Source organism: Corvus cornix, chromosome 11 (genome assembly GCF_000738735.6).
Source record: "Corvus cornix cornix isolate S_Up_H32 chromosome 11, ASM73873v5, whole genome shotgun sequence".
Taxonomy (NCBI): domain Eukaryota; kingdom Metazoa; phylum Chordata; class Aves; order Passeriformes; family Corvidae; genus Corvus; species Corvus cornix.
The window spans coordinates 11,378,412-11,522,590 of record NC_046341.1 but is presented as its reverse complement, the minus strand read 5'-3'; the positions used below and the strand labels follow the sequence as shown (position 1 = coordinate 11,522,590).

At 38.6% G+C, this 144,179-nt stretch overlaps 1 protein-coding gene across 2 annotated transcripts; it reads right to left on the bottom strand.

Annotated features, from left to right (window-relative positions):
* Window positions 1–59,843: 59,843 nt before the first annotated feature.
* On the bottom strand, window positions 59,844–135,630 carry TOX3 (TOX high mobility group box family member 3). 2 transcript variants are annotated; one of them, XM_039558561.1, is made up of 7 exons: window positions 134,867–135,630; window positions 85,643–85,708; window positions 81,443–81,697; window positions 66,939–67,208; window positions 65,753–65,980; window positions 64,332–64,412; window positions 59,844–62,642 (listed from the first exon to the last, which is right to left on the bottom strand). In XM_039558561.1, the coding sequence occupies exons 1-7, from the start codon at window positions 134,966–134,968 to the stop codon at window positions 61,905–61,907; spliced, it is 1,740 nt and encodes a 579-aa protein (XP_039414495.1). In that variant the 5' UTR covers window positions 134,969–135,630; the 3' UTR covers window positions 59,844–61,904. The 2 variants fall into 2 exon arrangements, with proteins under 2 accessions (XP_039414495.1, XP_039414496.1); XM_039558562.1 differs by having other exon boundaries at window positions 81,443–81,694; window positions 134,867–134,968.
* Between the last annotated feature and the right edge of the window lie 8,549 nt (window positions 135,631–144,179).

The window sequence follows — 144,179 nt, the reverse complement described above, 5'->3', positions numbered from 1 at the left end:
TGAGGGTCTCACCAACCCCAAATAAAACCATACCTCTCACATTATTTTTTCCACAGCACTAATGCTGGCTACAGAATTAACTCCATCAGAAGGAGACTCAAAGGCTGTTGCTGTTACTTGCTCATTGTCTTCTAATCAAAGATAATTTGACGAGTGAAATTATAGTAAAAAAAAATCCAATAAAACCTAGTCCTCTGAAATTTAATTCCAATTGAAATCAATGGGATTTATGGGCCTAAGTGCCTTTGGGACTTCAAAACCTAGTATATATTTTAATACAATGCAATAATCAATAGTTCTCAAGGCAAAAGGACTAGCAATGCTCCAGACCCCTTATGAAGATGAGGGTACTTTTTATCAGATGTCTCTGAAGACACTGAAAATAATTATTTGCTTTCTTAAAGATCATCAGAAAAGTATTAGAAGTTAAAACATTTTCTTTTAATAAATACATGTGAACAAGTAAAGTGACAATCATTGATTTATTCATGTTTATCAGATATAGTCACTGAAAAAATCTGTCTTGTTGGGAGATTCACAGATAAACAGACATCCATTGACAGCATGGATTAGCACGAGGTATTAGCCCCTGCATTGAGAAAATACATTGAAAATTTCAAAAGGCATCAATAATGCATAGTCCTAAGAGAAAAAAATCAAGTAAAATTTATATTTTTTCATGTTATTTTAAATAAAAATGTATAGGGACAAAAAAAAAGGAACATAAAATTACATTAGGCAGAAATATAAAGTTTTTCTTTATGTAGACTTTACATATAATTTTCTAGCTTTTAATATTTGGTCAAATGTGTAAGATACTAGGATATTTCAGTAATTAATAAAATGTAAACCAAGAATAACAGAAGAACTTAGATTTTCTAGTTCAGTAGCTGGCTGTCTGCAAACTGCACATGTTCCCATATTGTCTTAGCTAAAAGAATAACAAAATATCTAATTGAGAAAATACTTGGTTTTTCTAGACACATTTTACCTTATTATTTATACTCAACTCTAGATAAAAGCTTAGTGGCTTGATTTTCCAGCACTTAGTATAAGGAGTTCACTTTCTGACAAAAAATGGGAGTTTTACCACAGAACTAATCTCTTTTGAAAATGAGACCTTTACTCACTTTTTTGAGTATTTATTTTGTTGGATTTACCACCAAGTCATTTCAGTTTGAGTACCAGACTCCTACATTATTTTCAAAGCTGTGAGTTGGCAAATTTCTTTTATACACATCCAGACAAACAGTACCTTGCCTTTGGACATGAACACTAATTAATCAGAAATTACATCCATCCATTAGTATAAGAACATCTAAACAAAAAGAAATCAAACAAAAAGAAGACTGTTTAGGGAAACTTTTAGCACTTATCCTGGGCTTTTGCCTGCCCCAGCTGGCAGAAGAAGTCTAGGTTGGGCACGTTCATAAATACCAGCTTTTTAAGGAATCTGTTTTCCCTACAGTAAAATTAATTGGAAGAAAAGTTATTCCACAAAATAAAAGATCAATGTGGCTTTCTACTTTGCAAAAGCTTTGGAGTGAAGGAATTTATTGTACTAAGCAAAAGCAACTACCACACCATGCAGTTTACTTCCGATGAAGCAACTTGCCTACAGAGTAGCCCAGAAATGCAGCATGTAAATAGGTATATAATAGTCACAAGTCTGTAAATAATGGATTGGCTAGCCTACCTTAAACCAGATTTGGTGAAAAAAAAAACAGTAGTCTTTGAACTTCACTTAACTATATCCACCTAACATGAATAATTCACTCCAATTTGCTCCTGTTGTCAGGTGATGAGAAGTAAATGGTAGACAGCAACATGGTAGGAGTTCTTTTATAGCGTCCATTTCCAAAGAAACCAAATGAAAATTCTGCCTTCTGTTACAAATGAAAAGGCAGGATTCAGACTTCAAAGTGTCAAGTTTTTTCTAGAAAAAGGACAGAAGAGAGCCATCAGTTTTATGCTAACAAAGGTAGAAATAATGCCTTTTTTCTCTAATCTTTAGATAAAGATATGGCCATTGTTGGTCTATTGTGGACTTAACCTACATTTTGAGAGCTGGACCAGTTCCATACTGACAAATAACCACCGCTCTTTTCCCAAAAATCTGCACTACAGTTTTCTCATTACATAGCTCTTGGTGTGAGATGGGCATGGAAAGAAAGAGCATTACCTTCCTTCTCCCCTCAGTAGCCCTTGACTAACCTGTCTTTACAAAGCTATTCGGTATTTCTGTTACCTACCTTTTCTTCCATGCTGCAAGAGCCATGGTTACAATAGGGAGCATTATTTTTACACAGCTTGTCTGATTTTATCTTTTATTAGTTTGCAAAGAATAAAACAGGATGGTGGGAAGGAAAAGCTCTTCTTCAAATACCTACTCTCTCATACTTCACGTGCTTTTGTCTGCAGTGTTCTCAGTGCTCAGTTTTGAGCTGAGCAGTGTTGGGGCAAATGTGATCATAAATTTGCTTGTGACATTATGCACACCTTTTTTCATGAGTGCTATTCTTTAGCAATTATCTTTGCTAATTAATATTTTACAGTGTTTGGATGCAAGGCCCAGATGAAGTTCTAGTTATCATATTGCAGACTTAAGGTGTGCTTATTGATAACCAATGAGACCCAGCAATGTGTCTTCAAGGAAAACAGAGACAGGACAGGGACTCTTGGCATGGTCTGATGTGACCCAAGTCCAATGTGTGGTGATGGCCACTGATTTACATTGGCTTCCCACACACTGACACTGCAACAATTCACAGTTAAACCAAGCACCATTCCTTAAAAAGCTATCATCCAAATTGTGAATATGTGAGTAAAATTAAACTGGCAAACTCTAGCTATCTACAGACTGTGATTTCCAAATAGTTTCATGGTTTACAATTGTTTCTAAAATGCCATGTTTGACAGTCATCTACAGTGATCTTACACAGCTCTGAGGAATACAGATCACTCTTTTATAGTTCCAATGTGAATGCAGTCCAATAATCTGTCTTGATCTGTACCAGAAGCTACATTAAAAACAGGACTCCATTATGTCTCCTGAGGAGGTGGCTATTTTAGCAGAAGGTGAGAAAACAAAAGAGTGTCACAATATTGTATTTTCCAAAGTTCTGCAGTAGCGAAGGCATTCAGAGATTTCCAGGAATTAATAGTCAACCAAATGAAATATGTACAGAGTAGAAAAGCAAACTTATACCAAATGCATCTCTACTCAGGAAATGAGGGCGACATTTCTCTCATCTTCTTTCTGAACTCCCTCTGTCCCTAGCTCTGGTAATGTGGAACAGCTCCAGATTCCAAACCTCAGTGGAACAGTACTACATTATACCATCTACAGTCTACTTAAGAACTCTAGTGTGAGGTACTGATAAATCCAGGATAAATAGCTAGCCTATGTATCAATCTTTTCTTAATGGATGGATGACTAACATAAAATATTTCAGCTATTTAAGATGGAAACAGCTATTTGTAACAAGCATAAGTTTTGAAATTCTTAGTGTTAGACACCTGATGCTCGATATTCTGTAAACCAGTTAAACAGGATTCATGCCATATGCATATGAGACATGTGCCACACTAGTATCTCTGACCATTTCTTACCATTAGCATTAAATGCTCCAAACTGATTGTCAGTTTGTGAAATATTTAAAATATTCAGTAAACAACTAACAAATTGTTACAAATGCTATATGTCAAATAAAATTGCACTGTGAAGCATGAAAAAATGTTATACTTAAGCTGCCAAGTATTTCAAATGTAGATGTGAACTTTCTTTTACCTTTCTGTTTTACTAGAAAAAAAAAATTTGCATCTCATACAAAAAAAAATAGAGTGTTTCTTCATTTCATTATAGTACAGCAGCTTTTGTCAGTAAGGGGACTAGTTTCTGTAAATGGTGGGGCCAATAATAGGTTAAATTAAATTCTCAGGTTACTAGACAGGTTAGTGAGGCTCTTCCCAGTTACGTCTTTAGGGTTTTGCTTCCTATATTATACCAAGAGATATGACCAAGACATAGTGCATTTAATTTCAATTTGTACTTTTTATTTAATAGACATTTAGGTATGTTTTTCTCCTGCTAAGAACATTTGTATTATGAGTTACTTCCAATTGCTAAAAAAAATTTGAAGTTGCCAAATGTTCAGTGGAGTTACTGGGCCAAATCTGCTTCCAATGTAAATCTAGATAAATTGATTTACTGCACCAACAATTAATAACAGTGGTGTTTTACTTACTTCTACGTATGCTTTTCATCTCAATTATTTTCAATTTTCTATGGAACACTGCTAATAAAGATACCTCTTTTTGTGTTTTAAAGGTATTTGAAGGCCTTCTGGAAAATAAGAGACAGTTTTAATAAATATTAATTTTTCCATTTCTACAAGTGATTGCATTTAGAAATATAAAAATCCTTTAAACAGTCACACTGTATATGTATAGAGTCAGAAAAGAATACAAGACTACGTAAAACCTTGCAAAGTACACAGCATAATTTTGCAAAGCTGCAATGTGAAGCAATTCATGCCATGGCCAATAGTGGGGGCTAATACGAGGAAGAATTTATCTTTAAAAAATAGCAGGAAAAGAGTATGCACCAACTATTCAAACAGAAATAATAAAAAGCTTTATTTTGAAGGATGCCTTGAAATAAACATTCTGGGATTTCCCTTAAAAGAGATCTTGCTGTCTCCTTTTCTTTAATCATAACTGGGATAGAGGGAGGCAGCCTTCATATAACACCTATTGCCACTACAGGTGGTGTAGTCACAGGTGTTCTTTGATGTGTGTTTGTAGAAAGTTACTCTGTATTCCCCAAGTTTCAGCCTGGCCAAGCCCACCCAACTGTACCACACTGGCATCAGTCTCAAATTTACTTATGTAGAGACACATCAAAACAGGTTTTCCACTGCAATTTCAGTTTCAAATTCTTGTACTTCTTGAAGGAATAAATCAAAACCAGAAACCAGATTGATTTATGCTTTGGATACTGCTCAGGGATACAGCAGCTCTTTTGCTAGACTTTTAAGTGATCTTAGCAGCTTAAACAATCCACCTGGCACCTCATTCTCCACATGTAAAGAAAGAGATGTGCAATTTCCTTTTTTTTTCTGACTCTCCTGTTTATTTCAGAGCAGAGAAAAAGATACATCAAAACTATAGACTCAGGGAGCTTTAATCTGTCAGGCATACAAGAAACACTATTCCTAATCAAAATATCTATAGACACTATGATATTTCAGTATATTAGAAAGGCTTCTCCATTCTGTTGTGATTAATAGAAGGAAAAGACAACACCCATAAAAGTCTAATTAGATAATTACTAACTAGGAGAGATTTTCAGAGAAGTCTGAAGAATACACCTTATCGAAAGGGATTTATTTTCAAAAAACCCAAAACCACTCTAGCATGTAAATCAAACCAGCCTGTCCCCCACTTCCAAATAATTCTCATTTACTTTTGCAGCCTACTGGCAAATGCCACCTTGCCTTATTTACACTGCATATTGACTCTCAGAAAACCGTACCAAAAACTTCAATTCCGTCCAACAGTAATGGAAAGTGTAACCGAAACTGCCTTGCAAATGCTTCTTGCACCCATAAGTGAATTAAACTAAACTTCTGGGAAACCTGTCTGCTCAATGCTATTGTGCAAAGTACGAAGCAGATCGGAGGCAGGAGCAGGGATGGGGGATATCCCATTTGCATAAGGAAGATAGCTCCTTTGTAAACATTGATACAAAATGGCAAGTCTAGCAATGACTTTTTCCCCCCTAAACTCTCTCCCCTCTGACTTACACATCCCTGTAACATATACTGCTGTTTTGACTTGAGCTATGCACCCAAATAGACTATTTGTGGAGCATTTGTGATGCACAGATCTATTATGCACAGCTATCAGAGGTCAAACACAGAGCAATTCTATACCTCTGATGTCAGCCTGAACAGAAGCATTGTTCTTGGCAGTGACAGGAAAAAGGCACCACATCCAAATTACTGAAAGCCTTCTCATGGCAGAAGAAAAAGCTGTCAGTTTAACAGCTGAACACAGAAGGTTCAACCAGTATATATCCTTCTCATTCAAGTAACATGAAACCCTGGAAAAAAAAAAAGAAAGAAAAAAAAAAAAAAAGCTGGAACTGTGTCAGATTTTTTAAGTTGGAAAAGCTCTTGTCAATGCTGAACAAAGAAAACCAGCCATTTGTGTTACCAAGACAGTACTACTGAATTACAAAATAAAAGAGAAAGAAGGAGCCTCGATATAAATATATAATGTGCATGTCTGTAACAAAAGAGAAAATATTCTAAATTTACTATAGTTTCATATTTACACTGCAAAGTAGGATGCAAACTGTGTGAATATCTGTTAACATGCACACTCACACATAGGTATGCGCTGATCTATAGTAAATCTATAAAACTTGTCCCCTATGTATATTTCCCTCTTCTGTATTTCATTACTCAAAATAAAAATAGTTTTCTAATTAGCACATTCATATCTTATTCATGCTCAGTGTATGTTCCTTGAACAGCATCCCCAAACTGCATACGCTGTACTTAAAGAGCGGGGAGACATCTCCCTGCCTGGGGTGAATGACCCCTTCACGCATCTTTGACAAAACAGACATCAGCATGTCAACAGCTATCTAATAATGATACAAGAAAAGAATCCTCTGACTCGGGGCTACATGAAATAAAGGTGTAGGCTGTGTCACGCCCTGAGGCTACAATCCCCTCGCCATTCCCTAGAACAGAGTGTCGCTCAGTATAAGGGAAAGCTGTTTGGAACTACAGCAATGATTACCAAATCTTCACTTTTTCTCCCCTCTTAGTTTTAAAACATACACTGGGTGAACAGCAAAAATTTGTAAGAGCTGAGTATGTAATCCAGCTTACAGGCTATATTTCATTTTCTAATGCATAAATAAGAGAGATTTAAAATTCCAGTAAATAGTTCTAACCAGCTACATCAAACAAGTGAAGCATTAGATGGGGAATGTGCATGCATCTGTCATCTGATCTGCCACATGGTCCTTGAAGAAATATCAATCCTGATAGGTGCTTTACCAGTTTTGTTTTCCTCTACCACTGGATAAGCAGTTTAAAAAGTGACGCTAATTTTTAGCAGAAGAACCATGAGAACTAATATGAGGAGACAGTTCTACACAGTCACAGGATGAATTCAGAATATTAAAATGTTACTCTCTGCCAACATTAAAGAAAGAATTGACTTTAATTTGACTCCTGTGGGTTGCTCTTGCTTTTTTGTCTATACAAAGCAAAATAGATTATTTTAGCTGATTAGAAGTTCCCATGCTCTTCTTATTTATCTCACACTTGAAATCACAACACTCAGCTTGTGACAACATAATTGTCTCCATAGAAACTAATTGAGTTCTCATGAAATGAAGCATTTGCACAATATTTGGACCCTGTTTACTGAAAACCTGGTAAACATGTGTACTGCACAAACTGTCACCACTGGCAGATTTCATAGAAACCCACAAACCAGTTTAGTAGGGATTTATTAGAACAATACTGCTTTCTACCTCTAACCACCCAAAAAATAAATCAATAATTACATGAGGACTAAGTAAAGTTCTCAGCTGTTCAGCATCAGGATACATGGCTCAGTGTTCTTTCATGCTCAGGTGTAGCTTTGCTCAGCCTAACCTGTGCATTAGGTGTCTGATTACTAGGAATTGTTGACACATGGCATTGACTCACAAACCAAAGAAAACACTGTGCATACTGATTACAGTATAAAAGTGTATACCAAGCTTTCTGAGGTTAAATTCCTATTACCTTTGTTTTTCAGCTGCTTCTAATTTTAGAACTTTAATCATCATTGAGGATCACTTTAGGCTCAGCTTTGACATCATACTAAATTCCCAAAACCTTCTCAAATACACAGTTTCTATAAAAGCCCTTATGAAATAGTGGACTTTTGAAATTCTCTTTATTTGACTGCAATAAATGTTAAAATAAGGCTGTGTTCCTTTGCTATATCAATACCTGGAATTGCTTTTGTACATAACAGTCAGTGGGATACATCTTGCTTAATTTCATTCCTTGTACTCCCTGTACAGCAGTCAGTAGGTACTGGCAGATAATGACTCAATCTGCAGGCTCAAAACAAGTGTCTAAGAGTAAGGTGGTGTCTGGAAATGAAGTCAGTGACAAAATTTTAATTATCCTCCAAACCACAGCACATCCTCCTGCGCCACTGACCTGTGCAGTCACCATGACCATCCAGCTGTGCACCACAGTCCAGGGTGGAAGAGGGGAGGGCATTTCTCATCAGCATTTCCAGTGATTTAGAAAGGTGAATATGGGACAAATCTAGTGACATTCTTCCGAAATACCTTATTTAAATTTTTCATTTTGTCTAACAGATAACATTTTGCTAAGCTTCTCAACAGAAAATGTGTCTTATGGCTTTTGGGGCAGGGAGAGCCTTTTTTTTTTCTTTTTTTTTTTTTGGTTGGACTATGCAAAAGAAGGAGAGACAGAACTCTTGAACATATAACAATCAGTACAGCCGGCATACCTCAGGACCAGCCATTTATATGTAGGATACTACCATTTGGGGCTGTCTTGCCAGAAAAGAAACAGATGGTGCCAATAAAAAGCAAAAATGAACTTCATTCTTCCATAACAAGGCAATAAAGCCCAGCATAATATTATTACTTTCCATAAGCCAGGTCTTAACACATCGGGGGCAAAAGATGAAAAAACTGAAAAAAAGAAAACTTGTGCTTTTGTTCCAAGGCTTTGATGTCATCACTGTTGGTTTTTGGAAAAGAGCTTGCAAAACTATAAAAATCCTTTTTAGCCTTTAGGTTGCTCTGCTTAGGGAATTAGAAAGGATGTCAGTGTAGGGTTACAGACCAGATGACAATTCTCATTGCTGCCAGGTGTATGTGGGCTGGAGGGATAAATAAGATGCATGGAGATTAAGTCTGTAGTTATCTCTTTTCCCATATATTGATAGAATACATTTCACTATGCACTGACTGAGGGGTTTTTTAATTTCTCTCCCATCTCTAGCATCCCTTGGGTATGTGAATGTTTTTCTTTCTCTCTCTTGTTTCCCCATTCTGGCTTGCAAGTTTATCCCACACACCTGCAAGAGCAGGATCTTTCAGTCACAAAGAGCTGCCAGAGCTCTCATGACAAGGAGGAGACATAATTTGGAGCATCTTTTTCAGCTTCATTAATAACAAAACACCTGTGAGCTAGGGAGTTTAAGAGACTGTGTCTTCATCATTTATGAATCTTCCTTCCTGCTGTGGCACTTAGCTCTTTGCCAGCTCAACCTGGCACAATTCCTCAGCATCCAAAATTAAAAAAGGAAAAAGTGCACTTTTGTCTCCAGTGAAAGCAGCGACGATGGTGAAGACAGGGAGAAAACACCACCAGGAGCTGAAAGCCTACCCTTGCTAGAGCTGGTAAGAGTGATAAGCCTTGACACTGCTGCCTATTTATTCTCAGTTTGACACTTTGTTGTTGTTGTAAGAAAAATAATGGACAAGGGGAAATATAATCCTAATGACTCAAGTATGATATTATAGCTGCTCCTCTCATCCACAGTCCCATTGCAAACTTAACCAGAGTACATTGAATTTTTAATTTTATTGATGAACAAAATATCTGTGGCAAATGCAGAGAACAGCTTCTAAGCCTGTCTTTCCATGCTAAGTTTCTAAAGGGAAGAACTGCCATTAACACACTCTTGCCATGAAAGGTTAAACCCTATCACAAAGATTTATTTTTTAAGTCATTGTCTTTACTGGAAAGCTTCAAGAAACACTCTCACAAAATGTTCCATTCTGAAGCGCTACCAAAGGAAAGGCATTTGATTTGCAACCAAACTAACAGCAGCTATACAACACGTTGTGGTTAATTTGACCTCTGAGGACACTGGAGCACTTTGCAAACTATCCCAGACTCCCAGGCACTGAAATCGCCTTTTGATATCATCTGAGTTATTGCCATCCCCCATGAGCCTTTTGAAATTCTCTCAATACAAATGTTAGGACCTAGGAGTCCTTTGGTAGACAGTATAAATGCAATCCAGAGATCATTGTATAAATCAATTATTACATCTCACAGTGTTGTTCAATAGGACTAAATAACCTGAAGGTCTGATAGATAATCCCTATCTAACTGTAGCAGACAGACCAGCGACCACCATCAAAGAATTTACCTGATGTTATAGCATTAGCATTAAGTCTTGGATGAGAAATAACATCTTTAAATGCCAGAGACTCACTAAGGTACAGAAGTGAATGACCAAATCTGTCTTCTGTGTCTTTTAAACAACAAACTACAGCTTCTGCAATTGCTTCTGCTTTTACTTTGGAGATGGTGCAGAGGTGCACCATCTTCGTACTGATGCTCAGTATGTCCTGTCCTCTTGTCTTTTGTGGTATATGTGAGTAAAAATCTCAGATTCTTACAATCTGAGAAATATTTTTATTTTAGGATATATAGATTTTGCATGCAATTTCTGTGTTCTGTACTCCTTGCAGAAGAAATGTAGTAAAAATAATGATCTGAAGTGGGAAGCCTGGGAAAGAGCTGATTTACCACAGGTTTTCCCTCAGGTCTACTAATGGACCACCATGCAACTTACAGGGTCTTTCCTTTTTTGTTAGCAAGGCATTTCTGGCTGCCCTTGAGTTGTGCCACTCTGTGATACAATCACACATTCTGCAAGCAGAAAATGAGTGCATCTGTTATTCATATTCTGGTGCTTCATCATATAAACAATGCCTTGAACCTGCCCCATCAGGGCTGCCATCCCAGCTCATTACCAGACCAAGCAATGGGTGTAACCCTAACGTGAGCAAGTGTCTCTCTGGGATATGCCTGACTTACAAGTTCAAATTCAAACACAAAGAAATGCAGCTGGGGCCTTTGTTCTTTTCTCATGTGGCAAGTACTGGAAACCCCACTGGAAATTCAGAAGGACAAGATACATACTGTGGGTTTCCTCAAAATTCAGTGCCTGCAGTTTGTGCAAGACCAGATTTCAACCACCCCCACCACAGATTAGCTGGTAACTTTGGAAATGCATCTATTAAAATCTCACAACAGAAAGAAAACCCAATATTTTTAGAGAGAGGCTATTCAAATATTCACTCAGTTCTTATGGTTTTGAATATTCCCAAGTTGGGTTTTACAGCATAACTAAGTTATGGACAGAAAACCTGAATTGCTTTAAATGGTATGACATTCCACTGCTGTATTGGCTGAAAAGTATAATTCAGACAGCTTAGTGCTTCACTCTGAGTCACTGTTTTAGTCTAGTTTGTAAAGAAAACTGGAAAGTTTCTTAAACACGTGTTCTTTTGGAAAAAAATTGATAAAAATTCCCTGTAGAATGGAAAATACAGCCCAGCCCAAAGGCTAAAATCAAGACATAATACTGAAGAAAAAACATGAAAAAAAAGGAGGAGACGTATACAGTGGAAAAAGGATATAAGAAAACAACTGAGTGAAAAAAGGGAGTGTGAAGGAATTTTCTGCTTATTGTTATGTCTCTATACTCTCATTCTAATTACCATATACTTTAGCAAATAATAAGACAAAATAAGCAGATGAGAGCCACAAGAGCAGTAAGCCTCACTCACAGATTAAAAGCAGGTGGCAGAGTGAGAGAATGGGATAGGACTTCTGATCTGGAGGAGAAAGACAACGTGGACACAGCTCTCCCAGCCTGGGCTCCTGGCACCACAGGGGAGTGGGGCAGCCCCCACAGCTGGGCTCCCACAGAGAGCAGCACTGTCCAGGGCATCTTTCTCACTCAAGTAACACGAAAACACAGAAAGAAAGCTAGAACTTTCAGATTCAGTGCAAAGTTACAAAAGCTTTTGTCAGTGCCAAACAAAGAACACAACTGAGGCAGTGCCATTGAATTAATAAATAAAAGATAGACTATTAATACATGGTGAAACTCTAAGTATACAATCTGCTACATGTGTAATGCATATATCTCTCCTTACCTTCTAATATTTACTTATAACTAATATATTTAATGCATAAGTAAGCATTATATAGAAAATATAAATTCTATGAGTACAATATGGATCACCCACTGAGTACAAATAATCACCCCGCTGAGAAGAGCATCTTTACATTACAATCTCCTGTGCTATCTTTCCTACACTCCCAGCATATGAAGGTCTTCCTAAAGCCAGGATCAGCTCTGACAGCCCTGCAGCAGGGTGACACCAGGGGCCTGTGCTCAGGCAACTCAATTGTACTGTTAACATTTAGAACCACAGTCAACAGCACATACCAAGTAATTTGCATGTAGTGGTGTTGAGTGGCTTCTAAATTTAAAAAACTGAGCATATTGCCCACTCAAAGGGGATATTCCATGTTATTTTGATGTTAGATGTGATTTACAAGGCCAACAAGTTAACAGCACAACCAATAGCTAACAAATCCTTACCATATGGATGTGGCTCTACAGATGACAAACACACTTTGACTCACCTGCAGTTTATTTTCTTGTATACATAGATGCCTGCACTCAGGCTTTATCCAGACTCTTTTCCAGTACTGTCAACAGTTTAAAAATTGAGAGCAATTTCAATCAAGAGCTTCACAGACTAGAAATGTAAATAGTCTTGGGAAACATGACATCCAACTCTTTAACATGCATTTGTCATTAACTTATATAAGCCTGTGGCTGGAAAGAAAGGGGGGGGGTAAGGAATAAGTAAAAAGAAAAAGCAAATGTTGTTACCTTACTAATTAACCAAAATGGTGATTAAAACACAGGAGTACACAGCACCCTTACTGCAAGGAATTGGTTGGGCCACTGGTAAGCCAGAAGCTTGACCAAACCTTTGTCTTGAATAACTCAGACGGTTGAAGGAAATAACTACTTACAGAAAAAAATCCATCAGATATCTATCTTCTGTTGTTTATATTATTGACCTGATCACTTGGCAGGGTAGGTGAACAATGTTAAGTCAAATTCCCAAATGGTTTAATTCAGCACAGCTTAATTCAGCTTTAATTTAGCACAGTTTCATTGACTGCAGTCCAGCTGGGCTGATTTATTCCAGCTAAAGGGCTGGCCCCACTCTAGTGTAACTGGTGAAAACTATTATCCACTGAAAGCATGATCATAAAAAAAAAAGGTATTGAGAGGCATAGTATGAAATACAGGGTGTTGATATACTGTGTGCTAACAATGTCTATCGCAAGGACAGCTCACTCTTTCACTGCTGTGATTATAGTTGCCTTTTGTTACAACAGAGCAAAAGAAGAACATCTTTATTACTTGGAAGTCCATGTGCTCCTCCTATTTATCTTGCGCTTGAAATCTTTATCCTTAGTTTGTGACAACATAATTATTTCCATGGAAACCAGCTAAATTGTCATGAAATAGAACACTTACATAAGCCCTGGACCCTGCTTCTTTCCCAGCAAGCACAAGCACTGTACAGACTGACCTGGGCACATCTACATGGGCCCAGTCTCCCCCTTGCAGAAATGCCAGAACACACTGCTTGCTACATTAAGGCTTCATAAATAGCTTCCCTAAAAGGCTTCATTAATTGTTCAACACAATGAAGAATTACTTCGGTTTGATATTCAGATATCTGTATGTCTACCTAAGTTAGGCTTACGGTGATTTATAGAACCATACAACGTATAGAAGTGTCATGGAAAACATCAGTGCTTTACAAAACTGAATTTCCAGTTTCACAGTCTGAAAATGCAAGTCTAGCAAGGCACACATTTCCTAACATGAGTTAGAATGTTCATATCATGGAAGCTTAGCAACAACGAGAAGATTAAGTATGGGAGTTCTATTAAAGTATTTTTTCCCTTAGTGCTTTTGAAAATCCCACTGCACACTATTAGTTGCAACTATGCTGGGCCAATCCTATTAGCTCGCTCCATTAAGTGTTCACAACTTCTCCTGGAAGATCTATTCTTCCATTTCAGCAGTTATTTCATAAATTAATTGCAGGCTTTTCACAGTTAAGTTACATACATTTTTTTTTTTTTAATTCAGCATGCACTGATGCTTTGGATAACATTACAGAGACCCTTGAATACTTCACCATACTTAACAAATAAATAAATGTGTGTATACACACAGACTTTTCTGGGGATAGAAGAGAGGCATAAGAATTGTGTGGTAACATACCATGCATTTGTAACATATTGCAGATATCTAAAGGCCAAATTATTTTTAGCCCACTTTCCTAAAGAAATGAGTCTTTTGTGCTTGTGCCTCTGCCTGTTCCTTTGATTCTGCTGGCCAGTTATCCTCAACAGACAGGCAGTATTATCAGAGAGATTGTTGCTAAAGATTTCACAAAAGCCAGAGCCAAATTCTGTCCCCATTAAGGGGATGCTCAGAGGACTTTGTCCCTGCACATTCTCACAGCATCACTTCTGGCTGCTCATGCTGAGGACAGGCTCACTCTGGACTAGCAGGGTTATGTGTTGTCTTTGTCCCCTCTAACTACACAAGAGCTTATGAGTTATTGGGGAGAGATTACAAAATACTAAGTTAAACAACTTCATCAGAAAACAGGGCTGAAACAGAAAAGACTCTGAGGTACTGCCAAGAAGAAGATGTGATGAGGAGAAATTAAGTTGATGACATGACAGAACACACGAAGAAATGGGACAGAAATCTGCAAGACTTTATTAGGAAAGGCTCACAGGGGAGCTGTTCCTGGAAAAACAAGCACTCTCTTATTGTAAAGCAATTAACTGGAATTCACTGTCAAAGGTATTGCAATTTTGCAAATTATTTCAAGAGAACAGTCACCTAAATTTACTAATGCTTTTTGTTTCAGGTGAATACATAAGGCTTTCCTCCCCCAAGCTACTCATTTCTAAAGCTGTCCTGTGCTCCAACAACAGCAATTTCATCCCACATTGTATTTAGTAAATTGCACTGAAGCGCATGAAGCCTTCCCATAATCTCTGTAAACATGGCTGTATATCTAAAGGCAACTCTTACATGTGGGTCATTATCTATTCTAGTGCTCAATATCTCCTATTCATGACCACGTCATCTCAGTAAAAATGAAGTTGCTCTGCATTTAGATGCCAAGTAAGATATTCTAAAATATATAATATACAGACATTTCCATAAACATAATTTTCTATACATATAGTAGATTGTATCATTCATATAATGCCTTTAAACCAAACAAAATACACATTTGGAGATTTAAAGAGCTCTACAAGCACTAGGTATTTTACTTGAATGCACCATTACCTGTATACCTATATTATCTTCTCCTGGGCAGTGGTAAGGAGTGAATCTGAACTGGTTAGGTTGTTTTGTCACCCATCTGAAGTTTAGTATAAACTGAGTCAGGAAAACAAGAGGCCAGACACAACAAATTTCTTGAAACTGGGGATGGTGAGTAACACAGCTTACACATATGGTGTGGCACCTGGTGCTCATTACACACAAATCAAACAAGCTCATCATTCTTGTAAAGCATTTCTCCAATATGAGCCTGTTAAACCCCCTTCTCTTCTATTTCCCTCTAATTTTTAGGCATCATGGTCAAAAGGTGACAACCACTAACAGGAACATACCAGTTTGCCACCAGGGAATAGGCTGCAGCTGAGTTCCCTATTTCTAAAGACTTTCATTTTGTGGTCCTGTAAGATTAGGGCACACAACCCACCCACAACAGCTGAGAGCACTTAGCAGTACCCCCTCCCTCATTCTATCCTATGGGAAGCATTTCAGAAGCTCTAGACTAGACTGAAAAAAACCCCATAGAACTCAAAAATATCTAACAAGAGTAGCAGACAGCCTGCAAAAAGCACATAGAATAGCATGGTTAACAGCTCACATTTGAACTAACATGATAGAAGTCTTACTGCAAGAGTGGGGCAGCCTCAGTGGTTCCCCCAGTTAAATGTAAAAATGCAGAATATTCCCGAATGTTGTTTAATAAAATGGGGCCCTACAGTGTTTGCATAAGAGAGAACACCTACAGTACAACCTCTGAAGGACTTCTGGGCTTCTCCACATTATCTCCTATAGAGTTTCCCACGGCCTTTTCCTTAGGTTTGCAGGACGAAGAACACATTTAATGACCTAATAATTAACAAAGAAAGGCTTTAATTATATGATAATTTAATGGCTGGGTTAGAAAGGGCTTGTGTTATGAAATGAGATGTCTTACAGGAGCACTCTGGTGAAGTGCACATCCAAAATAGATCCATTTTTTTTGCATGTGCTTTTTGGTCTAGAATACTCACAGAGCCCTGCCAAAATGACCAGCTGATGCTGTGGCAGGCTTTTGATTGTACCAAATAGTGCAAGGAAAAGGGACCATCCTGCTTCTCTGAGCAGCTGTGTGAGCCCAGTAGCTCTGTAGTACAGCATATCAATTACCCAGTAATTACCCCCTCGGATTCCTGTTACTTAAAAAAAAAACAAAACAAAAAAACCCCACAAACAAAAAAACTTTGCATCTAGGTTTCATGTTTTATATAGAAAAGGTGATGCTGGAGGAAGAGAACAGCATTTTCACATGGGTTCTTTCTTTCTTATAAAAGGTCACAATCTGTAATTTTTAATTTTTGGATTCACTAAGGCTTCTGGAACAGGTCCAAATAAAAGTTGTGGAGTCAGGCAGAGAATAGTAAAGTAACAGTATTCAGACTAAAGACAATATGAGATGATACATAAATCTCTATAAACCACTATCTAGCATTTTCATTAAAAACCTCATCATAGAGCTATTTTGCAATATTTTTCAATACCTACTTCTTTTACTCAAAGAAGAAATTTAACATTTTTACCATACAAACATCTCATTACATTTAACTATGACATGAGGAAAAGCAGTCATACATGAGCAATACATCATCAAAAACAGAAAAATAAAACTATTGGTAGCAATTAGCTTTATGAAAAATTTTGTGAGTAAGTGAACATGTATTTAATCTCTGTTAACTTTTTCCCCCCTCAACTTAGAGAAGGAGTTTCTCTGTCATTGCAACACATAAGAGGAACAAAAGACCAAAGCACTATTCAAAGATGATAAAACATGAAAGGGTTTGGGAGCCTTTCATGCCTTCAGTCACATAGTTCTGAATCCTCCCCGTCTCTATTATTTCTGTATATTAGTATATAAAACCATGCATCTATCCAATGAAAGATCTCATCTGGAGGTCAGAATTTAAAATATTACTTATGCAAAACTACAGATTGTTAGTGTGCTTTCTCAAATTCAGGCTCTTTTTTTGCCAGTTTTCATAGCAGTTATATCAAACAGCTGAAGGTATCTGTCATAAACCAATCTATCCTTAGTGTCAGAGTATTTAGGCCCAACTGTAAAATCTCTGTAAAATAATACTTCTTTTCATGTCTTTAGTACTCTTCTCTGAGAACCTTAAAAGTATTTCAGAAATGATAATTAACAACTTCCTAATCAGATTCATATTTTTCTTACCAATAGAGAAGAAGAAACATAGGCATTTTTGGCAACATTTTTTTATGCCTTAAAATAAGCTCGTGGCAGAGTTAAGAACAGAACTCATTATTGCAGATGTCCAATTGCTTTAAACACAAAAGCTTTAGTTCAGAATGTGTCTTGCTCTTGTTTAGAACTATTTTCTATGCTACTAATTTTGTAGGGAAAATGCAGCAGAGCACTGAAGTCTTTCAGTGTTTTTTGTATAGCCATAGGTACATGAAGTATTTGTTCACATGTTGACATGAATTGTTTCTACGTAGCCTATGAGAATTCTTTCTTACTCTGTTTTCTTTCTACTACGTCTTCAATTTTTCCACCTCTCATCAATCCTCCAGAAGTACAGCACATGCATTTTAATGGAGAATACATCAAAGGTCGACAATGATGCCTGGCTACTCAACAGAATGCCAAACTGGTGAATCACAGCTCACAGGCTAAACAAAGACCAATCTACACACTCTACATGGGCTTGATTTTTAATCTCTGTACGCAGGAATATACACGATGTATTTGCCTGGGCTCAACAACTTTTAGCTCTGCTTCTACCATTCACACACAGTTTTGCAGCCTTCTAGAAATACCAGCAAAATCTCTAACACCTAGATCTGTTAAAAGCTTGTCTTTGCCAACCCTCCAGAAAGTCTCTTTTAACACATTAAAATTCTACTTGAAGAATTAAAGCAAAAATTGAGGTGGAAGGATTTTTGCAGGATAGTGTATTAGATTCTTGTGCTTGCAAAAGAGAATGTAAAGGGAATACATACAATTTAGTGAGAGGAAATAAGCTATATCTTAGATAAGGTCATGCTTATACAGCATTGTTTGTCTGCTGGAATTAGAAGCAAGGATAAATGAATGAGGTGGCATGTAAGACAGTTCCAGAATTTCATCCATATCTATCCATTCCATCCACTCAGTAATAGCGTTGTTGTTACATAATGCCTCTCCCCTCTGTAGAAACATTTCATTTTTAATGGAATAAATACATAAATTTAAAATCTGAAAGCTTTCCTGCAGCCATTAGCAGCCTATTGACAATGTCCATCTATTTTCCAAAAGACCCTTCCCTACATCACTCAACACTGGCAAGTCAGAAGGCAGAATAAAAAGAGTAAAATGGAACCAAAAGCTGAAATCCAAATTTCTAATCCATGCAAATGTGCTACCTCAATACTGTGTTGGTTATTGTCCCTCTTCACATGATGACAACCAGCACAGCTCACAGTACTGAAGACAACAGTTAGCAAAAAATAAGACACCTCACATCTCCAAAAATCACAAAAATCTACATCTTTGGGTGATCAGAACTGCCAGAATCTACAGAAAGAAGCCATTCTGCAGCTATTTGACTTAGCACCAGATGTGCTTGACCCAGGATTAATGCATCAACACATCAACACCGATCCTGTGCCAACAGCACCCATGATCCTAACACTTTTCTCTAAGCACTACTGGAGGTGTGGAAGAGGGACAGGTCTGTGCCCAGGACAGACAGTAGGAGCAAGAATTCTGATGGCTGAGTGACAAACCCTTCTTTATGTCTCCTGAGTGCCACTTCATTCTCCCTGCTGCTGGCTAGAACATCAGAGGAGGCTTCCAGGATGCAGAAACCCAGCATTATCTACAAGCCTAGCAGAGTTCTGATGTTATTTGTGCATCACATGCTGCAAATTCTGTTTGGCATCAAAGGCTAAAAAATATTTCTTTCTAAGGCACATAGCTTGTTAGGAGCTGTTTGGACCTGGAGGCATGAGACATCTGTAGAAAAACTAAAATATTTACATGTTTTAAAGTGTTTAGAGTCCAGGCAAATGCAGATGCACCCTCCCTGCTTGCAGAGAGCAAAGCAGGCTCACATCCATTCCCATTTTTAGCCCAGTACGTACCTAAGCCCACTGGGAAGGGAGAGGTGTAACCACAGCTGAGCGGAGACTACAAACCCAAAGCTTTGGAGAAGAGAAGTTTGTAAGAACTTCCAAAGTCCTCCTCCAAAGACACACCCATGTATGACACTGTCATGAAGACAGCATCCAAGCCAGCCAGGAGTAAATAACACACAAGAAATAGGAGAGCAGAGGAAAAAAAGTGTTGGATTTTTTTTTTTTTTGTAAATTAAATACTCTTGCCTAGTTTTCCTTAGCTAATTAGCATCCCTTCTTAGCGGTTTAAGTAACTGCTCATTTAGATCAGTGAATGATTGCTCTGAGATTAGGGTGTGGGAAAAATTTTTCTGTTGGGAATAATCTACTTATGCTACTGTTTATTTGAAGCAGTGATAAACATAGAGATTTTCCTTCCATATGTGCCAAGTATAAGAGAAAGCAGAATGATTAATGAACCCTTGCATTTTACCAATAAATTACTAACTTCAGACACAAATTTATAGTTTTCATTAGTACAAGTTTCATTAACTTCATTGCAAGTTACTGTTGTTTTTTTAAGAATGTTTATATTATTTCCGTTTGATCTGCTGGGAATGACATTTTGCGCACCATTATTTATAATCTACAGAAATTAATTATGCTTCTAATTAACAGCATGAAAATAAATTATTGCTCAAGGAGTTATTTATTCAGTTGTAAAGCAGGAGCTTTAAGACTGTATATATATACACATTTCACTTGTGCTTCTAGTATTTTCACTTTCTTCCTTTCTGTTTTACCTACTCATTTCTTCCCAGATTTCTGAGGGCCATTAAATTTTGGCCCTTGTGAAAGTTTTCAGACTCTTAAATTTACTTCTTCTTCAATTAACAAGGACAGGATATACAATTTGATACACATTTCTCTTCCTATATAAAGGCTAAGACATCTAAATGAATTTGGGAAAGAAAAAGTGAAACTACCTCAACTGGTTAATGTACTCCCTTCTCATGGCCATTTAATGAAATTAGCAGTTGTGGAATATGCTAAAGGTGGCTCCAGAGGCTGACATCTCATTATCTAGAGAGCAGAAAAATGGGGCAACCATGATGCAAACTACTTTTTCTACTCTCCTATTTTATTCAGGTGCAATTAGGAGTCACCTTGCAGCAAAGGTAGGACACCCTGTCCCACTCCATTCTCACCTCCTTTTGTCAGGTGTCAGTTCTCGCTGCACGTTGGCAGTGGACCTCAGTGGCTTGTTCCTGTGAAGTGGGTCTGACACCATCTATCTCCTCTCAGAGTCTCCCAACAGCTGTTGGGTGACAGAAATTCTCAGTTACAAAAAGGGTCGAGCGAATGCAACCACACAATTACTGTGGTTGTGCCTGTTTTCCATACATTTACAAGTTAATGGTAGCCACAGTCATAAAAAATATTATGAACTGATGTTGGAGAACATTCAGAGAAAATGCACTTTAAATCATAAATATTCATTCACCCAAATATTAGAAATATTCCACATAGGATGTCAGGGAAATTGTTGGTGGTGTTATGTCCAGGCAGACCACCTCGAGTTTTCAAATGTAAACAGCCAGAACGTAATTTCGAAACATTCTATGAACTGCAGAATGCTCACACAATTCTTTTCAAATAAGTGAACCCAGGCTGCCTACTCACAGACACAGGATAGAGAAAGAAGGCAACTATCAAATTGTTAACTGTTAAGCCAGAGATAAGATAGGCTAACCTTTTTTGAAAAACAAAGATAATAATTAACTACCAAACTAATTTACCTGATATTCAATTAATCCTTCATAGACTTTAAAAAATGAAGACTAAGCCATCTAATACAGTTTTCAGCAACATTTCCACTGTCTGTTTTAAGCCATGGCACATACACACATCTGAGAAATTAATACTCTTTCATGACAGGCTGTCTGGATCTCTCTCTTTCTTCCCAAGCCCCAAAGGTCAGCTGAGGTTTAGTACTTTAGCAAAGGTGAACAAGCACTACCTGTGTTGTCCTGCAGACACGATCACACCTGTTCCTGCAGAGCTGCTCCGTGCTTCTCCTGCTCCTCTTGGGCAGCCAGAGGCCACACATCTGTCCACAGGGGCCGTGGCTCTCCCAGGGCCAGGCAGAGCTGAAGTGACCACTCCATGTCCCTGGCAGCCAGTCTGCCACAGTCTGCCAGCTGCCTTCTGGAGGCTTGTCCTGCCACAGTCCTCTCCAAAGGAAGCTGCAGAAGCAGCTGGAGGTTTTTGGACACTGCCATGGACTAAATGAATAAGATAATTAAAATAAAACAGGTTTTTAAAAGACATGGCCTTGTATTTATAGATGGGGCAGTCGCTCTTGAAAAAGAATCCATCACTACCAGCAGTGAGGGGTTTGTGCATGGCAAACACAGCAATGGCTGAGGGTGACTGCTCTGTTCCACCAAACATCCGGCAGCTCCTCCTCTTCCTAGCAGTGAAGCTGGAGAAGGCTCCCTAGGGAGTGGACTTTATTTCCCATAGAAAGTTTTTATTAGTTGCCACTGAGACTCCTGCTTCAGCCATGGCCACGTGCCAGAACCCTTAGCAAGAAGGGGGGCACAGGTTGCTGAAGCATCAAAAAGACAGTGGAGCATGATGACAGTGTGAGGGGAATCTGTTGGCAGCAAGAGGGACAGGAGACTCAGTCTTCCAAAGGTAAGACTTTGTGAACCTGTTACATATAAACTCCCACAGGTCAGTATCATTTCAGGCTTCATGCACCTGCCACAGGCTGGATTTATGGTGGGGATGTTCCTGCTCCATGAGAGGCTTCCCTCTGCAGAGGAGACCATGTGCAAACCCTCACTCAGAGGGGAAGGGAAGGTGCTCACCCCACCTGTACCACTGTCAGAGGACCAGCAGTATAAGACCCAGCACCACTGTTTTAACAGGGGGGCAATATGTGAAATTACTGAATATAAAGCACTATCAAGGACCAAATGCATACAAGAAGAGTCTTGTTGAACCACTGAACACTATGGCACAAAGACCATATTGATCTGAAACTTTACAATAATGGTACAGCAATTTTGCTTTAAATATACAGCACATACAGAAGGGAAAGCCTTGCTTTTCAATCCTGGTCCTTAGTCATCTGTTTTTCTTTCTAGTTGCCATGTGGGTCACGTTGAAAATGTAATGAGACTATCAAAAGGTATGTTGGACAGTTTAATAGAGAAGTCTCATAAACAGATGTTAGTAATGAACAGCTACCAGATAGATTAACTATCTTCTTTCTAATAAAATGTAATGTAAAGTAGATAGATTGTGATACTCAACAACCTCAGTAGTGGAGTTAAAATTGAATTATATGGAAGAAAAACCAGCTCTGTTCTGATTTCAAAATTATGATGATCATCTATTATGATCCATCACTAGCAGAGCAGTAGGTGAAACAATAATAAATCACTCCTATTTATAATGCAGCAAATCATAAGTATCAAGCGGAGTTATAATTCATTTTCACTTCAGGTCATAATTAGACATCTACTGCATTGTATTTTTCCATAGGTATATCACTAGCTCAGTAATTCATAATCCATCATATAGAACCAAAACAAATATAAACTGAGTAAAAAACTATTTCTCTCCCCAATGTATTTAACATATGTATTAAGTAACTGTAATGAGTACAGCTACGCAGTACACACAAGTGATTTGCAGTATATTTTTCCTGTTATGCTAATATATTACAGTAATTCTGCAAAATTCCCTAATGGCTTTTGAATTTGAGGACTTATTAAAAACAACTGCATGCTTCCAAACATACATTTACCAGTTATTTGCCATGCTGTTTGGATAATACAGAGGGTGATTTGTCAGCCAGATACGGGCTGCTAGTTTCCTCTTAGTTTCTGAGTGCACAGCTATTCAAGGGAGATTAGAAGCAAACTGGTATGGATTTGCATTCGAGGGAGAATTTTACCTTCTCCCTCTTCTTGTTCTCCTCTCAGTGTGAGAAATTTTGCTCCATAGATCATGCAGGAAGTGCTGCGCTGCTAAAAAGCAGCAACTGTGATATACACCTGCTCAGATCAGTGGAGTTTATTATAACAAGGATTAGAGAGTCTTAGTCATATTTACAAAGAATTTCTCTCCAAAGCAGAGTGAAGCCTGTGTAGCTTATTCTTCATACATAGATACCTTTTTTTTAAAAAAAAAAAAAGCAGCACATAGAGACCTTGTATTTTACTTTGAGATACTGTTAGATCAGCCTTGCTGGAAGGAAGGTGCTGTTTCCTAGATGCCAGATCCAAGCCTCTGAAGTCCAGGACCACCATACTTATTTTTTAACATGTACATGCAGGGGTTTTTGTGGCACTGGAACTGTTCATTAAAGGTGGAAATAGGACACTACATTGTACATCTCTCAGTGGGGCAGGCAAGGCCAACGGATATTCTGCAAAATCCCAACAAATGCAAGGCACAAGTTCAGAGACATCTGGTGAAAGTTACAGCAAACTGCTTAAGCTGCCTATGGGTTGTGGTGTTACTACTGCCCTGTGTTACTCGGCTTGTCACATTTCCATCCTCTCCTGCTCTGACCTTTGGCTCAAGCCCTGCCCCTTCACTCGGGCTCCTGACACGCTTCCCAGCAGTGACAAACAGCACATTTCAGCCCCAATTTACAGCTGGCTGATGTCAGGCTTTAACACCTCTACATTATTCTACAATTGTGTTGATTATAGAGATATTTCATGAGAACATCTGTCTTCCGCTTAGAACGTATCCTCCCATTATTTTGTCACTCCTAAGACCACAGCTGGAGAAAGCAGCGACCCAATACCAAAACAAGAAAACTTTTGAAGAACACTGTAGGAAACATGAAGGTAAGATGTACATCAGAAGCACAGTTACCTGTGCTTCACAAGCCTTTAGCCAAGAAAAAGTTATTATCCCCTGTGGTGGTTGGGGCATTCTCGGGCACAGCTCCTTCAGCCCATGCAGCTCTCGGAGCCAGCAGGGTTAAACACATCCCCCCAACATAAAAAAAGCTCCAGTTCCCTGTAGCAGGGGGGGATCTGCCCCTTCTGATCTGTGTATGCCAGGTTTGGTAGAGACATCTGTCTGATAAATAGCTCATTTTGCAATCACTATCATATAATTTAGTATTTTGACAGGTGCATAAACTTAACATGAGCTTTATATAAATATTAAACAGTCTTTCTAAAAATGAAAGCTCTGAAATGAACACAGCTCCCTAGGCCTGCCTTAATAATTATTCTGAGGAAAGGTTTTGCTGAAGAAGAAAGGAAAAGAGATTTCTCTAGTGAAAGAGCACTGGAGTAATTTGGTGATATTGTGTCTGTTTTGTGACTGTCAGTTTCAGGTGCTATTGAACTAAGCCTTTCTTCCCTTTGTTTTGGGATTCTTGGTTTTTGGTTTGTAGCAGGGTTTGGGCTATTCGTTGTTTTTATTTTAATTTCTTTTACAGTTCAGGCTTATCTCTTTCTCCTTATCCTGAAGGGAGATGTTTACTATAAATTTGCAACAATATCACAGAATGGGACCAAGGCTGAGTGAACACACAAGAAGATTTAAGACAGCAAACACGTGATAGAATTAATGAAGATGTTCCCTCCTGATGCTCTTCCTGCTGCGATACCCGCTTCACCCTGCGATAGCCCTTCCATTGTCCACCTCCTTCCTCCTGGCCACTGTTCCTGCCCTTGCTGGGTACGCCTTTGTTCCTGGAGAAACACTTAAAGGATAAATCCTGAAGCCTTTGTGCTGCTTTTTTTGCTTTTTTAATTTTTTTTCCCCTCACGGACATTGATTTTACCAAGAATGTACTCTGCTCTCAGCACTTATTGCAATCAACATGAAAATAGTGTCATACCACTTCTGAGGTACCTTTCTTGTTTTGTCTCCTGTTACAAAAGATCATTTAAAGTGAATGATACAGCTGAAACCTGCTGCTTAACTCCTTGTAAAAATGTTCTCTTCTTTTTTGTCCTTAAATACAGTATTTAAAGTAACCTTTTATGAGGCCTTCCTCTTGTCCTGATGGAACTAAAAAATAGTGGGCTAAATATACTCCTGCTATGTCCTACTAATGACAATTAAAAGTTACACAAAATGCATGCCTTGTTTTAAGGATTTTTTTAATGCTCATCAGATAAACAAGTCGTCCAACACAATTGAGAGAGCCAATCTTGGGACTGAAAATTATGACCCACGAGATCTTGATTCCTAATTCTCCTCTGTGGTCAAGTCTAATGGGCCTTCTTAGCTAAAAACAGCGTGCATGCCTCACAACCCCGACTGAGATACACTGTCCCAGACACCAAAACTCTCAGTGAGAGCCACAGTGTAAATCACACAGTTTCTGACATCTGCCTCCATTACTTTCTTGTATACCATTTTTTAAAACACCATCACATTTACCTGTTTGTAATTTATTTGCTTATTAACAAGATGAGTAAATTCTATATATCCCATGTTTCATTTGATGTTTTCCTCATTTCTTACTTTTCTACTGTAGGGAAACACTTTTAGAGTAAATTTAGCTCTGTGATGAGGAGTTTTTTTTTCCTCTATAACTTCACCTGTATTTCAGTCTTTTATGCCTTCATTGAAATCCCTTGCTGACATGCAGATTCAAAGAGAAAAGAAATATTCAGGCATCACTTTTATAAAGGATTAAATTCTGCTGGATATGACACTGAAGGTGAAGTTTTCAAAAGACAAACTTTTCCATAGGATTGAATGGCATAATTCTAAAAATGCTTTCTTAAAATGGCAGTTTATTAATAATGACCTTATGCAAACATTGCTGTGCAGCTTATTTTTGTGATAAATCAGAAGTAAAGCAAGCCCATAAAATCCAGAATGTTCTATTCTATTATTCTTTAGTATTCAGACACTGAATATATTTTATTGTTCTCTTTTTTTTTTAAATTTTAGACCAATGAGTTTATCAGATAAGTTGATTCATGATACCATGCTACAGAGCCATCTTCCTTTAATCTGCAGGGCATGGCTTTGAGGATGAACTGGATATGTGACTCTGCAGCTCTGTGTCACCATGTTGCTCACAAAGTAGGTGAAGAAAGCCAGCCTGAACTCTGCTTTCAGAGTCTAGTAACATCAACCTAGTTGTTAGTGTTTTATTTAAAGGGAGTTGTGAGCTGCTCACATCAGGTTTAGGTCTTGTGTGTGCTGCTTTAAGGCACAAAGAGATCTCATCTATGCAAAAGGGTGAATCAACTATAAATAAGTTTCACTGTAATAAATTAATATGCATAACTGCTCCTAGCACCACATTTTAACACCAGAAAATACAGCCATGGGCCCACAAGTTGAAAATCTAGACCAATAGACTATAAATATAAGATACTTTGATTTCAAAATCCAGTTCATTAAGTGTAAATTCCATGAACATTTACCAGAAGTTTTCAGGAAAATCCAGTTCTTGTGACTACTATAGCAAATCAGTTCTAATTTCTACAAACCTCTATTTGACTATTTCTATACCATGTTACCTTTCCCTGGTCCTTACATGAATAAAACCCCTGAAGACCCTCATTACTATTTGATGAGAATAATTCCAAATAAACAGAATTTGCATGTGTTGAAGTGACTTTTAAAGACAGATCTTTCCAGTAAAATAATATGGACCTCAGTAAAGTAAGAGAGCTCCTAAAATACTTAGCAGTGGTTGTTTTTAAGACCCATCTGAATTTCATGGACAGGTTTTATCATGTGTGATTTCCATTCCATTTTCTTCATCTCTGTTATAGCATAAAATTTCATCAAGTGTAAATGTCAGATCTTTTCTTTATTATTTGCTAATGTCATAAAAAGCTGAATTGTTTGCTTTGTTAAAGGGCTTACTGAACATTGACTTTTCTTTATTTGTATTTTACTACCAAAAATGTTTTAAAAAATAAAATAATAATAAAAAAAATCCCATCTGAAATGGAATTTAAATAACAGAGCAAGGTTTGCCATTATCATAAGTGTATAAAGTGCTTTGTGAGTAATAAAATGGATCATGGATTCTGGATAATTCAAACTGAAATGTTATGTTCAGTATCAAGATTAGATTACATTAATGTGGTTCATTTTAAATGGTTTAAAGGCCATCAGATGCATGTGAAAAGAATCTGCATCATAACTTAGAATAAATAGACTGAGACATTTGTTTATAATGTCAGCGCTAAACAAATCTATTACTACATTTCTGCATGTAACATTATGTTTCCACTGTTATTAAACAGGCAGAGCATGAAGATAAATTATAGCTTTAATTATAAACATTACCTTTGCATATTTATTAATTTAAAATGAAACAATGTTCACTAACCTCAGATTATTTATATTTTCTAAAATTTTAATTAACTTTGGTTTATTTATATAACTTCTTTACTGCTGCTGGTCATACATAGCCACTTAACTTGTGTAATCTAATTTATCATACTACATATTATCCAGGAAATTATACAATACTGTTATGGTTAGCTTTGCTATAAGATACATAGGGGAAAAAAAAGAGTTAATGACTGATGGGAACCCCCATTTAAGCTCACTCTTAGATATAAACTCCAGCTTTGCTTTTTTTTTTTTAAAGTTGCACCTGTCTAAACAAGATGCAAAGAAAACTCTGCTTATCCTGAAACTATTCCATTTGACACTATGCCCTTGATTCAACATTGGTAGCATTCATTCTTAAAGAGATTTGGGGAGGAAAAAAAGTCCTTGAAGGACTCCATGTTTATTATAGCTCAATAATGAGCAGATAATGGGCAAAAAGGAGGAATTAAGGTCATAATGCAGCCTGAAAATTTTCTTTGCCTGGTTGAAGTATTTTAGAGGAAGAGAAACTGCTGAAGTTTCAAATCCCTGGATGAGTTTCAAATCCTTCCAACTTCCAGCAAGAAAATAGGAAAACAAGCTTAACAGTGAAATTCTTACTGCTGCTTTACAATGAATGTCTTTAAAACCCCCAGTCAGCCAAACTTAGCTAAAGTCAAAATAGGACTCAGCTGACTTCACCAGCAACTCTGTCAGGCCCATCAGCAAACACCCCATGGCAGAAGGGATGGTCAGGGTGATTTTGCCTGGCTCTGATCCCAGTGACCTGATTAAGGCTGTTCTACAGCTTTTCTCTTAGGATAGAGGTTTATGTACGGCTGGGGAAGTGGCCAAGAGATGAAGACATTCCCATATAAATTCTTCTTAAATTCATGTTAAATACTATTCAATACTGGCTTATACTTATATGGATTCTCTTTGTCCCACGTATCTTGGAGAAAATTTGTCTAATGTTGATTCTAGTTTAATTTTTTTTTTTTTTATCTTCAGAATTTATCATATTTTTTATAATTAAAGTTTTATAAAATAAATTTTATTATGAAAATGCATTAGCTATCTTTAATATAAAAACTTCTTCGAATCGGAAATGTTTTTAAATTAAAGTAAATAACATAAATATTTTTATTTTGTTCCTGCCTCCAAAGACAGAGTTGCCTTAGTAACCACGAGCCAGAGACACTAAAGGGAGCCAGCTAAAGAGGCCTTATAGTGGAATGAAATACTAACACAATTTTAATATTAAATAGAAAGCTTAAATTAAGTTTTATAAAGGCTTTAAACTCTGTGATCCTTATCTTTAATATGCTACAGCATCATATATTCTGAATAAATGGGAAGATCAATATACCCTGTTTTCTATATGTTACCCCGCTTGGACCCAACTGTGAAATTTTACCTGCAAAATGCTGAATGTGACTCGAATCAGCACCAATCGTGTTGGGACAGAGCCAACAGTCAGAGAGAAGCTTCGGTTTTCTTCCTCATCACAACCAGGTGCACATTATTAGCAGAACAATGGGGTTTCGGACTCTAGTCAAGATCTATCACATCTGAAAGGAAATAAAGAGAAGAAAGTCCAGATCACTCAATCCCTTTTAATAGTGGAGTAGCAGAACAAAATGGGGGGAAGGGCAGGAAGGGCAAGGGAGGAGGGGCTTAAATTATTTCTAAAGGACAAAACAGAGTTGGACTTTGTGGGCGTTTGCCCAAAATTTCAGTTCTCCAGCCATAATGTAGCTAACTGATCATAAGGCAAAGATTCTCCCGTTACTTTAAGAAATTACCATTTTTTTTACTGTGGCCCCCAAAAAACGGGATTACGCCTTTTTAATTGTTGTCTTAATTACAAATAAATTAGCCCAAATGTTGGCATTTTTCTACTGTCTGCACCCAAAGCCAAAATTAGACCTCAGTCTTTATCTAGGACCATCTAAACTTCTGTGTCCTTAAAGAATATACACCATACTGAGTTACAGTCCTAGCAATGACTAACCTTATTAATTATAAACCGCCCCTTTTCTAAAAGCTTATCACTAATCCAATCTAAGAGCAGTTGAAACTTTTTAGTGAGATCACATGTTAATTTCAGATAATCATCACTAAAACTGTCTAATTATTCCAATTCATTATGATGACTGAAACCTCCTTTGTCAGCTCTTTTGACCTCTACAGTTTTATTATTCTTTAAATCATTTATAGCATGTCTCTTGCCAAAGCTGAAATTGTAATTAACCTTAGCAATATCATCAAACATTTTATCAAGTTCTTCATCCAAAACTTTGGGAAAGGTTAAGAGTAATAGGCAGAACTAAAAATAAAATGTCCTCAGTGGTGGATCTTGTTCATCCAAAATTTGTTGTGAAATAATGATGTAAAATCAAGGTTATATATGAATGATGAAGTAATAATCAGCATTCTTCCTTTAGGAGAATATTGTCTTAGTTCCTGCATAAGATGACAGTATTTTTAATGATACCCAATTAAACTCAATAAACCAATTAGCATTAACTCTCAGGGTAATTACATCTCTGGGCTTGACAAAGATCATACTTCAACCAACATGCTAGCGGAGCTTAGATACTGAATAAATGTGTGGTTTACCTCACAAGGTCATCTCCCTGATGTTATTATCCCTGACAAAGGAGTCAGCACTGCAAGAGCAGAACAAGATGGCAAATGTGCACACTTGTCTGATCGGGCTTTTGCCCAATTTTCTTGATAGGCAAGAAACCTCTCCTGGCAAAGCTTAGCAAAACTCTGCACCATTCCGGCCCTTCTTAACAAAAATGGAGGAGAAAAGCAATCTAGCCATGCAGAAAGTAAAATAGGAAGTGCCAAGATAATGCAGTTTTTCTTTGTATATGCTGGAAAGGCTGGCAGAGCAGAAACAAAAGCTATCCATGCGTGGTGTACCTGGGGAGAGGCTGCAACTGTGAGACTCTTGTATCTGCCTTAGAAATGGGGAGTTATGCAAGTCTCAGGCTGCATTTACCAGCAATTCTATTCCTGTGCAAACAACTTACAGAAGAGGATAAGACCAAAATCTTTTGTGTTAATTCAAAAACAAATTCTGCCAAGTTTATGACACCATCTTATATAAGATATAATACCTCAGAAAACGTTTGAAGATTGAACAACTATCCACTTCACCAAGTCTAGTTCCATTTTCAAACAAACACAATTTCTGTAGATTTTATTTAGTATAGATTTTGCAAAATCTGTCTCCTACTAATCAAACACACAAAATGTTATTGCTAAAAGACAAGGAAAAAGAATGATCTTATTTTGATCCATTTTTTGGAGTGGATGGAAACCTGCAAGAATGATTTATTACACAGCATTATATCAGCTCCTGCTGATGTTCACAGATGTCTTAAAATGCAAAATTGAAAAAGGAGATAGACATTTATTACTGCAATGTATACAATAAGTTTATTTCTGATTTGAAACTAAATTGATCCCAAATTTAGTTGTATTTCCTTAACTACTTCACCTTTCTCTAATACTCTAATTCTTGTTCACATCAAGAAACCTTAGAAAAAGCATGTGAGAAAAGATAATACTAAATCTGCTATGACACATTTAATATTATGCCAGATTTGGCAGTTGGAAAAGAATCCTATTTCCAGCATGAATTTTTCCATTCAATCTTAACCACAGGATTTTATTTTAAAATATTTTAAAAGTGACACTTAAACTTCTATGGTGAGTGCTTTATATTTGTGAAAACAGAGAAGACATGAAGCAGGGCTTGTGGTTCTGACCCCCCAAATATCCAGGGCTAAGTCTTGCTCTGCAATGCATCAAGCACCAATTCCAAAGGCTGTTGCCTTTTCCCAGAGTCCAGTGAGAGCCTCCCCAGAGGCACAGCCTTCTGAGGAGGAAAGGGGAGAATTGCTGCACCTAAGTGTCTTCCACTCAGGTCTCCTCCTGTCTCCTGTGGCAGCAGCTGACATAAATAAATACAAGATGCACAGGGGCTTTGTGTGTAGGTGGGGTGACTTGCAGGACTTGCTCAAACCAGACTGTCCAAAGGTTTGGGGTTTGTATCCAACACAAGGGAGTAACATTTGCATGGCTGAGACTCCAACAAACTTCTTTTTCAATTTCACAGCACATATCAGAGATAGTGTTCCACAGACGTTGCGTATATAATCTTACTAACACACCAATTTAATCAGGTCTGCCACAGTACCTATGCTATCATTTAATTGAATGTGATTTATATCTTGCAGATTTAATAGCTATGTGATTTACCCACTTAACCAAAAAAGCCAAATATTAACAAATGGTATACTGTGAACTCAAATTAAATATGATGGGTTTATTTCTCTGGACTTTCTATTACTAAATAAAGCTCAAAAGATGAATCTGTAGAGGGGGAAGAAAAATGTTCCTAATTACACATTTCTAGTTTCTAACAAGAAAAATCAAAACATCATTGCTGATACAGCTAAAAAGATCTCATTGAGTCCTACTCATCCTTAGCACCAGATCTTTTTCTAGTAACAAGTGATCTTTTATCTCCTCCTTTTTCCTTCAGGTTAACTGAGTTCAACATTTGTCCAAAAGACTGCAACACATCTCATGACATTTCATAAGCTTTATAAATTCCATTTTTCCGTTTTACTTGTTTCCTCTGGTAGTTTTAAATCAGTTTATCTCTCCCACAGAGCAGAGGTCCTGACCTGACATGGACCTTTGACCGTCACAGTGCTAACACAAGAGCTCACTTACCAGATCCCAGTGCCTTGGAAACCCAAAGACAGCTGGCACTTACTGAGAACGGGAGCTTAGTAAAATTAATGACGTTGCACTGAAATGCACAAGGTAAATATTTTGATATGTTAGAAGAGCATATATTCCCATAAACCTCATCCATATGGACACCGCACATGAGTGGGGGCTGAGCCGGAAAGGGAGAAGCAATATTCAGTGCCAAAAACTGACTGTTTCCTCTCCAAAACAAGTTTGATTTTTTCCTCCCAGATTTCTATTTTCTGTAATTGAGCTTTAAAGTAAAAGGGAGGTCAGTCTGCTCATCCTTAGTCTTCTTGGAAAATTATTGAAAGCCAGAGATATGTGGAAAGTACTATGACCCCTTCTGCACACCCCTGAAGGGGCAGTGAGGTGAAATTTGTAACTCAATTTGTCACAAAACTTATGAAAAATGCTTGAATTAATTAAAATAATTGAGGAATAATATAACTAAAATGAAACTTTGGTGTGAAATGCTAAGCAGAGGCAGAAGTTGTTTTAGCTAGAACATTAATTTTTTCATTTTCAAGAAAATTAGTAAATAGCTCCATTACTTGCATAGAAAAAAGACCTTCAGGGATTTAGAATTTAAGTTCTTATAAAAGCTAGGAATACAAAGCATGAATGATATTTTCTTCATAAATTCCCTCAATTTTCACCACTGGAGAAAAAAAATCAACTGTAATATCCCCAGAAAAATATTCCATTTTAATCATAGGTCTATACAGGTTCAAGTTTGCTATTGCTACCACAGTGATCATATTTGCTAAAATATTTTTTGTCTATCTGAAGGAAATTCCTGTCAACTTTAAACTTGAGAAATTTAAGAGTGAACATTCACCACCTCCAAAATTAGATCACACTCTGGAAAGATATCTGGAATGACAAAAGATAAGTCATTTGTAGTTTGATGGAATTAAGGAATCAGTATTAATGAATTACCTGGATTTGAAATTTTATATTCCTGCCTTCCTCCACCATCTCTAAGTCTGTGCTGGGGCCAAGACAAGGAAACACCTTTTCGGGTCTGGGTTTAGAGCTGGAAAAGTGTAGCTATAATTGACAGGGCACAGCCACAGCTCAGCAGGGATACACTGGACACTCAAATATCCATTATTCAGCAGAAAATGGACCTTGAATGTAAGGGCTACATTTCTTCTCATGTTCCTGGACTTTCTCACATACATGAAGAGGGACACAGCTACCCGGACAGCCAGTGAGCTGCTTTCTAAAGGTTGTGAGATATCTGTAACAAGTGTTTCCAATCAAGTTTTGTAATTGTCAGCAGAGGCCACTGAAGCTCACCAAAAATCCATCCAAGTAGTTTGCATTTGATACACTGTGATTTAAGCATATTAAAGAATGAACAGATTACTGTACTCCTTGTTAATCATTTCTGCTATTTAATTATCCTAATAATATCCTGCTGAGAAGAGGTAGCTGGGCTGAGTTTGAATTCCACTCACTTCAAGAAGAAAAATTAAACTTGCACTGATTAGCAGAAAGAAGTGAGACAGAGGGAGGGAGCATTGAGTGGAGATCAGCAGTAGTCTTTAAAAGCCTATGGAAAATATTGGCACAGAGGAATCGTGTGATGATCTCAATGGGGAGCACTGGGCAGCCCATGAGCAGTGGAAAATACAATGGCTCTCCATGCTGAGGCTTTTGAGGACAGAGACAAAACATCTGTAAATACTTCCACCCTTGGCAGAGTGGGGCTGCCCTTGGGAACTGAGGCAGGTGACCACTTGAAGAGCCCTTCCAACGTAAACTTAAACCATCCTTTATTTTAAATCTTTATATTCATTTTCTATGCATTGCGTTAGGACTTGGGTTGGTTTGCCGGAGTCAGGAGCACCATAATGTCAACTCTGCTTCCAACACATACTAACACCCAAATATTAAGATTTTCGCTCCTCATACAGGTGCAGCATGTCTTACCCAGGGTTAGTCTTACCAAAAATGCAGCCTTCACTTCCATGAAGACTCCTAGTAATATCAATGGAATAAGGTTTATGAGTAGGAATATGCAAACAGGTTCTTTGTTGTTAAACCTTTATTATTCTAGTGTAAACTATCTTGGCACATAATAAAAGTGGTGCTATTAACACGTTAACTGGAATATTAATATTACTGGTGTGGTTGTTAAGATTCCAAAAGCTTCAATTTTTTTTAACAAAAGGGTTTTTTTCCACCAAAAGGGTGCAATTTAACACAATCACTTTCCATTTACAAACAAGTTGTGCATGTATCTTAGTGAGAATTTTTTTTTTTCCCCTGAGGACAGGAAAAAGATCAGGCCCTTATGCTGACAGGAAGGCCTCTGGCTTTATTAAACATAATGCCAGTCTTGCCATGGGCTTCAGTAAAAGTAAATACATAATCAGGCTTTCAGTTCAGTGCTTACATGTCCATTCTACTTTTCTTTCTTGCTAATAAGGCATGCTCTAACTTGCTCTATGAAGTTGATCTTCTTTTACAAATAAATACTTTGGCACTATCCCATAGAACCAGACTAATCACCATTTAGAACATAAATTATGGGAGCATAAATAAGAAAGCATCTCCTTCCCCCCTGCCTCCTCTTGTTCCATCTTCAAGTTTGACTTTGATTGGAGTGGGATTGCCGGTAGAGTTGGACAGTTTACAAGCTGTCCCCAAAATCCTGAATGATGTGTCTCTTACTGAGCCTATGCCCCACAGGATCCGCCAAGCAGACATCACACTAATCCAGTATTGAACTATTTAAGCATGTGGGAGTTCGAGCTGTCAAGAACGGTAAGAATCATGTGCAAGAAACTCAGCTTTTTCTCTCTTTTTCTTGCCCATTTTATGTATGTAACTACATTTATCAATATGCTATGTGTTCATCTCACCACTCACCTATTTTGATTTCTTGCTTTGAAGAAGCCACTATAATCAATCTAAACCAATCTAAACAATCCAGTGAGTCTCATATGTTCACTTCAGAAAGAGCCTCTATGAAGAAAAGGCTTTTACAATTCACACACAGAATGAACATGGGGGGAGGCAGCTGAAATGGGACAACTCTCAAAGTGGTCACAGGCTTCTACCGAACCCTGAACAACAACTAAGCCTCTTTTTCCCAGTACCTGCAAACATTTTCAATATTACCTCAGAAAACAGTGGATAGTTTGGCAATCTAAAATTTATGCAAACCATTAACACCCTGATTTCCCACCCTGACCAAGTTTAAAGAGAGGGGAGGAAAGGTGCCCATCTCGTGCAGTGGGACTATCAGGCTGTGTCTGGCTCCTGCTCAGGCTCCCTCTGCACTCAAATGTTTGCAAAAGAAGCAGCACCATTTGGTTCAAACACAGGGTTAGGCATGGCTTTAAGGATACTGTACAAAATTCTGAGACACTCCTCAGAAATGTCTTGACATAGATTTACTCCTGGGTTACACAGTGCAATCGACCCAGCACTTCTGAGAAAGGTCTTCAAGAAGGAAGAAAAAAGCCTTAAGCTTTTGGCCATGCTCAGTGTGGAGATGCACTGCTGTGTACCACCCAAAAAAAGGTTAAGAAAAGTAGATCAAGAAAGCAGACATTCCCTAGAGTTATGTGACTCCGTGAATGGAAAAATCCCAGTCTGAACTCTCTGTAGCAAAGTAGGCAATATCTATTTCAGGAAAACGTTTTTATCATTTATTATGTCATCAGCAAAAGAATAAAATAAACTGTTTATTATCATGTATAAAATGCTTTTGACCAGCCAACTGAAAAACTAATTTCATTTTCTCATTACACTGCCTCAGGCATCCTTTAACGTCAATTTTTATTACAGACAAAGAAGGGAAATTAAAATGATCAGTTACAGTGGAAGAAAAAACACTTGTTTCAGATTTTTAAAAAGTAAGACTAATAGGCACTGAACCTGCTAATCATTCTTGGTAATTACCATTATTTTTGCAAGAAATGGAAGAGAAGTCCTAGGGATCTGTATTTTAATGCCCCAGAAGGAACTCTCGTGTGTGGAAGTATTAAGGTTTCCAAGAAAATTTGAAACAGTAAAACCAGGAGTCTGCCGAGACTGCTAGGTCTCATTGCACTGGAATAGGAAAGTTAGTTATAGAGATTCTCCCTAAAGGAGAATTAGAAGCATTTTTCTTGCTTCTAGGAGGAATTTATTGTTCTCCTTTGGGTATGATTAAGACAGCTTCACCAGCACAGTCACATGTCTTCACATCTTTTCTACTTCCAAAGTGCACCAAATTGCAACACTTTTATGGACTCACCAAACACGACATCCACACACCCACAAGGGAGGTCGCTGAAGCCCCTCTTCTGCCCCCACCCCAGATGGGTCATCTCAGCCCCTTTCCTCCACAAAAGGATCAGAGCAATCCCAGATTGAAAGTGGGAAACATGGGGATTCCTGAAAGAGACATAGGAGGATAAATAAATAAATAAGTAAATAGGCAGATGCCAGTGTCCTAGTAACTCATTTTGTGCTGTGGCTTTTCACCAGGTGTGAAGGCCTTTTGATGATACGTGTCTAGGAAACTGAGAAGCAGCAAGACTGAAAGAGCTGACATAAGTATTTATCATTTAGTGATTTTTTTCCCCCTTTTTGTTAGTTTGGGTCTTTTTCCTTGAAAGATTCAAACAGTGCTACTAAGCTCATCAGCACACAGAGCCTGTAGCAAAAGATTTAATCATCTGGTGCCTGCAAGACCTTCCCTGTGCTTCAGCTACTGTGGAATGGCAGCAGGGAGCACCTTCACAGGTCTAACATCAACTGTGCAATGACACCCAAAGTGATGTGCTTCTTACAAGGATCTTCTGCCATAAACTCTAACAAAGCAGCATGTTCCAACAAGACAATAACACAGTAGGACATTTCATAAGCAAAGAAAATGTCACATCTTTTTGTGTAACAATTTCATAGGCATTTCCAAGCCAATCCCCAAGCTACTGACAGAGGTAGGAATTCAGGCTATTCATTTTCCTAAGACAGCTTTAGGAGCCATCCTGTGTCTCCTTTCCTTCCTTTTCTTTTTTTCCCTTTTTCATAATTTTCTTTCTTTTCACCAAAATCCTGGACTTCACCATGAGCAATGAGCTCCAAATGATGACAGAATATGACCTTGAATGACTATCACTGTCTTCAATGGAAAAGACCCCAGGGAAGTATATTTATAAATATATGACATTTTAATTTACTTACATATTAAACAACCATCTTAAGACACTGGAGCTGGTGCTGGATGGGGAAACAAAGGCAGAAGCGTGTGCTATGAATGTGGTCAGCTCAGTCACTTCCTGGAGTCAAACTACAGGGACTGGATCCTTACCCATCTGCAAAAATCAAGGTAGCAACCACTTAAACCCTGCTAAAATGGTAATTGTTAGGGGTCATCTACTTTAAAAGCATCCTCCAGGACAGTCCTTCCTGGGACCCAGGAGAGAAGAATTGCTCTGGGCAGTTCAGGCCTGATCCCCTGCTCTTGGGTCTTGGTGGAATTACTCTGATTTATTCAGTAATTAGGCCAATTAATACCAGTTCACAATACAGTTTGCACATACTTTGCAGTGATATATGCAGTGTCACTCATGGGACAAAAATGTCCTCATGTAGATTTGGACCCTAGACAGGTGTTTTTCTCTTTTGTTTCCTGAAGTTTGTTTAAATCTTTTAGGGAACACTTGAATGATCACCAATGAAAGCTAATTTACCATCGATCTCCTTTCCAAATGACATGTTGATTTAGGACTGCATGGCACATCAGTTATAATGTGACTAAGCCTACCTAAATCATCCTTTTACTTAACTCTGCATATTATCTGTAGATGTTTCTCTGCCAGGCTAACGCTGAGATTGTGGCAAGTACCCTTCACTTTAAAGCTCTTCTGGCTTTTACCAGGCAAAATTAAAGTTATTCTTAAGCTGTTGAATACTAATGCAATTAATCTTAAAAACAGGCAGCTGCAGACAGTTAGTGCATAAGGATGAGGAGCAAAGCTTGCTCCATTGCACTTGGAGGAACCTACCACTAGCTAATGGCACTGCAATAGGGTTTGCTTGGGTCTGTAAAACAATCTAGGCTTTCAGAACATAAAAGTAACATAAAGTTGGATTAAGGGTATAAGAGGTGCTAAAATAACATTTCTAGAAAGCAAGAAAGACAGTTAAAACAGAATGCACTCACTATACAGAGGTAAATACAGAATTTTGAGAATACCTTCTATTATCCCTGTGAATATTCTCTGGAGGATAAGGAGGCTTTCTATCACAGATAATTAAATGCAGGCTCTTTACTATTATATCTGTTGTATTCAAGAGAGCAGTAGGTTATAGGGCAATAGACTGAAATTAGATTTTAGCAGAACATGTGTCCTGACCTTTCTTTAAAGCAGATCTATTTACTTTATAATGCAGTTCATCTTGTAGGAACTGATGTACTCATAGCCAGTGTAAAGGTTAAGACATATGCGACTCTTAAACCTTCTTGCTTCTAAGTCTGACATAATTCTCTTTGTTTATATTGTGCAAAGAGATATTTTAAATAGCCAGTGTTGAAAATAATCTTTCTTTGTGGCTATGTTAATTTTGGCTATTGCAACATTTACACATCCAGTGAAGCAAATGCATTTCTAAATTGCAAATCTAATGGGCCTGATCTTCCCAGTGTAAATCAGAGCAGCTCTGCTGAAACAAATACTGAAGCCAACAAAATTTCACTGATTTATATCTAGGTACCTAACTTGGAGCTTAAATGGATTAAAGCCAGATTTACATGATTGTAAGTGATAAGATCTTGGCTTCGTGTATTTTGATACATTATGGGCCAGATTGTGAAACCCTTATGTCAGTGGCACAACTTGCATGAGAAAGTGCTCACCGATGTGGCTGTGGGCTGCACAATCTGGCTCTGTATTACACAGATGTAAACAAGTAACCAAGATAAAGTTATTAAGTGGCTTTGATGATCTCATAAATAAACATGTCATGACACTTAAGTAGCTTTAATAGTATCAGAACCACATGAAATATGAACAGACCTGTATTACAGATGTCCTGTGTTGTAGTCCTTAAACAAAATTGATGTGAGTTGATTCAACTATATCATGCCATGACTCTGGATACCATTTGATTTGCAGAGAAAAACCAGCATAAAATAGGACAATGTCATAGTATGCAATGCAAATAGGAGGTTTTGCACATTCCTCTTACTGTTGTTGTCTATTGATCTCCCAAAATCTTTTTCCTTTCACTTGTGATTTTATTTTTCCTCTTGATCTTATCTTCCTTAATGTAATTTTTCTTCCTAACATTAGGTAAATCTATCTATTAATTCTGCTATTAAATTAACACTAAGTCATATAACAGGTATTGTGTGTGTGTGTGTGCATGCATATATCACTGACATTAATACACATATACATATATTTAAAAAATCCTGATTCTATGTATATCATGTTGACAAATTCAAAGGAAACATGGTCATAAATTTAAGCAGTGACAGCATTCAAAGTCATCAGAGGTACACTATACTGTTACTCAAAATGCATGCCAAACCCTGGAACTACTACTATGTCCTAGCAGAAAAAGGCTTTGGGTTGGGATGTTCTGCAGCCACTCAGGCCCTGTGCAACCACATCACCAATAACACATCACTTACTCAGCAGAAGATGACAGGTTATTGAATCAGCTCATTTACTACATCTGTAGCTCTTAACCACTAAACACTACGTAACACTCCTACCCAAATGTGTGGGTCTCTCTAGTAACAGCACCATGAACAATAAATACAAAAGAAATTGAACAAAACAGTATTTTTCATTCAGACAAGTAGTGTTCATTTTAGGGAAGTTTCCATCAAACCTACTCTATTTGACCATTTGGATAATGATGCATATTTGCAGCATGCAGGGATAATTCTTGAACCTTAAATTGGTTGGGAGGGGAAAGTAAAGGACAGCATCTCAGCAACTTCTCAAACACTGCTGGAAGCAAAACAAAAGAAGACTTTTACAAAATAAACATTTAGAAACAAAAGAACAACTACGAGATTGGCTGCCAGAGGCTCCTGGAGATAATGTGCACTTCAAACTCATCCCACCCAAAAGCTGCTTGTGATGGACCAGGAATCAGTCACTTCCAAAGGAGCTGAGTATTCAGCTCAGAGCACATTCACCAGCACTGGCACCTCATGGGGCTGGAAATACAGTTCCCAAGGAGCATTCTGTCTGTCTCAACAATTACTCTGAAAAATGTGTTTCCATTTAACTTAAAGGACATTCCAAACAAAGCTAAAGCAACCGGAACAAACAAAATAGAAAGGTAGAAGTGTAATGTGTTGGGCACCTACACAGCAACACAAAATTCTAACAATCTTTTTGAGAAACATTAAAAATGTCTTAGAGAAATAGTTATTTTTTTAAAAAAATCATTTCCTCATCTTAGTTTTTATACTTAATATCGTCATTCCTCTCATTCGTAGTATGGAATTCATAAGAATTACAGATTCTAGTCTTATATACCATAGTAAAAAGCAATAAGCAGTAAAACTAGGAGGTTTCAAGGGGAGAGTGTAAACCAATAGCTCTGTTCTGACATGATATGATAAATATCGATTCACTGGGCTGTTAGGCCTTTCTACTGGATTATCCCAAGTCAGTTTTTATTACTGTGTGTAGAGACACACAGAGCTGTACCACAGGGCTCACCACAGTTAGCAAACAGTAGCAGCAGTGTGGAGTCCCAGGCTTGTAAGCACTGCACCAGCAGCAACAGCCCTGGGAGTCTCCTGCACAACCTGCCCCTCCCAGCAAAGCTGGGGATTGCTACTAAAGGCTTAAGACAAGACCAGAAAATTTTCCTTCTAGAAAATGCAAGCCCATATAGCACCTGAGATCGTGTAATTAGCTGGTATCGAGTCATACATGTAGACACACAGAGAAAAGAAAGGCCAGGGAAGGGCGTTTGGCAGGAATATTTGCTCACTGCACATTTTTTCTAACCAGGGGAAGTAAAATATTAAAGGATGAGCCAAGGTAGGAGCTGCCTTATTGCCTGCTCAGCTCTATGGGCAACTGGGCTCTCAGCAGTAGCTCCAGTTCCTCTGGTAGTCCCATCTTTGTCACACTTCCCTCTGTTTTATGGCTACTCAAGTGAAGAAGTGTGCCTTGCTAATGGCCTCCAGGAAAGAGGAAAACAATTACAGGTTTCTATGCGAGATCCAGAGTTCAGAGGAAGTCCTTAAATATTTTGATGGAGCAGTGCCTTTTACCAGCAACACCACCAGGATAAAAGTTTCTGATGGCTAATAAGTACAGCTGCAGCCTTACCACTATCACACCTGCTGTAGAAATGGAAACTTGGAGGTTTGCAACTGTTAATGTTTCTCTTGCTACCAAGAAGCACTGAAGAGAGGGGCCCTCACAGCAACACTGTGGGGTTTCCCTGCAGTATCTTCCCTGAGTACCTAGAGACCCCAAGGCTCCTGGCATGACCCTAAACTCTGCCCCTGCCACAAGCAACAGGAGGCGAAACAGCAGAGAAACTCCCTCTTTTTTCCCTCAGAACAAAGCTTTACAGCTATAGAGATGATCTGTCCTGGAGTGAGAAAACAGCTCTGAGAGGAGCCAGCCTGTGCCATGGTTGCTATATGAGTCCACTTGCTGGAGTGAGAAGTAGCTGTAACAGCACATATGGCACACTGTGGTCTGTGCTTCCCCACACTGCTTCAGAGGCAGCCAGGAGATTTTCCTTGGGAGCACTGAGGAGCACAGACTGGCTGAGGGGAAGCTCTTGCAGCCCCTGGCATGGGTGCCTCCTTTCCCTCGTCTCTCCCTTTCTCTCCTTTTCTGACTTTTCCCTTAAGTTTCTAAGCTCACCCATTCTCCTTCCTCAGAACAATGCACACAAGGGCTGCATTATGCACTGGGGAATAAGGGAAATAGTGAATCATGAAAAACAGTAATTAATGCTGAAATGCCATATGTGGTGTTGTTTTTGAATACATTGCACAAGATTAGTGTTTTCTATAGATTTTTTTTTTCCAATAAAAGACTAGGCTTTATCTTAAAGCTAAAATAAAAAGCAATCTCTGAAACAGCACCAAAAACCACAAGCTTGGTAATCATCCTCAGTAATGCAATTTCAAGTTCCACAAAAATTTACTTACTCTGGTGAGCTCCAAATCTGTCAAGTAATTACCACTGGTGTAAGGGATATCTGCACTGATTTTAATGTAAGCAAAATGGCTTCTGCAGTGTTCTAAGAGGAAAAGTAGATATATTATGGAAGAGGCCTTACATAATAACCTTTTTGTAAAGCTTGGATGGCAAGATGATTCTGTAAGACACTGAAGTCACATATCATTAATCAGAAATGACAGTCTTTATTCATGTATATTTGACTGAAACTGCATAATTTTCGCCTCCAATAGCCCTGAATAAATGACCTTAAGTATAGCACTTTTTCAAATTGACAGTGATTGATGATAGACCAAAAAATTATGAACACTGAAGAAGTAAACATAAAAAATAGACAAACCCTTTAGCATCACACAGATTTCTTGTTTGCACTTTTCCAATTCTTTCGCTCATTTTTACCTCCGTAACCTTGCTCATCATGCTTTAATCATTTTTATAGTGCTGCATTTGTTACATTTTGCCTGCAGTGCCCTCACACTAAACCCTGAGCTTGCTGAAAGATTCATTCAGATAAATAGAATTGATTTCATATTTTCCCATTCATGAAAAAGAGTCTTTAAAGTTAGAAACTCTTTATGCAGAATGAAACTAAAGAAACTGATTACTCCTAGAGAGCATTTATCTCTTGACAAAACTACAGAGCACTTACTCACGTGAGCAGCATTCCTTACACAATGAGTGGTTAACCAGCCTCACCAGAGCTGCAGCAGCAGCAGCCCTTTAGCTTCCAACTCCCTTTTACAAACACCAACCACCTGACTGACCATGAGATAAATAATGTAAACAATGTTCTCTAAGTAATTAAAACCCCACCCTATTGATCCTTTTACAAACCACTATATGCTCACACTAATATATGAAACAGCAAAGAGAAACCAGAACCTAATTAAATTTGTTGTGCATAAACTAGTCCTGTCTGTAGCAGTATCCACTGCTGGAATTAATTACTGACCCCACCTCAGACCAAGCACTGTGCCTCGGCACCAGCTGATGCTCCCTACATGGAGAGGACACAGGGCTGAGCCTGGAATTAAATACAGTTTTTACACCTTCCCCAAAGGGTCTGCTTGTATCGGAGCCTGAGTTTATGGCCTGACATCTGTACTGGGGACAGTGTGAACAAGAACACTGTGGCAGAGGGGGTTCACCCATTTGCTGATAGGACTGGTCTGTCTCTCTGTGACCCACCAGGCTGGGACCAGCTGGGAGATGGGAGAAGGGCAAGTGCTGCCCTGCACCTATTCCCTCTGCCACTGCAATCAGTCACTCAGCAAGACATGGTTTCTGATTTCAGATGGGCTTTAGGTGGTTTAGTCTACAAAACACATTTCATAGCGCGAACAGAGCGACTGAGCAAGAGGAAAGCCAGTGGCTTGCAAAATGTAAAAACATTTGGATGCATATTCATCTCCTTACAAAAAGCTTTAACGTTTAAAGATTAAATTAGAAATAGGCGTGGCCCTGCTTTTTTCCCTGAGATCAAGTATTGGCAAAGTAGGAGCATGACGCAGAAATCACCACAGCCCTGCTATCTGTCACTGGAGCTGGTGGTTGAGCTGATCCATCATTTACTGTTTGATTTGCCTCACAGTCTGCAGGGCTGAGTGTGTGGCAGTGGTTTGTCGTCCTGGCAACTGAAGCACAGTTCTAGATGCTGCTTTTATCTGGTGCTGTACAACAATACAAATCCCTTCTGTCTGTCAGGCTTAAATGAAAAGTTTTGGGGGCTTTGTTTAGTTTTCTGGGGTTTTTGTAAGTGAAAAAATTCTTAGTTTTACTAAGAGCTGGCAGTTGTTGTGAAGGTAAAGATGAACTTTAAAACTTTCAATTGGTATTAATTTACTGTATTCCAAAGCTTTGAACTGATTCTGGGAGATTAAAATTCTGCAAAGTTTCATTAAGAGCACACTGATGCATGTGCTGTTAGACTGTATAAAATGAAAGGCTTTTATTAACACTTTTCCCTATCATGAGAGTGACTTTCATATTGGATTAATAAGGCTAATATTGCCACTGCATTATCACTTTATGAAAATTTGCTAATGAGATTTGAAACTGCTTAATGAAAATATCCCAGTTCTTCCAAACACCTATCCTGTTGACCACCTGCTGGAAGCTGAACTCCAGGGCCACTGCAGAAGCGAGGAGCAAGTACCTGGTACTAGGAGAGGCAAACTTTGATTTTCTCACACACTGCAGCATGTAATAACATTCCACATCAAGATCCCCTGAGTTTCACCATGTCAGCCTCACTTAGGGCTTCATGCAGTGTGACAGAAGGTGACGTGGTGTAATCCAAAGCAATAAGCTCTGAGGAGCATGTTGCCTCATTAAAGCACTTGTGCACCAAGGCTGGGCGTGCTGTGATCAACATTCCCGGTCTGCTGAGCCCTCCCCTCACTTCATGCCCATACCTCTCTCCAAATTTGTGGTCAGACCATGTTGCCACCACATGTCCCCAGCAGCCGTGGGCAGTGGGAACCACTGGAGTATGTGGGGACATGCCCTGCTGACAGGTCCCATATTTTAAAATAAAAATAAAAACAAAAGCCCCAACTCAAAACCTACAGCAGCAAAAGTTATTCCCTGTTGTTTGCTTTGAACAGCTTCCACTGTGGGATCTGTTTTCAGCTTTAAGCTTAGCTTGTCCCACTTTGCTATTCCTTGCCCAGAGAAGATATAACAATGGCTTGGGCACTTGCAGAAGCAGCTGCACTTCTGCTTTTGCAAGAGGGAAGATTGTGGAGGTATTTACTGGTGCTCAGGAGCACCTTGGGACTAGAAGAACCGTCCAGATAGATGTACAGCCCAGGTCCGCAGATTGGCAATGGATCCATTAAAAGGGAGCACTTCTCACTTCTTACAATAATCGCTGAAGGCCATCTGACTCCTCTGGAAAGCAATAAAGCTCAATTTTTCCCCTCATTTCCAGCTGTCACAATTTTCTACTGGGCCAAGAAGACAATGAGAAGGAAAGCTGGAAAAGTCTTGGTCATAATTCTGCATTCCCTGGCACGTTTCTCAGCGATGGAATTATGCAACAGAAGAATCTGTCCTCGTGTGCCTGCTTTTCTCCTGCCATGTGTCATGGCTTGTATCGCTGCATCCAATGCCCAGTGAAACAAAAAGAGCCCTCACTGTAGGAGGCATTTGGGCTTCTGTTAGCAGAGTGAAGAGCTCTGTGCAGGGAGCTGTACTGTGCTCCAGGAAGCGTTGAATGCCAGTGTTTATCCAGCAGGAATCTGGAGCATCTGAATTTCTCTTTTGGTTTTTGAGTAGTTTATTTATTTATTTATTTATTTATTACTATCTTTTCATCCAAGTGAAAAGCTTACAGGAAAGAGCCACTATGCAGTTTAAAAACAGATTAGTGAGCAGATGTTCATCTAATCCAAGCACCCACCAGGAATTTTTGTTTATTATTGGATTACATTCAGGCCACAAGAAAGATAAAGCTGCTACTAGAATGTGTGTGTATATTGTACATCAGGGACATCCTACTGCAGGTTTTAATGCAGAAACCCCAGTTTTGGAGGCACAACCACAATAACATTAATAGGCAACCATAGGTCAAGAAGTTTTACCTTCAGACTTAGCTCTTGGTGCCTCAGCTTGGATTCTCTCCAGCAGAGATTCACCAACACCCCCAAAACATCTGATGTCCAGCTGAGACCCATTAGGACTTGTTTCCAAGATTATAGTCCAGACCATGTTAGATTTACTCCTTGGTTTCTTTTTACATCTCCACAGGTTGGTATGATTGGGAAAAATATGCACCTTGATTTGAGCACTGTGCCAAGGGCAGGTGGTTAATTGGTTATGCCATTAACTAGTCAATCCCCAGCACAAAAGGCATAAACAAGTTACGTGAATCAATGCTAATAAAATACTAAAACAAGGACTCCCAAACAGTCTGTGTGTATTGATCAGACATGGAAAACCACAGAATCAAGCAAAACCCCAGACCTTGAGCCAGCTTCCAGGATGGCAATTGAGGGACTCAGAGCTCCTCATTCTCATTCACACAAAGGTTACTGAGGCATCACTCTGGCAACATAAAAATACTTCAAAGGGGACATAAATATTCAATCCTTAAGGTCCATTTACATTGCTAGAGGGGTGTAAAATGGCCTTAGGATAAATGAGAATTAAGATAATAGATTTTAGGGGCAGAAGGGATCCCTGTGATTACTTAGTCTGACCATAGAATTTTACTTAATAATTCATTTGTTGAGTTGATGTCTTCTGGTAGCAGGAGTGCATCTCAGTACCACAGGTACTTCATTCCCAGTGACCCATAAGGATATTTTGCAATGAATATGCCAAGGCTACACAGTGCCGTGAAGTGCTCTCATAGTATCCAGACATCCCATTTGTAAGAGCTGAGTCCCTTCTGTTTGAGCTAGAGCCCACCAGGCTGGGAGTGCCTAGGCTAATAGTACCACTTGAGCATTTTGGCTGGGGTACAGCATCCGAAGGAGCATCAGGACAGGCATCCAAGGAAACTTTACAGGAGGAATTCCTTCTTCAACAGTTAAGGCAACTGACTTCACATGTGTGCAGAAGTCACAGCCTGAAACCAGAGACTGTAGTTATATAAATCCCACTGTGCTGCTGCTGGTCATGGTCATTGGTGCTGAGAAATACAGTGCTGAGACACAGCTCCAGCAAAAAGTGAGAAGGTGGAAAGACCAGCACCAAGGTGGATGCAACAGTTCCACTCTGAAATGCCAGAGGATACAGTCCCTGACACTGGGGCTCATCTCCCATCCTTCTGGGTAGAGAAGTTCACATGCGCAGTGCTGGATCAAGCTCTTTGTGCTCTAGATGACCTATTTTTTAAAAAATTGGATTCAACATGCAGGCCCTTGCAAAAAAACAGATGCTGCAAGTGAGCTGAACAATCTTGTGTAATTAAATTGTAATAAAAAATTTGCTTCATTCATTAACTATGGTAATTGACCAAAAAGCAATAGGACACCTGCTATTTTCATTATAACTGCCCTGATATAATTCAGGGTGCAATCTTCATGTGGAACAGGTCATTTAAGTTTAACATGGCTTCAGATTATTGTATTAAACAGTACATAAATATCCTCACTTTTCATTTCCAATCACTGCTTTCAACAGAGTTTGATCAAAGCTGAATCCTCAGCCCAGGATTTATAACAAACTGCATTTCACCAGATTTCTAAGAGTATTCTCATCTCCTTTGACCCATTCCTCTAGGATCTATCCAGCATGAAATGTAGTCTCTGTAGATCTTTCAAAGGTCAGTGGGTGTTGCCTCCTATTTTGCTTATTTGTTATTTAAATGTGATAATGTACTGCCTTATTGTTATTTTTATTTATTATTTACAATGTGCCAATAGATGGAAGTGTCTCCCCTGCAGAGTATTGTCTGACAAACAGATGTACTGGAGATGCAAAAGAGCACTTCTATTTTTCCAGTACAGGGGGGTTTTTTACATCCTGCAAAAGGAGGATTTATTGTCTAACTGTATGGATGTCAATGCTGAGCCAATTCTGCAGCCCAGTCAGACAGGGTTCTTACTGCAGTAATATATTTACCAAAATAACAAGCATTGTGGCAGTTGGTTGCAAGGATCCAACCAAATACATTTCTTACAGTTTTAATTTAAGTATTAATGGAGTATTACTAAGTAACAAGAGAAAAAAATAAGATGAATTCATATAAAGTAACCATTTCAGTGGGTTTTTACTGCAAAAATTACCCCAAAGCTCCTAAGTCGTATCTTGAGAATTTTAGCTAAGCTGCTTCTTGGCCAAGTTTTGTAAGGGCTCTGCTTATTTTCAGTTTCAGCTGTACAACTTGTACAGCACATTGAATGATTTAACCAAGCAGATTTAAAGTTCAGTAGACAGTGTTCTTTGTTACATTTTAGTCACATACCAAATTCAATAGACTCTGCTGCAGGCATACGTCAAAATACCAGGAAGGCATGAGACATTGTCAAATATGTTGGAGTTTATTGTTTAGAAAAAATTAAACTTGGTCTCTCATTCAATCTTTTTAATTAAATAGTCATACTCTAAAGCTCAAGGGACAAAGGAAAAGAGAGAATAAAGGCAGTTGTTCTGTAAAACACAACAGATATTTCTTTATATTAAATTGTATTCTTGTATTGAACAAGTCAGTATATGTCATCTTTCCTAAAAATAAATACAAGTATTTTGGGTAAAATGTGTTCTGAGCAATGAATTAGCATCACTACTACTAGCTATTACCTGCATAAGATCATTAACAAACAAACAGCTTTCCTGCATGAATAGAGCTTTGTTTGTTTCTGCATAAGAACTGCCATCATATTCTCTGCTGGTGAGTTTTGGAAAACAAGTCTTAGATCTCTCTGTAAAGATTTCATGCAAAAACTGAACAGCCACATGTGATAGCTAGCTAAAAATCAAGTCATTTTTCTGCTCCCTGTCTGCAAATTTGTCCTTAAATATGAACACTGAGCAGGCTGTATGCTAAATCCCAGGCATCAGGCATCAGCATTAAATTGCTTAAGCCCGGAGAACTGCCAGGATTCTGCCAAGCCCCCCATTTCAAGGAATCCGCTCAAAGGCCACTATTAATAGTCTGACCACAACCCGACCACTGGATTCAGAGTGGGAACACTTGAAAGGTGCTCCAAGTGTGGGCAACCACGCCACAGAGAGCCAGCAGCCTTTAGCTCTGCCGCCCCTGCAACGCTGGAAGGATGTTCATTCTGCAGGGGTCACGGTGGAAAGCAGGCTGCTTGCCAGCACAGTTATGGCTTCACTTCGCTAAACCATCAAAGCAAGATTTTAATTTCAGACCATCCATGGCGTATGGTCCTTTCCACTCCATGCCATGTTTGCCCAGACAGTAATGCATGTCACCAAACAACATTAACAACAACGATGGTTTTGGCTTGCTCTCTGCCTTTGACTGTGTGATGGTCAAAATAACAACAGAAATGATAAATCTGTTTTATCCTAGTTAATGCTAAATTGTGTGACAGAAGTGCTTAATTCCTGCAAATGTAATGAGAATGGGAAGTGGTACAAATTCTAAGCCATTGAATTACAATCTTTAAATTGTAATCCTGTTTTCTTCTTTGCAGACCTAATTCACAGTAACTTGCAGCAAATCAATCAGTAACCCCTCTTAATATTCATATTCTCAATTATCTATTTAACGTGGGTAGAGATAGTTCATTATTTCTCTTCACTCCAAATATTTTCAAATGCAAAGTGAAGTTTTACAAGGTTATGACTAAAATATGCACTATTTTCTTACACCAAACTGCCAAGTCAGTAAAGTCACCCGATTAGTGGTGATCAAACAGCAGCCGTGAATTTACAGGCAGGAGCCTCCATCTGTTCCCACTGAAACTGAGAGTTCCTTGGCCAGTTTGGCAGAGCAGGGTTAGGTCAATGCTGAATGTACTCTTCTTTAGTAGTATTTGAACAATAAAATAAGGAAATACTTCTAACGTACCAACAGTTCGATAAAGAAAAAATTAGTAGCTACTGCTCAGTGTTGGCAATTAGGCTTAGGGCTTGGAAAAGACTAACTTAACCCAATACAGTAAATTTTCCCCCTTATTTGGCTTCCCATTGCCATGGATTTTGCCTATAGAGTTTGTTCATGAAACTGACCTTTGCCTTCCCTATTCTGAAACTTCCCAAAGCCAGAGTAACCTTTGCAGTGGTTTTAAAATTTGTCCATTTAACGTAAGACTTTAAAATAGGGGTTGCAAAGGCTTACCCAGCACGGTCTCCAGTGTCCAACATGAGCTGCTCTGGGATGAGGGTGAGCACAAGACACATACAACATGCCATTTTCCCAGATTGCCTTCCAGTCTCCAACCAATTTTATCAGGGTGCTTCCCAAACCAGAAATGATGTCTTTGTGTGGAAGAAACCTGAATGGATTTTCCTTGATGATTTTGACCAGTCCATATTTTGAACCCCCATAAACTTTTAGCATCCTGACAGGAGGAGCCTGACAGGTTGAACATTCTGCAAGAGGGGTGGAATGGCTGGTACAGGTGCTGTGCAGAGAAGGAGTCCAGGATTTAACCTTTTGTATGAATATACCAAAGCAGGTATTTAGCTGAGGGTACAGTAGCTATGTGGCAGTTTTATTCTTTTTTTTAAGCAGAAGTTAACTTTTTTATTTAGTTGAATGGGCTTGAAGTAAATTCTACCAACTTTCATTTTCAAACTACAATAGCCAATAATCACTTACAATCCAGGTGCTGGGAAGGTGTGCAAGAACCTTTTAAAATGTAAAATAAAAGGATTCTCTGACAAATAGAAAGGAAATCATTTTCAATCTAAAAGCAGTTGGAAAATTCATGATGTGTACTCATTAAAGGTGCCTTCAAGATATCAAGACAGGCTTTCTCTGTAAATGCCAGATGAATAAGAATGGTAAGTAGCAGCTATGATGTACAAAACGCCTCAATGAACACAGTTGGTTTTGGTTTATGCTGCTGGGTTGGCTTTTTTTTTTTTTAATCAAATCGGTACTGCTTAAAAGAGTTGTATATATACCAAAAGTAGGAAAGGAGTAGGGTAGAAAATCTAATCCCACCTCTATGAAAATGCAGAAAAACCAGCAATATTGATGTTGCTTTGTGACCAAATACCGGGACACTGGAGGCTGCACCTTTTTTTAATTACTAGCTGATTAAATGCCTAAGTATGGAAAGCAAGACACTGCACTCTCTCTATAAGGAGAAACAGTGTCAACTCTTTCAACACCAACTAAATCCCCAAATTTTGCCCAACCTCAGTATTGCTTGCAGTCATTCATACAGGGCTGCAAAGGTGAACAGGACTGTGTTGGGCTCGGAGTCAAACAGCCTTCACCTTGCTGCCAGCAGGAATATAAGCACAGCTCTGAGTTATAATAATTCTTTTACATTATAAAAGTACCAAAGCTGCTCTGTCAAGATTCGGTCTAGTAGCTCCAAAGCCACTGTGAGCTTTCAGTGGATTTCAAGAGGTGATGGCTAAAATCCCAATGGTACTAAACTAAAAGTATGGGATGGAAATTCTATATATGATACTGTAAGGGGTTAATTACTCTTTAGTCAAGTGCTGTTAAATTCACAAAGCAATCATCTGTCTACTTTGTTCCAAGGACTCAGTTTCTTACAGTATCTGACCAGCAAACCTCAGTCACAGTAATATTTGTCTTGAGCTGCAGATGATCAGCATCTCACCCTCTGCTTTTCCACACAGGAAACCCAGGAGGATGTTTTAAAGAAACAGGTGCAGTTATCAACATTTAAACACCACAGATGTTAATTAATCACCAAGAATAATAGTGACCTGGTTCGGCTTTTCATGAAAGGCACCTGTTTATTGTCAACAAAAACCTGCGTAACAAACTTTTCCTCTCACTCCACTTTTATGGAGTGAATTATTTAACAGAACCAAAACACAAAATAAGGGACCTTAAAGATTATCTCATCTGGTTCCAATCTTCCTGCCACCAGCAGGGACACCTCCCACAAACACCACACTGGTCAAAGCCCCATCCAACCTAGCCCTGAAGCACTCCCAGGGATGGGGGTTCCGTAATTCCAATTCCCTCATGCCTGGTGTAGCCAGCAGTCAAAGTGCCCTTGATACACAGCAGGGCCTGCATGAGCCCACAGAGCCCCATATCACAGGGAAGGTTCCCTCCTCTCTCAGGTATTTTCTGTGATGATCCTGAAAGTCACTTTACCATTGATGTTGCCAGGCTGGGACTGGCTGGCTGTTGAGAACAAGAAGCAGAGACTAATGACACGGCCTCGAGTCTGCATGAAAATGAGAGCCCTGGACCAGTGGTGACAAGCAGAAAGCAACAAGAACAAGGCTTGCCCTCAAGAACAAGGCTTGGACAGTGCCTGTATGTGCACTGTGCCCTGCAGGAGCTTTGCAAACCTCTCATGTTATTCCCAGTTGCCTGTTATAAGCAACAAATACAATTCTGGAGGAATTTTTGCTGCACATGAAAGCTCATACAGTTCATAATTTTGAGAGTGTTGTCTTTGGGGTTTTTTGGTTTTTTGTGGGTTTTTTTTTTTTTGCTTTTTTTTTGTTCTCTTTTTTTTTCCCTGATACTCTGAAATAACCTGAAAACGATTTTATTTCTTCATTGTAAGGTTTTTTGACTTAATTCAACTTTTATTTTCCTGTGCTGTGAAATGCTTCTTGTTTGCTGAACCAGATGATGGTGATGCAAATTGCTCATGTGCCCTTGCATTTCCTTGGCTCCCAGATGTTGACTGGAGATCTGTGTAATTAAAACCATGCTTCCCCATCTGAATGCCTATTTGGAGACTTTGTTCCGAGTAGGGCAGAAATTGCTCCTCGTTAGGGTTTCTTAAGGGTGCAAATTATCCCGGAATACATAGTACATGTAGTTAGTCTCAATTTATGTCGATGACCAATTATCTTGTCATGTCCTTTTCTTTTATTCTGTTTCATGCCTTTAGCAGCAGAGGGCAGGGCTTGTGCAGTGCCCACCTCCCACCTGAAATCACCCTACCTGGGAGCCAGGCTCCCACAAGGATTGTGTAACTTTCCAAAGAGGTGACCTTTCTCTGCTGCTCAGGTTTCTGGTATCTCAGTCCATCTGTTTGTTTGGTCCTCTTGTGCTCCTGGCTCGCTTGGAATGGCCCTGGAGAACTGAGTTACTACCTGAGATAAAAAAGATAAGGCCAACAATCTTGCCAGCATGGATGGAAAGGATTTGAAATCACCTTTACCACTTCTGTGTGTTAACCAAAACTCCTGTTCAGTTAGGAACACTACAAGCATTTTGCATTTTTTACAGATAAGGCACCTCATACTGGCAATAGCTTTTACAAGTATAATTGCACTGTAGTTCTAGAAAATAAAATGTAATACAAAACTTACACTTTCCAATTACACAATAGTAATTGTGAATAATTACACAAAATCTCCGGCCTTTTTTATGGCTGTTTCTAACTCTGAGCTTGTGCACACTATATAAACACCATCTGTAGAGAATGCAAGACAACTTCTGTTGGAGCACAGATATACAAAAGTGTATCATCAACTTTTCAGTGAGCATCCAGTTAAACAGCTATTGTCTGTACCTCCTTCTAAACTACATTGATTCAGCAACTTACCTTTTGGATTCACACTCCTGCTTTATTGTATCCAAGCTTACAGACCTGCCTTACTTTCTGTTTATTGCCAGAACATTTATGCATGTGCCCTGAATCCCTACAACACCTCCATCCCATCCTCCCTGGGCTCCATCCGGCACGTGTACCCACACATCCTGCCCCAGCCCCTCCATGTGCAGTGTGATTATGCACCAGCAGTTGACACAGAGCAGTGGTTTCCAAATTCTTGCTGTGAAAAGCTTTTGAGGTGTTTCAGTAGAAGGCTGCTAGTTGTGAATACTAAAGCAGGGGCTTTCCCCTGTGCAGAGGCCCCTTCTTAAGTATAAAGTACAAACAATGAAAATGAAAAGCAATAAAAAAAGAAAGATCTGGGCTTTGAATGCTTCTTAGGGTCAAGCACTAAACCCTCTTTTGACAGCTACACAACCCACACTTGTTCTCCTCAAGAGAATTTGACCTCAAGTAAGGAATTGAACAAAGTGCATATTTTGTCTACAGTGGACAAATACATTGTTCTAAAGCAACAAACTGCAGATAAAATATACAGATAACAATAGAGGAAAAAAACCCACACTCCCTAAAATGAAACCCCACTATAATTTATGCAAATTATAAAAAAAGAAAAAAAGTATTTTTTTATTTCATTGACTTTGTATTGTATGGCAGAAGGTTAATAAAGCATTATGTTTCTCCTCTGTTATTGATTAACCAAACTCAAATAACATTATCATTTTGCTTAATGCATTTAAATCACAAATATTTTCCCAGATGCTCTGCACAGGCACTTTGCAGATTTCAGTGGAAGTTGTTTACATGCTGAAACATTGAGCCTGGATAGAAACACTTTGCTGTGATAGCAACACACACCCAACAGTTTTCATTTTCTCAATTCAGAAGGAAAATTGTGTTCCTCCCTCTCCTTCAAATTTTCTTTCTCCAAGAAATATTCCTACGTCATTGGAAAAAATTACAAGTGTGCTCATAATGGCTGCATTTCTGTGTCCATTTTCAGCTAAGCCCTGGTCCAAAGTATCCTGAAATCATTGGGATTATTTCTACGGGTTTCATGGGCTCTTATTTAGCCCTGAGTACACTTCAAAGTTTGTTTCAATATTCCATAGGTGCAGTGCTCCGTGGTGTTGCTGCGAACGGGGCCCGCTGGCACAGGGGAGACCTCCTGCCCTACCAGAGGCTGCAGTGAAACACCCAACGGCCACGGGGATGAGGGGATGCAATGGCCCACGATGGGCTGCTCTGCTCCCTTTGAAATTATCGGTTCTATCTTGCTTTGACTTTTAACACCAAAGTGACATGAAATGAGATAAACAGGGAGCCTGTGCTGCACCCACATCCTGCTGTGCCTGGTGGCGCTGGGACCAGCACCCATTCCCGTGGGAGCTGCCTCTTGTGCAGCTGAATGGGCAGGGATGCAGAACTGTGCATCAATTCTTTTTTTTTTCCTGATCAGCAGTTTTGAAAATGGAAAGAAATAATCGAACAAACTCCACCTTCAGTTTAAAACCAAGTACAGCTACAGGAAACATCAAGAGAAATGAATGTGAAAGTATCACAATTTTTGTTCAAGGATGTTTAATTTGTCCAAGCCTGCTAGCGAGTTCTGGTCGTTTTCTGAAGTGAAGGATAACTTCATTTGCCTTGGGTTAAAGGAAAAAAAGGAAGGAAAAGAGAGACTGCTCAGCCTTTATAGAAACACAAGTATCTAAACTGACACTCAGAATTACATGTATTTCACTGTGGGCTCAAGATTTGCTGTAATACACTTGTCTGCTGTAATTGACCAAAACTCTTATAGATTTATCTGCCACCATTCTATAATGGAGAAAGTCTGTTTACACAAGGATGATAATCACTAGCTTCATCTATATTCTGTCAGTTCCAAGGCAGGCTAAGCAGTAACCAAATCCTTTGGTAGTCCGTGCTGCAAAGCACCTAACATGTTAACTCCAAAATCCCCAAAAGCATGCCTAGACTTATGGATATTTTAGACATTTGCCACATACAATTAATTGCACCCATCTGGACATCTCTTTATTAAAACAAACATGTATTGTGTATGTGCACAATCTATTAATTTCCTTGTGACCCACAGGAACAGAAGGAACATGAAGGGGGAGAAGAGGAGAAGTTCTTCAGCACAAGCCTTCCACAGGTAGTGAGCAGATAGGAGCAGGGTGCAAGATTTTATGTATCTATATATATATACACACACAACAGGGCAGTAGTAATAATCCCATGATCAACAGTCCATACAGCAAAATTTTCCAAAGTGAGCTCTGATTCCCAGACACTGAATATTCACTTCCAAAATTAGGAAGAGGAAAGTAAGAAATGGTACAGCTACTTACTATTTTTTAAATATAATGGTCAATTCTTATGATTCCTGGAATATAAAACCAATACCAAGATCAAGCACCTTTAACTATCAGCAAGAAAACCGTAACATAAGGGATTTATTATTTATGTGCTTAGTGCTAATGCAATGTATATGTTTGTTATCAGTACAGTATGGGCTATAGCATTAAAATAAACCAGCCTACAGTTACTACACCCTTTAGGTTTCAAAAATATTGCCAGCAGGTACCCTGGCACTTTGCCTGCCTGCATTTACTTCTCTGTTTTCTAAATACAAATATTTGGTTAAGGCATCTGCTCAGTCAAGAGCTGTGACTGCTGATCCAGGTAGAAGTTTTCAGACCATTTCTTCTAAATGACTGCAGATACAATTCACCATCAGGTGGGTAATTCTTTACATGTTTATGATGATTCACAGTCATTGAACCAGAACTAAGGTTAGATACCTGCACCTGAAAATGAGACTTGTGACTTGTTTAGAATAGAATTTAATAAAAGAAAATGCAGAAAATGTAAGATTACTTTTAGGTTCTGATTATTATTATAAATACTTAGATCTGTTTGGAAAACAAATACAATGGTTTGTAATCAGACCCCTGATCTATAAAAGCACTTGAGCAACTGTGTAACAGAGCATATGAGTAGTCACTTCAATGAAATTACTACTATTATACATGAATTATCAGCTCATCTAAAGTGATTTGCTGGATCAAAGCCTCTCTTTTACAATTAGAGCAGCAGAGTTACAATGATGTAGCAGCTCCAGTTTGGAGAAAATAACACACCAAAGGTAACTGCATCATAAAGATATTCCCGGAGAGGAAAGAGAATAAATGATACCTGGAAGAAGTGTTCATATAACTGCAGGACAAGTATAATTTTCTGTTCAACCTTTTTTACTAGACAACTAAAATAAATTTAATTTTAAACCTTGTAAGAGAACTCTCTACTACTTTGGTTTGTTTAGGGGCTGAAGATGTTAATGCTCCACGAACTTGTAAAAAACCCACTATTTAAAATACCACTTCTGGTTTTTAACTGAGGTAAACAGAATGCATTCTAAATCTCCAGTGTAGCCTATTGAAATGTCAGAGCAGCTCGTTCAAAGCAATACATTCACTTCTCAAAGATTTTAGTATTATAATCAAAAATTTTCTCCCTCCAATGCACCTGAGAAGCATTAACTTCTTGGTGACTTTAAGAACCAAATCCTTTAATACAAACTTAGCTTTTCCCACAGGCACTTGAAAATATTTAGCATTTTTTCAGTTGGATGCAATTTTCATAATAAAGTAGCTCACTTGGCTACCTGACACCACAGACAAAGACACCGAGTGAGCAGCTCCTGCCAACTTAGAGCATGATCGCAACCCTCAGTTACATATTAAGTAGGCTTTGAAACATCCAATTGCTGTAACAATGCAAGTAATTTATGTATTATATATTATTGTTATATATTTTTTCATTATTCATAACATATATATTTTCTTCTGTAACATCCAGGCAGAAGTCTTTCGTACCCCATGTCTTTCAGTCAGCCTTAACAGAGCATACAACAGTTCTTACATTTTATGTAACATTTAAATTCCACCTCTCTGACCAGTTTTAGGTTACCAAAGCAGCCCTTTGGTACTCATCTGAATGGCATTGGCCCATCCCTATAGACGCTGCTCCCTACATTTGTTTAAATTTCACAGGCAAATCTCACAGAAATGTATGGGAATGACATATATTTTTTTCTGTGACAGAATACTCAGCCCCAGTCTTTCAAATCAGAAATGTTCATAGTTAACTGCATTTCTGGCAGTTTCAAGGGTACAATTGTAAAACTACAGTATATTTTGTTAAATCAAACCCTACAATGATCCTGGTTTACTTCCATCCACTTAGCCTATTAATGCAGGCTAATACTGCATGTTCTTGTGGCAGCAAACCCTAAAGTGTACCAGGAGACTCTGGTGATAGATTACATGTACATGCTGTGTCATATCCAATTAACTCAAATTGACTGTGTACTGCATTATGCTGTTAGTGCATGGAAGATCAATAAATATGGAGAAAATCCAACGAGGCGCTCTCCATTCCCATCCAATTCTAGTAGGTCTGAGACAGATCATGCTCCTATGATGTGTGTGCTGCTGCTGAAGAGGGCAGGTGGTGCATAGACACCATTCAAACTTGGCCTATTCAATCTAAACTCCTCTAACTCGCCATTCATGCATAGCAAAACACCATCTGGTCCTATTTTGCCTCCAGCAATCACAGCTGACCAAAAACGATAATAACAGCTGTTGCAAAACAAAAGCCAAACAAAGGGGGGAGGGAAAGGTTAGAATGCAGTCCAGTGCTGCAAAATACTCCATGAAGTGAGAAATGGAAAAGGAGCCATTCAAATAGGAATCCCCATTGAAAAGAGTCAGTGCAAGACTTGTGGTTAAACTTGAGATATTTAATCCATCTGTCCTGCAAACCACAATGGTCAGGTGATAATATAAAATTGAGATTATGTTGCACAGAGGTATTTAAAGGCTTTGTTCTCCAAGTTAGAAACTAATGACCCTGTGTCAGCTAAAAATTAAACCTCCTTATGTTCTTTCATCATGTGTCAACCTGGGTTAATGTGAAAGTAGAATGTGGTTAACCAGGGTGATAAAGCATCTGAAACCTTGGGAAAAGAAGGGAGCAGTTAAGTGCTTGTAAATGCTATGAAGGAAAACATTCTTAAAAACCATGCACAACACTGAAACCATACAGATTATTGCATTTTTCTTGTATAAATTGCATATCAAGCAATTTAAACTAACAGTTTTATTTATGACCTATGATAGCACAGTTATTCACTTAGACTTAGGGAACACGAACACAAACTTGCACAGTTTGAAACACAAGATGTTCTGCAATATGCTATTGTGGGTAATGCAAAATATAATTTTGTGGCAAGCAGGGGGATGCTCCAGTTTTTCAAGATTCAAATTTTGATATTGAAAATGTACAGTCCTGCTTGATGATTAATTTTCTTTTTTTTTTTTTAGCTGCAGTAATTAAAACTATTTTTCCTGGAATTGAACATCAGTAGTTCAGCAGCTCTTAATCAAATGTGATAAAACCCAGGATTTATGAAACCATTTAATGAGTGTAATAACACCTGCTTCTCGCTGCAAATAGTTGAAAACAGACTTCAGTTGTAATTAACTCTTATCACTAGTGACATTTTTCCAACGATACTTCATAGGTCTTCAAAATGACAATTATAGAACTAATACACAATTACTGTCACATGCAGTTTAGCAATTATTTCTGAAGACATTTGTCTAAAGGTTTCAAAAATGACTATAAAATGGTTCCCTTTGTTATGTAACGTTGGTTAAAACTGACACACACAAAATCTCTCCCAACCAGCCTCTGTCGTGCCATTTCTAATGCAGACAGGCTTCCTTGCACTTGGAATAAACACCCTCCATCCCAGGCATTATTAGATATCATGCTAAAGCTATTAGGAGCATGGGTAGCTGTCAACTAACACCCATTATGAAAAGCTTCGATTTATACATGATTTTTTCTGCTCCAAGAAATCTATAAATTTATAATTAGAATCTCTTGCTGTTCAATATTTGTACATAATAAACAGAGTACCTGAGGATGATGAAATATTGAAAGCTGAATTCATTATGAATAAACTCACATGGTATAGTACCTCTTCCCTCAAGTCTGGCTGCAACTTTTTGGGGATCTCTATTCCATTATTTTTGGGTTGTGGTCTGAGCATGGTAGCCATGCCTCAAACAGGATTAGGATTCTGCTCAGGCTTGACACTTGCTGTTTTTAATTTTCATTTTATCATAAGCAGTTTAAGATTGTTGCCAGTGGTAATTTGCAATTTTTATCAAGACCTCTTCATTATAGCTTCTGACAGGACAGATGCTGTAATTAATCATGCCAGACAACTGGGGATAGTGGTCAGACTGCACTCGCAGCACAGATATTGCAGGCAGAGAATGGAAACAGGAAAATAAAGGCTCTCTCCTTTCTGTTCAGAGCAAAAATATATGAACAGCACTAATAACCTGACAACACATTGGATGTTAATGTTTCATACGAAAGACCTGCCCTCTCCATCCCTCCCACTCCATCATGTTCTACTTTTATGAGAAAAGTCAGACAACTCAGGATCAGCCCAAGTCAAGAGCTGGAGGCTTACAGAGGGAAGCCCATGGCAGAAGCTGCGTTTACATCTGAAACTCTCAGATACAACAAAGCCCAAAATTTGTGCTGATTTGCATTTCTGGACATTACTGCTGAGAGACAGGTTCACTACCCTGTTCCTGCAGATCAATCAACACAGGGCACCATGATGTCTTGTGACTCCACCACTTGCTTTCTCTCTCTGAAGTCCCAGACACCTCAGAGAAGTTGCCCATCACTCTTCAGCAGAGCACCTTGGAGGGTGCAAGAGCCAAGTGCTTGCTCTGTCCCATTGGTACCTGTTCACCCAGAATGTTTGATAAAAATCCAAAGGAGTTTAAAAAAAGTCCAAGAAAACATTTGCAGAAGGAAACATTTCTGGTTTCTCTGTCAAAGACTTACAGCTCATCAGTTTTACTGAAATGTGTTTATTCTATAGCAAGATAAAAGCATTTATTTTAGATAAGCAAAATACAAACAACTTAATTGCTGCTATCATAACTCATAAAAAAGTATAAAACAGCATAAAAACACAATAAGCAATGTAGCAATTAATAATTCATGTTACCAGTGTTTACATTAAAGCCTCATTTATGAAAACTTTACAACACATGATATGAAAACTTACAACTTTTAAAGAAAATATTTACATTGATTATTCAGTTGTGGAGTTTCATTTAAATATTCTACTGGTTTTACAGCGTATTAATAACTTGTATTTTTCATCTTAGCTTTCTGTAATAACAGTTTTATTTAAGTGCATTTCCCTTTTAAAAATACAGTGTATTAAATCTGAAACTCATCACTTCGACACAGAATATAATATTCACATTTGTTCTGTAATTGGAATTAACATAAGAGGGTAAATGTCAATATATATTTTCTTACGAACTATGGCAGGTTTATTTGGAGAAATGAAGTGAAAGGTTGGGTCAAACATTTAAGTCCAGTTACTTGCATTTGTTTTTCTGAAGACATTTAGGAGAGAAAAAAAAAATAAGAGCTTTGGCAAAAATCTGTGATTTACTCTATTTTTTCATGACAAAAAATGCCATCAACTAACTCATGTCATACAAGTATGATTGTATGAAATCCAATCATAATTTTACAGGTAGTTACAACTGTGCTTTAAGGGCTTCATGAGTTCATACTGCCTTGAAGTGCATTATTCACTTTTAGAGAAAGAAGGATTATAGTATATAACTCTGGAAGGCCATTTTGCAGTCATAAGGTCCAGGTATTTATTAGGCCAGTTGATTCACATATTGTAGGTAAAGCTTAAATAAATTAAAAAGGCATCACATGAAAAAGAGAACAGCATTTTTTCTTTTAAACAAAATGATTTATAGTCAGCTAAAAGATGATACACAGCTACATTGTAGTTCTTTATTGCCTATCTAATAGACACTTTAGAGGATCATTTGATCTGTTATGCATCCCTGCATAACTACCATCAACAATTTACAGTTTTCAGCCAAATATGGTTTACCCCTACCCCCTCCATCAACACAAAGCCATGTCGCAAGATCATTTATCTTCAGAAAATACTGACCTGCGATAATACTTGAGTCTGTGTCTGAGACTGTATTTGTGACTGGTGCTGCTGAGGTGCTGGCTGAGGGCTCCCAATGGCAGGGATGGGAGAAGTGATCTGCGGGGCTCCCGGAGAGTGCTGCTGAGGAGAAGGCTGTGACTGGTGTTGCATATGCTGCATTTGCTGCTGCTGCATTTGCTGAAGCTGTATGTGCTGCAGTTGCTGTTGCATTTGCTGTTGATTAATCTGCTGCTGAAGATGCTGCTGCTGCTGCAAATGTTGCTGCATGTGGTGCTGAAAATGCTGCTGCTGCATTTGCTGTTGTATTTGCTGATGCATTTGATGCTGATGTAGTTGCTGCTGTTGCATCTGCTGCATCTGTTGCTGCTGGAGCTGCTGTATCTGGTGCTGCTGGCTTTGCATCGAGGGACTCACTTGAGACGAAGACGGCGTTGCCACCATGTTTGTGCCCATAGAGCTTATCAATGGAGCTGCAATGTTTGTCGGCATGTTCGGTGCAATGGTAACAGAAGCTACAATCTGGTTCATTGGCAGTCTCATGGTCAAGGGTTTTGGAGCAATTGCTCTGGAAAGGGGCTGCTGAAGAGTTTGGGGAGACGCTGAAACCGCCGCGTGTTGAGAAAGAGAACTATTCAGAATAAGGGAGGAAGACAAATTTGTGGAAGCCAGCGTTTGCTGAACAGAACGAATTGTCTGGGCCTCAGCAGATTCTGCAGCAGCCTGTGTTTGGAAAAGAAATTAATTGTCTTTTCAACAGAAAAAGCATTGCTACTGTTTACATGGAAATAAAAGTAACAGCTATCAGAAACCTTTGTCATCTTTTGTTTTCTATCAGAAAAGATCAATCTGCAGCCTGAAAACAGTCACTGATCCACCAATACATGTATCACCTCTTTATCTGCCTCCCTATATGGTACCTCCAGGTCTTACTTGGACAAAAGCTAACTTGTGCTCTTGATCAACACCAGAAAGTCACAGAAGTCACATGCATTTTGTCGCTAAAAGAGCTAGAACAGGCCCAACATATTTGCATGTTTTTTAAAAAAACCTGTTCTTTGGGAGTGAGCAGCACACACACTCCCCTCCCCATGAGTTATCAACCAACGAGCAGTTAACTGGCACACTTTAGACATTTACCTTAGAATGTAACAAACTGCTGCACAAGTGTCCATCCCATCCCTACTCTCAGCAACCATCTCATGTGAAAAATCTACAGCAAAGATGACTTATTTAGAGGAGATGAGGTACAGTGACTTTGAGTTATTTCCACCTGCAATCTACTCAGAAGTTACTTGGCAGTCCAGGTCCCATGGATTTGGTGAAAAAAATATGATTTCTAATGGTTTTGAAAAGGGAACTTAAGATTCACAAAATAATATCCCTCAAAGGTATTTAGAATTCCTGCTGCTCTTGAACTAAAGGCATTTAGTATCTTATATAAGTCCCAGAGGCAACAGAAAAACACAGCCTCTCAACACAAGGAGAAGAAATCTTCCAGCTTTCGAAAACACATGTGTATAATTTCTGATGCTGTATTTTTAGACATTAAGTAAAATACACAGCAACTTTCCATATGATTTACTAATGCTCTGCAGTTGTACATTCAAATAAATATTCTCAGGAGTTACGACATCATCACCCTCTGTTGCCTTCTTGTCGTTGAATATATTTTTCTAATTGCTCTTTATATTATTAGAGAAATAATCACCTTGGTAATGTTTTACCCATATTTTAGATGTCTATAAGCACATTTCCATTTACAATATTCAGATGCAGCAGAACTACAACCTGCATAGTGCTGCTGTCTAGAAAGGTAAATTCTCAAGTAAGACAGCAGAGCTTTGTTTTCTTCACAGGTTTTATTTTAACTCAAGATCCACTAAAATACTCCATGTGGCTCACTGCCAGCTAGTCCATTTGTTAGTACTCTCCAAATTCAGAGCCACCATGCATTTCTTTCCCCTCACCTGCAAAAAATGCTTAAGCTTTGTTACACAGCCACTGCTCTCCAACTCCACGTAAAGCAAGGCTGTCCTTTGAGAAGCAGCACTCGAGGAAAAACAAACCTCGGCAAATAGCTTGCAAATGTTAATGTCAAAAGGTCAGTATATTTTTCATGACTGAATTTTACTTTTGTAGTGAAGTGCATTACTTTGCCTCTGCAGCTCAAGGAAGATGTACATTTACAAAGATGTTTTCTGGTAATCATTATTATGCCAGTAGGGAGATGAAATTATTTTTGCAGAGACTAAGCAGGGTTCAAGCAGCAGCACAACATCTTGTAGAGCTGTATTACAGAAATCCTAGGATTCTACTTTTATTTTGCATAACATCCCCCCTTGCCCCAAATATTTCAATATCATTGGTAAAAGCTCACTTGCATTACATCGAAGGTATTATTAGGCTTACCTTAGAAACAAGGCTTGCTCTGTAGGCAGCAAGTGCCTTTAGGTATTCTTTTTTGGCAGCTTCAGTTTTTCTTTTATATACCTGTGAAAAAAAACCACAATTTCACCAACTTCAACTATCAAGATGTTTTTGCCAGAATATTCTCAAAATCACTTGCAAAGAAACAAAAACATAGACCAAAACCCCTGAAAACACTCTACTGTTAGATGTGCTTTTTCTTCCTTGAAATTTCTAAATATTCTTGCAGGTGTTTACAGGCTTTCAGGCCTACCTGCTGGACTTGCACTACAGTTTATGTTGATTACCATGAATAACAAAAGGCTGCTATTTGACATCAGTTTGAGCAGCCAACTGTTTGACAAGACTACCTATGCAATCTTTACTTCCCCAGAAACCAGTATTTTATTGACTCCAAGTGGCAGGGATATTAGAACACTGAGTATTTCAGATGCCAAAATGTATCAGCAGTAGTCCAGAATAGCAAAATACACCTGTGCATTTTTTTTTTTAAAACAAATATTTGAATTACATATAAAAAAAATCTGTACACCTTTAGAAAAGGCAGATCAAAGAGCTTGGACTTGCCCCAAAGCCATCATGAAAGAATCCCCTTGAGTTAAACAAGAACAGTTAGGCAAAAATGAATAAATCTGTATTTTTAATCATCAGTAAATTTAAAGTTCACCTTTTAATCATGTTCATTATCATCTGTTAGATCAGACTAAAAGTTTCCAAATGGATTTCAGAAACAAGTACCATTCATCTCTTGCCAAAAGGTGTCCTATCTGGGAATCTGCTCTGCCATAGAAGCATCTGTTAACTGTTACTGGGAACAGACAAACAAAGGGTATTTTTTTAACCCCCTTCAATCCATGTGCAGCAGTTACATGTGTATAGGAAGAACAATAACCCTCAAGGAAGTATAAAACTCATCACCCTGTACCAAGTTGGAGTTGGAGATAGCATTTCACACACAACATTATAATGAGACGTAGAGGATTGGCTTCAAAGGTTAGAAATCAACATGCTTTGTAACAAATTCATAAGGCAGATCAAAGGAATTGGTAAATATGCTGTACCTTCCTCTTTTCTAACTTATTAATAGGAAACAAGGGCTTTGAAATAGGAATCATCAAAAGATGGTTTTAAGAGGACTCTAGGACACTACAACCTGAGCTCTTTTACAAACTACCCTTTAAAATGTAAAGACAAATACAGTCATTTAACACTACCTGTTGGCTCTTACTAAAAAAATAGTTTTTAGATGCCAGGTCTTTGGCAAGTTCAAAACTCAGTGTAGCTCTACAGAAGTAGAGCTCTACATCAGCAAGCAGCAGGGTCCACTCAGGACAGAGGTAGAAGGATTTTTTTAACAAGGATTGCTATATTACTTCTTGTGAGACAACCCTGAACCAATTTACCTGTTTTTGTTCTTCTCCTAAACTGTCCCACATAGATGCCACTATTTTTGAAACATCTCCAAATGTAGCATTCGGGTTCTGTCCTTTAATGGCAGCTTGTGTATCCCTGAAGAAAAGGGCATATGCTGACACCGGCTTTTGTGGCTCATTGGGGTCTTTCTTTTTCTTCTTCTTCGGAGTCTTGGGCTTCTTGCCAGAATCTGGGGCAGCTCTTTTTTCTCCAGTAGCCTAAGAAACAGTAAAAACAAGAACAGTCAGTAAATGAATGAAATAAGTCAGATAAATTGCAAAAAATTTTTGACAGTCAGTCTTAATATTATATGGATAAAGCTACTAGGTAGGCAACTCCTGGGAGAGTCCTGTTGTGCAGGCCCTTCTCTCTACCAAAGAGTACTTAGTCTCAGCATCATCTCATTGGATCTACTGGAACTAAATGCATGAATAGTTACTACTCATTTTAAGCATGGCTCTGAGAGTCACATCCTATGAGCTTGACCTGAAAAAGTACACCCAATGCTAATTTGTATTAAAAAAAATTAAGATTTAGTTCATAGCATATTTTGAAGAGGCCATCTATGTTTTTCCATTAAGATATAATTTTCAGATATTTTGAGGATCCTGTACAACGAGTTTTCCACATGCACAACTTCCATCAACTTAATGAGAAAACCTTTCATGGAACAGTCTTAAATTAGGCCTTTTACATATACTGCTATAACAACATTTGTACTTCATTTGGTCAATAATTTTTCCTTTTATAAGAGATTTATTGAAAGCAAAATATAAGTTAACTAAACTTTCAGTTAGAAGAAAGCTTATTTTACTTCTGCCTAAACACATCTATGTTTTACATTACTCCAGAGAATACCAAAATGACAAAACTGTCCAAGCTGATGCGTGAAGAAATTCAACAGATCTGAAAACTTGAGACAAACTAGACCAAATATATATATATATATATATATATATATGTGTGTCTCTGTCTATTCTTAGGTTTATTATTATGGAGGTTGTATGGAAACTTCTTAAGTAAAGAAGGTAACCAGCAAATTAATCATATTCCACTTTACTGTAACATTTCTATTTGAAATGACCACATTGCAGCTGAGCTGATACTGCCACATCCATGAAAATGCAGTGTGTAGGTGTGTGAAGCTTGCTCGCTACAGCACATGGAATAACTTACTCTGTTTGATTCATCTGCATCTTCTTCATTGATAGAGCTGGATGGGGAAGGAGTGGCTGATTTACTTGCAGGAGGGGAGGGAGAAGTGTGTGGCAAATTAGTGCCTCCTAAATTTAGCCCCAGCTGCGCACTTAGCTGAGACTGGTTAATGGTGGTGAGCTGAGACGGGGCCATAATTCCCGAATGAGCAGCATCAGTCATATTGACAATAGATCTCATAATCAGAGAGTGATCCTGGCGGTACTGGGAAACTTGTGTGTGACTCTGATCCTAAAAGAGATGGAAACATTGTTTAGATATTAGCAGTTACCATACAACAGTGTCAGGTGAAGTTATTTTCACAGGTTTACAGAACCAACACTCTCAACATGCAGTTTGCTTCCTTTCTTTTTAATGAATTAAATATATTTTTAATAAGTTAAGTGTAGCAACAGTTACTATAATTGCCCCAGACTTCACTTTTCCCCCCAGTTGTGGCTTTTTTTTTTGTTTTGTTGAATAAGAATTGCATTTCTCTATTTTTAAACATTTCTTCTCTTGATGCACTGAGAAATACCCACATAAACAATAGGGAAACAGGATGACTGAGGATTCAGGAGAATATTGCAACTGTTGTCAAATGCAGAAAGTAAACAAAATCAGGGTGGGGTGAGAGAGAGAAAAGCATCTTCCTTTAGTGACATTCAATTATTCTTGGCCATTACAAGTAACAGTAGTAGGTATAAACCAGTCCTGTCTTAGTGGGATTTTAAAGCTCTTTTAAACACAGAACACTGCCCTGCCAGGTCTGGAGTGTATTCACTACAGCAGGCTGGAGAACCAGTCCAGTAATCCTAAACACTCCTAAAGATCCCTGTTGGCAAGTACCACACAAAACTACACATTTTTATCTTTAATCCAATGATCAAATGTGTGGAAGTAGCAATCGATGCACAAACCACCGACTATTTTTCTTGTACTCCACGTCTCAGAAACACAAGTGCTTGCATGGTTTGGTTTCTACTGTTTCTTGAGGGCACAAACTGTGTCTCCTACATGTGCACAACACTTACCACATTTGTTAATAAAAAGAAGCAAGACCCTGAAGGTAAAGTCAGCTGCAATCTGCCTATGAAAACTCTTTTTTTTTTTTGTTTTTTGACCACACACAGATGAAGACACAATGAAGGAACGTTTAAACAGAAAAGAAGATTTTTCAAAAAGTTAATAAGAGAATAAATAGATCACAAATTGATTCAGCAACCTGATTAATCTATAGTCATTGTTTGAACAGCCAGAAACATGAGAAATAAATTAGATTTTGAAAACTCTTTCATTATTAATAACCCACACTGCAATTAGTAGCAGGTGCAATGATCCTAATGAAATGACAGAGAACAAAACAGCAATTGTGGGAGCCCAGCATAAGCCCACTGGACTTCCACAACAAAGTCTGACCTTCCTTATGCTCTCATTTTAAACATGGATAAATCCAAAACAATTTTTGAAAATCTGTGTCAGCATGGAGGTAAGTTTAGCCCAAATGACTTTCCCTTACTTTTTACAACTCTGGCCTCAACAGAGGCAGTGGTTCTATGCTCCTGGAAGCCTCTCCTTGGCTGGGACAAGGGTGGCTGTACGAAGAAGCAATACACATGTAAAAGAAGATGCACACCCTGCCTCATCTATCTTTATATACAAATACTGCAGCTTACTGCTTCCCTACAGCACGAAATCATATTCATTCTGAATTTGGCATTCATGTGTCTTTGTGCTGAAGCCTATACAGTAAAAACAAATCCTTCTTTAGCATACAAGTACACATAGTGGTGCAGCTGGATCCAGTACAGACAAAGTTAGCCACACAAGCTCATGATCCAGATCGGATGCACCAGGGCTCACCCTCATTTTCCCCATGCTTCCCCAGCCATTGCCAGCTTGGCTCATCATCCATACTGTACCACACTGCTTTTCCTACTTCTTAAATGCTTTTAATATTTTCAGTAAAGGACTGTAGTTCCTTAGAGATGAGTGTGTGTGCCAAAAGTGGAGCACTTGATACAGAAAGATCAAAACATCAGACTTACTGGCTGAAATACCCATTTGCTTCAGGGCACCTTTCTGTGAAAATTTACTGCTGTTAACTACAGGGTCATTTTGATTGTGACTTGTATTGGCAGTGGCATCTGGAAGTCATTCAAAGTCTTTTGTGAAACAATATCACTCCCTGCCTATTACTCCAATCATTTTAGCTTACAGACGTTACATACTTTATTGTATGAAGAAGAACTCTGCTGGTTTTTTGCAGCAAAGCTGACGATCATCAGAATAACCTTCTCTCATGAAAATTAACCTTCTTTCATTATTGTGCAGACAGTATTTTCTTGGAGATGTTCTACCCCTAAAAGCCTTGCTTTTGTTCTCCCTTTATTGCTATACAATACAGGCCTTTCTGGCCTTTACACTGAGGCAACAAAATGTGATGACATGGGCTACAAACCATTTACTCCAAGTCTTGTCATTTCAGTTGCATCTATGATTTTATTGAGACTAAATTCTCTTGACTTGCACTGACCCAGAATCTAATTTTATACACAAGCCCATGAATTCTTAACTGTCCTTTTTTCTGATACTATTTAATGCTTGTGTGGGTTTTCTGTATCCACTTACTTAATTTCAGTTTTTCTTTTCTGTGTCTTTTCCTGATTTCTTTAGCCTTTTTTTTTTTTAATCTGAAGAGTTTCAGTAAAATCTAGGAGTGGCAACAACAATATTTTGTAACTGGCCCTTTAGAACCAAACTGATAAGACATATTACATAAAAGAAAATTATTCATATAATATCCAATCCCTTATTCCCATTATATGTGCATATGAAAACAACAATGTATTTTCTGCACTTTCAGTTTAAGTTATACGGCTGATCAATATTTTAAAAAGCAAGGAATAGGATTTTCATTTTTTGCTTTTTGATACAGTGCTGTGGGCCTGAACAACCTATGGTACCTATAGAAGAGCTTTCAGACAAAGAAATATAAACCAATTTTTATGTTTGTACAGTGGTTTGGAAAGTAGCAAGAAGGCAAGAAAGCTAGTTCATAGCATTATTAAAGTCCACGGCATTTTTCTATAGCTCTTGAGCAAACAGAAATCTTCTAAGAAGGGGGCTATAGTCAAGAAAACAAAATTTCCATCCATTATCTTAACTCTTTATTTTTCCCCTGATACTACCAAAGGCCAACACCAAACTGAAAGGATCAGTAGCATTTCATTATTCTTGAGATGTTTATCAAATAAATGTTTAACAACGAAAATTATCCTGTATCAGAAGCACACAGGGAAATACAAGTGCGCTGAAGCACCCACATGACATCCTGATTACGTTACTATATGAAAATTGAAAAGCTCGCATATCCCAAAATAATCCCCTGAGAATACTGGGAGAATTTTAGGAATATCACAAGCTCTTTTACATAAACTTAACCAGAAGTAAATGTGATACATGAGTATTAAAAACATTCAGGATTTTTGTAACATTAAGCAAAAACAACAGATTAGTTCTGACAAAAATTCACGAACTTGTCAAGCAGACAGTATCAAGTTTTGATTGAGCCTTATCTGCTTTACAGCCTTAGACTGAAGTTAGGCAAAACCTGGTGATCTTAACACAAGTCAGGCAAAGCTCAACCACTGATTTACTCAGCATGACAATCAAACAAGGACATGATGTGTGAAACCAACACCAAAAGAGAAATTACTTGTATAATTCCTCTGCAGACTGAAATGGCTTTGATTCAAATCTCTCTGTTGTCATCCTACAACGAGTGCTACAAACCCCTCAGGTATGAAGACATTTATTGAGTGAAACACTGGCCACCTCTCTGGGCTCTTCAGTGACAGGGTGAGGGGGAATGACTCTAAACTGAAAGCAAGGGGGTTTGGATTAGGTCTTAGGAAGAAATTCTTTAGTGTGAGGGTGGTGAGGCCCTGAATAGGTCATCCAGAGAAGCTGAAGGCCAGGTGGAATGAGGCCCTGAACAACCCAGTCTAGTGGAAGGTTTCCTGCTATGGCGGGGGGGTGGAACCAGATGATCTTTAAGATCCCTTCCAACCCAAATCATTTTACTCTTCTCTGATTCTAATTATATACCCGGATTTAAAAAAAGCCAAGTATAGTCCAAAATATTTTCCCCTTCTCAAAACAACTTTATGGTGACTGTGTCTAGGCACATTCTCTTACACACATTAATAAAGACATTCAGCATTTGGTTCATAGAAGGCCTCATCAAAGGAACCATAAGGGTATCTGTCCATCAAACTATCCTACTCTCAACAATTCTAATCACTTTAGGCAGTCATGCCAATAAAGTCATATTTAGTCCTATTGCTAAAGGACTCATCTCACAGCCTATCACAAATATATAGCTTATTTTACATTGATTTGTGAAAGAACAAGTTCTCAAAAGTGTATAAAATATCAATGGATCAAGAGACACTGGAAAGCAAATAATGGAGTAAGGAGACTAAAAAAAGAAAAGAAAAGGAAAGAAATGTAGAAACTCCCACACTTTAATTTATACAATTTTATCAAAGGAGTTCTTCAAGATACCATGGAGTACTAAGGGAAAAAATTATGTTATTAAAAGATAGTTTGTTCTTCTGTTAGCAACTCATTAAGCATCCGGTACTTAGTGTAGGTTGTAATACAGTTAGTATTTATTTTGACAGATAAATGCATCCAGACACTACATTGAGAGATGCCCCAATTTCACTTACCTACCCTGCATTTTAAGAATCATTTCCATACAGTAATTCTATCCTGAATTGCTACCCTGATATAATTTTAATCTCTGGGAACATCCAACAAGACATTTAAAATATAACTAGGAAATTACTTTTCAGAACATTTTTGAGCAGTACTAAAGTCTTGATTAAAATAAATGTCTGCAGCCTTCCATCGTTTAAATATCCAATACCTCCAGTGAGACGCTGGTCATGTGAGGGCTGATGGAAGTGCCTACAGGATGTTGTAAGGCTGGGATCTGACCCCACACTGCATGAGGTACTTTAAGGGAATTGAGAAATCTGCCAACCAAAATAACTAAGGAATAACTAAGCAAAACCCAACATTTATGGTTATGTTCACTGTGCTCTGGTTTCAGAAGTTGACTTAAACCAGTATACATTCTATTGCCTGAGGAATTCATGACTGTCAATGTAACATAAGCTGATACAATATTTTAAAGGATGTATTTAAGTTGAAGCAAATGCACTGCAATGTAAAGAGTGAAATCCTCAGTTGTCCCTGACTGTAAATTACTCCCTTTACTTTTAGTCAAGTCAGCATATCTCTAGAAGAAATCCTCAATATTCTTTTTCTCCACAAGTAAAGTACAGATAAAAGAATCCATTAATCTAAATTTTTACAGGATTGAACTTCACTGCCAATCAAAACAAACCAAACTAACAGGATGCTTTTTTCTGTCAGAGATTAAATCCTTACTTAATAGAACACAAAACAGTTGCACTTGGTACTGCCACCACTGAAGAAGTGTCCTTCCTCTCCCCTCCACAGACACCATCATCCCTAATAGAGCTGTCAAACTGCAGTTATCAGGAGATCCTACAAGCAGCAGCTTCTTTTCTCTGGCAGTGAAAAAACTACCATGTTCCACTTCATGTCTCTGTTGAAAAGTAAACCTTACCTAATTTGATTCCCAAAAACATCTACAAGAAACAGTACATGTCGATTTGTAAAAAAAAAATTATGTCTTCATCTGGGTCTAAGAGATGGGTTGGTGACAAGAGGTTCACACGCATTCTGCTGCCTGATGAACATGAAGAACGTGCTGGTTTTTTGGTCTGTGTGCTCTACTCTCTTCTGTTCACACATAAACCACAAAAGAGACATGAAAAGAAAAAAAAACAAAACCAAAACCCAAACCCAACAAACATGAGGGCCCACTGATTTATTCCTTAAAACTGAGCAATTTATTTTGGGGGTCATCAGGGGCTACTGTGGGGATTATACAAGATAGGTACTCTCAAAATCAAGTGTCTCATTTGTGGCACCTCTACTTGTGCTTGCACAGACTTGTTATATAACGTACTGCAATGGAGCCTGGCAGTGCAAAGTACCAGTTCTGTTCCTGCCTACCCCACGCCTGAAATTTTGCCCCTTTGTGGTCTGTGCATAGGCACCTGGGATGTTTCTGCAACAATTTTCACCACTGAGCACTTGCTTAAGGCACATACTGCAAATGTCATTAATGCTTTCCTTGCACCACTGACGGTGGTGGGAGCTGCAATGTGAGATCAGCAAATCAGGGACAGGGCCAACCACCCAGACCAACACAGCTCCAGGTCCCAGGACTCACTACCTCTGCAACATCGTGCTACAGCTGCTGCTGGAACCAGTCATTCACAGCATGCTCAGCTGTGAATCTCTAACAAAACACTGCATTATGTGGTGAAGAAATACACAAAGCTCACAGCAAGGTCAAAATCACACAACTACCAAACAAAGGGACAAAGACTTTTCTCTGAAACGCCTACAATTCTTACTGGAGATGCCCCACCACCCTGTCAGGGAGTGTTTTCTCTCTGGGAACACTGTTCTTACCCAGTTACTTCCCTGTGAGCCTGCAGATTCCTCACACGATCCCCAGCGCAGGCCGAACGGGTCACACTTCTTGGTTGCTTTAATTGCTATTGAGTCCTTTTGCTCTTGCAGACAAGGACAGGCTGGTCACAGCCCTCCACCCACCCATAGTGGCTGTGGCTGCTATTTTAGCATCACCTAATTGACAACTTATAATTTTATTTTTACCCCATTTTGTAGAGGAATTTAAAAACAGACTCTCCACTCTCTTCCTTCCAAGCATCTACCATACTTTAAAGCATATTGAATCACACTCCTCTTGGACAAGGCACCCAACAGCATGATCACAATACATGTGTGACTCAGATCACAGATCTGGGCTCTGATCTGATGAGTCTCTTGGCATGAGGAGCTTTTCTCCAAATTAGCAGTACAAGCTTAGGTCTGCTGTATGCAAACAGTGAAGACACATTGCAAACAAATCCTGGATAGTTGAAATTAAGTCCCAGAACGTCAGATAAACGCTGTTAGCAGTTTTGTTACAACCTCCACAACTCAGGTGCTTCAGCTCCCAAATCAAAGGCAGACTTCAAAGGTCCTTATTATGCAGTAAGGAACGTGGGGAGAGAGTATGAGGGAGCATGACAACTAACAAACATTATCAAAGGTAACAAGAATTGTGTAGGAATTGTGGGGGGACAGACTCAGGGGTTACATGGCATTTGTATGTTTTAAAATTGCTACCAGTGTTGGTAGCTATGTTCAGGGATACGTTTTCTCTAGGGTTTGGGGGGATTTTTCTTTTCTATGAGGGTTCTTTGTTTACTTGTTGTTGGTTTCTAAAGTAAATCAGAAAAATAGGTCTCATTATGTTTCTTATTACCAGACCCAGGTATGTTTTTCTTCCAGCTACCTGGCAACATAGAATAATTTAAAACTCTAAAGAGACTTCACATTTCTTCAACGCTTGCAAACTTGAAGTGGAAGCTGAGTACTGGGTAAGCTGTCCAAGGGGAAACGTGAGTGGTAACAGCAGAGAATAGCAGGAATTTCAAAGGAAGTTTTCAAATTACACAAAAGTGAGGGTGGCTGGACCCAACTAAGCCTTTGGCCAGGTACAGCATATACAGACCAGCTGCAGCATCTGCCTCATTTGGCTGGCTTATGAAAACAGCACCTGATTTTAGAGTTTAAACTCAGGAAGCAGAATAGCTTAAAGCCATGGCCCAGGCTTAATGCACAGTTGGTGTCCACAGCCATGTATGTCTGAGCTCCTTCTGAGCTCAGTTCTTAGGAAAATCAGACAGCTTTGGCTCCAGTTCCTGACAGCTTTCCCTGTAGGCAATATCATTTTCCCCATATTTATATGGGACTTCACAATATTTTCTGGAGCTGATGGATCTCGATTTAGGTACTATTATAAAATAGTCACAGCCTCCTTTCCCAGACTTGTTCTGCCAATGTTACTGTGCTTCTTTCATGCAGGAGTCCCTCATGATCTCACAACAGGTAATAACCTACCTGCTCCAATCTTTATTATTCTTTAGTTTAGTTTAGTGCCTGTTATTCAGACAGGTATGTTTGGCAACTGCTGCCACTTTGTTTCCTATGGACAGGTCCTTTCTAGCAGTCACTATGAATTGCTTATTTTTAAGAACAGCAGAAGAATTTCCCTCTCTCATTAACAGCCCATTCATTGGTCTGTACCAATGAGCAAGGAGAAGAGAGTATGTCTCAGAAAAATGACTAAATCATCCACATTGAGAATTACAGTGTCACTGAGGATATGAAAATCGTCACGCTATTGTCAAGCATTATCATCAGGCCAGCACCATCTTCCCATCAGGTCAAAGCCACAGCATGCAGCCCCTGTGCCAGAGCCACTGCTGCCTCCAGGGCTCTCAGCCCATTGCCCACCTGCCCCCCAGGCCCCCTCAGCTGGGCACCCACATGCTCTGAAAGGTAACTGCAAAATGCCCAACTACCTGATCAGGTGTAAGATAAAATACTTAATTCCACACCAAACAAAAAGAAATTACTCTGTAAAGACTCGGGAGTTCATCAGCAAAGCACCCAGCTCTGAGCTGTGTCACAGCCCAGCTGGGGGCAGCCACCAGAGCTGCCGAGTCCTAAAGGTCTCATTTCCCAAAGCGTCCATCTTGCTGTGTACATGGCCAAATGTCACTGCTCAGAGCTGTCCGAGCATCCTTTAATTCAGGGTTACTTGAGATTAATTTTTCCTGGTACCACAAATTATTAAAACCGGTGGCAATAACAGCTGCCATTTCTGCTGGGAAAGGCCAATACAAACCAGAGTAACACTGTTGATGTACAGCCCAAGCTTAGCAATTCAGCACAGAAATCCAAGGCAAAACAGAAGAGAATCTCTTTTTCTAGTAAGAGTAATTGCTACTTCTATAAAATAATACCTAGAAACTTCTGAAATTTGTTGTACATTTTGTAACAAAGATGACAATAAACACATTCATAACAATAACAAGGGCTTGTTTTAATAAACCATTCCAGGCGTTAAACACATTAATGACCCATGAAATAACTGTTTCATCTGCAACACATTAAACAATGTTGTTACAACATTTTATTAATTGAAAACCTACTCCATTCTCTCTTGATAGGAGATTACTGACTGGGTATTAAAAGAAAGATGTAGAAATAAGTTTCTTTGTAAAGGAAAATTAAACATATAAATGAGAGGCATCCAGTCAGGTGAGTAATGAAACAACTATCTTTTGCCAATTTTAAAGCAACATTTTTAGCTTTTAGTCTTGCAATCTTATGTTAATCTACTCACTTAAAGTTCATTAGTAATTTGGGAATTTAAACTACTAAAAAAGATTCAGAACTGTAAGTAAAAGGCACCACTGTTCTGAAACATTAATAATATTTCTATTGTATGCAGCCTTTAATAAGCTCAAATTTGCACCTCATCTCTTTAAAGCCACATTCTTGAGATGTTTATTTAAAAAGTCTCTTCTTGAAATAAAAGCAATAGTCACCATCGTGTCTTTGAGTTGAGCACAGTGCCACTCCTAAGGAGTAATGTAATTAAAGATGAGCATATTCCACTATGAATTAGCCTTATCTGTGCAGAATCCTGACTGCACTGGCAGCACTGCAACAATTATAAAATAGAAACAGGCTCAAGTCTTCATCAAATAGGAAACACATTTTCTCCAGCAGCATAAGTAATGTAGGGAGCAATATATATAAAATTATCAGTCTGTTTTTCTAACAATTGTACATTTTTGAATAAAAGAAAAAAATCAGACTGAAAAAAGACAATTATTTTACTGTCTGTTTCTTAGATATCAGAAAGAGAATTTTGAAATTCATCAAAGCTAACCTTCTGTTATGTACAACAGGCTAAGCTGAAAAGAATGTTAACAAGTTCAATTTTCATTCAATCAGCACTACTGCTCTCTGAAATGTTTCATTGCAGGAAAGAAATAAAAATAATCTATATGGTAATTATGAGGATGAATCCCCCAGTAACTTTCAGCTACATGAAAGGTCAGTTCTATTCAAGATATTTTATCAGTCCCCTGCACATACTCCTGTCCTGTCATTTTAAATCTGAACAGCATTTTATTTTCCCATTTACAGCTACCTGCAGAATTAAGTACTTAAGCCAAATAAGAAAAAAAAAAAAAAAAAAAAAAGAAATGTTGAATGCTGGCAAAGGCTATAATAGCATGGAGATAAATCGTTCAGCTGCTCTCTCTCAAGCCTCTGGGGCTGCAGATTTTTCTTCTCCTGGTGCACTGTGGGTATTCAAAACTTGTTCAACATGATTTCATTTCATTTCAGGCACTGCCTGAGAAAACTAAATTACAGAATCAATCATACAGAAGGTCAGAGTGAGACTTCATTACAAGTATTGCATGCTTGCATGAATATCTTTCATTTATGACTGACCCAATATGTCACAATAGCTGTCTAGTAAAAATAATCCACTTTCTGAAATTGATGTACTACTGATGTCAATGCTACTCAGCAGGCTGGGCAGATTAGAGAGAGGTGTTAAAAAAAGGAACCCTCAGGAGCAAAACTTGTAGTTTTATAGAATTGCCACAGTTTGCAGATTAAAATAATTTTTTATGGGCAGCTCAACAGAGAACAGAGTATTAATATAAAATATTGGGGGTTGATTTTTAATGAGGATATTGCAGTTGATTTCTGCTTATTTATATTCAAGTATTTATAGGGATAATATTTGCATCATGTAAATCCATGCATTCTTTGAAGTCAAATGTACATCAACACTCCATTTTTCAGTGACTCCTTTTTGAACATCAGAATTTTATTTGCATATTATTAAAATATTAAAATTAATCAAACTGCCTCCGTTTTATCTCCTCTTTTTGTTGCTGTTGCCTGTTTTTGAATGTTAAAAAATGCTGTAAAGATAAATGTGTTGTGTTTGTTGCCAATAATAATGAAGTTAATCAGCATTGTGACAAATTGTCACTCTTTCCATAGTACGTGTATCTTAATAACATAAAGAATGGTTAACTCACCAATACAATCTTTAGTAATTGCTAGGTCACATTTATGCTGAGAATAAATATCTTTCTTGCACCATATTTTCAATATAATAGTACATAAAGAATATGTTAAATATTTTTTCTTTTTATCTCTTGTTTTTTTCTCTGTGTGTGTCTTCCTGGGAGTAATATGTGAGATACTTGCAGAAGCATTACGTGGTACCTAGCCAACTCCATACCCTAAGGGAGACATAGGAAAACCTTGACATAACCTATTTTTAACCATGCCTCTGGCGATTCTGCATTCAAGTTTATAGGTGAACATGTCAGGTAGTACATAGAAAAAAGCCAAAGACACACAGTATTAATCATAATTCTGTCCAAGCCCATTTTATTTTTCCAACATTTGTGATTTAAAATCTCATGACATTTCTTCAAGGTGAAATTTTTCTACCAGGCTTTGCAACAGGGTAGGGCTACATTTACCTAAATTAAATATTGCTTACAGTAAAGCTCTCTAATGCTTCACGAAATAAGCAATAAACTCAATGCAGTTAATATTAAAATAATTTAAGTTTGTATTCATCTCAAGAAGCTTTAGCGATTAGCAGTACACCATTAATAAAGAGTTTAAATAAGACTATCCCAGTATCGCTGGATAGGAACATTGTTCTGTAAGTGTATACTAACATCATAATTATTTTACAACCCCATCTTTAGTTCTTTCAGATATAGTAAATTCAATTGACCATGAAATGAAATTTCATAGTCAAAATGCCTCCTTTACATTTTTTTATTGCTGCAATAAAGTTTTTATAGCTCCAAGGCAAGGTAATTCATGAAATATCTAATTTAAAGATGAATTCTAATATTATTAATAAATATTTACCAGTTTAATAAAGTGCACATTTTCTACATAAAATATGATATAATGTTTTCATTTTTTATTTTTGAAATACAGATTAACTGCTGGAAAATTTGACTACTAAAGAGAGCGATGTGAGTTCAGGGGAAAGCTATGCAAGGACCCTCTGTTAATGTTTTTAAACTTCCCGAAGCTACCTAGCATTTATGAGCAGAAGAGAAAAAGACTACTGACTAGAACACAATGGCAGGGGCCACTCCATCTCACAGCATGAAACAAATCAAGCAGTTGTGGGGAATATCTGAAACACAAACCTCCCTATGTGGCTCCTCCACATCAAATCACACAATTCCTCGTCAGCTCTCTGCAGCAAAACTGTAGCACACAAGTGCCCAATCCATAGCTTTGAATTGGCAATCACCCTAAAAAATGCCACTGGACTACTGGGGTGAGAAGGAAGGAGCTTCTCTACATCTTCTCACTGACCTCTACGGGAACAAATTTTTACCAATGGAGTCAGTGTCAACTGTGCCAGTAATTTCTACATTGCTCAGTCAAGGGAAAAGGCGAAGATGTGAAGCCTACCATTCAGCACCAGAAGAGGTGAGCAAAGAGATACATAACCAGGAGACCTCTTCTGGCTGGGACTGTTAAGGTGACAGCATTTACTCATGGAAGAATCACATTCAGTGGAAGAATGCAAAATTAAAGGGCAAAACTGGGTCAGGTTACAAAGCACTCACTAACATTGAGGGGATACTCGTACACATATCCAGCCCACAATATTTTCTGTGGGCCGATCCAGCCCACAGTATTTTCTGACCAAGTCTCATTGTATTCAGTGCACACACACTCCATTACTTTTGTTTTCAGGCACAACATTCCTGACTCTCGGGTTTTATTAATCTTCATTCAGAAGTTACCCAACATGTACAGTGCAAAATGAGATCTAAAACAAATACCATATCCTTCAAGGCCTCTTTTAGGCAGTCCCTATTTTGGATCCACAGAATGACTGAATTCTGTATCTCCTAAGTAGTGAGCAGCTTGTGGTTCACTCTGCATTAACGCTAGCTATTCTTCATGACCTCCAAAGAAATATTAAAATTTGCAATGAAGTCAGCAGTCTGTAGAATTACAGAGAAATATTTGCTGCCTGTTGGTTTGTAAATCTTTAATTAATTTTAACTTGCCAGAATAATAAAAAAGAAATCACAACATAACAACACAACCCTTATTTCAGTCCAGCAGTAAATATGTATTTTCACTACACCAAGTTCAGCAAAAGGTCCTATATAAAAGAGCTAATCAGAAAAAAATATAGTTGATGTAAAATATCTGTTCAAGCTAAACATTCACTCGCTTTTCAATATGCAACACAGAAACTAATTCTAATTGTAAGCACTGAGTTTAAAATGCTGAGTAGGATAAACTGGCTCACAGCTGTGTCTCATTGCTGGCAGTATGAGTGTTATGCACAAAGCTCTCAGAAACCCACACTGGGAGATCACCCAGAGCTGAAAGAGAAACACTGGAACAACAGAGGAACTGCCCCATGCACCCTCCCATGAAGATCGCAGCCCTTCAGTGTGTATAGGTTCTGGAGGAACCCATCCCTGCTTTGGATTGTTCTAATTAACACTGGAATTAGCCTAACAGTCCCCATCCCACCCAGATCATGCCTCCCTATTCTTGAGGGCTCTGGCACAGCCCAGGTACAGAAGACCACCCTGTCCCAGCCTCTGTGGCCAACAAGAGCATCGGACACAACAAAGTCTTTTTATGGCCCTATATTTCTGAGTATGTCAAGGTAATACATCCCTATCACTTCTATTATGAGTTTAAAAAAAAATTAATTCATTCATATTTATAAAAGATTCAGCCCATGGAATATACAGGATAGAGGGAAATAACACTGCTTTTTTCCTGCTGCCATACTGTGTCTGGCCCTCCTTCTGAGCTACTCTCAATACTGCACTCTCAAAATATCCTGATGGATGTCAGATGTGAGTCCTACTTCAAATACAGACAAGCAACTCATTCTAAATGCTGTAGTTCACCCTGGCCAACACTATGGTCTTTCAATTCTTGATGCCAGTGCCAGCTGCATAACACATTTTGAACTTTAGGAGCACTTGAGATGCACATGATGCCAATGGATATGGGCTTCCAAATCAATTCCCAAAATGAAAATTCTGTGTTTGTAAAGCCTGACAGCTTCTTCACAAGAGATCTGTTCACAAACAGTAGAACATTTCACTGTACATTAACAACCATGTTTATCTTGCTGAATCCACCAGTATTTGACCCTTAACCATTTGTCAGCTGCCTTAGGGAACTGAGTAATAGCAAATCATTGTTTGCTGTCTAACAACACGTGTCATCGTTCATACAGAACATGCCTTTAACGTGACACAGAACGCTGGCAATGCTTGGTCAGGCTCCCAAGAAATCACACAGATCTTCTGAGGGGTCAGTGAAAACTGAGACATGGCACAAATCTACACTTGACAGACACTATTAGGCAATGGGAACACACAAAGGACCAGACCTACCATATGCAATCCATTGCTGTGGATGACGCCATCTTGCTCCACGAGATTCCGGGATATTGTAATAGAGGGAAGATCCAAGCTCTGGGGGGGAAACTGAGGTGTAAATTCATTTCCTTGTGCAGGCAGCTGGTCACCAAGGCCCTGAAAGGGCAGCAGTATATCTGCCATGCCCAGTGCAGGGTCTGACTCGGGCGGGGGGGTAATGGGTGGGATTTCAAACTCCTCGTCCCCAAGGCTCGGTGTATGGAACGTCTGCTGGAAAAGGACAGGACAAGGCAAACAATGTTAGGGCACACAGAGCTCAGCAATCACCTCCACACCTGCAGTCCAAGTCTTGGTTTGTTCTCAAATGCAAACCGTATAACCAACAAAATTTTTAAGTTTCATATGCTGAAGGGGTTTGTGGATCTTTCTGATTAAAGATTTAAGTCTCATTATCATATGGCTTTAATGGAGTATCAGTATTAACAGTTTTTTAATGTGTACTTAATTAGCAACATCTGTCCGTTAGTCCAAATATCAGCTACACTAGATTTGGCTGTATAACAAACTGCCACTTAATTGATATGTTAGTAAAATAGCACAAACAGCTTACATTATTCTCACGCTTCATAAAGCACTGACAATTTTGTAGCACACACACAACAGGAACTCAGTACTGACCATTTCACAACTTGTTTGCCTTTATCCACTAACAAACATGAAATATTATCATTCTTTATTTCTTTTCCATCCCCAAAATAGGGTGAAACCTTTTAAACACAGGGTGTCATTTGGAGGAGAGGCATTTGAAAGCATGAGGGTGATTACAGCAGCTTCCAGTGCTTTCTGAAGCAAGCCAGCTTTGTTTGAACAGTAGGTTTGTTATGAACTAAACACCTGTTAAGATGCCTTGAGCAAAACATTTACTGCCAGTTATCTTCAGGGTTTGTGCATGGTTGTATGTGTGCATGTGTCTGTCAAAGATAATCTTTATTCAAGTAGAGACTGTATCTGGCTTCAACATTGCTGACTTTTATTTGGGAAACAAATGAGTTACGCTTATTCAAATTTTTTGAGAGTTAAATGAACTTTCATGTATTATTTCAGGTCCACTGCTACTTAATAATAGAAATTCAGTGCTTGAAATTAGGCCATTTTAAATGTACCCAAATCAGGACTGCCTTGATCAAATTGGGCAGTTGGCAATCCTAAAATAGGCACTCTTGTCTTGTTCTGGACATGCAAGGCTGCTCTGGGATTTGTTTGTTTGCCTTAGTTCAGGATTCAGGTTGGGGTGGGAGGGAGAATTGTTTTATGTATTAATTACATTGTTTGAAAGAGTGACTTAATGCCAGTTAATTTAAAAATGATAAGTTCAGTGAAAGATCTCATTAACTGCTGCAAATTGTCATCCTTCAAACTGTTAATGATGATATAAATTAATAACCGCTTGAGAGAAGATGGAAACTGAAACACAGGAAAAACCTTTGCTTGCATATAGAACCTGTCAGCTGTCATTATTGGTCTCACACCAGAAATGATGAGGTCCCAGATTGCTGCAGTCTGCAGCACCGTCAGAGTCTGCTGAGACTGTGCCCATCTCGCTCCAACTGCAAGGCTGTAACTTAATTCTGGATATGAAGGCTGGGCCTGGATTAGGGACATGTTTGACTTCCCCACTGCTGTATTACAAAAGGTGTGAATTTTTCTTCTCATGGACCCCACAGTTCACAAAACACAAAGGATGGATTGGCCAGGAGAAGTGGTTGGCTAATGAACATAACCCTATGGCTGCATTTGCAGTTATTTTGGCACTAATGTGGTCTAGTAACAGATGCAACTGTAATTTGTGACTCATTTGCTACCCCATTACTGCTTAATGAAATCTAACATATCACATTAACAATACGGATAAACACTCATTCTTGATATGTGGCATTTGGCTGTTTTCATTACCACTGTAATTAACACTTGAAATATTATTTCAATAAATATTTAAGGTGCTTTAAAATGAGTCGTAGTAATCATGACATAGAGACAGAAAACATAAAGCAAATGTGTGGCTTCTAAGCCTGAATGTGCTCTAGGATTACACTCTTAAGGCATTATTTACAGAAATAAAATGGGATTCTAGCACAGCAGTGCTCAGGCCCAAAATCATACCAAGAAAGCTACATTCATGTTAATGCAAAACCACTATAATTAAATACATTATAATGGAGTAATTGCAAAGTAAGGTTCATGCTTTAATACCAACAGTAATATTTAATCATATTTTTATTCCTTGTTCAAGCAAAAAGGTTCAATGAAATCAGTATTATTATAGTACATTTGAACCTCTCTTTACTTGACATATTTATGAGATATTAGTAATTATAAGAACTGGATCTTTTTTGCCCATCTAACAGAATAATTCTAGGACAGCTGTAGAAATATATAGTGCAGCTAGATAATAATACAATCTTTTACTTAGAAAAGTAGCATTCATCCTAATACTCATCACTTAGTACAAATGGGAGAGTAAATTGATGAATGCCTTAACATTTTTAAATCTGAATTCAATTCTAACTGTATAATTTATCCAAATATGTATATATCTTTAAAAAAACAAACAAACAAAAAAAACCAAACAAACAAAACACAAACCAAAACAACCTAAAACAGACCTCAGATTGAGGATAAAATAGATATAATCTAAGAAGAAAGAAAGCCCCTTAGTGAAGTAGCCTTAAATCCAAATCACTGGGCTATTCAGTCTGTAAAAAGAGCCTGAATAGCATGCAATTTGAGACTGCAGAAAGGTGCTGTTGTGACCAAAAGATGTTATAACATTTGTGAGATTTATCTTACCAATCACATTTTTTAAAGTTATTAACTTTTCAAATATTTATATCTTACACATATATTAAAAAAAAAAACAAAACTTGTGTGCATGGTTAAATGCCATCTGTACTGAAATGTTCAAAACATTTGTTCCTTTTGATAAAAATGCAAATCTGGAGAACTGTTGTATCAACATATAACAGCCAATGTCTGACACGGTGAATTATCACAGCTGGAATTAAATTGTCTCTGAACAGCTGCTGGCAGCAGAGCTTTCATCAATGTTTGATTCAAATGTAGGAAAGAAATTCTACAGAAAGAAACATCATGTTGTCATTACAGATGGGGTTTGTGTTCATTATCACAAATAACACTGGAGCTAGTGCCAAACAATATTCCCTTATCTAAGCAGTCTTGCTGGGTAAAAAGATATGGTGACCATTGTATAAATGATTCATAAAATCCTACCCTTAATTCTAACCTTCATGTTTATTGATACACCTTTCTGCTTATTTTCTCTGAGATCACTGTTTTAGAAGTGCACAGGAATACCTGTGACTGAATTCCTACTTACAGTATGAAAATCAGGGCTGCCTGGTTTTCTACCCTTTCCTCATGTTGGGAAGATCACTTATGACATGCACCCTATATAAACAGTTCTTGTTCTCCATATTGCTGTGCACATACTAGACAGTGCATCTTGCACTTTCCATTCTTTCCTTTGGAGTAAGAGCTTGGGTTTCAAGGATGAGCAAAGGCAGTTTCTGTCTGGACTTGGGGTCAGGATTAATGTGTTGATGGTCTTTTAACTGGCTGTAACGTGGCCCCACCTAGCAGATACATGGAGCCTGGAGCTGCCACACTTTCTCCTGTTTCCACTCACACAGGCAGTGATCAAATACATCATCTCCACAACCCAGGCTCTGGGTTTATTCTGGAGCCTGGATTCAAAAGATTCCTTGATGCAGCATATACACTTCAGGCAAAAGAGCTGGCTTTGGTTTTCTATCTCATATGAGTATTAAGAACCCAAATTAAACCATTTGTATCTATAACAAAAATTAGAACATTAGCTAGTAATGACTATTACTAAGCTTGCTTTCAAAGTGTACACCTACTGTGCTTTTTATTTGTTTCCTTCTGTTCATAATTTTTTTCCATACATAAAGCAGATTTGTTTCTATTGACATGCTATGTAAGTAACAGCCTTATGGACAGCTAAATTGACTAGTAATGGAGAGCTGTCAGGTTATTTTCTTTCTCATTAAAGTCTTTATTTTGTGCTCCATAAAACACACAGAAATTCGGCACTTCACTCTTCATCCATTCAGAGTCTGTTAAATTATCACAGCAAACAGCAGAATATGAGCATAGATAAAAAATAAAAACATCTACCTCATTTGCAGCAAGAAATGCATTATTTGCCTCTGCCATGTTCATGTAGTTGTTATTGTTTCCAAACTGAAAGAAAAATAAATATTTGGATTTAATGTATGCCATGATAAACTTTTCTTTACCCCATCACTGGCATAGAAAAGGTTGAGGGAAGAAAAAAACCCAACAAAATTAAATCAACAAACAGATAAGATGTAATTTTGCAGATGTTCTTTGAAGTCAGAACTTGATTGAATTCATCATCATCATCATTATTATTATTATTGTTATTACATACTCTGCATCCCCCAGTCTGTGAAAGGAAGATATTCATATGTATCTCTCCGACTCTTTTTGTCCATGCAGCAAAGCCACCCCAGAGACCTAAAGGTGACTTTGGAATTAAGAATCCATTAGAAAGAGACTCCAAGGAAAGACACTTCTACTACCTCTTTTCTGATGCACATTGTAATATTTCCATCAGTGATCCTGACCCGGAGGATTGCTGCAGCCAGAAGGAGCTGCTGTATTACTACTCCAAGTAGACCTGGTTTTAAAAAGCTGAAGACCAGTAAGGGGAAGAATGAGAATCTGTAATGCTGTTCCTGAAGTCCCATTCTTTCCACAAAATTGAAAAGCCAAACAATCCGCCTTTGTTTATCTTTCACTCCAGTGGAGTGCCCCGTCTCCCAGTGAACATTAACACCAGAAGATTTTGCAAACCAGAGAAACTGACACCCAGACCCCAAGGTGTGCCCAGTGCCCACTTGCTCCCACTGATGTGCAACTCTCATGCCATATGCCAGTGATAAGAAGGCATTTCCTTTGATGCCACAGTCATTTTGCTCCAAATTCTCAAGTATGAACATTTGTTAAGAAGATAAGTACTTTTACTTCTAGGGACTGAACACAGAAAGAAAGATTATCAGCATAATACTGTGCCTTATGCCCTTGAACGGCACTTCCAAAGGCATGTAGGCTGGTAACCAGTCCTGCACATGTTCCCAGAGGAGGGAACATCCACAGTCTTTGCTGCAAGGAACAGACACTAGGCATGACATGTACCTGCAGTAAAACAGGCTTTCACAATTGCACATCGCTACTACCAGGCAAAGAGCACAGGGCAAGATAGAGTGCCAAGCGAGGAAAAAGCCCCTGTGCTGTCCCTAACACATCACTGCTGCTAAAGCCACACTGAGCATTCCTCTCTTAACTCCCATTTTCAAGTTTTATAAAACAAATTTTTTTAGGAAGGCCTTGTTTTATCTTATCTTGCTGGATCTTGGTGGACCCTAACCCCTCCTCAGCCCCACAACAGCAAACGCTCACAAAAGCAGCATAAGCTCTGCAACCAGCACGTGAAGATGGGTGACCATGCATTTGCACAGATTGTTCTTTCCAAGCAAGGAACTCTGTTGTGCTTTCAGAGCAGCTGAACCTGGCCTGAAAGGAAAACCACTTTGTTTCAGCTCAATTTGCTACAACTGCACTTAGTGCCTGACTGTTCTTAGCAGTGAAATGTTTCAGACTCCCCAGTTTCTCACTGGAGGGACCAGTGATCCTTTCAAGAAAAGCTGTTCCCTGAAAACTCAAAACATCCACTTCTGGCAATAAGACAAAGTTAAAAGGAGATTTAAAAAAAAAAAATAAAAGGAAAGAAAAAAGAATTGGAGCCTTGTGTACCTGATGAATTGTCAGATTGACTAAACAGGACATCACCAAAATTAGGAGACACTCATAGGGGAGGGAAGGAATACAAGATGAGATCCCTCATTCTGAAGCAACAAATTCCATTTGTGTACTTATCATTCTGAATCTTTCAACCTATAACACATGTTAAGCAACAGAGGCCTTAGCACAATATGTAGGCTGCCTCATAGCTATTAAAACTCTGTTATCCCCAGCTATGCAGATACTCAAGTAATGTCATCCATTTTTTAAAAGCCCAGATGTCACCCATGTTTGGAGCTTAAAAAATTCAAGTAAAATTGCACATTCAAATGACTGTTTTGGCACATACGGATGTGTGTGTGGATTTGTTGCACAAAGACACTACTTCAGCTCAACAGTGCGATCGACAGGATAGAATTTTTCATGTCAGTTAGTGGCAAACTAAGAATGATTTACATGAAAAACTCAAATGGCTCAAATAGAGCTGTTCTTTCTACAGTAACAAAAAAAAAAAAAAGTCAAGTTTTCAAAGGATATCTAAGGGCAAAGGTACACTAGGCAAGTATTACACTAACACTGGATAAATAAGTGGGGACAAAACCTCCCCTATTTTAATAACCTTAGCATCCTAAGGGCTCCAGTGCCTCAAAACAGAACTGTGGCTGATTTTTACCTTGAAGAGTAAAATTCTACATTGCTTTGATGTACATGTATTGCTCACACCACAGCTACTGCTTTCTGATTGCCAGGTGGTTTTCTTCCTTTTTGTTTTATTAAAGTAAAACAAAGGGGAGAGTGACAATTAAATTTTCCATTTTATTAAGGCTGTGGAAGCAAATGATATAACAAGGAATGTCAAAGCTAAAAGTTACAGGTACATATCCTTCAAGTCATTCTGTTCTTAGGCTATGATATTTAAGACCCTATTGTGTATGACTCAGGCACTGATGTCAGAAACTGGAATATTTCAGCTTTTATTAGTATGGATCACAACTAATATTCTTTACATTTATTTTTTGTCTCTGAACTAGAAATCCATTGAAGGCACATAACAATTATCAGTGAGTATTTCTAAGATTAAACTTCCATATTATCTAATGGTACCTATAACAACAAAAGAAAATAAAATGGTTATTATCTTAAGGACCTAAACAATTCAAAAAACAAATTAAGCTTAGAGTGAAATAAGAACTGGGTTAGAAATCCTCTTCTGAACAGTTAGTCTGCGAATGTAATTACTGAAGAAACTACAGCTAATCAGCTGTGAATTGTATCCATTAATTAGTATTTGCCCTGGAGAAATGAGAAAAATCAGTAACAATGTTAACACTGCAATGCACTGATGAGTACTGAAACACAGGGCCCTCAGCATTTAGTCAAGCAGGTGGCTCCAATGGTCCAAGTAATTTAAAAAGCTCTCACCTGAAGTGCAGAGCAGGAATTACAAAGCACTTCTTGCATATCTTTGTATCTATATAAGGCTATAATTAATGGCTTTTAATTTAGAAACACTTTGTGATCAGCTGGGAACAGTTATAAATCATTCTAAATAGAACAACGGGTTCTTGCCTATTTTACTAAAATAATTTTTTGTGAAAAGACTCTTGTTGCAGGCAATATTTTTCTTCAATTATTTTCTTAAGGATCCCTTCCTCTGACCCCTCATAAACAGCTCAGAGCATTGGTATAGTTGACAAGAGGGATTCAAATTAAAGAGGAGACCCAGCATTTTGGCCTGCCCAGGTAGACTCCAAGGCTTGCACCTGTTGGGTTTCCTGGGACAGAAGGAGAGTGCAGTGCAGCACCTAGGCCAGCTATCTCTGTTTTGGGACGGTGTTGGGATGCTTTGCAAAGAAATTTCCCAGAGCAATAGGGTAGGTTTTGCATAAAGCATTTCATGTAAAGATCTCAGAGCACTCTTGCTCTGTAACTAGGAGAGAATAAAATGTCTCCAGCTTCCTTTGGCAATACACACCATTGCATTACAAAGTGCAATTTGTTTCCTTTGGTTTCAGCAGTTCAAACTCTCTCTTCAGTTTTGACAAACACAGTAAGTGGGAGTAGCCAGCTGACTGCCACCACCAACCCTAGGAAACCACACGCATCTGCCCATTTCAGGAAATGAACAGCACACAAACAAAGCCTCTTCTGAACTTGATGTGAATCACAGCTTCCATTCTTCATGCAAATCATTGCATTAAAACTATGACAGCTCCTCTACTCCTCTATGTTGGAAAGGCACCTGAGTCTTGACCCTGCTGAACTCCCTCTGGACAGACGTGAAGACTGGAATGAGACCGGATGGTTGGTTTACTAACACCTTGTATAAAGCATGTCCAGAAAACTCATTCATTCTAAAATAGCTGGTTGAAGCTCTTCTCTTCTCTTCGACTACCAAACCTGAAGCCGAACACCTGGTCTTATCCAGCTTCTCTAGCAAGGGTGTTTATTTGCAATGCAAAGGAAACATTCCGGCCCTCTCCTTCCTCAGCACATGCCCTAATGAAGACCAAATCAACTCCTGCCCAGCTTTGGGGATATAAAAACTGTATCACTGCCACACTTCTACAAAGTGCATGTTTTCTTAGACCAGACCTCTGGGGCCAAATGTTAGGATATCTGTTTGTAAATCAAGGGATAAGCCACTTGGAATTGGCACAGCACAATGCTACTTGGGTTTTCAAACTACCCTTTTTACTCACCAGAGCTTAAAAATTGGTTGGTTATGAAAGCTGAGACTAATGAGCAGTTGTTTTAAGGCAGAAGTCTGATATGATGAACACCACAGAACACCCTTGGAAGCCTGGGATAAAAATCAGCAATTAAATGTCCGCTGAGTCTGAATTTCTACAAAAAAATCTTCAGAAAATCTCAAATGTTGAATTGTGGCCACTCTCTGGGCTCTTTGGCAACTGTGATTGACTCCTTGTAGCAAGAGATAAAACAAGCAGAAGAAAACTTGACACCACAAAACCATAGTAGTTTTAAAAAAAAAAGCTTCAAAAGTAAAGCAAACAACATTTGAAGGTGTTATGGAAACACAGAGTAACATTTCAAACCTATAAAAGTTAATCAGAATGTTGCTGCTGATTTTAATGGAGAAATCATTTTACTTACAATGTTCAGTCATTAGTATTTTTTATAACCTGTCTTTAAATCAGCTGGCCTGTGGTGCAATTCTAATCTGAAAAACATTAGAACTCACATCCTACTATTCACTGCCTCAAGAGGTCAAATACGGAAATACATAAGGAACTTAAAACCAGACATAAAGGAGCCCAGACTTTTATCTGAGCATCTCAACAGAACAAAAATGAATGTTTAAAATACTAGTATTTTTACACTCAAAAAAGAAAATCTAATTCAGCAGGGAAACTTGTTAAATATTCCAAATATTTCTTTTTACAATACTGGTGTATAATAGTGCAACCCCAAGGAAGAACCACCATTGGAAAGGTTATTGTTCCAGCACAGGATAACAGCAAAACCATGAAGTGTGAATAAATGTCCCAAAAGAAAAACTTAAAAAACAGATATCCAGAACAGGAATGAAACACATTTTATCATCTACTCATAGCTAATCCATCAACTTAAATTTTGCTTAAAAGGTATGACTGCAATTCTGTACTCAAAGACTACATATCATATATCTGAGAATAAATAAAGAATTAATAGTTATGACAGAATCCACTCCCTGCTGCTTTTTTTTTAAATTAAAGGAAACCTTACCCCAACCCTTATTGGAAAACAGAATTCAGACTTAATTATCATTACACTAGCAGTCTTTTCATAATGATAAATGTTCAGTCAAAAGACACATTTCAAGTTTCTTGGGATAGTATTTCTAGTAAAAATTCTCACTGCCTGCAGAACAAGCTCTAAACCAGTTCTGTCACAGCACTATACATCCGCTTATGTATTTTAGGCAGTTACACATCCAAATTCTACTATTTCCGATGCCAATTTGCTGCCAATGGAAAATGGCACCCTCAACTGATCACACTTCCAGTATTTCTGCAGTAAAATTAGAACACTTTTTTTTTTTTAAAATATAGCCATTAATAAAATCATTCTTTTATGGTGTGAGCATACTTGCAGTTTTCATATAGAGAAATATCTACTTGCACAAATATATATTATGGCAAGAATCTCAGTTTTATCTTCATATTTGCCAAATTAATTCCTCTGAGATTACACTACCCTTATGAGTAAAATGAAAGATAACAATCCCAAAAGATGTAATTACAGACCAAAACTAAATTACTTTGCAGGTCTAAGTACTGTATCTTAATAATTTCACCGAAGAACATCTTCACTGCATTTGGGCAGATTTGATTTTGCTGCCTGACCAATAATTACAGCTCTGGCAAATACAATGTCTGATAAGGACATCAATTAAGAATGAGCATTGTGTTATTTAAAAAAAAAAAAAATTCATCATGTTCACAGCCTGTCTGATTGAATGAAATGCCAAATTAAATTAATGGAGATTGCTAAGTCTAGCTGGCTGGTGGGGAACCATGCAGAAAGTGGGACAGCATAGACAATAAACTGTCTGTAATTAAAAGATGAGAAGCTGGACTAATGCTACTTCAGCCTGATTATTCCAAACAAAACAATATACACTAAAATTATTCTGGCAACAGAAGTAGGAGTGGGAGGAGGGCTGGGACAGGGGACTTTTTATTTTTCTTTTTTTTTCAAGTAGTATTAACTATCACCACCTACAAACATCAGTGTCCTCACCAGATGTATTAAATTAAATACTGGGGGGTTCTCATCAAAAAACACAAGTTATTTTCTCAATGAACAGAAAAAAAACATGCAAGAATTTGCCAATCCTTTCTGTTCTAGATGGATATCCAGCTAATCTCTGTAGAGGCTTTACTCCTAAGTTATGATGTGTTCGTAGTAGGCGCAGAGAGTTCTTTTCTGGAAGAGCAAGTCATTCATCGAAGTTTCAATATTTCAGAAGCAGTAGATGGTATACAAATTATTTTATAGAATACAAGTATTCTATTTCGATTTTGCTACTAGAAACAATGAGACAGATTGTTGTTTACAGATGCCACACCAGCAAAGTTGTAAGGATTCATATCGTTGTAAATGAATGAAGCATTGTTTTAAATCTTGCAAATGAAGAAGAAATTTTATCTCAGGATGAATGCAAAATAGTGGCCTTGATTTTGACACCACATCAATACCCACAGAAATATTGGGACTCACTCCTCTGGCAGGATGCCAATGTTTTAAGGTGTGTGTTGCCCAGCACCAGTTGTATTATTCACCATAGACAACAGCAGCACTAGGAGGTTATGGGTTGAGCCACTGAGCATAAAGGAGATGGAGAGTTGGACCAGATGCAGGCAAAAGACATTTGGGTCAGCTTGTGACCGCATGTGAGTAAGCACATAAGGTATCCCAGCTCCATCTAAGAGAAAACTGCTGTCTCTGTGTGCACAAGGGTAGGGATACATGCACAGAGACAATGTTCTGTCAGTAACAGATAACGTTTTGGAAGACTTTAATGGAATACTGGACCACTGGGTAAAACACACTATACATGCCAAGTTTATACCTGAGATTTTCTGTTCATATTTTTAGAACAGATTTAAGATTAGTGATTATTATAGAATAGTACAGTAGCAATCAGCTTTTTGAGACAGATTACAGTGTTTTCTTATTTCCAGTAGTTCATACTTTCGGGAGGTGGGTTAATTTCCTGCTAGGTTCTGCCTACAAATTTGCTAGGACATGTCTTCAAGGACTCGTAAAAAGCCACCCAGGGAGTGTCAGCCTTGGCAACCTTGACCACCAGAACCTGCTACACAACAGTTATTTCTCTCCATTTCTTCCCCATCAGGATTCTCTATCACACCTTATCAGGACCCTGCAATAACCTGGAGGAAATGGAGGCCCTGTTGAAAACTAAAGGCATTCCTATTTCATGCCAGAAAACTGAATTTGCTTACAACCACATCACTGATGAGCAACAAGCCAACAGACAGGAGCCCAAAACTTTAAAGTACCCAGCTTTGCTGCCGCATTCTCAATCCTGAATTTTAGGCAAATGATAATCTTGTTAGTGGTTCATTAATTAGAGAATCTGTTCATAAATATGTGTACAATCATACATGTGACAGTCTTTTGATATTTAAAATTTTAAAGCTTTTAATTCAGGGGACCATTTAGATTCCAATTTTTGAGTCTCAAACATGTGCCACACTAGTTGTTATATATATCCTTATATTAGTGAGGCTATGCCTGTATATATGTGTACACATGCACATTCTCTAACTCTGCTTAGAGCCGAAAAAAATCTCAGTGGCATAAAATACTTGAGCAAGATCCGAAAGAAAAATAGACATTTATATTTTATTCATATAGCCTCAATATGCATCAGACACACAGTTTGCACATAGTACAGATTTAAAAGTTTTGGAAAAGCAATTAGAATGGAAACATTTGAAGTTACTTTAAAAGCTTTCAGCCAAGCAAATAAAAACTTTGACAATAACAATAAAAAGCACAGACTTAATCTCTGTGATTCCAGCCAAACTCTTTAATATGAACTCCTTCAATGAATTCCACAGCCAAAAGCTGTAACTGAATGATATTTTGCAAAGTATGATACTGAACAAGTCTTAGGAACAGTAGTGAAAGGAATATTTAATGGTCTCATGTTAGACATTTTCAGATCTCTTAAGAAGGACACATTCTATAAATGTTTTTATATGCAAGAAGTAACTTTGTATGAATATGCAGAGTTTTATTCTGCTGACTGATGGTCAAGGCAATTCAATATATGCCAGACTTTTAATGCTAATTATTCCATATTTAAATGCATGCATATTAAATGGTGGTTCAAAGAGCAGTCCTGGTCCTAATATTTATAGAAGATTAAGGTGTTAGAAAATTAGTCTGAATCTTGAAAGTGTTCTCCAAGACAAACATACCAACAATTTTGCTGTTACATGTTCAAAGAGTTTCAATTTACTATTTTGACTCTTTGTAGACAAGAATGTCTGTCCACAGTCTGTGGAGCTGTACCTTCAAAGGTAATAAAATAGACACTCTAACATAGATTCTGGGTATCTCTGTGTCCTCCTACATACGCTAATACTACTTCTCCTCTGTACAAGGCTAATACAAATATCAAACTTAGACTAACCCACTGAGTTTCACGTTAAAAAGGCTCTACAAGATCTACAGATGTTACTTCACATCGTTCTGAAGTACATTCCCTATCATCACACCCTGGTGTTGTCTGAAGCTTGAAACACAGAAAGAGACCAGATGTTAAGATATTCAGTGACAAAGCCAAGGAGAGGCCACTGTAGTTAAAGTCTTTGTTTAAAAATACATTAATATTTAAAGAACATGTTTTCTTGCTTTGCTTTCTAACCTAGATATGTTTGCAGTGATGAACTACAAAATTATTTTCACAACCACTCTCATGAGCACATACTTGTTGCTGCAATAAACCAGATTAGACATAAATGTCAGGGAAGGAAAATATTGCTAAAATGTAAAAAGAACTTACTTATATTGCTCCTGTTTGTATGTATTTTTCTACAACTTTGTGGCAATTCTGATTCCACATGAGCAAAGGACTTCTCACACATGCAGTTCTCACCTCACCCATTTGGTGTATGCAATTTATGAATTACATTACTCTAAACAGCTGAAATTCTATATAAGATTTTATTTCTGATGACATCTGAGGACATATGGCAGTTAAAATATGCTCTTTTTACACAACTGCTCTGAAGAATGACGCAAGGGTAAAGCAAAATGGATCCTTTTCCACAGTCCTGTGAGAAGATGCAAATGTCTCTTTTCTCCATGACATTTACCAAACAAAGATCAACAGCCTCTCAGAATGGCCTCCAACACACCACAAAATAATTTGAAAAAAAGATCCAAACCAAATCTGTGGACCTGATTCTGGGGCTGTCCCTCCAATCTGGTTCCCCAGCCCTGCACAGGTTGTGGCAGGAGCACCAATGACATCAAGCACTGGACCATGGCTGGAGCCACTGCCTCATTGTTGGGGTTTTAGTTTAGTCTTAGTTTTTTTCCTGTTAAAGGAATTTTCTCCCATATGCATGTTGCTAGGGGACAAATAGCTGTACTTAAGAAAGACAAAAAGGGGAGTGGGGCGGGCCTGGCTACTCTTTTGTCTACACCTGGGTGTGGGGTCAGTTCGCTCGGAGCGGTCCGGAGAGAGAAGCTGCAGAGAAAGGAGCTGCTGCTTCTTTCTTTTTGGCCGTTCTTTCTTCCTGCTGGAAACAACGCCGGGACCCCAAAAGCCGTTTTCCCTGCCCTGCTGGAGACCGGGCTGTGGCTGCCCTGCCCCGCTGCTGCTTCGAGCTTTCGCTATGCTGTAGCCCTGCTCGCCCTGCCTGCCTGGGCCTCCGTGGGGTTCTCCCATCTGGATACATCTCGTCTGCCACCCGTGATTTGCGTCCGTCCCTGCCGTTCCAGCCTGCTGTTCCTGAGAGCCCGGGATCGGCTGCCCAGGGGTTTGTGAAGCCTTTGTCCCATCCCTTCCCGGGATCCCAGGGCACCGGTGCCGCGTGCTCCCCGAGCTCGCTCCGGAGCGCCCCCTGCAGCCGCGGGGGAACCATCGCACCTGCCCTGCTCACCGGGAGCCGCCAGCGCCCCTGCCGGCTGCGAGCGGAACTGCACCCGAGGGGAAAGGGCCCGACAGCCGAGAAGGCTGGCACTGGGTTTGTGATTGCTGTTACTGCCATAGTTGTTGTTGTTTTGTTTGACTGGTTATATACATACATATATATAGTAAAGAACTGTTATTCCTATTTCCCACATCTTCGCCTAAAGGCTCTTGATTTCAAAATATAATAACTTGGAGGGAAAAGGGGTTATATCTGCCACTTCAAGGGGGGCCTCTGCCTTCCTTAGCAGACACCTGTCTTTCAAAACCGAGACACTCATGACCCGCTCATGGACAGGAGTCCTCCAGCACCCCGGGACCTGAGAGCCAGCGAGGTCCTGCGAGGGAGCAGCCCTAACACACCAAGGACAGCATTAAGGGCCCTTCTTCAACTCCCCTCCTGCACCTCTGAGCACCCCTCTACCCCTAACAGGCTTATAGGGCTTTTGTTTGGTTGGGTTTCTTCAGGAGGGACATGCATAAACGCAGAGCTGGTTTTGCCATATGAACATTTCTGTTCCACTTTCCCCTTTGACGCATTAAATTCATACAATCAAGCTGTTAATCATGTCTACCCCCCCATTTATTTTATATAAACTGTCTAAGCATTGAACCTAAGCATTTCTTAGCATAATGACAGCATTTTATACTTAGGATCCCAAGAAATACTTTTACATCACTATATTCAAGATTACTGTAACATTTTCGCACACAAATTTAAAGTGATGTGATTATACTGCAATTGGGGCTGTAAGTAGCTTTTCTTACAATCTTATATCAAATTTCACTCACTTCAGTGAAAATTGTAAATTCCATTCTAGACTGTGAATCAGCTCTACTACACTAGCAAATTATATTAAGTTTTAAATGTAAAATTGATAGAGAAAGGGTGAAGCAGATGTAGACATTTTATAATAATCATAAAGGAGGATCAGTAAAGATGCTTTCAGGCTAAAATCAGCACATGCATGAAATCTTAAATATCTCAACTCTCAGCCATACCAATACCATGAGTTCCTGCATTTTTTAATGAAATTAAATACTTTCCACTTTAGAAGCACTAATCATAATCAAATAGATAAATATCATTTTTTAAAAGTCTCCATTAAATCTACTTCACCATGTGCAAAGCTGTACAGAGCAAGTCTATTAGAAAGACAGACTGTGGGATGTAACTGCTCTTACTACACACATACCCCAGTGAGAAACTGAGGAAAGCCACCCAGAAACACCCCAGCCCCAGCGCCAGAGGGGTGTCAGTCACCTTCAAGTGTTCCTCAGGCAATGACATTTTTCAGTTTGGAAAAATTATGTGTGTTAATATAACATAGATCACAGATGTATTTTGTAAACAGGCACATAACACATCACTTCCTCCTGTTTCTTTTTTTTACATCAACCTGAAACCTGGAGGATTTCTCCACTATTTTTAGTTGGGATATGATTACAAGTCCCACAGCAGGGAGGCCTCTGGAGAGTCTTCAGAAACATCTGACTTTATTTAAACATGCAAGATGGAATTGGATGCAATGCCCTGAAATAACAGTACAGGAGAATTAAATTTAAGAGTAGAATAATCCCTCATGGTGGTTTGTATTCCTAATTTATGCCACAGAGACTAATCAAGCTTAATTTATCTATCTTTAGCTTCCCACTGTTTCATTCCAACCTAAAGGCAACGTTTTGGGCAGCAGAAACTTTATTTTGTATGTGAGTAACCTACTTTAATTGCATTTTTATCCATTACTACAGTCTAGCATTTTCTTCACTTAATTGGGTCACTGTATTTCTTCTTGAAAGTGGGCACAGAAATTACTTCTGGTATTGATTGCAGTCCCTGAGGTTCAGCTGAGGGTTGAGGACACACAAAGGGTACACAGCAAATTCCATTTATGACAAATGAAATGAATAAAATTTCAGTCAAACCTTCATACTAGGAAAATCCTGATGTTAAAATATGGAGATTCTCTATTAAGCATCTCACACATGCAGGGCTGGAAATGCCTGGCACCATCGTAAAACCAGGCCTCTCAAGTCTTCAGGTGATCTTCAGCATTGGTGTGTCAAAATACTAATGAGTGTTAGAATTAAGTGCATATTAAAAAGCACACCAGTAATTCCTTCTCATAATTTTCAGATGCCGTAGAAAAAACAAAGTTTTTAAATATAAAACTAAAAATGGTAATAAAACCTCACTTGAACAGTCAAGTACTACCCTTCATGTCTTGATGTAAGCAAGCACGAGCTTTGATACATGCAAATTCTTGCATTTCTTTTCTTGAAGTATGAGAGACACCAGATCCTAGTGGCATTTCTGCTGCCAAGCTGTTCCACAGCTCACAACGCACACTCTGAATATATTCTCCTACTTTAGTGGACTGAGATAATTCAGTCTCATGATAATCATATCAAAGATGTGCAAGAAGTTGAATACTTCTTAGTTGAATTTAAAATGATCAGATGTAGCTTTAGCATGACTTCAAAGTAGATGCATGAATTGTAATCATAATCAGTAGATGTATAGTAATCTCTTCATGAACTTTCTTTGTCTAAATGTTCAGCAACTATGCAAGATACTGCTAGGGATGCCTATTAATTCCAAGACAGGTTCATAATTGGAGGTCAAATGGGGAAAGTCACAAGCTTATATCCATGTAGCACTCTTTTTCCTTGTCAGCTGATGACATGACCTGAGCTCCACCAAAAACATTTCTTTGGGTGTCTCTGAGATAGTATTTTTGATACAGAAACCACTCTGAAAGAACCAAATAATACTTTGCACCATAAACACGTGCTTCTGGCAGGCAGAAGCCTGCTACAACTAGCTGCAAGCTCCTGGGAGTTCTCTCAATTTTATTTTATTTCTTGAACCTTACCATTCCATCCCACTTTTAAAATGGAAAATTCCTCAGAGATCAGAAACCTTTGGGCAGCAGAAGTGAGCCCTGGAATCAGGGCAAAATCCTGTATATTCAGGGTTTTGTTTCCCAAATACCCAGGGCTACAGCTGTTTCATTACTATATTATATTTTGGAACACACAATAACTTTAGCCAAGTTTTACAACACAGACATATTACGCTTCTGTGATATCAAAGTTGCGTGAGGGCTCAGAACTACAAATCCCACATCCAGTTCTGGTGAGCCAGTGAAATGATGCAAAACCATGCAAAGGAGCACAAAACATCCAAATCACTCTGCCTGTTCCCAGCAAGAACAAATCACAGGAAATCCATTTGACTGGTTGCTGTACCTGCCAAACTGGGGTGATTTTCCTCTACCATAACGTTTCTCAGTCACTTTTTCTATCTGAATTGGGAAACACTGCACACTGTTAGTGTGAATGCAATGGAGAAGGCAGGAACAGGGCAAAAGCACCTGATGTTCTGGCACCTTTTTGCCACCAAAAGAGGAAAATACTAACAAAGCATGGGAACATAATGCCAGTAAAAAAATAAAAGGTATTATAAATAATTGCTTTCTCTTCATTTGTACAAGCGTCTAGAACAGTTTCTGATAATATTTTATTGTCTGGTGATTTTAGATTTAGAAAACCCCAAAACCAAGCCATCCTCACACTAATGGTTTTGCCTGTAATTACTTGCCTTATCTGCCCTGGAATTATAGCAGTTTTCCAGTGAAAGAGATTTCTTCTGTTAATCAAAACAAAGTTGCTCAACTGTATTTTCAAAACTGGTGAAGAACAATAAATGTATTTTAATGGAAGAAGTGAGTTGTCAAATAAAATATATATAGTCTGGTTTGTAGAGGAATAAGAAGATATACAAGTGGTATAAAATGCTGTACAAGTGCTGGGTACTAGGAGGCAGAGAAAGGGTGGAATAAAGACCCATAGAAAAGGATAGTAAGGCCATGATTATCAGAGCAGGATAATAAAAATTAGCTTATGAGATAGACAAGGAAAAGATAAACTGAAAGCTGGTAAGAGAAAAGTGAGATTAAAATAAGTTTTGAAGAAGGATTAACAGAGCAAAGGAAAAATATTCAAAATGTAAAGAAAAATATTTATTATATTTTGTAATATCTTCTAAAGCATGGTTTTGAGAGCATCCAGCAACAACTCAAAGCACACATTTTTATGCACTTCCATATAAATGCCACTTTTTCATATTTTGAAAAAATGGCCAGCTTGTAACAGCAAATATGAAATTTAAGTTAATCTCATAATTCTAGACCACCAGTAAAACGGTTTAGAGCAAAGAGGTCTCTTTCCTTTGTCCCCCACATAATCTTATGGTTTCTCCCTTTCCAAAACATGGAACAGTTGTCCTTGTCCAAGCTCACACACATCCATGGGAAATTCTGGGTAACATGCTGTGATGACCCTTCACACATTTCCACGTGGGACCTTCCTTAGCACCACTGAAACCACCAAGGACAATTCCAAGTGACACAGGAAGCTCTTCAGTGCTGTAACCTCACCTTTGCCCAACCTTACAGACAAAGCACTGATTGTAAGAAACCCCTCTGCTTCTATTTACATACCAAACCCCCAACCCTCATGCCTCTCATCAAATCAAAAGTCAAAAAATAATTTGTATAAGAATTACCTAGGAAAAACAGAAACCTGCTGTGGTATTTACCAGGGAGAAAAACACAGAAGGGTTATTTGCCGACATAAATCAGGCTGCACCATTTGATTCAGATGGTGGTGCTGGTGGTGTGCCATATTCCACTAAATGGAATATCAGCTGTAGCTAAAATAACTACTATAAAAAAATAAAAGCGTTATCAATTTTCATGTCAACATATAAATATATCATCTTCTGAGACAAGGAAAAAGTTTTTGTCATATTGGTACCCCATGCATGTGTGAAAGGGGGACTAAGGAGTATAAACTCTTCACCATTCTCCATTGTAAATTCTCTTTCTACGGTGTTCACACTTCCTATGTTTTCCCTCATAAACATAAATTTAGGGAAACTCAGGCCCCTTTCCAGTCTCTTCCTCCCCTCAGAAGCACAACCCATGCTACTGGCTCAGTAATCTATGTTTGCTTGAAAGATATGGAATGGTGTTCAGCTTGTATCACAGCCCTTCAACATCATTAATAGATTTTTTTATTATCAGAATGTTAAAGTGACAATTTCACACACTCCCCACACTAGAAGTTCCCAGTCATCTAAAGAGTCATCAACATTTAGAATGTTCATCATCAACAATGAAGGAGATTCACAGCACTTCCTGCTTCCAAAAACCAGTGATATGCCATATAACAAGAAAATGGTTATATCAGCAGCAACGGGAACCAAACTAAAAGGCACTGCAGTGACTCAACGTCCTGATGTCAGCACTGCCACCAGCAGAAATGATGCTAAGTGACCTCAAGTACCAGAGAATATCTCAGTATGCATCATGCTTCAAACCTCCACCCACTTGCTTATTTAGTTATTTGCTCTGTAATTCGGTTCACCTTTGCTTATGCTGATACAACTTTTTTCAGGTCCCACTGCAAAAAATGAAACATAGAATTTGGGGAGGTAAACACAATTTAGGGTTCTTTTTCACCTGGCGCAGAAATGAAGAGCGGATGAAAGATGAAGGAACACCTTGAATTAATACCAGTGACAAACATGGCACACTGTGAAACCACACATTTATTTACCAATAGAAATGGTCAAATTTTAAGTATTCATCTCACTTCCAACAGCTTTTGCACCGAAGCTGAATCATTAGAGAGATGGCCTGGAAGGGACATGCTGGACATGTATGAATCTGACTTACTGAAGTACATCATAGATTCTGTGTAAAACTGAGCCCTGACTAAGGAAAAAGAAATGCACATGACCTAATAGAAGCAGTGATTATTAAGATTTATATAACCTCTAGATAAAATTATACTTTGCTGTCATGCACTAGCAAGAAGCTTCCAGGACAGAAGCAGGATTAGTTCAGGACAAGGGAAATTATTCATATAATAGTTAAAGCTTAAGGAAAGAGATCTGGCTCATATCACGTTGATGTTTCAGATAAGAGACGGCATTATAACAGGTTACAGTTGCAAAAATATTTTTGACTGGCATATCATTTATACTAACTACTGCTTGGAACCCACCCAGAATATGCCACATACTATAAACTGTTAGGAAATATATCTGTGTATTGTTCAATATTTACAATGTGCTTTATTTTGTAAATATAAGACCTGGCAGAAAAATGTAGAGTATTAAAAATAGTTCTGCTTAAAAAGAATGCCCCTTTTTCCTATAAAAAGAAGTATTTCACTAACAGTAGCTTATAATTTTGTTCAAAAATGTTCACAGCAGAGCTAAATAAACTTTCAATGAGGAAAATTTGATTGCTTTGTTCAGCTGCTCAAACAGATTTCTATCTCTACTGATTTGCATATTTCTGAATATTCTCTTTCAGGCCCACACCATTTTTGTTAGCAAAATCAATTTTCTGTTGGACAAAAAGTGAGATTTGCTCTAAAGATTTTAAGCTTTTAAATAAACATGAACTGAATGGTGTAAAGAGCTCTCCTTTTAAGAAAAGATTCTTGCTGTTTGGAAAGAAAAGAATTCTTTGCATTCACAGGTATCAATTGACAGCAACAGATTTTTACATGAAGAGAGAAAAAAATACACAAGAGCAAAACAAAAAGAGCTGCAATGTAATTATGTAGCTGTAACAGACTGATGCTAAGTTTCATTTTTAAAGAACACATGCCCATATACAAAACATAAAAAATATTAAACTCTGATATAAAAGCTTTATTATTAGCTTTATTATCGATTTTCCAAAGCTCAAAGAATACTCATGATTATGAAATTGTATCCTCTGCATCTGAAGAGAAGGATTGTTCTAAAATCCAACAGTTCTGCAGAATCCTCAGCAAATACCAAGCAAACACAATTTTTTCCAGGTCTGTTCAGCTCTGCTAATAGTTATTGTTTGCACAACTGTAACTAAGTACATTACCAACTAGTTGTTCAATCTATATAAATTTAAGAAACACACATTGCCAAGGAGTGACTCATATATCAGTCTATTATATGCTACAGAGCTGACTGTATTAAACAAATCACTTTCCCTACAGCTGAAGAATAGAAGCTATATACAGAGCAGAGGTTATTGTCTAATTTAAATCTTGGCTCCCTTCCCAGAGCTGTACAAGATTCCAATTTGTGGAAATGTTACTCTCTGCTACTGCCAGAAAGGCTACAGAAAATGGTATTGGGCGCCTTCCAGAAATATGTCTGCAAAATGCCAATCAACAAGTCACTAAAGATTAACAGTATGACTGTACCAAATTAATTTAAATTATAGAAACATATGGCTAGGATGTTTGCACTGCACTTAACACAACACCTGCTTCACAAACAGCTAAGTTTCCTTCCACAGCATAAAGTAATATATGTCAAACACCTTGAACCCGATTCCTATAAATCGAAAAAAAAATCAGTTCATAAACAGTAACCACAGGGTACCACTATCAGCTACAAGCCACCATTTTGTAATGGTTAAATCACTTATTTATTTTAAATTCTACACCAACCCAGACTAGGTAGTCTTTTCCCATCATAGAGAAAGTAATTAGCGACAACAGAAATTAAGAAAAAAAAGATGACAGAAATAAACATCTTTATATTCCATTTTAGAAATCCAATATTTCAAGTTGATTTTACTAGAATACTTCCAGACTTATAATAGTCCTTCAAATACAGTGTTATTGTGCCTTCTCTCTCTCCCTCTCCCCGTCACTGACATTCTTAAGCAAAAGCCTCTCCTGAAAGGCTCTATAAGCTCACAGAAAGTTAAAAGATTAACAATCTCAACCAAAAGTCAAATATTTTATATTTCCTCAATGTGTTTTTTCTATTATTTTTTAAAAACTCCTCAATATATATGATCATGTCATCAAATAAATAAAAAAATTTAAAAATCTGTGGCAGTCTCAGAAATATTTACACATTAGGGTATGCCATATTTCAGCTGAAGAGGAAGGGAGCTGTTTTATGTTTCTCTCCACTGCTTTTCTATTATTGCCTAGCTAATGGAAATACATCAAACAAATGTTCTACAAGAGCAATAAATATTAAAGTTGACCTATCCATCTGGAAGAAATGAGAACAATACTGCTCACTTTTAGCCCAAATATGACACTGACAAATGAAGCTGTGAGATTCCATCACACTTTCAGCAACCTGGGCTAAGCGCCCACCATGTGATTCTTGTACCAGCAATTTTCTCCATCCATCTTCATTAGGCAGTCACTTGACCTGCCTCCTAACATCCCTGTCAGATTTGAACCTTTATGGGGCTGCTTGTACTTTTTAACAACACACTCTAGAAGCTTTACTCCCTTCTGGTAAAAACATCAGATGAACATAAAAGAATATATGAGCCATTTCTTCTGGAGAGAGAACCATGAGGGGCTCGTCATGACTAAAGCAGGAGATTGCAGCACTGAATGTGTGATGGCAGCAACAGTCATGTCCTTACAGCCCAGAACCAAACCACAGCCTGGCAGGAAGCACAAATGGGCAAAGCCATCACCCTTTCAGCCATCAAAACACAATTACACATTCAAATCAGAATGTGTGTAACCTCCTTCCACAAATGGAATACCCTCTACCTCCCCCCTCAAACACTGCTTGAAGAAAGCTGGAACAGGCAGCCAGAGCATCCTTTACCCAGCAGAGTAAGAATGCTTCATCACATTAGCAGTGTTACATTACACCCCTGTTATTTTCTTTTTCAACAGTAACAGCACAAATTTGATTATTCTGTAATAGTGAAAATGAATACCAATTCAACATGAATTTGCCAGTGTAATAAAAAGCTCCTAACAGGATTTTTAGCGACTTCCTTGAAAAACTTCATAACTTTATGATCACTTTGGTGCTAAAAGCACCAAAAGGCATTAAGCTTTTGACATTAAAACTATCTCAGACATTCATGCAATTGCAATACCTTCATTAGGGTAGTTCTGCAATGTTTATCTGACAAGCATCTGATGTATTGACTCCTTTTCTATTGCATACAAGCTGCTTATCTTTCTTGTTTCAAGGAAGTCTTTAGAATTATAAATATTGTAGATTGTCATGGTAATGTAGCAATTAAAATATACCCACATAGATTTCTTTTAGGCAACAAGTTTTTCAACCTTTTTTCATGTTGATCAGGTCTTACATGAGTGGTTCCATGCAGCTGCTAAGCACACCAGGAACTTACTCATCCAGGAAAGTATTGCTGGATTCAAGTAAAGACTGCAGAATCAAACAAAAAATAGGTACTCCTGATACAGGTTTGATATGGATTTCACTGTGATCTACAAAACATGAACAGACGTGACTTTTATACAAACCAAATAGGGTCCTTTAATGGACAGGTACTCAGTCATGCTAAGCTGGATTTACACCACTAAAATTTTTACTTTTCTTTTTAAAAGCAATCAAACATCTTATTCTCTGTCATAATTTCAATGGGTTCTGCAAATATCAGAAACTTTGCTGAAAACCTGAAAATATTCCCAAAAGTATGGACAAGAAAAACTACTGGGAGATGTGCCATTTAAAATCAAGACCTCGTATAGGTGTATTTATGGTAGATACATTTTAATTTCTTGACCACAGAACACATTACAGGTAGTAACTAATTGCTGATAAGGGTTGTGCTTCCATGCACAATATCAGGAATGCTTGAGTCTAAACTGGAATGCTGATCTCAGCTTCTTTGTAATCACTATTACATGTTCCTACATCAGCATTAGAGCAATTGCACAACAATCCCTGGCAAGACTTTCACCAGGCTTCTCTGAGACATGGACAATTCACAAGAAAGCCATCAGTGGCATTAGGTTTCACCTGAGCCAGTATTACATTGTATTGGTATTACCTGCTTTATCATCTGTGACTGCAAATGCTTTTATCAACACACACTGAGCCTCTCTTTGGAAAGAAAAAAATGGGATGGGCTCTCTCTTGCTTGTCTGAGATGCTGAAGATTTCAGTTGCTCTGCATCAATTCCAAGTTCAGAGTTTGTCACATTTCCTTCACTGATGACATGGCCTCGGTCATTTTCTCTGAATGAACAGATTATTCTCAAGAATGAACAAATGTCTCTGTGATGACAGAGATCTTCACAAGGGATTTTCACAAGTGGGTCAGTCTATAACTGCGCAGAGAGTTGATTCTCTACACAAAGCAACTTGGAAAGATGAGCTTGTAGATCCAATGGTTCTCAAAATCACCCACAATCTGACAATTCTCTTTGTCTGAGGTGACTTCCTCCAAAAGATTAATATCAAGGTAATAATGAAACAAACTTCTCTAAAGGGAGTCTCTGTTTACAGGATGACAATGACTTTTCAATATTTTACTCTAAGTTCCTGAAGGGGGCCTGATAGTGACAAGATTAAAACAATTGTTTTGCCAAGGTTTGGAGCTAGAAAAATCAGAACACTAAACAATGAAAAAGAGAGGCCTGAGGCAATCTTCAAAGAACTTAACAAAAACAAGTGAGAGAGATCTCAACACAGCTCCCATGTATAGCAAGAGATACAACGTACATGAAAGTCTATGGTATGCCAGGGAAACTATCCTTAGGTCTCTGAAGACCTAAGAAAAAAAGCATCAAAACTTAATCTGCTTTCAAGAAGCCATACATATGTATATAGGGAGAATTCCTATCTGTTGGAGTTGAGGGGGTAAAAAATCAAGCAAACAATAGATATTCCAAGAACCAGAGTCAAAGAAGTGAAGCATACTTTCATCTCAACTGATGTGTGCTGAAAGTGATGACAATGTGCTGTGATAATGTCAGCTTTACCAACACCATCATCTGTCATGCCAGAATTATTTCCTGGCTCTTGGTAATGAAGAAGCTCTTCAATTCTTCAAGACTGAGTGACACTGAAGCAACCTGTAAAAATATTTGCTAAAGACCTTCAGAAAATCAAGTAAAAGCATTCTATATTGAGTTAGGATAAGCACACATTAGCACAATATTCTAGCTGGAATTAGTCCTTCTCTGAGTGGAAATTTCAGTAAGCAGTTGTGCCTTGACCACAGTCAACTCATCTTAGATTTCATGAACTTTTTTTCTAAGCTACTTTCTTAACTTTATTCAGAATGCCCCTTGAAATGCAGTTCAGTCATGAACTCTATCATTCACAGTGCAGCATTGTTTATGTCGAGTCTTTGCAGCAGGGTTATCACTAGAGGTTAATGGATTTGTGTTCTGAGAAGCCATGATTAGAATAGGTGACCTGTGTTCTGCATTATACAGTGAAAAACATATCTAGCAGCATGATTGCTATCAAGTGTCAAAAGAGATACTGAGAGCTGTGTGTACAGACAACCTAAGCTCAAGATGGTTTTATTACTCCTAGGTATTGTGTAGTGGTTAAATTTGACATGTACAAATTGCTGAAGCGAAGATTTGCAAAGTAACAGTATATATCATTGCTAATGGCTTAGTTAAGAAAATGATGTGCAGGATTTCAAGCACAGCATGAATACGCATTTAAAATATTTGTGACACTTTAATGGGCATTTTTCATTAGCAGGGGTTATAACAATGGCAAAAATTTGAAATTTTAAACAAGAAGTGAAGTTATTACAATAATTCCACAAAATTCAAAGAGATAAATTCTTACTGTTGGAGAAAACATTAAAATTAAGACCCTTGAAGTCCCCTCCCAACACAGCTATTGCAATAGAAAAATCAAGTACAAATAAAGGAGTAAGTTTTCTTGTCCCTTCTGTAAAATGTTTTAAGCACTGTTCAGTACAAAGTAGGAGAAAACTTAAGCTGTCATGGCTTTTCCCTTCCTCTTTATCATTACAATACATGAGCTGACATCAAGGAGAAAAACCACAGAAAACTCATTTACACCTAAAGTGGACTTATAGAGCTGCTTGATATGCTAGCAGGGCATCAGAAGGGGTCATTAGGAAAGCATTTAATAGTAACTATAACATTAGAAGGAAAAAGTAGCACATTCAAGGGAGAAGGCAACCTAATCACCTAGTGAATACTAACTTCTGTCAGAACAAACTGCACATATGATGCAGTCTTGGACTTTCAAACCATTATGTATGCACAGCTACAGCCTTCCCTTCCTCAAAATTGGCCTTTTACACGTTGACTCTTTTAACAAATACAGTGATACTGCATTATGACACTGAACCCAATCAGTTATGAAATGTGCAGCAATAAAAAAGCCTGCAAGGAAAGACTTCAATGGACACATTCACAATTTAAGCACTTTCATAGCATTGTGCCTAGAAAGTCATTGACTTTCATAAGAGCTATACCTAGCATGTTTCCAGTTCCTGCAAAGGAAAGAATTCTTTCCAAGTTTTATGTTCAGTATGCTTGGAACAACCTGGGCTACGAGGAAGAGAGAATTCAGCCCGTCTGCATCACACTCATTCACAGGTATGGCTTAGAGAAGCCCAGATTTTGACAATTGTTTGTCCACTATTTCAACTGCTTGCAGGCAGGCATTGCTGCACTCCCCAAGAGTAGCAATGATGATGTATTCCACGTAAACACCTTCTGTCTACACAGCTGAGTTGTAACAATGAGACTTAAAAATTCATGCTCCTTTTTTTCCTCCCCAATAATCAGCCCTGAATTGCCAAACCAGTTAGTTAAGCCAAATGTTTATTACACTTAAACAAAATTTTAAAAACCCCACACTGCTTCCCTTTAGAGGCAGCAATGTATTTGCATCTGAACCAAGTTGTCCTCAGGATATAATTTCACCGAGCATCTCCTCCTCATTTATTGTAGTAGCTTAATCTGCCTTAGCTCTTGCTACAGCTTGTTTAAACTGTTCTCAGATAGATTTTTTTCTACCTAACACTCTCTACACTGGCTGTAATACTCCTGACATGACACGCCGTGCTAGGAGTTGCTGGTGATCATTTCCAGGGCTGTCACTGACATATTGTTTTCAGTAATACTCAACAGCACTTCCCTTTAGAGGGAGCTGATCAAAAACTGCTAGAAAAGGTCCTTTATCCCTTGAATGGTCTGTTAACAGGGAATTGGACTGGTGTCTTCATGCAGCACAACTGCCAGCTCTGAACCAAAACACCTGTTTATGATTTGCCAAGACTAACTCCTTGAAGCATCATCTCCCAAATTTTCCAATATGAACTTCTGCTGCAATGAAATAATGATCTCTGGGATAATTAATTACTCCAAAATAATAACCTCTGTGAAATACTGAAAGACTGAGCCGTTAAGTAACTATCTTACCTTCTGCTGTTACCACAATCAAGTAAATTGCCCTATAGGCTCTATTTTCAAAACCTGGAATTTGTCACACCACTGGACAATGTGTTCACCATCACTTGCTCAATGGGATAGGACAATTCAGCCCATTCCACTCAAATAAGAACTTTCAGCATTCTGTTCCAAAAGTCATTACATTCATTTCTGTAGTGAAGATGGTAAGTACTGTCTACAGAAGAGGATCTTTATTACTTACAACCACTCTGTTAAAAAAAAACCCCAACAAATCAATGTGAGTGATGGAAAATTAAGGCATCTGGTGAACCGAAGCACCAACCATACCAAGCTTTTGATGCCCAGACATCTTCATCCAGACTGAAAAGGCCCTAGACTATGAAATATGAATGATTTTTAAAAGTCCAGATGCTACAAATAAGCTGCTTTGAAAAAAAAAAAAAAGTGGTATTTTGAACGCCAAGAAATTAATGTAATGCAATGTGAAGTAGAACACACATTTTTTCAGGAAAACGTTCACAAACATTACCTTTTCCAATAGGGCTTAGTGTATTTTGAAATCTACATAAGAAAAAAAACCAAACTACAGATTTGATTTTCAAAGGGTAATATCTTTGTCTTTTACCGCTTCAACAAAAAAATGGTTGTTCAGCTCTCTTTTCATTTTGGAGGAAATGAATTTGCAACTTATTAGATGCTGAGGTTTGCTCTTGAAAGCAGAAAAGAAAAAGAATATTAAGAGAAGCTAAAATATGTCCAGACCAAGTAAATGCACTTTACTAAAAGTACAAATACCCTATGAGACACCCTACATAACTTTGCTAATTTGAATCTGTATGTCTGTGTATGCTCATTTTGAGCTTTTCTTCTTTTAACAATGGTAAATGCCATTTAAGTTAAAATCATATCTGAAAGTGTTTCTGTCCCTGAGCAATAACCAACAGGAACATATTCCTGTGCATTTTTAATTTTTCTGGCACAAGAAATACTCTCACATCTGTTAGGACTGATTTGGAATCACTACTCTTGGAAGACAGATTCTTTTATTTACTTCTTGAACACGATTCCCTGAAGAGTTAGAGAGGCTTCACAGACACAAATGGGGTAACCCAGTAAAACCCCAACCCATGTCAAGGGACAGGGGGAAGTAGTTTTAACACCACAGTGCAATCTCCTGAGCCCAGGGAACTGTAACCAGCCTGGGGACTTTTACTGATTACAGTCCAAAGCAGCTTTTTAATTTCTTCCCTGGAAGCCACTGATACACATTTAACATTAGTCTCAGTGGAGCTACCTGTAGATTTCTACATCTTGCTAAGAAACACTCGCTAGGAGAGGAAGGATGGAATTGCAGCTAGGAAATACATGCGCAATTCCTAGTTCTGCCACCTGAGTCTGCATGACCTTGATCAAGTTACTTAAGTTCTCTGTAACTCTTGGCCCTGAGCAATTAATGAAAACAGTAACATTTCTAACATCACAGGGTATGGATTTTAGGTAACGCTAAAATGTTAAGTAGGAAAACTTAAAGGACTCTGGTTCCAAAGGCAAAGTGAATAAGCCAAAAGCAGCAAAATCCCTAAGAATAAGGATAAATGGTGGCATTGCTGGCTACCTGTAGAACACACAAACTTTTCCTTAGTATAAAGACTTTTGAGAAAAATGACAGGTTCCTATGGACTTAAGGGAAAAAGGAAAAGAACACTGAAGCAGAGAATTTTAAAGCTCATACTTTTGGATTTAGACAAATTCTCTCTAGACCTCAGTCCAATACACTAGGATATAAACTTCTAAACCATTAGGTTTCTAGATGACAGAAAAATTATTTGGTTAATTTGCTCTTGCCCGGCAGAACCAGCACTCATAAGAAGCAACTGATGGATTTTATTGTGGTAACTGATTTGTCTGACTCAAGTAAGTTAAGACTTCTTTTTTTTTTTCCCTAGTACAAGGATGACTGTGCAATGCAGAATATTAGGGATATGAAGCTATTTTATCTGTACATGCAGTATTCATGTGCAATTGAATATCTTCTCATACATATATATATATGCACAGAGCAGCAATTGCTCCTGCTGCCCATGGTAGCACCGGAGAAAGCCAAGACTGAAGATTTATGTTCTTTAAATATTTGCTTAATTCTCTTGAACAGAGACTTTTTTCCATTATTCACCTTGATGATTTACAATAAAAGTGATACTACCTCTGCACTTTGAGTTAGTGAGTGTTATAAATAGTTTATAGAGCTTAAGAATGGCTGCTCCCTTCGAGCCAACAAAGAATGAATGTTAACACTGGTGTGAGATCACAGTCAATGTCCAGAGCCATTACTTCATGCAGGTAAGAATTCCAAACTCACTTCACTACCAATTAGTTTTATTCTGGTGTGAAGTTGCTGGCTTTATTTTAATCTAGGAAGAACAAAAAGGTCTATTTCCACAGCATAGCCCTGCAAGGAGAACACATAAAAGGTCATGCATGTTCAGTGTGACATAGTGTTTGTGTCCAAGCCATGACACTTGCATGACGTGTTATCTATTTATGTGACTCCTGGCACAAGTGGCTCTCCTCGAGCCAGGACCAGCTCCAACGTGCCACCTTCCTGCAGATGAAAGCCAAAGCTTGCGAGGGCCAGGAGCTTTCCCTTCACTCCTGTGAGCTGGACAAGGTGACACTGAGATTTTCAAAAGGTTGCTGAGGACAGAGGAAGGAACGGTAGAAACTGCTGTGCTGGAAAATTGCACTGAAACAGAATAAATCATAGGAGAGCCACAGGAGTTGCATTTCTCTCCTTCCCTTTTTTGCTAAGAGAATGAGACAGAGCTTGGCCCAGGAGACAGACTCCAGACAGACTCCTCTATCTACGTAAGAAGACTCTAACAGGTAAAAACAACTCCCTTGTTTCAAGATGTGAGAAGTTTGTGTTTTCTCTTTGAAAGTGACTTATTTGGAGACAATCTTCCCAACTGCATTTGGAACTAATACTCAACACAGAACTATTTATACTTCTCCAAATCCTTGGCTCACAATGCCTGTTTCCTTTCTGAACTACCTCCACTGCAAAAGGAACATTGCACAAAGAATTCTTCCTCAGGAAAAGCAAATCAGAAAGCGCAAAAGATGCTACCTTTGCAAAAAATGCAGCATTCAGATACAAGATTATAATTAGGTTTCTATTCCAAGTATTTCAATGCACAGTTAACCTTAGATGACTGTGCATAAACCTTTTAATTAGCATGTTATCTTTGGAGCAATTAATATCTTGTACCTCATATGTTATCTTCAAATTAAAACTTTCACTAGCTCAGCATTGTTAATTAATCATTTTGAATCTGAGATGAAATAGACATCACTCAAGAGAAAGTCAGTGTTTTTAGAATGTCACAGCCACTGACATTTCAGAACAATTATTTAGCTGTCTTCCAACAGCACAAGGCTATTGCCTTTAGCTTACACTGTCTTCACAGAACATACACAAACCCATGACATAAATAAATTACATAAATTGTTTTACATCTCCAATTTTTTTTGTTTCATTATACAAAACATCTAACTATTGTAGTCAAGAGAAATTTTAGTGAAAAATACAAAAGTACCTTTTTTAAAATCCTTAATAATCCCCTCAAAACAATCACGAATCTTCCCCTCTTTCAGGGCCTGTAGTAGAGCATATAGCCAGTAGCAACAATTCAAAGTAAGAAGCAATATGACTGTTTGACCCTGAAGATACCAATAGAGATGAAGATCATCTATAAGCCACCGTGCCAACCTGATTTACTGTGATGAATGAATAAATTCATAGCCTAATAGCTTGTCTCTATATGTTTGATTTCAGACATTAAAAGAGGAAATAATTTCAAAAGATGAGTGTCCTTATAAAAGAGTTTAAACCCTGGAATATTTAAAATTTTTTGTATCACATATCAGATTTAATAGAAGTAAATACAAACCAGTGTAATGTGGCTACTCTCCATTAACAAATAAAGCTATCTTTTATAAAAATAAATTTCCTGTGCTTAAGATAGAAACTGTCTTATGTCTGTTTATAAGCACACAAATATATATTGCACCCAAGGAAATTAGTGTATTTCAAAGAAAACACAAAAAGAATCAATTGCAAAAACATTGTGTTTTCTTTAATTGGCTTAGACAATAAAGAGCATGACTTATAAATATTTAACAGATGAGACGAACATTTTCTTTGGGCTGCATCACATTTGATTCCCAATTTTCTTTCACAATTTCTTGACTCCATACAGACTTAAACATGAAAATTTTCCACGGAAATAAATGTTCTGAGTCAAAACACCTGTGGACTTAAGAAAAAGAATTTGCTCCTACTTCTTACACCTTTATTCTACTATAATCACAAATGGAAACAAAAATCTCAGTAGTGTCATTCTTGTGAACTATAATTATACAGGATTGTGGTGAAACCTGCTGATACACACCATATATACATATATACCTCATCTATGCCAAAATATATTATGCACAGTTATAATATGCATGAAAGTATAGAAATGCCTGCAGAGGCCAACACAACAGCCAGGAACTGAGCTTCAGAGCACTACCAGGAGGTCCCTATATATCATCATCATCACATCTCTACTCTCAGAGAACAAGTCAGTGAGGGACAGGCACCACAAACAATGCCCAAGGTCACACATCCATGTGGTAACTGAAATGCATTGGAACCCAAATGCCCTGACTTTTCTTTTAACAAACACACAGTGTTTCTTCTCCTATAGTAAAGGACAGAAACAGAACATGTGTTATTTTAAGAGAATACACTTCCTAGCTTGAAGTAATCAAGTTTCACAAGTTTATTTAGAAAAATCTTGAACTCCATTTGGAAACATAGGATGAAAGAAGAACAGGACAAAAGACTAATAAAAGAACTACCATGAATTTGATAAGGAGTGAGCTAGATTTATATCACATCCACATCAATGTGAATAAGTGATTTTTTTAAAAAAAGATACAGTTGTTCAAGTATAAAGACTTACAAAAAGTTTTCCAAAATTAATATCTTTTAAATTTCTTACCAAGAAACTAGACAGCTTTCACTAGATGTTCATAATAAAATGCAGAGGAATTCTGATGGTAGTAGTTTTAAATCAAATTTAATCTCTATCTAAATGCATTTTCTTTAAAAAAGTCACTGTCTTAACACAATAAGCCCTGAGAAATACATTTCCTGCTGAAATTACTCCATATCTTTCATGCCACAGGGAGAAATGGAAGTAGAATAGTCCAAATGAAGTTCTATTCACTTAAACCGTTGCTAGCAAAGCCCAGAGCCCGAAGGTCACTTTAGTGCTGCATCACACCCATGCACATCCAGAACTGTCTACTTGGATACTGCTGGCTTTCAAACATCCCTAACCCATAAAAATTAGGGAAATGGCTTATTACAAATTACTAAAGTACAAAAACTACAGATTTTCAACTACTCCTTCAAAAGCAAACCTATTTTAGATTGAATTAATCAGTACAGAAGACTGATGGACAACAAGGTAGCAAACTCCACGTGTAACTGAAGGAACCAGGGGGGCATCAAAGAAACCTTTTCTGTGGCCTTCCAAAGGAAATTTGTTTGGAAGAACCAAACCATGAAAGACCCAAGCCCCCTGCCTGCTGTGTTTTTCAGAGCAGTGCACAACATCCCCATGACTCACAGACTAGAATGCATTCCACCAAATTCTCCTGTCTTTAACCATAAACAAGAATCTTTTTCACAGTAGCAGTGAAGATGGATAGAGTATTTGGTTTTGCCCTCATACGTACCCACTGCTGGTTGGTTTGTCTTTTTTCAATTTTAATGGGAAAAATCACCACTTTTACATGTCTCAAGCTTTGAAATTTCAAAGAATTTTATCACAAAACAACAGGAGCTTTATCAGACCCAAAGTTATGCCAAAAGTTACTCCTCTTCCTGGCACACCTATCAACTTTTCAATTCTCAGCCTAGTAAAATTATCACATAGAATAATTTAAATCTAACCTTGAACAAACCAATGCTGAACCCTGGATGAATGAAAGATCTGATATAATATATTTTAACTTTATTTTGTCTTTATTTAATCTGCAACCATTATTCTGTATTTTCCTTTCCAAGGACATGATGACTCTGATTACAAAAAGAAATTTACAGAATTTTGTAACAAGCAGTTTTCAATTACCTTTCATAAATCTTTGGTATAAATGTGAATAGCTGCTTATGCAGATGAAGAGCATTAAATAATGAATTTAATGCTACTGAGCAAATGTCATTAACATTTCTTGAAGACTGGATGAACATTAGCTTTGTTGGTAAATGACATTTTGAATATTTAGGGTTTTATAAGGGTGGTTCACTTCTTTATACAGCAACAAATCTTCAGACAGTACTTGTGTCTGCTTGTAGAAAACTACAATTGATATCTTTTCCATATATACTTAACCTCCTACAGATTTATTTGATTCTCAATAATTACTATTCTCTGGTAAGAGGCATATGTTACTACAGCACACTGCACTCCCACAAGCTGTCCACTCAGTGTATTTTAATAAATCTCTGCCAAAGCTGTATAAATTTGATCCTGTTTAAATTTAATAAGGATCAGGATATATCAAAGCACAGATTCCCATGAGAGAAATAGATATTTTGCATAGTTATTGAGTGCCCTATTCATAAATACAATGTGTAAGACCTAGACCATCAACCTTGAATTAAAAAGAAAAAGAGATTAATGTGTGCAAAGCCAGCTACTTCTTAAATAACTAGTGAAATTAGTGTTTAATAAAACATTTTCCCCATACAACCGTTAAAGACAGCAGCACTGCCACAGTTTTACTGTTATGATTCTAATACATAACTATTGAATTTCTGCAGTATAGAAATACCTTCTCAAGTACCTTTTACAATTCTTAATTGACGACTTACCTACATCAAGACACAGATTCCTAAACATGTCAGCAAAGGCTCCTCTTTGGGGCTGTGCTTTACCCTTTTCTATTCCTTAGGATCACTGCCTTAGGCAGGAAGCAGATCAGCCACCAAGAGCCACAGCTATTGCAGAATCTGAACTACTTCAGGACAATGAAGAGCATAAACATGTATTTGACATCCATTTCCCTCCTTTTTCTGGAAGGATGTCTAGAGGAGGAAGAAATTTTCAATGCTCTATTAATTCTGCGTAAATTTTGCTGATTTTATGTAATAGCCTACAAAATTTTATGTTCTATTAGGTAGCTCATGTTTCAGAGCCTGCTGTGCCAAAATACCAGGTCACATAACTGTACAAACAGATGCTGATTTAGCATCTTATGAAGAATTTTGAAGATCACTATCATAAATACAAATACAGCATGTATTCCCAAAACAAATTCATTATGTAACTAGTTCTTCAGATTCCAATGTTTTCTTTGTTTTTGTTTTAAAGAAAAAACTGTTTGCATGTAAGCAGAAAAAAAAAACCCAGACACCTAAACCAGATTTTCACTAACACATGTAAAGACCACACCTGATAGCTGTTAATCACAGAAAGAATTCAACAGTCATCCACTGGAAAATTGCCTTCCTCATCATCAGTTTCAATTAGCAATTGTGTACATAACTATACATACAACCTACCACTTCCAAAATAGCTCCACTTTCTTTTATCAGTTTTGGTGTTTACATGCTCATAGGTATGGGAAGGAAATCAAACTGTATTTATCCTGAATTCAAATTCATATTTTCAGAGTAAGAGCATGAAAGTCAAAAGACAAATCATTTTACATGGAATAGAGCTCTTTCCCAAAGGGAAAAAAAATGTACTAAATCAATTTGCCATTGTTTTTTAAGTCAGCTACTAAGAATGAAATTACAGACGGCTGAAATTAATGTGAGTTTTGCCATTGACTTCAATGAGCCAAAGATGTCATCCGCAGTGCTTTACTGTACACAGAAGCCTGATGTCAGAATTGGTACAGCTTTATGAAGTACATTACAACATAATTCAATCCATCAAAGTGAAGACAATCATACCATCACTCAATCATTGGTCCCATTCACATCTATGGTAAGATTCATTCTTGTTTTCTTTTTCCCTTACCGTCATATAAGTGTTGGAGCTGGGAAACACCCCAGCCATGTTTGTCAGCAACATTCCTTTATCCACTGTCAATGTTATGGTGAAAGTGCAGGTATAAAAATTAAGTTAAAAATACAAACTGTATCAACTGAAACATGTGGAAGCCACAACACAGGCAACAGAGTTGTGCCAGAATATTGCCATCAAAATCATAGCACTTAAAACACACTTACTTTGAATTAAGATCAAACAATATCATGATATAACTATTGATCCTGGGTAAACACATGGCTGGGCCTTTTTTGTGACACCTGTAGCACAGGTTACAATATGTCTTTGTTTCCAAGAATTTTTGAAAATTTTAGAAAATACTGTTAGTTCTATTCATTTAAACATTCAATGTTTAAGCCCAAAGATGCTGAGTTAAGAGTATGGTGACTTGATTTCCCTACTTTTACAGGTTTGGGTATTTCAACTTTAATGTTATTTCAACAAAGGGCCTTGTGTTTATTATGGAACTATTCTGCTGTATTTCCCTTTTCTCAGTTCATGAAATTTTCAATATAACAAGAAAAAACACAGCTCAAATTCTTATTTTGAAAACTATATTGTCGTTTTTATTCAGCCTGTATTTTAATATAGCATCAATATTTAACTACTTCATTAAATGAAGTGTGACTTTTATAGTGAAAATGTCAGTCTTTGCAGTTCATTAAATTCATTTAAAGTATAGCTGCTTGATTTTTTTTTTCCTGAAGGAATAAAGGACTATTAACTGAAGGCATAAACTTAGCATTAGCATGTGCTTTTTTCTTCAAATTAACATTCAAGATTTGTAACAGTCTTTATAAATTTAAGAGATTTTTTGTATCCTTTAGCATTATCCTTATTGTTATAATAGATGTCACTTTTATAGCACATACAACTGTTTATCACAGTTGGATATGACCAGTAGGATGTCACAGAGGATATTAACATGTCACGTGCTATTATGAATCTGTAGAATCCTTCAAGTAATATTAAAAATACATTATTTTTAACTGTGGCATCTGGAAAAATAAACTGTATATGATGTAAAATGTAATAACTCTTGGAATCCAACAGGGTTTATGAGTTCTCTTTTTCTGTTTCATAAAACATTCTTTGATGAGTATCCTTTTTCTTTCAAGGAGGGTTTCTATTAACTAATACAAAAGAAGACAGGGAAAGCACCATTTCCACAAAGGCAGCACCATGTTTTTGCCATATGTAAGAAGTCCTGGTCCATATTCTCTGGGATATGTGACTTCTGTGACTAATGTCTCTAAAACTGGAAAACCTAATTACTTCTCATTAATAAATTGATGTGATTATAAAGTATTTTAATACAAATTAAAAAGTGTCTTTGAAATGTACTAAGATAGAAAGGTGGTGATACTTTCTTTTCAACCTATTACTTCTTTCAATGTTTGGAGCAGGTGTTAACAGCAGTGAAATCTTGGGTTTTGGAAGACAATCATGAGTTATTTTCCATTTTAGTGTTTAGGTCCTGTCCTTTCCTGCCCAACAAAGCAATTTGATTAGGCCACTCTCTTGTAGTAATGGTCTGAATCACTACCATGATGATTCTCACACTTCCTATTCTCAGACTGCACTAAGTAGTCAAGGCTTAATTTATTACAACACAGATGGTGATTGGGGGAGGGGTTTGGGCATGTGACATTTTAAAGGGCTTAATTTTCATAACTGTAACATCCATCCTCTGAAAATCAGATCCTTTTCTAGTGTCTTAAATGTAGAATCCAAAACATCCTACAATACATGAACATTTTGGGTACCATTACATACCACAAAGATTTGGGTTGGAACTAGGCCTTTGAAAAGTATCAAATTATCCAATATATGATTTTAAAGTTCACCACACTCCCCATTCCTCTCACACATGGGCACTTTTCTCAGTTCATGCAACCAGCAAATGGCATCAAACTGCAGATAAAGAAATGTAGAATGCAGTAAATCAACATCTACTAAAGTTAAAAGCTTCCTTCAAAAACCTTCATCTAAGAATGCTGTGCACAATAAAGTTTTATTTTCTAGGAAAACTACTTTAAATCTCCAAATTTGTGCTGCTACTGTGATTTGTTTTTCTGTGTATCAAAAGCAACAGGGCTTCTAGGAAATTCTGATGTTTGAACTATTTTCCTTTGGATGAATTTCTCTAAAGAGTACTATAGAGAATAAAAACTGAATTATCATGTGGATGGAATTCTGAAGAAGGAGAGAAGAAACTCTAAAACCTAAGTATAGAAGCAACAGCCAAGTCACATATATGAAAAGCTAATGGGTACCAGTGACACCTATTCCAGAGTGGGGTTCAAATAAAGTCTTTACACACTTATTTTCTACACTCTAACAACTGCCAAACCAAACTGATGGGCTGCATTTTAGAAATCCCTTACAGCAAGGTTACATGGAGGTAAGCAAAAATCATTTGTTTTAGGATGTCATGAGTTAACATGCATCTACAAAGGCAGAGGGATCCAGACAGCTGTATTAAATCACCATGGTCTAGACAGGTCACAGTGACCAGCTCACTGAGAGCTCCCACCTGAGAGCAAACTCCTCCCCAGCAGAGCAGAGATGGTTATCCTGGATGTGAAACAAGTGCTTCATTCTCCCGCTGCAGGGGCCTGCCAGGCAAAGGCCGAGGCAATGCCACTCTTCCAGAACTGTTTTTCTACAACACTGCAAGCAGGATCAAATTGATCTTTGTTGCCTATTCACCTTGTACAACCCTAGGGTCATTCGTGTTGGAAGCAACATCAGGAGATCTCTAAATCCAACTTCTGTTCAAAGTACAGGCTACACCAAACTGAGGAACTTCTTGCTTGGAGCTTTTCTTGCAGTCAGGTTTTTAAAACTATCAAGGATTTTGGGCAACCTCTTCCAATACTCTGTTATCCTCAAAATGATTTTTTTTTTTTTTTTTCTCTTTACATCGAGTCTGAAACTCTCATTTCAGCTTGTGCCTGTTACCTCTCAACCTTCAACTGAATCCTTGTGCAGAGCCTGGCTCCATCTCCTCACAGGTACTGGGGATGCTGTCAAGTCCCCTGAAGTCTTCCCTTCCCCAGGCTGGTCAAGTCCTGCTCCCTGAGCCTCTGATCACAGGGCAAGCGTGTCAGGTAGTGACCATTGTGCAAGCTCGCACCCCAGGTTTTTATGTTTCAGTCCACCAGGATCCACCAGGATCCATTGGTTCTTGCCAAGGGATGTCCCTCCCTGCCAGTCAGACCACAGCCCATACCTCCCAAATCAGTGCACCATAAACAGTGATTGATACATTAAGCCAAGGATAAACGCATTGTAATGGAGTTTCAGGGGTCTGGGATGCTACAAAATCCTCATGCATTCCCTTCTCTAAAGTCCACTTAACAAGAAAAATAATGGTGTTTTTAAATTTTTTTTTCATCCAGATGAAATAGTTCATTGCCATTCTGATGCACAAGCAGAAACAAAATCCCATTGTTAGTACTTACCAGCCAAAACAGGAAGAATATATATTTTGGACAACCGAGGTTTTGAAGAAAACTTTTAATCAGCTATAGTCACCTGCTTCAAAGTTTAACTATTTCAACCCACTCTTCAAAAAAAGACAAAGCTAGAATCTTCTTGAAAAAAATTCTGTACTGGTTTTCAATCACACTTTAACAGCACAAAATTAATATACCTGTCCTGGGACATATTAAGAAATAGCATCAATGAAATTTGGCAATAAGATTTTTGCAACTAAACTGTCTTATAATCAAGAAGCAGATCTTCACAGTACATTTCAGAGCTCACTAATTCCCACAAAATCATGCTGCAAATACAAATAATCAGATAACTAAACATGATGCTACCAGTGCTCAGAAGGAGCCATCTAATTCTTAAAACCTCAGAACTAGCAGATATTTACTATTGTTAAAATTTTTCTGAACTTCTGAGATTAATTTAAAGATTTCTTGAGTCTGAAACCCAAAACCAGTTCAGCCAAATGAACACTTCCAAAAACATCAGCGTGCCACATCCCGTGCTATGAATGAGAGGCTTTCAAAGAGATCTGTGATCTACCAGGTCTTTGTGCCACACACTTGGGCCATCTCTGAGGCAAACAATAACTAAACTGATTCCACTCCAGTTGAAGAATTCTCAAGATACTGTTTGCTGACATACAACTTCTGCAGTTTTACCCTTATTTCAAAGAAAACTACTTGGATGAAGTTTCAATTTTATATACTCCAACCAGAGGACCATTTCAAGAAGCCAACAGATAATCTTTGTTTAAGATGAAAAAACATACCACCTACATTTTTCTATCATATAACAGGCCTGGAAAAGGAAATACATGGAAAAAAAAATCATTACATCAATTAGAAAGCTGTGATGTTAATAATAATGATGGTCATAGAGGACAGTAGAAATTTCCCTTAAAGAGTAGGTAAGTTATTATGCTGTTTTTTTTTTTTTTTACACTGAACTAAAAATATATACAAATGAACACCACAGGATAAAATACAAAGCATATTTCCTGGGAATGCTGTGTTCTCAAAATCATATCTGGTAGTTACCAGTTAGCAGAGCATGGAGGTGAGGAAAGAGAGGATTCCTGGATGTGCACTTGCAAAACTCCCACATCAAGACAAACCATCTAACGATTTAATACCACACTTCTAGAGACTGTCAAGGTTCCAGATGTGGATTGTTCCACCACCTCTTTCAGATGCATAAAGGCCTTTCCTTTCATCCTCCCCACCACCAATGAAAAGCTCACCACTTCTGAAGGAAGAACTGAACAGACTCTCCACATCCACTAAGAGATACTAGATAGCTACCCACCATCTCTAAATCTCATTTCTAGTTGTTTTCCACTATAAAATTAGACTTTGGACATGAATTTTTTTTACTAGCTGTTATGCAATACTCCAAATTGTTATTAAGTGTGTAAGTAACCATCACATCTGTAGCTGCCTTGTCCAGAGTCTCACAGACTCACTCTAAGACTCACAGAGTGCAAAATACAAATTCAATATCACGTATTTACGAATGTAAAGATGAAACCTAAAAGAACAATATTTAACGAGATTAAAAGTACAGCCAACCCCATGGCCTGCATTTCACCCAACCACATGACATTTAGCCTCAACTCTGAGCCTTAAAAGTGGCTCCTGCTCCTTCCCTATGCGAAGGCTGCCTCAGCAGCTCAGCCCTCTGGAGAGAAAGGCTTTCTTCTCATTCTCAATCTAAGCTCATGGCCAGTGTTTGTACAACCACGCTTGGAACAACACTGTTTTCTTTCTCACCCTGCTCTATCCATTATTACTGTTAGGCCATAGATACTTCAGGTCTCTTATGTCTTCTTTTCTTGAGAAAAATTAATTCTCCAATATAAGGTACTTATAACAGAAACCCCAAACTTTTCTGCCAGACCTACAATTTTCTGTGCCAGTTCTTTCACACTTCAGACATGAAGATTATCTACACATTCTCAGCTGAATGCAGCATTTTCCTTCATTTTTGTTTGGTATCTAAGCCAGAGAGAACATAATAATCATTCATTTATATAGTAAAAGTACAGACAAAACCAGTGAGGCCAATGTGTTGCTTCTGGTAAGGACGAGAGGCCCAGCAGAACTGGGTTTTCCACCAGCCAGAGTCAACACTTGCCAACACTACAGCCTGTCCTCACATAACTTAGCAGCAGCAGCACTGATTCCTTTGTCTTGTCAGCAGGTACAAAGAACTGGCTCTATCCTTTTCGGAAATGAATGGTTCAGTGCCCAAGAAACTACTATTTCAAAATACACCCTCTGAGCTGAATTTTTCCCAGCAAGTGTATGAAGCTCAATTCAAAAGCAGATATAAGTCTCTTGTTCAAAGAGAGTGTATTCCTATGTGCGAGAGCAGGATTGCACCCTTTCCTTTTGAGTCCACAGAAGATTTTCTTACAAAGCAAGGATGAGAAAGAAAAAGCTGAATGTGTTTTAAGTCAGTTCTTACATGAAGTTCAGTTTGTTTGTCTCATTGATTGATTATTTTTTTAAGATAAACATAAATCAGCTTCACAGGGAAAACTTCAGTAGCTAGGATCAATAAGCAACTGGCCTTGCTCTAGCATACATACTGAGATTCATCATCTAAAATCTTATTTCTTATTTCTGCATTCAAAGATCCCTGGCTACTAGAGTTTTGGGAAAAAAGGCTGCAGATAGCAGCTCCCTTGCTTGGGTGCCATAAACAAACCAAATGGAGAAGTAAAGATGAACCTGTCTCTTTCTTTGGATCAAATGAGAACCAAATATCAGTTCTTTAAAATGTAGGGGAAAATTTTTTAATGGGAAAACCATGTATTTTCACCCCCTTCTACCCCTGCTTCTTGCCACCAAAAGAAAGAAGTTTAGGAAGTTAGAGAGACTGAAAACACTTGATCTTCAAATTGTAAATATTTATCAGCGTTACCAAGCCACCATTCCCTCTTCCTCCTCAAGGTGTTTCACATCCATTTCTCTATCCTGTTAAATCAACAAATGGCCATTTCCTTTGGCAACAGAGAATGCAAAGACTGCTTCCTACCACAGAAGTGGGGAAGATGAAGCAAAATTCTAACAATGAGCAAAATAAGAAAAATTGGAAAAAAATATTATTGAAAAGAAGTAGAAGATCAAAGATTTCTCTGTCAAAATTCTGTGTCAGATTGGTTGTACTCGCTGTAGCTGCAAAGTATCAATCTGATTTCATGAGTCTGAAGGTCCAGAATAACTTTCTTCCATGGATAGTATTTCTTCTTTTACTTTCACATTTATTTTAAATAAAAAGGGTTACATCTGGGGGAGTGGAAAGCAAAATGTATCCTTGATATCAGGTCTCACCCATGCAGAGAATACATGAAACTCAGAACATCTACAAATGCTTTATTTAGTCTAAAATTATATGGATAGATACTTATACTGTTATGATTTCTAGACTTTATTCTTTCATATGCATTTAAAATACTCCATTGACGTCATGGTATTTTAATGGAGTCCTTTTTGAGTCACAGAAACACTCAAAATGAAGCATAACAAGTGTTCACCTGCAGTTAGTCATAATGAATCAAGCTCTTTATCACTGTCTCTCACTTATGCTTCATGATGGAATAACCTTAAAAACTTCTATTTAGAAATAATTCTCCATAAACACACAAAATAACACAGAATATGATGCAGGGTGCGCGATAACAGAACTCAGTTAATTAGCAATCCTAAAGTTACAAGCAATTATAAGGAGCCCCATGATCTCCAGAGATGATGTTTGTATCTAATGTAGGTATTCTGCGCAGGAGCAAAGTGCCCCTCCCCACATTTTCCAAGCAGTGGAACCTTGTTAGAACTGGTGCAGACCAATACACATTGTCTGAGCTTTAAAAATGTGTGACTGTCCAAGAGTCACGTTTTCGATTTCACATTTATTAGTTACATGTATTACAAGTAATAGCTGCCAATTTTCTTTACAAAACCCAACACAAACCTCAAAAAAAAAAAAAAAAACAAAAAAACCAACAAACCAAGCCCTTTAATATGTTATCAAGTGAAGAATCAGGATTCTTTTCTGGTATGTAAACTCTCTACCAGACTATTAACAGAAGGGCAGATTCTGAGACCTTCCTTGAAAAATTGCTATTTACTAGACAAGAAAAAGGGAGATAGGCAGCATACTCCTATGATATGTTATCACCAGCAATATATTTGTGCTGATAGAAGTCAAAGCCAATCTTCACCATCCCTACTCAAACACTTTCTAGCAGAGAAGACAGAAAAAGGCTGCTATCCTATCACAAGTTGTTTGCCAACTAAATTTAGAAAAACAGTTTGCTACTTAAACTGGGCAACCTATAGCTGCAGATTGAGGCAAAATAAACACAGAAGCTCACGCTACCATTCTATAGCTGTTTTTTGTGAAGAATTACAGGTAGAAGAGCAAAATTGATCTCTAAACTGCACACTGGACATACCGCACATCTGCGTACGCACAACACTGATGTGCTGTTTGTTTGCCTGCTTGAGTAGGTATTTAATGAACATATTTTCCTTTCATATGATCTCTGATTAATCGCTCTGAGTCATATTTAGCCCTAGATTACACTGCCTGTCTTTCACCTAATTCAGTCAGAGTTGCACATACGCTGAGATTCTGTCCCAGTTGTGGGTGGCTCCAAGAATGTCAGATTTTTAGTATGTGCCATCAGCCAGCGAGCCCAAGCCAGAGCAGGCAGCAGAGCCACGGGGACATGAGAAAGCCACCCAAGGAATGTGCTGACACAGAGGACACTCCAAGAGTCCTCTCACAGCAAAGGCACCCACAAAGCTGATTCCACAAAGAGAAGATCTCAGAACATATCATCTCCATAAGGCAGGACTGGGCAAGCAGGGGGCACTGAACCACTGCACTGGAGCCAGCAGTGCACTGGGACAGCTGAGTCAGAGAGTGCTGGAAACAGACCCATGTGAGACAACCCTGAAAACCGAGACTGCACACATGGATGGCTTGTCACATCCTTGGAACAACAATTACAAGAAGCCACACAACACCCAATGCACGTTACAAGCATCATCCAAGACCCCAGCTTAGATGAAGGTATGAGAATGAAACAAAGGCACTTCTGCTCTGTCAGGTAGATCTCTATCATGGACCCAGTGATGCAAGCCACTGTTTCAGAAGCCTGGCTGCCCTGTGTGACATAACATCTGATTTACCACTCCACATGCTCTCCTTGGGTCTCAGCTGCACCACCACGGGAGCATAAAGATAGCTCTAAGTAGGTTTTAAAAATGTCAGAAGGAAAGGACAGCAGAAGCATCTGTTAAATCCTTTTATTTAATAATATCCTGAAATTGCAAATTATTTGGCAGGACAAAATAAATTGTTACAAATTACTTCGTCTTATCACTTGAACTACAGCTATTGGACACTCTCATAAAACAAGAAGCAGAAAGTCACACAGGCATAAACATACTATTTACTCTCACAATTGCTTTGTAGTGCAAATCTATACCAAGCTCTTGTGTTTGCATCTCACAGTGTATTTACATCTTTGGTTTGTCCAGTTTAGTTTTGAGACCAGTCTTCTTGTTACTTGCAGTTCTGCTGTGAAAAAGATCAGAGAATGCATCGTAAAATTCTGTTTGTTTTACCACACGTAGAGAATAAGCTTTTTTTAAATGAAAAATATACTACATATTTCAGACTGTATCAAGCAAAACAACAGGAGAAAAAAGAACCTGTTGGGTTGTGGTAGGAAACCACAAATACCAAGTTTTTTGCTACAACAGATCAATAGCACAATAACCCCATATTTACATGGCCACCTATTATCATCATCATTTCAGCCACATGCTTATCAGGAACCCACAAAAGTAAGAGCATTAACCTACTAAAGCAAACGAAATGATTATTTTTCCATGCCTAATAAAATTCTTCTTTATTTAAAGAAAGTAAATAGTGGACTGCTAATCCTTTACCAGGTAAACAGTTTACTGATAAAAGTACAGTTTAACAAAAGAATTTTATTAATAACAAATTTATTAATAACAAATACTGAAATACAGTATCCCAAACCATTCAAAAATTCAGCTATTTGTATAAGCCTTACAACCATAAAGGGAGTAGCATAAAAAGAACAGCAGATAAATATGATCTGCTCTGAAAATAAGCTACTCCAACATTCAGCAATTGATTTCTGCATGGTTTTAACACCATTTTCATATCAAAATTAGACAGGTAATCAATATTGAGGTGTTTAAATATGTCCTGAACCTACAAACTTCTATATAATTCAGTGACTTTGAATACAGGAGTTCTCCCATTGGGATAGAAAGGATGATTCATAAAGCTCATGTTGTTTCCTTGCAAAAAACCACAAAAAACCCACAATGACAATAAAAACAAACAAAGCCCCATCCCAAAACAAACCAAAAAAATGCTCCTTATTAATTTGGATGTCTAAAACGATTTAGATTGTCGGCCCCTATCTAATTTCTCTCAAACTAACTGTTTAGAGAATTACAATATAAACTATGACCACTTAGAATGCCAAACACAGCAGAGTTTCTCTTGACAAAACTTCTTAAGGAAACGTAATGGAGAGATGAAGACACCTCACCTCAAGTGACCAAAATCATCTGCACATAGACTTCATTTTCCACAAATCCTACCATACTGGTAATTTTATGTGTCTGCAACCTTTTGTTAGGTTGCCCAGTTGATCAGAACTCTTCAGAATATTCCATGTAGGGAAGGAAAATCCAAATGAAAATGTATCTGTCTGAGAAATGTTCTGCTTTAACATAATGATTTAACATAACCATCAATTACATACTTGGTAAAGCTGATATGGAAAGAGAAGAGATTGCTGTGCTGCTGCCTCTGCAGCTCTCACCCCAGCCAGTAGTTGAGACCTCTGATCCCTTATTGCAGAGGTTGCCAGTTCAGATCCTGGCATTTCACCCCAACACACCCTTTTTTTAAACCTATGTCACAACCCACTTTTTTCCATGTTAGTCTTGGCTCTCATAAGCTTTTGGCCAGGAATGATAATATATGGCTGTATGACCTAGACAGTAAGAAGGGCTATTACTTTAAAACAGTGAAAATAAAACATTGAATTGATAAAAATTTCTCCCATGAAATACCAAGGTCAGGCCTGATCTAATGCACATATAAGTGCAAGATGCCCACATTGAATGAGTCTTCTGTGACTGTAAAAAACACTTCAATACAAGAGTTACTTTCAACTTCCAGTTTTTGAGAATGGATTGCTTTTCTTTTTCCTCTTGATATGGAGCTTTTCAACAAAATGTGGGTGCTGGGCAAACTGGTCGTGCAGGAGTAAACAGCAAATACTGATGCCAAGAGCTGGAACATGAACTATACAAACAAACTGAAAACTAGATGAACTGTTTGCTTAAAACAGTTTTCATTTTCAATTATCAACTAACATTGTCTAGTTCCAGTAGCACACCTTTGCCAACACAATTCAGTCTGCAGCACTGGTCAATCATATTTCCAGCACTCTGCTCATAAGACTCAGTTATTTTTAATGTAATGAAGATAGTATTTTCAGCTAATCTGCCCGTTACCATGAAGTGAAAGAAGAAGTCCATGAAAACATCTGTTTGGATATTCAAGGTACCTGTGGCAGAAGCAGCTGTGTAATGACAGTCTCCCCTTTTAGTTTTAGTATTTCAGCTGCCCTGTAATGCCTGTGAAACAATTCATTGTTTCAGGTATAAACAGAGAGAATACATTCAAAACAGGATTTGGATTGTTCTGACACATGGTAACATGCAGTGGAAAAGATATTAAATAGAAATCTTGTTACGAAAATAAATAATGAATAACGTGGCAGCAAGCATGATCTCATCAAAGTCTTCATCTCAACAGAGCACAGAGGCAAAGACCATAAGGCTCTTGTGTGGCATTGTTATCTAAAGTCCTGATTAGATTTTCACCTCAGAGTTCTCAATTTTGGTAGCAATCATCGCGAAGATACTATGGTGACTGGCACTCTATAAATACATCACACAGACAGGTAACAGTACAGACCACAGCTATCAGATAAGAGTGTGAAGTATTTGAAAATTCAACCCTGCCATTAGGTCTGTATAACAGTAGTTAATTTTACGGCAGTAGAAATGTGATTACAGATAAAAAGGCAGGATTAGTCCTGTACAAATTCTTCTCCTCTTAAATTTGATCATCATCATTCAATAGCATTACTTAGGTTTTTAGGGAGTATCAGAATTCAACAAATATATAGGCACGTATTAACTGTAAATTTAATAAAAGCTTCAGCACAAACCACAGGTCACAGTTTGACTGGCCTTGCTTTGTCAGACACTGCACAAAACTGCAACAAATGAATCACACAACTGAGAGACTCCTCTCAAGTACCTGCCAAAGAATACAGGCTGTTATTTCCTGTGCTTCTATTTTAGATTTTATTATAAATTTGTGATAATTCATTATAAGGTTAGGCTGGATTGGGCACCTCTCTGTGAAGTACAATATGGTGTACTATGGGTGATACTATGGGAATGAGGTCCTTGTCACCCCAGTGGATTTGGTCAATGTTTCCTCACTCCAGAGCAGGAGGTGTAAAGTGGGTCTCCACGTCCCTGGCGTACATACCCCAGGGTTGTGATTGCTACAAAATGTAACTATTTTTAAAACCCCACCCACTAGTTATTTCCACACATACCTCCTGCATGACCTCTAAAATCTCTAAGCATTCAATTCAAACTCTTCATATGTTACTGCACATTATTACAAGCATCTTACTAATATGGTTGTAATCCACTGTAATGAAAACATCTAAAAAGTATTTCCAACATTTAACTTCTACTAACTATATTTTGTATACAACCAACTCTCAACCAACAAATGGTACAATCAGTATAGGAGCTGCATTATCTGAACAACAGAAAAATTGTACACTGCACAGTCCAATCAGTATCAGCATTACAGGTGCTCATTCTGAGCACCACAGGTTCTTGCAGAGTTGCTGCCTGTGGCATACAAGGGTTTCCTTTCACAGCCAGCTCTTCATCTACCTCAGAAAACCTCAGGGATGACTATGCCTGGAAAATAGCATAATGCAAGGTGGGGTGATGATACAAATTGTAATTTTCATTCTGGTGGACATACTCAGTTCCTCTTCCAGGGACTAGGAACCATATATCCAACAATTTTAGTCCTGGATTGGACAGCCAAATATTTTGGGAACTTTTTTGCTCCCTAGCAGTAGTTGCCTTCATAGTCCTGAGGTTTTAAGATATCCAAGGCAGGGGCTGCCTGTTCTGGGAAAGAAGCAGTTCAGCACACGTGCCACATGTGCCAGAAGATCAGTGGAAAATACTGAGGATAAAATGTGATTTACTGAGTTGGTATTGCAAAAGGAAGTGCACAATCCCCTGCCTAAATTGTCTCCAGCAAGACCTATATTTGTGTCTCTGCTACACATCTTTACTTTCCAGGAGCTCCCTGGTGCTTTGTGGCCCTTTCCCATCAGCTGGGACCACCTCTGTCATGGTCAGGCTGTGGATACACACATGGCCACAGCACACAGCAGCTGAGACTGCCCCGTCTGCACCAGAGCAGAGCCCAGATGTAAACGAGCATATTTGCAGGGCAGCTGATGAGTGAGCATGGAGCTTTCTATCTTAGCCACATACATGCACCCATTGTCTCTCACCATCTGCTGTAGGAGAGGAAAACCTATGCATATAGAGCCACACTAAATTTGCAAGAAGAGTAGTTTTAAGTCATTTGCATAACTGTAATCCACTTTTTCCTAACAACACACACTAATAGGAATGACTTAGAGCCCCAGTTTAGCTGCTACTAAACTACTGCTGTCTTTGCTTTGCCTCTGGAAGAACAAGATAAACTTCCTGAGCTTCCTTTGTAAAATGAGAAATATTTCAGCCAAAAACATCAAGCTCTGACAATCTCATATGTATGGTAGTGCCTAAATTAAGGTATGTATGTTTGAAATTTGTATCCTTCAAGGACAATCTGTGTAGTAGAGATAAACATTATAAAATGTAGGCAGATAAATAATGAAGTAAGGATTCTGGAGCTTAATATGATAACTCAAGCAGTGAGCTGTATGTATTTAGGTTTTGGAGTTTTCACTTTTCCCAAATGGCATTACAAGAATTACAGTTCCTTAAAAAAAAAAAAAAAAAAAAAAAAAGTACATGCCAGGATGAATACTAGTTCCCTAAATATTTTTAGTACAAGACATATAATTTACTCAATAAGTGAAAAAGTTTGTTTAGAAAAAGCTACTCAACTGTAGTGAATGTCCAAAATCATTCTCCATCTGCAGAACCATAAAAGGGCTCAAAACAGAAGCAGAATGTTTTACAACAGCTGGTCTCTTTCAACTTTCTGTAATTTTTATAGCTCCTTTTTGGTGAATATTTTTTTTTTAGTATACTGCAGCAGGATTCTTCTAGAAGCAGGCAAACCATGATTTCACTTGTGCAATTCCATGAAGCAGAAGTGGATCACTGTTATCCCGAACCACCACCTGCCAGACACATGCAGGGTCAAGTTATGTACTCTCAATCAGGACGGAAAACTTATCAAATATGGCCCTGATCCAGCAAAGCACTTAAGCACATGCTTTACTTTAAACATGTAAGTAATCCTATTAGAGTAAATGGGATTCAGCATAAACCACTGGACTGAATCTCAGAATACTGTGGTTGTGGCCCTGATTATGTCAGTGACCAACTGTGCAACCTTGGAGAAACCACTGCACTTCTGTGTCTGTATTTCCTCTTCTGCCCTCTGCATGTGCATGCCATGTTGCCACCATCTCAACAAAAGTAATCCCAATGAATCTTCTAGAAACTGCTGCACTACCAACGATGGCAGGCATGCTTATGTACATCAGTCCGTTTTCAAAAGCCTGTCATGTACTCAACACTAACTCTCCTCCAAAAAAACCCTGAGACGACATCCCTTACCCTTAGGTCTTCCTATCCAGTATTGACCAACAATTTGAAAAGCACGACACTGCACTTACAAAGCAGTTGGGATGGAAGGTACCTGCAGGTCAGGGCCAGGACAGCTCCTTAGCATGCCTGGTTCCAAACCCAGGACTCAGGATGCAGCTCCCTTCCCACCTCTGACCCTTCCTCACCGGGCACCCTGAGATCCCAAGTCCTGTCTGGGGGTTCACGGGTCAGTCTGCCACATTCCTGCCAGTGTTGTACCCACTGAAGGAAAAAAACCCTACAGTCCTGGGAACTCCTGTTTAAAGCACACAGGTGGAAGGCAGCATTGTCTCACAGGGTGCAATGAATTTTCACAAAAAGGCTTTATATTTGATATTTTTAGACACTATGATGCAAGATACAATTTTCCATATGCAGGCCATACACCATCAACTCTATGTCTTAATGATCCGGAGAATATTTTCACATAAATAATTCTGCTTTTGCACATATATACAACCATGCAGTCTGTTTACTCTTGCCATCACGCTGCTTCCCGGCAGTTGTCTCAGGCAATGTCACTGTCACAAGGAGAATATGGATTCAGCTCCTAACAATGAAGCGGGCATGGATGAGTGGGCAGGATACTCAAATGAGTTTCAGAAAGACTTGAGGTGAAATACTGTCCCTAGTGAAATCAATAACAGTTCTCCCATTTACTTCAGCAGAGTAAACATTTCAGCCGGTTTTTTTGGTGCCTTCTGGTCATCTCAGTACCTAACAGAACAATCATTTATTTTCCTTAGAAACACAGGGAAAAGGACAGAAGACAAGGAAAGCAAGGCAGGGAGGCAAGATTTCAAAATAGATGCCCTCTTTTTATCAGAATAATTAAAAAAACCCCCAAACTTACAATTATTCCTATAGCTACAGATTATAAGCAATGCAGAAAATGAGATTAGATTAACACAGTTAAGACCATCCTTTCTAGGAACTCATTCACAAATGCTTCTTCTGTCCTTGAAACACCTGTACAGCACGTCGCTGTTTTCCCAGCTAAGCCAATGAAGAGCTCACAGCAACAGCAACACAATTCCGCGTGTGTCAGCCTGCTCCGGATGAGGCCTTTGCATACAAAGATATCTATTATAAGACACAAGCACCATGAGCTGTTCTGTGTTAATTAAAATGTTTTCTGCTGCAGACTAGAAGCCTGGCCCACAAGGTACTTGCCAAAATTATGTTCAGGAGTACAGAGACTAAAATGTGTTCCTGAATAGGTCAAAAGTTAGTTGCTTTTGACTTTTTCTGAATGCATGCTCTGTTCTCATTGTACAACGATGGGAAATACAGTCAAAAGGTTATATATAACTGTGCACTAGCACCAAGTTAATGGACACAAGAAACTGCCGATTTTCAGAAAATATTAAAAATTTTGGACGTACAAAAAAAAATTTAGAAAGAGTCTATAGAGTAACCTGCACCTGAGCCTGAATAAATCCATGCCGTGCATAACACAGGAAAGTCACGGAACAAGTGAAATTTACAGTAAACATGCTGGCTGCCAGTAAGTGCCGCAAGTTTCCAAAATTAGCCGGCATATCGGCCAACAGCGGACATTCACTATGCATTTAGAGCTCTCGGAGTCCTTAGCAGCTCTCAAAGTTCGGGCTGACATTTCATCTTTAATTCATGCCCCCGTGTGCTCCTCCACCCGCGCCGAACAAAGCCGCACGCCGCGAGCCCCGCGCGGGGCGCATGCGCGGGGCCGGTGCGCGCCCCGCCGGCACCGCCACTCCGCGGCCAGCTGGACACGGGGCGGACAGCGCGCCCCGCCTGCCAAACTTCAGCATCCAGCGGCTCCGATGGACAGCAGCCTGACGAGCGACACAAGAGTCCACTCACGACATCTACTCAGACGCGATTTCTCTAGGCGAAAGTTTTCTCCAGCTACTGAATCTATTTGAACCCGCGTCACTTCTCTCTCTGAACGTGAGCTTTGTATTTCAGCAAAGTTTATCTCTTCATTAGGAAAGGATTTTCTAAAAAAACAGGACTTAGCATAAGTTTAGGCTTTATGCAGCACCCTTCTTGTCCCCAGCATCTCATACAGTGCTTCACAAAAGGCCCCAGAGGTTGGACAAACATAGCACCAGGAAAAACACAGTGTGAAAGGGATCTTTATGTGCATGTGTGAGGGCCCAGTGCTAATAGCTCAATGTGCTATTGACACATCACAGTGCAAACAGCTAAGTCTTTTTCAAAATAGCATGAGTCACAGTGTCATTCTCAACTTTGCCTTTCCCAGATTTGGGTAATTTGTGAAACAAATCATCCCCGTATTATTAAAATGCATTTCTGCAAATGAAGGTAAGACACTGGGAAATTACTATTGCTTCTGACTGTAAGGTTTACTCCAAACACTGCACATGCCGCAAAGGTGTGAATAGACAGAAGTAGTACTGCAACTTCTCTGACAGCCCTCGCCAAAGCAGAGCGTTAGTTACCTTCCTGTACCAGCAGCTGATGTACTTTTAGATAATCCTCCCGTTTGGATAATCCTCTAGTTAGGAACTGGCCCTAACAGAGCCGGACTGAGCCAAGAGAACAGAGCAGAGGGAGGCTCCGTCCTCTCCTCGAAGGGCCGTCCAAACCCATCGGGCTCTGCCCGACGCGCCTGGAGCCGCTGCGGCTCCCGCCCGGGGAAAGTTCGGCGAGTTCTGACCCCGCCACGAACGCTGCGAGCTCGGGACGCGCCTTTGTTCGCCGGCCACGGGTAGCAGGATCGCGCCCCGAGCTTCTCCCGGCTGTCTGCCGCTCGCACCCCTCTGAACCGCCCGAGCAGCGGCCGAGGGCGGGTTCTCCGGGGCGAGCCCCGCCGCAGCCGCGGCAAGAGGAGGCGTCTGGCCCCGCCGCTCCAGCCCCGCCGACCACAACTTTCTGGGACCGGGCATCCCCCGGCCCCGCGGAGAGCGGCGGGCGCACCCGCCCCAGGCTCCGCGCATCCCCCAGCCCCGAGCCTCCCCTCCCCGACGGAGCCCCAACTCCCGTCCGCGGGGAACCGGCCCGGGCAGCAGCACGAGGAGTTAACACTCGCGGGAATAATCACCTTGTTGTAGTTGTAGTAACCCAAACACTGGGCAAAGTCCAGGTTGGAGGGGTCTCCGGGGAGCGCGCTGCCCGCCGCAGCCGGGTAAAATCTTACATCCATGCTGGAGGTTTGGTCCAAGAAGTGCACTTGGAGAGACCGCCGGGAGGTTTAATAGATCCACCTTCAAGTGCCTTCCCCGGGGTAGGGGCACAGGCAAACCGCCGAGGGAGCGGAGCTGCTGGGCGCCGAGCCTGCCCGAGAGCGGGGACGAGCGAGGGCCAAGGGGCGGCGGGGACAGCGGGGGAAGAGAAGGCGGAAAAGTGCAGGTAAACAAGGAGGAGAAGAGAGGAGGATGAGAGGAGAGGTGGGCAGCGGACCCCAGGTGGGTGCCCGTCCACCTCAGCGGGAGGAGGGGAGGGGAGGGAAGGAGGGAGGGCAGGGGAGCGGGAAGGAGGGAGGGAGGGAAGGAGGGAGGGCTGTTGTTTTTTAAAAGCTCAGTGCCAAGCCACAGGCTTTGCCTCCGCATTCAGGAGCAGCTGCTGTACACAAAGAAGCCACGCGCCCGGCGCGGACGGACTGACGGACGGACCGGCCGCCGCTGCCCGCCGCAGCCCGCCCGACAAAGGCGGGAGGACCGTCACCGCCGCAGGGCCGGGAGCGGGGCACGGTGGGGTCGCGGCCGCCCCGCGCTGCCAGGGAGGGGGCGGCTACCCCGGCCTCGGTGCAACAGGGCTGCGCTGGCCGGGCGCGCTGAGGGGCGAAGTGCCGAGCGAGCGGCGCCGCGCTGGCAGCGCTCCCCGGGCGGAGCGGCCGGGCCCGCGCCCCTCCCCGCCCCTCCCGCCGCCCGCAGCCCCCCCCGCCCGGTGCGCGCCCGCGCCGCCGCTCGCCCGCTCGGGCCGGAGCCGGGCCGGCAGCGGCCCTGCCCATGGCTGTCCTCTCTCCCGGAAGGTTCCAGGTGAGTAACTTTCACCGCTTCCACCAGTTTTCTGCCCTTTTCCTTTTTTTTTCGGTAATGCACTTTATCGATTCGCACCGCTGCCTTGCTGCGTCAGGTTGGTAGGAGAAGAAACGAGATTTTTCTAAGGTGCTGTCAAGAGCAGGACTTCAAACCACAGTAGCCTGCCTCACTCACAGAAACCTCCTCACACTTTTAAAGTCTCCGGGTGATGAGTCAAAGCAACCCGCTAATAACCCAAATTTGTTTAGTCAGTCATATGCACAGGCCAGCCGTATCTGCTCCCTTGCACGGAGCTTTGCTGACCCGAAAATCTGCTCCAGAACTTTTGAAGAAAACACTAAAACAGTAAAGGCCACTTAACCTTGTGACTTGAGCCGTGCTGACAAGGTGCAAGGAAGATTGATGAAAACACACTGGACTCCAGGCTTCTGTGACAGGGAGAGAATTGTCTTTTGGGTCTAGGGAGGATTCCCGGGCAGTTCTTATACTGCTGAAGGTGTGCCCCAGACAGAGTTTCCTTCATTCGGTTGCAAAATAGCAATGATAACACAGGTATACAGATTTAACTGTACAACAGCAGCAAGACCTTCTCTGAAGGACAGACATCCTGGGCCCACTTCTCAGTCCCACTTCTGACTGCTTCAGGAGCTTAGTGCCCCATACTCCCTCTCCAGGCAGGTTTCTGTGCTGTCTAAAAACATAGGGAGCAAACTGTAAAACAGTAAATAGCTGCATCATGTAGAAAGGAACATCTTCCCAGCTCCATTCCTAGAAATCTTATGTTCAATATTTGTGGTGGCACAAATAGCTCCTGCTTGCACAGGACATGATAGATCACCCTTATTCAGGATATTGATTCTGACATATCACACTTTGAAGTGAAGATCTCTAGCATGGTATTTTGCACTAAGAGCAGAATTAAACACAGCACAGATACACATTTGTATTTCCACAGAGTATTCAAAATTTAACTTTCTAGAAAACTGCGTATGAATGGGTAAATACCTTGATACCAAAGATAGCAGGCATACTCTGTCAAACACCTAATCCACTTTCATATTCATTGTGGCAACCATTTTTAACCAATGGGATAAGACTGCAAAAATTGTTGCTAGAAGGGAAATGGTTAAGGAACACAGAGCACAGAGTATTCCCACAGGCACACCCCATATCTGTGGCAAAAAGTTACTTACACTCCTCAGAGAAACAAATTGTTCAGAAAAAGACAGTGCAGCTATTTCAGAATGCAACGTTGCATTAGAGCATTTCTCTAACAGAGTGATGGAAAAGTGGTAGTGTACAGGCACAGCAAACACCTTTCAGTTGGGGCTAATAAAGTCATACTAGCTTTGTTTTATTCTTTGGTGAGAAACATTTCTATAAACCCAAGTGTACATGTTAGATTAAACAGATTCTCAGGTATAGGACCAGATCACTGGCCTCAGGTTCTGGAGTGCTCTGCTGTGTGACCACAGCTAGTTCCCACTGCCTAACTCTGGTTCTACACTTTTAATGAACTCTGAAAGCATATTTCCACTAAACTCAGAGGAAAACTACATCAGGGAGGAATGAACAGCAAATGATTCCAAGCTTGGCTTTGGTCCTGTTCCTCACTGCAAGCAGGTGCTGAAGGCTGCAGACCTGTGTGATCCGTGGCCCTGGGCAGTGCATGGCCTACTCTGGCTGGGCACAGCTCCTGCCTGGCAGCACAGCCCAGCTCACCTCTCCTGTCCCCCTGCTTGAGCAGTGGCCTCTGCTCCGGGGCCAGGAACGGGGAGTGGGAGGCACACCAGGTGCTCCGGGTGCTCCACACCCAGCTACTGCCACTGGGTTAGGAGGCTTGGGTTCAGGAGATGAGCAAATAATGGTGATGCAAATAGTGAGGATTTTAAGTATTCTGCTGTTTCCAACACAGTTCCTTCTGAATGTAGGAGAACAGGCACAACAGTAATACCTCAAAATACTCAATTTTGACATCACTGGCTCAGAAAGTTAGTGTAAAATCAAAACTGACTAAGTCAGCATTAAAAAAAAAAAAAAAAGTAATTACATTCAAGCTAGACAAAACACCCCCAAGGTATTATTTGGTGAAAAGTTTTGAAATACTGTTTATGCTGTCATGAAACTAAAACAGAACTTTGATATTTCCAGCAAAAAAACCAAAAATTCCAGTTCCTGGCTATAATCTGCCTTTGCCACCTTTACCTAGTGCCCAAAGTAAGTCTTTTGCAGAACTAGTATGCCTGCAGTGAAATTAATAAGTGATCTAAAATGATCTAAAGAAAAACTGAAGAGAAACTGGGATGTATATGCTAACTTATTTTTCTTTTTAAATAAAATATGGTTTATGTCATATTGTACCAGAGAGAATTGTACAAACTAAAGAATTAGGCAAGTGTGTGTTTTTCTTTCTCAACACCTCTTGAATGTAGTTTATTAAATAAGTAAACTTGAGTAATCTCTGCTATACTTTCAATCCATATACAGGATGTCATTATGTGTTTGTTATTACAACATATTTATCTCAGTAGTACCTTAAAGATGGAAAATGAGCCAAAGTATTTATAACCTTCTGTACACGATGCTCGAAAGGAGTCCAACAAATTCTTCTCTCAAGCCATTCTCTTTAAGGTCCTTCACTAAAAGGCTTTGAAATTCTACTTTTAATTTTTTTTTTCTTTCAGAGTAGATGGAAGTATGAAGTATTTGCAATTTTGAGTAAGTATTCTTTTTTTTCCTGCTGGTTTAATAAAAGCAAGTATCTATCTACAGTAAGTGGAGTACTCCAGTAATTTCCCTGGTGCTGGGTAGCCTCAATTTCAAAGAAACTTTTTGAAAAGCCTTGTTTCATAAAGGTTTGAATGTATGCCTACTGATGCCAACAATTATGATTCAGGCAGCAACACACAAATGGTGACTCTGTTCCATCTTCAGCTATACTTTCTTCTGACTCATCATCACAATTCAATTTTAAAAGCCATTAAGAACACTCAAACTGCTTTTCTGATGTAAGAACAGAAATTGTATTGAGTGAATCAATCATACACAAACTTGAAAGTGTGCCTGCACAAATTCTCACTGCTGCCCAGAAACCTTTCAACTTGCACAGGTAAATATGAATGTTCAAAGCCTGGCTGATTCCCACACAAGCCTCGCAACTCTTAGTTTATTTATTTTTTTTTTTATATGAGGCCAAACTTTGTATCCTTACAGCCTTTGCAAACCCTGTGTCAGTTCAGTAACATGGAAATAGTATCTGAGGCTCAGTAACAAAGGCCCTGGAAGATTTACTCCAACAAACCGCAGGGTCAGGAAGGAACCTCAGAGATAAGAGCAAACAGACCAGATCTCTTAACACCCAAATTCTCAGGTAGGCAGCCAAGTCCTCCACAGGCACCACACCACAGCAACCCCCCTGGCTCTGGCCACAGAGTTCCCTCCTGCTGGCAAAGACAGCAAGTATGGGAGGGGCAGGAAAATGAGGGAGAAGGGATGGAACGAGCCGAGGCTGGGCTGAAACTCTCTGCTCCAGTTTTACAATGCAGAGTCAACATTAAAAAGACCTGACATTCACTTCCACAATGCAGCATCCATGTCTATTGCCCCAGCCTTCTCCACAGGGTTAGGGGAAGGTAGTTGGATTTACCCTGGGCAGTGCGTGGGAGAAACACCCAAATTCTCAGGAGGTTCAATAACAACTTTTACCCACAAACTTTAGAACACTCAAGTAGAATAAGGTACTTGGCAAATTTTAAAACATCCAGATGCAGTAAAGCACTTTGCAAACTTTAACTCATCGAACTCTAACCCATCCAGATGCAACAAAGCACCTACTGGAACTTTTTGGTCCAGCTTTGAGAAGAGGAAGGTAGAAGAAAGAGGGAGAAAGAGAAAGAAAAGGGAGAGAGAATGGTAAATATTCACCATCCTAGGACCCACTATTCCTCTAGTCTCCTACACTCTGTTTTTTGGCTTCTGTAAGAACTGGGAGGAACAAGAGGAAAGGGAGGAATACAACATCTCTGCTGTCACCTGTTAAGACCGTCTTAGCCCCTTCACCCCAGAGCACATGTGGAGGATGGAAGGGCACAAAACAAAAAGGGTGGAATACAGAAGGAGAAAAGAAAGATAGAGCACCAAGCAGGTCTGGTTTAGAAAAGAGTCTAAAGCCTCCTCGAATCAATAGAAAGTCCCTTTAATTGATTGCAGTGGGCTTTGAGTTAGACCTATATTCTACTTATCAAGTACAGCTGCTGAGAATCAATAATATTTTGACTCACCCTTCAAAGCAGCAACTACACTAGTAACTTCTGGCTAAGAAAAAGTACAATTAATAGCATATTAATTCATTAGAGTTTATCTCACTGAAGTTCCCTTTTCATCAGGTGGTAGAGTCAGATGGTACTTAGAAGTGAACACACATGCACAAATATCCTATATGAGGCCATAAAGAAAATACTTTCGTTCGTAACATTGTCAGATCAAATATTCATTGATATCTACATTTCTTAGCAAGTATCTCAAGCAGAGATCAATAAACACTTATTAGTCACTGACTACATTTCCTGCAGTGAAGGAGGGAATTTCAGCCAACAGATCGGAGAAGCCAAGCAGTTGGGGGAGCTGGAGTTTAGTGCTTACCTGCCAGATGATCATTTACCTTCTCGTTGTCTCAGTTGCCACAACTAGAGAACTACAGATCAAAGGATTATTTAAAAACTATAGCCATTCCTTTAAAATACAAATCATTATTTCAAAATACAAGTATGGATTGTTGCAAGGGAAAAAAACCACAACTGCAAATTTTTGGTTTCTGAAAATTCTTTCAGGCCCAAGTCAGGAAATGCATTACTTTGTGAAACTGGGAACAAAATAAAATCGTTAAACTTTTCAAACATTTACATGTGCCTCTTTGATGTTTCTGTGGATTGCTGAAGTCTCTTACTCTACCAGAAGTATTCTACCACCTCAAATCACATACAGTATTTCAAACCGCATTCTACTAGAAAAACAGATACTTGAGTTGTTTAGAGAGCAGAGACAACCATTAATACTGCTGAACTATGTTACAGCAAAAAGATTTCTGCTACTTTAAAGAAAGTATTCCATAACCTTCCAAAATCACCTGTCTGTAATGGACAATACAGGATTACTTTTTGGCAGAGGGAATATCCTGTTGCTATTGACTGCAGTGTTACAGTAGCCTCACATAATAGTACACAGTTACTGTGAGATAAAGATCACATTGAAAAACAAACTGATTGCAGTACTGAAAACAGTGAAGAACCTGTCCAGCAATATAAAAATTGACTTCTTTAGGAGAATAATGACTGGAACAGTGTCACTTCTAGATTAGCATTAAAGAATAAAAGTTTTAACTGAAACTAAGAAATTAATGCAGTGTAGTCCTTTCTTCCAGGGATGCCATTTTAAAGCAAGACAGGAAAACTTGGTTAGAGATGATGCTGTATATGGTTTTATATATATATACATACATACATATAAAAAATTATATATCTGTATATTTATATATATATATATATAAATATAATTTATATCATCTGTTAATATAAAGCTGTGTGGCATGTGTCTGTTTTTCTCCTCCAGCTCTCTCCACATTCATACATTTGTTGAATTTAAACTGCTGGAACTGTTGCGGGGGGGGGAAGCTACTGCCACCTACTTTTTACAGGGAATTTACAAGAACAATGTCTACATAAAGAAAAATATGTTCACCATGAGCAATCAAAATTCTTCTTTAAATTTCTGTGTTAGTCTAGAGAAATGTGTTAGGCAGAAACTTTCATTTTACAGTAGAACCGAATCTAATTACTGAAAGAATTATTTTAATGAAAAGTCTTAGTGAGATATACTGAAGAGTTTTTCCAGGTGAGAAAGGTTATATTTAATCCTTGTATCAGCAACAGATTCACTCATGCATGTTTTCAGTTTTAATTTCATCCAATGTTCTTTTAGGCAATGATTTGAAATATACACATATGACCTCTGATATGTTTCAGGTGCACACATTGCAATATAAAGCACCTAAAGAAGGACGTGGGGATGTTTCTGGAGCGATCAAGGAAATGTCTTTCTGAGATTTTGTGAGTTTAATTCAACAATCCTGTATTTCCCCAGTGCAAGGGCACACTCACCCTTGAGAGCTGTGTGGTACCTCGGGGGAAGGTGAGCAGCAGTGCCCTGGCTTTCCCGAGCTGGGGAGGTGGCTCTGTCCAGCATCAGTGACTACAATGCACATCCTTTCTTGGTGGCTGGGAAAGGGATGGGCTTTTGGTCATCTCTTGGAGCTGATGAAGGACTTGATGAGACACTGCCAAGATATAAGGTAAAAGCAATGTATAGCTTCACAGTCATGCCTTAAAATCAAAAGCAATTATTTAAAAATGCTGCTCTCATCATGTCCCTTTCAAATGTTACAGTGACTTACCATGATATTAATGTCACACCATCTACTACTACAGGTTATAACATAAAATAATTAGTGACCAATGCTAGAGAATGTGAAGATATTAAAAAAAAAAAAAAAGAAAAAAAAAGGGCTGTAGACATAGGGCTTTATTTGAATAGATCAGATCCATACAATAACTGAGAGTAGTCTTCCAAAGGACCCATTAGTTATCCTTTAGGTCTTCTAATTAATGATGTAGTCTTCTGAGAGCATATTAATAACTCTGATATTAATAGCAGCATAATTCTATCTGAGGATTAAAAAAATGAAGCACTATTTTATAAGTACTTGTAAAAGAGAGTTTGGGACTTAGACAAATACATAAATCCATGAGATTGAAAATTCAGAAACAGATTTCTGAAGGTGTGATTAGGGAACGCAATAACATCTCTAAAATGAACTGCTTTACTTTCATTCAGGAATTACGTTCAGTTATAGAGTTGAGCTTTTTTTTTTTTTTGGATGCCTCAATGGAGTGGGTTTTCAATGTTGAAAAGCTAAAGACAGATTCCAGTTCTCAAGACTATTTCCTGAAGCTCATGAACAGTATGTGCCAAGCTGTTCTTAAAGAATCAGTCCCCATTTCCATGAATGGCTAATGTTTAATAAAACATCTGATCACAAAACCAAATCTAAAAAAAAATCAATAGTAAAATAACACTCCAACTTGCTACTAAATGCAATGTTCTTTGATATAAGTCTATTTCAACTTCGTTTATTCCAGGGTTCCAGCAGTCACAATAATCAATGCAGAATTTTCCATGTGATTTACACATTGCTTTTTAAAATGAATTGTCTGAAACAAAAAATGCTTTTCTCTGCTGCCTGGCTTGTTTTCTAAAACATATTCTCTTTCTTTTAAAGTGAGAGAACGACCTCTGCTTCAGGAACAATTTTCTGAGACAGTGTGTTTATCAAATGGCTTCTCTGCTTTCATGAAAACAATTTATTTTCACTGAACTCCTCAAGATAAGCATTGAAGTCAGGAAGAATGTACAATGACATTTATAATTACATTCAAGAAACAAATATTTTGCTAAAGAAAGGGTTTGGATTTTTATCAGTTTTAGAGATACAAAATATTTTCTTTCTTCCAACATATCATTTAACAATATTTTCTCCCTGAAATTACAAAGTGTATTTTCATATGCATGGAAAGAAAAGCCCAGGACAGTAATCTTCTCATAGAAAGGCTACAGTATGCATCCTAAACAATGAAAGCTGTAGCATAATCCTTACAACCAAATTGCCTTCCCTGCCCACTCTTGAGAAATAATCTGCAGAAAAGGACAATTTAAGCAGGAGGATACATGCCCCTTGCAGAGGCTCCTCCAAACAACCCCTCTATGCCCAATCTTAGGCAAAACAGTTGTCTTTTGGGATGGCGCATCCATTTCTCCAGCTTTCCTCCCACGCTTTCCCCTTCCTCAGAGACAGTTTCTTAAGCTCCAAAGCTCAGTGCAGAGCCTATGGACACAGGGCATGGTTCCTCCCATTCTCTGGGGAAGTAGAAGACCTTGCTAAGAAGTCTCCCTCTGTTTCCCTTATGGATTCAGCCCGGGATCTGTTCTCAACCACCAAAACCAGAAGCTCAGTAGTGCCAGACAATTACTCCTTCCTGCTATATTCTGAACTACCCCTAAAATCAAGGTAGTCCACAGTGTATCTCATCTTTCAGGACAAAGCAGCCACAGATTTAGCCATACAGTGCCTGTATTTTGAAATGCAAATTCAATAACTACCTATGCAAAAGCTGTCCATGAATATATTTAGGAGTTCCATTTGGGCTGCCTGGAAACGTGGGGTTTACAGGATTAAAAAGACGTACTGCTATCACTCCAATGAATGCCCTTTAATTTGCAGGAATTCATTATAGAATAAAAAAATTTAAGATCTGGTTTATT

What these genes read in the sequence shown, in the direction of transcription:
- TOX3 (XM_039558561.1), bottom strand. Translation starts at nt 134,968, where the DNA reads ATGGATGTAAGATTTTACCCGGCTGCGGCGGGCAGCGCGCTCCCCGGA. An exon ending in CATTTCTTGCTGCAAATGAG is followed by an intron (nt 81,698 to 85,642) that starts GTAGATGTTTTT and finishes GTCCTTTTCCAG; the next exon opens with CAGACGTTCCATACACCGAG. An exon ending in TAGGAGAAGAACAAAAACAG is followed by an intron (nt 64,413 to 65,752) that starts GTAAATTGGTTC and finishes TTTTTTTCACAG; the next exon opens with GTATATAAAAGAAAAACTGA.